Source organism: Labeo rohita, chromosome 20, assembly GCF_022985175.1.
Source record: "Labeo rohita strain BAU-BD-2019 chromosome 20, IGBB_LRoh.1.0, whole genome shotgun sequence".
Classification (NCBI taxonomy): domain Eukaryota; kingdom Metazoa; phylum Chordata; class Actinopteri; order Cypriniformes; family Cyprinidae; genus Labeo; species Labeo rohita.
The window spans coordinates 30,359,889-30,504,067 of NC_066888.1; the positions used below are offsets into that span (position 1 = coordinate 30,359,889).

Here is a 144,179-nt window from a genome sequence, read left to right on the forward strand (position 1 = left end):
CTCACGCTCTTAATGTTATGAACGTGTGTTTGTGGCATCTGGACGCTTCTGCTGGCAGATTCATGTCCAGTACAAACACATCCAGACACTGAGCAGACATGAGGAACATCAATGAGGAAAAAACACAGATGAATGATTAGAAGAGAGAAACACACACACAAACCTTTGATCAGAAATGTGAAGATCAATTAATAGATCTAGCTATCTATCTATCCGTCTATCTATTGTTTGTTCTGTCTATCGGTTTGTCCTCTTTCGATAATTCTAATATTTGTCTGATTCTATGGTACCATCGTTCTCATCGGTCTGCCTGCCTATCTGCCTGTTGTTTGTTCTATTGTTGGTTTTATAGTTCTGTCGTTCTATGTCTGTCTGTTGATTGTTCTATCGTTCGTTCTGTGTCCCTTCTATAGATTGTTCTATCATTCTATTAGATCTTCTGTCATTCTGTTTATCAGTCTATCTGTCGTTGTCTGTCAATCATTCGTTCTATCTGTCTGTTGTTCTAACAATGAATCTATAGTTTGATCTATCTGTCTATCTGTCTATCTGTCTATCTATCTATCTATCTATCTATCTATCTATCTATCAGTCTATCAGTCTATTGTTCTATTGTTTTATCCTTTGTTCGTTCGTTCTATCTGTCTCTGTTTATCTATCTATTGTTCTTTCTATCGTTTTATCATTTGTTCTATCGCTCACTTGCTCGCTCGTTCCTTCATTCATTCATTCTGTCTGTCTGTTTATCTGTTGGTCTATCGTTCTATCATTTGTTCTATCATTCTATCGTTTGTTCTATCTCTGTCTGTTAGTCTGTCTGTCTATTGGTCTATTGCTCTATCTATCGGCCTTTCTATCATTCTATCTATCGTTCCTCCGTTCGTTCTATCTGTCTATCTACCGTTCTATCGTTTGTTATCGTTCGTTTGCTCGCTCATTCGTTCGTTCATTCTGTCTGTCTGTCTGTCTATCTATCAGTTGGTCTACCGTTCGTGCTATCGTTCTATCATTTGTTCTATCATTCTATTGTTCGTTCTATCGTTCAATCTATCTGTCTGTCTGTTTGTCTATCTGTTGGTCTATCTATCTGTCTGTCTGTTTGTCTATCTGTTGGTCTATCGTTCTATTTTTCATTCTATTATTCGTTCTATCATTTGTTCTATCATTCTATCATTTATCGTTCTTTCATTCATTCTGTCCGTCTGTCTGTTTGTCTATCTATCTATCTGTTGGTCTATCACTCTATAGTTTGTTCTATCATTCTAACGTTCATTCACTCGTTCGTTCTATCTCTGTCTGTTAGTCTGTCTATCATCTATCTGTCGGCCTGTCTATCGGCCTATCTGTCTTTCTGTCTATCCTTCATTCGTTCGTTCTATCTGTCTGTCTGTTTGTCTATCTATCTATCTATCGTTTTTAATCGTTCGTTTGCTCGCTCGCTTGCTCGCTCATTTGTTCGTTCTGTCTGTCTGTCGGTCTGTCGTTCATTCTATTATTCTATCGTTTGTTCTATCATTCCATCGTTCATACTATCATTCGTTCGCTCGTTCTGTCTGTCTGTTTGTCTACCTGTCAGTTGGTCTATCGTTCTATCATTCGTTCTATCATTCGTTCTATCGTTTGTTCTATCATTCTATCATTTATCGTTCGTTCGCTTGTTCTATCTGTTTGTCTGTTTGTCTGTCTATCTGTTGGTCTGTCTATCTGTTGGTCTATCTATCTATCTATCTATCTATCTATCTATTTATCTATCGGTCTGTCTATCGTTCTATCTATCTTTCGTTTGTTCTGTCAGTCTGTCTATCTGTCGGTCTATTTATCTGTTGGTCTATCTATCTACCTCCTGAGACCCTGCATGCTTGTATGAGGATATTATATTTTAGTGAATTTCTCTGAGACTGTACATGTCACAGTTTTAAGTCTGGATGTCCTGTACAGAGCACATTCAATATTAATTTAGTGACACTCTTATGGAAATATGATAATATTTTGTATTTATCATTTAAATCTGACTTATTTTTAAACTGTGTGTTATAAATCAACATCTCAGGAAAATGTTATTCTTTTTTATTTTTTTTATTTTATTTTTTTATTTCCTCTACTGAGGACATAGCATAACTTATGAATGAAATATCATTAATTTTTTTTTTTATATTTTTTTTTCTCGGGTCTCAGGACGCTATCATCCATCTATTGGTCTGGCGGTCTATCTGTGTGTCTGTCTGTCTGTCTTTCTATCAGTCTATCGTTCTGTCTATCTATCGGTCTATCTAAGGGTCTGTTGGTTGTTGGTTGTTTGTCCATCTATCTATCTATCGTTCTATCTCTCTATCTCTCTCTATCATTCTCTCTGTCATCCTCCTCCAGTGTGTATTTTCTCTTTCTTCTCAGTGTTGGCACGCTGCTGCCGCTTTGGCTTTAATCTCGGCTGATTTCAGGTTGAACACACTCTCTCTCATCTCCTCTGATCTCTGCGAGCCATCACACGCACAGATGGTCACCTGGACCTTTCACTGACCTCAACACCTGTAGCATCGCCTCACCTGTGCAATTTGTCGTGAGAATTATTTTCCTTCCTAGAACTCCTCTAAACAAGGTTTGAGCTATTGGATTCAGCCACCCACTTGATTTATATTGTGATTAAAAATGTTTGTCTTTTATTGAACTGTCATGTTTAGTCTGAAGAAATTGCATTTTCTCAAAAAGTTATATTGTTTTTAGCTTTTACAAACAGATTTCAAAAATGGCTTAAAATTATCATTTGTGCATTAGTACAGTTGCATCAATCTTGTCAGCCAGTTAAATTACACTGAAAAAAAATATTTTTTAAAAATTGTAAATACAATAGATTATTGGAATGTTTTACAAGAAAATACTTTTTTTAGGCTTCAGAAGTGCATATTTAATTTATTTGCCATTTCTTTGCAGTTATTTGTCAAATTAACTAGCTATTTTTTGAGTAAAAGTTGTTTCACTACCAAATTGTATCTATATATCCATGTTATCCATGTATCCATTTGCATCATCATTTTGTATCCATTGATTTATTAATTAATGTGTCACTAAGATTCTCAATAAAATGTTTAAAAAGATTTTTTTATTTACTCACATAACATTATACCATCCATAAATCATAAAGAAGATACTTGAAAGTGTTTGTAAAGGCTGTGAAATGTAATTTTTCGTCCTGTTTTCAAACAGAGCTCAGAGATCCAGGAAACCAGAATAACCTCAAGCCACAAGAATTTTCAAGGATTTGCAATTTTATCAACGTTCCGTTCCAGGATTTAGTTCCTCTTCACTTGCTCTTTGTTAAAGAGAGTTACAGAACAGGAACTAGTAAAATGATGGTTAATCCAACGAATTCCCTCCTGGCTGAGTGCTGGTCATCCAGGCTTTCCAAATACAACTGTACTGGCAAAGAATTATTTCTGCTGGCCGGCTCTGGAGAAGTGCGTCACTGATTCTGTGAACAGCTGCCAGGTTTGTGCTCAAAATGTCTTAGGCAGCACACTGAAGCCTTGAATCTTTACTACTAAATCTATACCAAGCACATAATGGTCAAATGAAAAACTCTTCTGACTGCAGTTACACAACACTGCACCAACTCAATCCGTGCAGCAATGCATTTAGTGACCCTCTTAAAATTTAACCGGTCTTGAGAGCTTTCTGATGTGGTTGACCACTGGAAAAAGAGCTCATAGTTACGCATAGACAGACTGGTCTTCTTTGCAACTTATTGTGACCATAGCTCAAACGAAACTTTTCAGTGTTTCAAAGATTCGCTGGCATGTCAAATCTGGTTACTAGTCCGAGAAGTTCTTGTTCAGCCTTGTCAACATGTCTAATATATGTAAAACCTAAAGACTCCTGGGAATTGCCTAAAGCCAGTTAATCACATTGGGTTTTGCTGTTTTTCATATTCATTTTGACTGTCCATGAGCAGCCTGTTGGTTCATATGAATGATTCAGTGATTCATTTGGATTTGTTTAAAAAAACAAGTTTTATTAGTCACTCCAGTTGAGATCCTCTTTGTTTTTTTGTTTGAGTGTAAAAAGTAATGACATCATCTGACACATTTAAAAAGATATAATTCTTTTAACTGCTTTTGGTTAGGAACATGTACTTTAAATGATGAAAATAGCTTGTAAAGCTCCATATGCATTAACTGTGATTTTGGGTACAGATGGAGTTCAGATTTTTTTTTTCTTCTCTAGCATCTACAGGTTACGCTTCCCGTCATCATTAGCAGGTCTGTGTCAGCCAGCGGCCCAGAGGGAGTTCAGAGAGGACCTGAGTTGTGAGATGAGGTGAAAGCCGCCCATATTCCCACAGTGACGGTACAGTCTGTTCACATTATCAGGTTACAGAATCCATGGCAACATGGGACATCTCAGCATTCTGGGATTAAGCAAAGACCAGCCTCGTTCGTCCTTTTCCTTCTTTCTCTTTTCTTTACATGCACAACTGTTCAAAAGATTTTACTTTTTTTTAAAGAAGCCCTTTAAGCTCACCAAGGCTGCATTTATTTGGTCAAAAATACAGTAAAATTGTGAAATATTATTGCAGTTTCAAATAATTTTTTGTTTTCTGTTTGATTATTTTCTAAAATTAAATTTATTCCTGTGATGCAAAGCTGAATTTTCAGCATCATTACTCCAGTCTTCAGTGTCACATGATCTTTTAGAAATCATTCTAATATCCTGATTTGCAGCTCAAGAGACATTTCTGATTACTATCAATGTTAAAAACAGTTGTTTTTGCTTCATATTTTTGTGAAAACTGTGATACATTTTAGTTTCAGAATTTATTGATGAATAGAAAGTTCAGAAGACCAGCATTTGTATAAAATGGAAATCTTATTAGAAATATATTATAAATTATAAATACCTTTACTGTCACTTTTTTTGTCATAGAATTTTTATTGTTGCAAATTGCATTTTACATTTTATACCACCCCACACACCATATACAATCCTACCCAGCCCCAACAAAACAATCCCCAATTAACAGGAATGACATCTGAGGGAAAAGAAAAGAAAAAAAAAAAAAACAAGATAAATAAATAAATAAATAACATAAAATAATAATATCTCTCTATATATACACCTCCACTCAATTCACGTCTAAGGTTTTTAAATCATTAAAAAATGTGATAAATCGTTGCCATTTTTCAAAAAACATTTCTCCCCTACCTCTGATATTGTATTTAATTTTTTCAAGTTTTAAAAAGAAGGCCAAATCTTTCAGCCACAGTGAAATAGAGGGGGGTTGTGAGGAGGTCCAAGACAACAGTATTCTACGTCTGGCAAGAAGAGATGCAAAAGCCACAATGTCAGCCTGTTTCCGACTTAAAGGCTGACATTGAGAAGGAACCCCAAAGATTGCAATCAAAGGACAATCAACTAATTTGACCCCTAGGACATCAGAAACTGTTTTAAAGAAAGAATTCCAAAAGTTTGCAACTTGGGACAGAATGCAAACATATGGCTAAGGTTACATGGTGAAAGTTTACATTTGTCACACACATCTGAAACATTAGGATATATTTTAGAAAGTTTTGTCTTCGAAAGATGACCTCTGTGGATCGTTTTAAATTGTATAAAGCTAAGTCTAGCACGTGAAGTGGTGGTACGTACATTGTCTAATACTTTACACCAGTAGTCATCCTCAAACTCTAAATCAAGTTCTTCTTCCCAAGCCCTAATAGTTTTAATGTTGTGGGAATTATCATTTGACAAGATAATTGCATATATCTTAGAAATAATCCCACCCATATGAAGATTCAGTTTAAATGCCTCTTCCCATGGAGACCTAGAAGGCAGAGAACAGAGATGAGGCACAATGCCTAATTTGAAAGTAACGAAATAGGTGAGAGGGAAGCAGATTAAATAATGAGGATAATTCAGAAAAGTTTGCAAACACATTATTAATAAAAAGATCTTCAAAGCATTTCAGACCTTTCTTTTCCCAGAAAGAGAATACAGAATCTGAAAAAGGAGGAAGAAAGAGATGATTATTATGTATAGGAGCCATGGTTGATGCCGAGGTAAATTTAAAATGACGCCGAAATTGAAAGAATATTTTGAGAGAGGCGCGTACTATAGGATTATCTGTGTAAAGTGACGGGGACATGGGGAGAGAAGAGAACACCATAGCAGGGAGAGATGTTGAAGTACAAGACTTGGCTTCTAAGTTGCACCGTGGTAAAGAGGAGTCTTGTACCCAGAACACCAATTTCTGAATGTTTGCCGCCCAATAATAATACATAAAATTAGGCAAGGAAAGCCCTCCACTTAGTCTACTTCTTTGGAGCAAAATTTTGGAAACTCTAGGAGTTTTACCTGCCCATATAAAGGAGGAGATTAACTGGTCTATTTTCTTGAAGAAAGATTTGGGTAGAAACAGAGGAACAGCTTGAAAGAGGTAAAGAAATTTCGGAAGAATATTCATTTTTACGGCGTTAATCCTGCCTAGTGGAGATAATGGAAGAGCCGCCCATCTTGAAAAAGCTGACTTCATATATGAAACTAAAGGAGTAAAATTTGCCGTCTTTAAGGAAGAATAAGAAAGGGTAACATTAACACCAAGATACTTGAATTTAGAACTCACCAAATGAAAGGGTATATCATTCTGTTTTAATTTTTGGCCAGATTGATTTATAGGTAAACATTCACTCTTATCTAAGTTCAACTTATACCCAGAATATTTACCAAAATCATCTAATAGACGATTTTAGAGATAATTTATATTTGATTCCTTTGCGGATTATACCTTGAAATACAGGAAGTGTTCTACTCAATTGCTACTCAAAACTAGCCCAATTGTGTTTCAAGGGGGGGTCCCCCTTTAAAAAATGCGTTTGGCAAGGTAAAATTTGCATTTATATATTTAAATAAATAATAAATATCACTTTTTTGGGGTCATTTAAACCCGCGGCAACAGTGTTAAAGTAGCCCAACTTGCCAACACTGGAAGGAGACACATTGTATAAAACCCTAGCAACAACTTAGCAACACGCAAACATTCCAAATACCCGATGTTTGTTAGAAACGCCCTAACAGCCACCCGGAAGACCATAGCAACCACATAGTAACACACCAAAACATTCCAAGTAATTGCATAGCAACACCCTGGCAACTGGCTAGAACACCCAGTGACTTTTGCATTTTCTTTCAAAACTGTGATTCTGCATGTGTTTTGTCTTTTTATTGGTTGATACTGATTGCTCATTAGAGGCTGGATAGCGTTTAATTAAAAAGCAATTGCGTGTGTGTGTCTTGAACTAATTAGGAGCGGCAATTACCCCAAACTGTGACTGCGTCCTCCTACCGGCCGCGGGAACAATGGACTGTCTGTCAGCGGCGGTGTTGCCCAAGAATAACAGATGTGTGTGGACACACTAGACAATGGCGTGGCTGGATAAGTGGGTTCCTGATCTCAGAGGTGGGGGGGAGGACGGCAGCTTGTGTCCGAGACGCCCGCGTGGGGCGAGGGAGAAATCCACAGGACCAGCACAGAGCCGGATCCGTAATACACACACACTCTCTCTCTCTCTGTCTCTGTCTCTCTCTCTCTCTCTCTCTCTCTCTCTTACACACACACTCAGACCTGTCACGGCCCCTGTGGAGACAGACCCTGCTGATCGGCTGCTAATGGACATCTGCCATAAATGCCTCGCACCCGTCGCTCTGATGAGACGGAGATTAGCGCGTATCGTAGATGCACGTCCTCTCTCGCCGCTCACCTCACACAAACAAAGCAAACTGACAAGAAATGATGCAAAATCCACTCGGCTGAGTGGAAAATCCCCCGTATGAAGTGACACGCAGTCCATAAGGAAGGACGGATCAGGCGAGATACGTGTCAGTCCATCTGAACCGGGGCCAATTTTCAAATTAGCAACCAATTTCTCCATGGACAACAGCCGGCATTTCAGCTTACTAAGTTTATTTGCTAAGCTACTTTCAAATACGAGTCGCTTGGGAGGCTAAACTTTTAAAGCAGTTTAGTTTGAATATGCACTTTAATAATAACTATATTGAAGCAACATCTTTGTCAAAGATTCAGTGTGAAATTTCTGCACATATGCATCACCAAACATGCAAATTCATGACCGTTTTCATGCATGTTCTCATATACTTCCTCTGTCTTTCATCAGTCAGACAAACAGACCAAAACACATGCCATTAGAATGCCATTAATGTTAAGTTGGAATGCAGGTTGAGAAGTTCAAACAAACAAAGCAATGTTTTGCATGACACTTTTTGGGGAAAAAATCAACCTACAAATCAAGCTTTATGCAAATTAGAGTTGCATATAAAGCTGTAGTAGGAAGTTTTTTTAATTAGCTGTTTTTTATTTTTATAAAAAATATATTTAATTTTTAATATTTTATATATATATATATATATATATATATATATACATATAATATATATATATATTTATATATATTTTCAGTTTAGGTTGTAGTAATTTTCTTATGAGCTTTTGCTTTTTTTTTTTCTTCAGTAGTTGCCAAGGCAACATTTCCACAGTTTAATATTTTTATCTAATATTTATATTTTATTTTAGTTTGATTTCAATTAATGTACGCTTTTTTTTTTTTTTTTTTTAGTTTTAATTAACAGTAACAACACTGAGTAGGTAGACATAAATTGTTATAAAAAATATAATTACATTAAAATATAAATAAACATAATAACCTTTGGGTTAAAGGTTATTGTAATTTATTGTTTAGAATATTTAGTGCAAAGGTCCTTGCACACTGAATCCGAAAACATGCATTTTTTTAAAAAAAGAATCAATTTATTTATTTTTATTGACAGGTGAAAGTTTCAGATGTAGTGTGTAAACGTGATTGACGCAGGGTGGGATTGTATTTTGTTTTTTAATGTGTGAAAATTTCAGACAAGAATTTCAGGTGTGCAAGGACCTTTACTTTGAAGAAACAATGAGAATCTTGATTTGTACACGAAACAACACTAATAAACCACCATTTTTTTTTTATTATAACTGAATCAAAAACATAGGTTTCTACAAAAATATGAAGCAGCACAACCGTTTTGAATACTGATAATGAACAGAAATGTTTCTTGAGTAGCAAATCAGCATATTAGAATTTCAAAAAGGTCATGTGACACTGAAAACTTGAGTAATGATGCTGAAAATCCATCTTTGCATTACATGAATAAATTACATTTTAAAATATATTCTATTAGAAAAGAGTTATTTTAAATTGTAATAATATTTCAGTATTGAATATTGGTGTTTTTACTGTATTTTAGAAGAAATAAATGCAGCCTTGGTGAGCAAATGAGACTTCTTTCACTATTAAACCCCATTTTTATAACTGAATCAAAAACATTGTGATAAACTGTGTTATTTGCATGATTTGTGTGAAGAAATGCACATGTAAAATGCAGTGCAGAGACCCGAAAAATCATTAAATTGTATTTTTAATCACTTCATTAAGCACCAAATCGCTAAAATGAATTGAACATTTAAAGGCTTCTTTTGAGAGAAGAAAATTTGACTGTTACTTCAGTCCACTTCGTTGCATGCACAATACAATGCAAAAAAAAAAAGAAGTTTATTCCTGGAAAAGCTCCACTGTTTGAACCACCTGAGCTACTATCACACTACTAAAATAAGTAGCTGGATTAAGTAGCGTAGCTAATTTCAGTTCCTCACTCATTCCCCCATACTGGAGTTAACCCAGCTCATCTCAGAGCCTGTGTTTTGTGTATGGGGTTGAATTGACTGCTTTTTGTGTTTGCTGTCAGGAACAGCATGGCAGCGTGTCCGTAGAGCATGTTGGAATGGCATGTGAGGACATGTCGGTGCAGAAGGCAGCTGCCACCATCAGGTGCTGGAGGAGGAACCTGCCGTCCGCCTGTGTGCCTCTGACTCACTGGCACCTTCAGCCGCAGGAATCCCCCCGATGTGAAGAACTCATTATTCACTTTTGTCCTGTCTTTGTCTCTGTGGCTGAAGCTGTCAAACTTGTCATTGCCAGAGGAGCGCTGTTATTCCTCGGGGATTCTCTCTCTCTCCCCCTCTCTAGGAAATGAAAATCACTGCCATGTGAAATGGAATCGCTGTTGCCCGTTGCTGGTTCACTGAAGGAGATGCTCGTACTCCAGTAATTTTTAATCAGCACAAAAGCCTGCGAGAGTTATATTCAGATGGCTGCTCCGCAAATGCTTTGTGTTTCTTCCGGTTCTTCGTTTTTGGTGAATCCAACAGCAGATTTGTGGCTGCTGCCACAGGCAGACTACCACAAATTATAATAATAATAATCAGTACTTTTCCAGCATTCATTAATTTTGGTTAATGTTCATTTCTGTGTTGTATAAATTAACATTAGTTGACGTTGTATGAGCAAGCATGAATTAGCAGTGAATAATGACATGTGCATTACCATTCAAATTGATTTTTTTTTTTTTAAATAATTAAAATAAATTAATACTTTTATTCATCACGGACGCATTAAATTAATCCAAAGTGACAGTAAAGACATTTATAATGTTACAATAGATTTGTATTTCAAATAAATACTGTTCTTTTTAAACTTTCTATTCTTTAAAGAATCTGGAAAACTATTTTTAACACTGATAATAATCAGAAATGTTTCTTGAGCAGCATATTAGAACATTTTCTGAAGGATCATGTGACTGAACACTGGAGGAATAATGCTGAGAATTCAGGAATAAAATACATTTTATAATGTATACAAATAGAAAATGGTTACTTTAAATTGTAATAATATTGCAATATTACTATTTTTACTGTACTTTTTTTTTCATTAAATGCAGCCTAGGTGAGCATATGAAATTTAAAAAACATTAAAATCCTACGAACCCCAAATGTTTTAACATTTAGCATTAATCTAGATAAAAACCTGTTAAAAATGCATTAATGCATTATCTTAGTAGTGTTATTTAGTGCATTACGTAATGCATTAACTAATGCTAATATAGTAATGTTACAATTCAATCAAGGATTCTCAAATTTTGTCAATAATGATGTAATCAGTTCATGCATCAACTAACATGTTTTTGGCCTGTAGAACTGAATATGTTATAACCGCATATGCTTTTAGTTGTGGAATCTCTGGTGAATGCTTCTGATCTGTGGTCTGTTGTGGTAGAAATCAATAACTGTGTTTCCAGCCTGTTCTTTTCGCCTTATCTGTCTTCTGTTGTCTCAATAACACACTGTCTCCTCTTTTCTCAGGCCGCTGTGCTTTTATGTGACTATCACAGATACCCTGAGTGTTTTTTTTTTTCTTCTTCTTGTTTGATGGAATTGTCTTTGTCTTTCCTCTAGTGAGACCTTCAGCACAGCTGATCCCAGCACAGAAATCTCAACAGCTTCTGATCTATATTCTGGGAGAAAATTAGAGGAGTTTGGGGATGAGATGGTGGTCATACTGACCAAATAATGTCTTACTTCATCTTGCGACAAGAGGACTGATATATGAGCCTTTTTTTTTTTAAAGGTAAAGCATTTTTTTTTTTTAAATCATGACTGTTTTCATACAGGTTTTCTGAAGACTTTCATGATCAACAAACCTGCTCCAAACTCACACCATTGATTGAGGTAATGTTGCTCTGGTTTGTTTATTTATTTGTTTAATGTCAGATTTATTTATTGTGATGTTGTGTAATTACATATAATGTTTAGTTTATTGAGATTTGTCTCTGCATCTGATAACTTTATTTTTAGAATTTCTCTTTTAATTCTTTTAATATTTAAGTTGGCTTGAGAAAGCCAATTTACTGATCTGTTATATAAGCTGCTGCTTCTTCTTCTGAACCAAAACTTAGTTGCTATATCTTTTCTAACTAATCTGGCTTATGGTTTTTGAAAACCAGACTATCAAATCCCACAGACTTTCATTGAGGGGGTGAAAACTTTTATACAAAGAGACCTATGGTGCATCTAAGCTATTTATTGCTATAGCAAACCTTAATAACTCCCTACTGAAAAAACAGCTAAAACCAGCCTAAGCTGATTGGCTGCTTTGGCTGGTCTCCCAGGCTGGTTTTAAAGTGGTTTTGACCAATTTTTAGCTGGTCAGGAGACCTGTTAAATGACCAAACAAGCCTAAACCAGCTATTTTCAACTTAAACCAGCTCTAGGCTAGGCAAGGTTAGGCAGCCAGTCTAAGCTGGTTTTTAGCTGTTTTTTATTGAAACAACTGGTTTAAGCTAGTTTTAACTGGATTAGCATAGAAACATGCTAACAAAATGCTAGTAACTTGCTAATCATGCTAAAATCATGCTAGTAACATGCTAATCATGCTAGAATCAGAATCATGCTAGCAACTTGCTAACCATGCTAACATTGTAATAACATGCTAATCATGCTAACAAGATGCTAATCATGTTAGAAACATGCTAATCATTATAGAAACGTGTTAGAAACTTACTAAATAAAAACTGTTAGCAACATGCTAGTAGCTTGTTAATCATGCTAGAAACATGCTAGCAAAATGCTAGTAACTTGGTAATCATGCTAGAAACATGCTAATATGCAAGTAACTTGTTAATCATGTTAAAATCATGCTAGAAACATGCTAATCATGCTAGAAACATGCTAGCAAAATGTTAATAACTTTCTAATCATGCTAGAAACATGTTAACATGCTAGTAACATGCTAATCCTGCTAGAAATATGCTAACATGCTAGCAACTTGCTAATCATGTTAAAATAGTGCTAGCAACATGGTAGTAACATGTTAATCATGCTAGTACCATTCTAATCATGTTACCAACATGCTAGTAACATTCTAATTATGCTAGCAACATGTTAGTGACAAGGTAAACCATGTTAAAAAGAAGCATTCATGTTAAATTGTGCTAATGTTAAACCACATTAAATCATGCTAGCAACATGATAATTAGAAGTTAGAAATTTCAGTTTCAACAATTAAATTAAAACTTTAAGCTTTTCAAAGCTATTTCAAACTTTCATACAAGGCTTTCTCAAGCCAACTTCAAAGTTTGTCTGCGAACTTTACTCATCTAGTTAAAATTATTTGTTTATTTGTAATTATTTCAATTACAATTATTAAGTTATTATTATTTTTTTTTCTGCTGTTCTTTAATTTATTTATTTTAACGTGTTTTAATGATCTTCAGTTGTTGGTGCTTTGTCTCTGCATCTAATAACATTTACATTTGAGCAAATTGTTTTTATTTATTTATTTAAAATTGTATTTATTTTCAACATTTTATTTATTGTTATGTTTTGTAGTGATCTATAATTTTACATTTTTGTTGCTTTGTCTCTGCATCAAATAACCTTTTTTTTTCAATTTAGCAAATATTTTTCTTTCTTTCTTTCTTTCTTTCTTTCTTTCTTTCTTTTTTCCCTCTTGCATGGTCTCTCTGTGTCTTGACAAGCCTGGAGCGAACGTTTATTTTGAACCAGAACTGATTAATCATTAATAGGACGTGCATTATGCCTCTTTACATAGTTCAAAGGCTCGTGAAACGACTGTGTGTGCGCACGCGCTCCTCACCTCTTGCACCTTAGCATGTTTACTCTGAGTGGAATTTGTTTGTCTCTGTCTCTCTCTCTGTCCCTCTCTCCACACGTGGCTGGGTAAAGAGGATTAAAGTGATGCAGCACTGCATCTGTCTGTCCTCCAGCTCGCAGCTTTCAGTCCCCAAGCTTTGATGTGTTAAATGGGGCATCTTCAGTGTGTGTGTGTGTGTGTCAACCTGAAAGGCAGAGGAGAGCAGAGAGGATGTAGAAATGCATGTGAAGAAATGAATCATGGGTCTAATGGAGCGCACAGCCTGTGTAAACCATTAAAGTTCCCTCGGCGCTTGACAAATGCAGAATATCATCAGCCCGGCAGATAGAAGGATTAGCCATGCTTTTTTGTTCATTTGTGTTTCCATCTGAATTAATCAGCATTCAGGAGAGGTTCGTTTGCTCAATTAATCTTTCTGTATGTCTGTTTACTCATTCATTGGCTCTGTGGCGTCTTACTGCAACACAAAGCAACAGGCGTTCTGATCACTGATAGCATTCAGCTCAAGCCGAGGCTGCTTAATTCGAGCTTGTAATTTGTGTTCGCAAATTGCCGTTGATCATGACCCGAGCATATAAATCTACAGGTATTGTTATTAAAATGAGCGCTGTTCGCTCGACTCGCATTGTAATGACAAGAAACAAAAGAAAACAAACAAAAAACAAAAGGTCAGTGTTGTGGGCTTATTCTTTTCACATTACCATGTAATGTTGGTGTCCAACGGCCATTTCACTAACAAAACAGTACCGTGGAATTGCCATGGATGTTACGGTATGATCTTAATCGCTTGTTTTTTGGATGTGTACCAAAGTATACTTTGAATACTGTGTAAATACCACGTAACATGAACTCAGTAGCATGGTATGTTTTTGTGTGTGTTGGTATAATGTTATTACCATATGATGCCATCACTTTTTTGTAAGTAGCTTCATTTTACCTCATCTCTGTTTTCAGTAGTTAAAACATTTTTTTGTAATTCACACACAATGTTTATAATATGGATGTGAAAATGTTAAATAATATGGTTGTTAAATGAATAGACTAACCATTTTTTTTCTTGACAGATCATTGTAGATTGATTGCATAGATAGAGCCAAGCGAGAAACCAGAATATTAGAGAGAAATCTGTAAGCAACCACCTAGCAGCTAGGTTACCCTAGCAACCTGGCCTAGAAACCACTCTGAACACCTTAGCAACCACCTAGCAACATTCAAGTCTCTAGCTACAACACCCTAGAAACGCCCAAACAACCACTTCAAGCCACTAGAAAACCTTAGCAATCATGCACAGTGTCTTAACAACTGCTTGGCAACCACCCAAAATACCTTAGCAGTTGCCTATGAACACCTTAGATACCTTCCAGAAAATAAGACAGTCCTAGAAACCAGTCAGAACACAATCACCCAGAATACCCTAGCAGCCACTCAGAAACCTTTAGCAACTGCCCTGCAAACCCCAGGAACGGTCTAAAAACTACTAAAAGTGCCTTAACAGCTGCCTAGTAACACCCTAGCAACGATTCAGAATGGCTTGACAACTGCCTAGCAACCATCCAGAACAAAATCAGCCTTAAGGAACCCCTCAATGCCAGCCTAAAATGCCCTAAAAACACCCAGAAGAGTTTAACTGCCTGGCAACACTTAGAACGCCTTAACAATTGCCTAGATACACCCTAGCAACCACTCAGAATGCCTTAGCAACTGCCTAGTAACACTCTTTTTGCTGCTAAGAACGCCTTAGTAACCACCCAGAACACCTAAACAGCTGCCTAGTAACACCCTAGCAACCACTCACAATGCCTTGGGAACTGCCTAGCAACCACTCAGAACACTTTATTAGCCACTGAGAACCCCTTAGTAACCCCACTGAGAACATCTTAAGTCATCTAGCAATCACACAGGAACACCTTTGCAAATGCCTAGCAACCAACCAGAAAACCCTAGGAACACCCAAGAAACCATTCAGAATACCTTAGCTGTCTAGCAGTTACACTAACATTAATCAGAAAACTTTAGGAATGCCCTAAAAACCACCCAGAATAGTTTAACAGCTCAAATCTCAGAACAGCACAGCAATTGCCTAGATATGCCCTAGCAAAAACTCAGAATGCCTTAGCAACTGCCTAGCAACCACCCAAAACACATTAGAAACCACCTAGAACACTCTTTTAGCCACTAAGAACCCCTTAGTAATCACCCAATAAACTCGGAATGAGTGAAAGATGCTTAAAATACAAAAAACGGGGGGTAAAATACATGTATTTTGGCGGGGTTCCCCTGGTAAAATTAGCATTCATTTTACATCAGAGTGTGCAGTTTGTGTTCTTTTGGACTTGTGAAACGTCATTGCCCAAAAACCTGCATAATTTTCAAAATATTACTGTTACTGTCATGAAAGGTAGTTTTAATAATTTTTCAGGCGAGAACATAGTTGTTAAAAACTTAAATCTGCGGTTTATTAATAAAGATAATGTCTATTTAAAAATTTGCTATGCCGATTTCGGAGCTCCAGACGATCACCTGGTGCTCAGTGCTCATGTATCTGTCTAGAGCAGCCTTATCTCGGCTAGTCCTTCTGACATTTGCCACTGGGTCTGATGTCTCTGTAGTGATTAAACATGAGATTCGTGTTGGGTATATTAACAGGCAGTCATTGGTCTCATGAATCTATTCTGTTCCTGGTCATATCGTTTATGACAAACTTATGTTTAACTTTTATATATTTATTTTAAACTTTACCGTAGTACAGCGCTGACTTTGTAGCATACGTTTGACTGAATTGTTTGCTTTTGTCTTTATTTCCTCTTATATAAACCTCTTATACTTTGTACTTGTACTTTTATAACGGTGGAAACGAGCCATTAGTGTCCTTGTTAATGGGCCTGCCTCCCATGCCGGTAACACCGGTTCAAATCTAATTGAACCGAAGTGGTTGCACTGGTGTCATGCCCTGGATGGGAGTGGGTGTAACGGAGGTCAGCTGGTAAGAGCGATGCAGGTAAACCACACTCCAGTGATCACCCTCAAGAGGTGCAAAAAAAAAAAAGCCAGACTGATGCTATGGGCTGCAGCTTTAGCACCCCTGTTAGTGCACCCGCCTCCCATGTGGGAAACAGCGGCTCAAATCGTGTAGAACCGAAGAGGTTACACTGGTGCCATGACCTTTAGGGAGGTAAGTGTAATGGAGGTCAGCTAGTAAGAGCTGTGCAGGTAAACCTCACTCCCCTGATCTCAAGAGGTGGACTAGCGACTGATGCTATAGGCTGCGGTCTTTAGCATCCTTGTAGTGCGCCCGCTTTCCATGCCAGAAACACTGCTTCGAATTCTGCTCAGAATGGGTCAAGTAGAACCAGAGGTATTCCACTCACCAAACAACCAGGAAAACTTCAGAACACCATTAAAAACCACTTGACAGCATACCCTCACCACATCCAAGATACGGCTCATTCTACATTAGCAGTGCATTAGAAAATGCATGGGGAAATTGTTAGGCAAATTTCACCATTGTTGCATTAGGCTTTGCACTGGCAAGCACCGCTTACCCCTGTCTTCTAAAAATGTAAAAATCTAGTGTTTAGGTTTTGTTGTTTCTCTAAAGGCCTCATTGTGATACAGTACACTTGGCATAAATAGACCTGAAGAAATCACAGAGGCCCCTTAAACATTCGGCCCGGCCCTCCATGCAGGGATCCAGCCCCTTAACTGGGTTTAAACGACATTGTTTCTGGGCCTGTAAAGAATACATAGTGTCTGCCCTGGGGTGAAAAGGCTGGGCGGCAGGCGGATCAGGGAGGGGGCAGCAGTCTTTATTAACCCTAGAGTGGCCAGCTAATGTGATTGAAGAGGTGCCACCTGGCTGTGTGTGTGTGTGTGTGTGTACAGTCAGCTGCCGTAGATTGGGGAGGACCAGGTGCTGAGATTCGGCTCTCCTAATTGTTGCCATGTAACAGCGCGCTTGACTGCACCGTGCGGCTTGGGGCGAGAGGATTAGAGTAAAGAAAGACGCTGTTGCTGACACAGAAGTCCATTTTCTTTCTTTCTTTCTTTCCAGATCCCCACCCCCCTATCCTCCACAATCCCGGCACTCCTCCCAAGAAAGACGGAGGGATGAGGGTGGACAGACAGAGGGAGAGAAGCCGGTCGTATTGTTTAATACACTGGAGGTGGAGATCTGGAGTGGATTTTGAGAGAGCAAGATATTGGCTCCATCTGTTTACGAACTTGATGACTCTGAAACTCATCAGAGAGGAGACACTCCTTCATCTCATTAAAATACAGTCGACTGTAATCTTCAAAGGTTGAGAGAAATGATGAAAAACATTCATCTGGAGATGTGAGGAGAAACGGAACATACTTCATATTTCTCATCAAGTTTTCCCAAAACAAAATGATGGCAGCAATCCTGTTAATGAATTCTCCTGTGTTATTATTTATCCTAAAGAACCACAATAAGTACTGAAGTACACGGAAGTGTTTGTGATGCAATTCTTGTGTTGTATTGTGAGTGCACTTGACTGCATTCATGTGTGTAAGTGTTGTAATGTTCCAAGGTCTCCTCTGTGGTCCTCTGGAGATCCCCGTCCAAAGCTTAATGTGAGAGTGACGCCCGCTTTCGCAGCAAACACACAGTGCTTTTACTAGTTAACCCACCCTTTCCACCCCGGCCACAGGAGACGCCGTCAAAGCCCGTGGAGAGACGTGAGTCAGCCTCGCCTCCATCCTTTCAAGCTCGTTACAAGTTGTGTTTAATGCAACGCTGCTCTTAGAACCGTTCGTCTAATTGTTCGCCATTGTGTTTAACCCATCTGAGCCTCTGACAGCACTCAACAATTGGAAATGCAGTCACTGGGTAGCAGTTGTCAGCGCGAGCGTGCTAATTTGAATATGCAGCGAACGGGGGGCTTTCAGAGCGAGACAGAGAGGGAGGCCATATTGAGAGCCGCCATCTGTGTCCATGTCGCTCGGTGCGGCCAAAGCAGGGAGATCCCATATGTCACACGAAGCCCCGCTGGGTATAGCACTCTTGTTGCTGTTTGTTGTTGTTATTTATTTACGAAAGGCCCTAGGAATGAGAAAATCGAGCTGGGTTTGCAGTGCCAGGGCCGAAGGGGCGATAATCTGGCATCGTTAGGACCCATCTAACAAGCAGACTTCATGTCAGTTGGCCTGTGTGTGTGTGTTTACCATCTGCAAGACGGTATGTGCACATCTGCTGAATCACTGTGGTCCGTTGGGCGTTGGGCCGTCGTGGGACCATGTGGTGCGGTGGCAGAGACAGTCCCCAGAGCTTTCAGTGACAGGTCTGGACCACTGACATCACAGACACACCTCTACACGAACTGACATCATGGGTAGGCACTCATCTAGAAATAAAGGTGACATGTTAGCTTCAGGGCAATTTCACACTGGAGATTTTGAAGTCAGAGTTCAGTTGGTTTGGTTGGTGTGAAAGCTGATTTACAAACGCAAATGTACATCACCACTTAAGCAGTGTTCGGGACAGGGTTTCCCAACCTTCTTAGTCTTGTCTGTCACATATTTCCATAGTTCTAAGGGCAGCTAGGGAGAAATTAAACCTAAACATGGTTATTGCTAAATGAAATACAAATGAAGGGATGGTTCATTTTCTTATGATTATGATGTTCTAAAACTATACTACTATACTATACTAGATTTATTCTCCTGCAGAACACAAAAGATTTTCTTAAAGAGCTGGTCGACTGCATCGGTATCATCCTCAGACTCAAATTGATAAGGTAATATCGATGCTATTTTTTAAAACTTATTCGATTTTGATATTATTTTTACAGATTACTAAAAAAACACTGCATGGATTTTTATCATTATAGGGTAGATTTGTACATACACTGCCAACACACATTAATGTTCAAACAACATGTAAAAGTGAACTTTGCATCAGATGATTCCTTTAAAAATGCCTGGGTTTTTTATTTTTTTCTGTTCAGTGAAAGTAAATGGTACCTGGTGTTGTTGTGTGTCTTTTCTAAATGGAGAAAAATCATGCAAGCTTGGATTGACATAAATAGGTATTTCGACAAAGGAATATATATATATATATTTTTTCACATTTACAGGTCACATGGTGTATGTAAAAAGTCATATGATCATTCTTCATTGTACTTTAACCTCTAAGAAAGACTTCATACGTGACCGCTCTCAGGTATAAGGGCCTTTTCTTGCCATTAATGCTTAGACAATTTACACTGCACACATCACGGCTCCGATATGGCCACCAGAGCTGATCATGGCCACTCTAGTCAATGCTTGTGTTTATGCCAGCTGAGCACATTTCAGAAGTGGCTCTCCATGCTGCTTCTGTAAAAATAAACTCATACTCCTCCTTTGATTAAATATAGCCAAAATCCATGGCCATGACTTCTCGCGAGAAGAAAAAAATTACGTTTTAGTCCCAAAACATTGGTTAATAGAAAGGCCGTCATTTTGCAATACTTTTATCAGCATTTATAAAATATTGCCAAAGTTTTGCACAAATCTGTAATGGAAACATGCCTGTTGTCCTGCAGAGTTCAGTTTTAACCTCAATTAAACATGCCTGAACAAGTAGCCAATCAATGTCAGGCAGGTCTATTGGAGCAAGTTAGATGTAAACTCTGTAGGACTTCAGAAGCAGCTTTGGGTGAACTGTCCTTTAAAGGTGTTATCTTGGTTTTATAGGTTTAACAAAGCAAAGCCAAAATCTTGCCAATCACACCCTAGAACCTGCTTAAAGGTGAAGTTTACTCCCAAAACAAAGATTTACATATAATGTACTCACCCCCTTGTCATCCAAGATGTTCATGTCTTTCTTTCTTCAGATGTAAGAAATGATGTTTTTTGAGGAAAACATTTCTGCACTTTTTTCTCCATATAATGTACTACTATGGTGCCCCGATTTTGAACTTCCAAAATGCAATTTAAATGCGGCTTCAAACGGTCCCAAATGCGGGTCTTTTCTAGTGAAACGATTGGTTATTTTAATTAAAAAAATACAATTTAAATATTTTTTAATCTCAAACGCTGATCTTGTCTTGCTCTCCCTGAACTCTGTGTATTCTGACTCAAGACAGTTAGGGTATGTAGAAAAACTCAGTATTTTCTCCCTCAACTTCAAAAATCATTTCAAAAGCATCCTGCAGAAGTTCCGACACAGTCTTTGCAAAGTGAACATGCAAAGAAGATCAAACACCCTTCATTAAAAAAGGTAAAACAGTAATATAGGTCGATTTTGAAGTTGAGGGAGAACATGAGATGGGAGTTTTTCGACATACCCTAACTGTCATGAACCGGAAATAGTCCAGGCAGAGACGAGACAAGACGAGCGTTTGACATTAAAAAGTATATAAATTGTATTATTTTTATGAAAATAGCTGATCGCTTTGCTAGACAAGACCCTTCTTCCTTGGCTGGGATCGTTTGAAGCCGCATTTAAATTGCAATTTGGAAGTTCAAAATCGGGGCACCATATCAGTCCATTATATGGAGAAAAATGCTGAAATATTTTCCTCAAAAAACATAATTTTTTACGACTGAAGAAAGACATGAACATCTTGGATGACAAGGGGGTAAGTACATTATATGTAAATCTTTGCTTTGAAAGTGGACTTCTCCTTTAAGTCTTAGTTGGGAATCATTGTTCTAAGGTACAGTTTGGACTTTTAAATTGGTGTATTTGATGACGCATAATTTGCTTGTTTTAGTACAATGCATTTGTCTGATCTCTTTTAGTGCATCCACGGTGGAAACAAGTTTTGTTCTGTGCATGTTGTGGTAATAAAAGCAAAGGGACAAAACCATGGGATGCTGTTGTCTTCCCCTTTTGAGTTGTTACCTAGCTACAAGGGTAAACAGCTGCTGCTGGTGCTCAACAGTAGCACTCACGATGATGACACAAGCATGCGGTGATGACCAAAAAATATAGTGGTAAAAACACCTGGAGTGACCAGAGAGGGTTGAATTAGACTTGAGATTCAGACCAAGCATCTCCAGAATAACAACTTCCTTTCCCTCTTAATGCACCTCCGAAAACCTGTGTTGCAGAGTCAGTGTTCTGGGAAATGGAATCAGCTCTTACTGTAAGAGAATGCCCCATAGGCTCAATTAACCTGCCAGCACAGTGCTCTCTTCTCTCTGTGTTAATTAGATGGCTTCAATGCCTGCCAGCACAGTGCTGAGACGTCGCCGTGCACCGTGCAAGAACTGCCGCCGGGGCCACGGGACACTCCCCACCCACCGCTGCCCACTGATGTCATCTCTAAAGCAGTAAAGCAGTGACCAACTCCCAATTCCAGCAGAATTCCAGATTTCGAGGTAATGAGACAAAGGCACCCACGCTCTCAGGAAAATATTGTACAAAAGCTGTCATTGGGGCTGTGCCCTTTCAAAAGGTACTAAAATGTACACTTCAGGTACTAATATGTACATTTACAGTGCTAATATGCATCGTTTAGGGGTAAATAATGACAGCCATTGCATTTTTTGCTTTTTATCTGCGAATGCATTGGAATTCCTGAGAGACTGGAACTTACCCTGACAAACACTGTAATACTTTGTCCTTCTCACTCAAGAGCGAGAAAATGAGTCATACAGTTTTGAGGTTTCATATTTTAAGGTACGTGCACAAAGCATCTTTCCCTGACTAATGCGGTGTCCATGTCAGATTTATTTAGCTCAAATATGATTACTCATGAGCATAATTACTTTACAAGCATTCATTTTCCTCGACACACTCACCCTCGTACTGACGCTCGCTAAACGTTCGCTGCATAATCAAGCTGCCTCTTGGTACTAGCGGTAAACTGATCTATACTGGCCCCGAAACGCATATGAAAATGTAATTAGTGCACTTATTTTGAGTAATGGAGATGAGATTGGATTACCAGGCTCTGATTCCGTCCTCATCACGACAGTGGACGCATTTTCTTGTCCGCTTTTAGCACCTTGTTAAGACGCGGGAGCTGATGAGGTTAATTGGAGTCTTTCAATGTGGCTTTAATGACTTGAAGGGGGCGAATCTCGCAACTGGCACAACGTGTGGCACGTCCGCATGGACCGAATTCTCATAGGCTTGGATTTTGTGATTGGCTGAATGTCAACGAGGCAATTATCCGTAGGGATTCAGGTCGGCCCAGTTGAGGAGCGCCAGGGAAGGTCATCTTGATCCATGGAGGTTAATTAGCTGACCTCATCTAAAGGAAGATAACTTGCGAATGTGGCCGCTGTTCCATGTACAAACTTAGCAAACTGTTGCAGTTGGGAGTTTGTATGAATGTTGTAGTTCTCGAGCTTTCTCTGAGCCCTGACCTTCTTCTTGCTGAAATTGTGTTCGTTGTTTTTTTTTTTTTTGTCAATAGCTGCGACTTTGTATTCGACATGCTGCTATTCTTCAACTACCATGTATCTATAATAGATTTGTCTTATGCGTGCGTCTTGCGTCAGGTCAGAACACCCACTCTAGACCACAGTGAATGTCAGAGTAGACCGTTGCTGACCCCTCATGACCCTTACAAACGATGTCATCCATCTCCAAAAGGACAAACAATATGAAGTGAACAATGAATTCAAAGGGCTTTTCTTCACTGAAATATGTTCAGTGGTAACTCTAAATGGATGCATTGATTTGCGCTGTCCATGGTACTTGCAAACATTGCATGCATGCTCAGTAATTTTGGCTTGAAGAACTAATGATGAACAGATGTTTGGAATTTGGTGCTGGTCTGTGTACGGATGGTCTGATGCGTTAATTTTTAACAGTTCAATTTTGCAGTTTTTTAATACTAAATATACATTAAAAAATTGGCTGTACAAAGAATTACTCGTAATTATTTACTGTGGCTGTTTTTGTGCTTTACTGTTGCGAACTAAACTCAGTACTCAAATACAGAGGGTTTGTTGTTATTCAAGGATCTGAATATAAATAAAAATTTTTAACAAATTACACAATGCGTTTCTAATGCTTCAGTGTTTTTCCTTACAAAAAAAGTAATTATGGTGGTACCATAGTGCAGTGATGGTATGAGATGTTGCTTTGATAAATACCATGGTACGGAATGATTAGCGTATTCATAAACTTGAATTTGAATGATTCTGCTACACAGAATATTTTATCCTTTATTAGCCACAATGGAATTGAATCGGATGCCGCACAATGCATTAAAAGCGAAGCACTTTATCAACAATGAACTTTCTCCACGCATAGCTCTGATGTTGTTTTCAATCTGTTGCACCACAAGTCAATCAAACGGTGACTAAATGCATAAATAAATATATAATGCTCAAAACAAAGACACAATCAGCAAATGAGCATTGCTTTTTTGTGAGTGTGAGAGCCCTTTCAGCTGTGCTCACATTGTATTCTGTGCTGAATACCACGGTACTCAGGAAATGACCCCTTATGACATAGTCCTTGTTGCTATGGCAGCGTGGATAGTGATACACTTCCCAGTCCCAACAGAACGCAACATATTTTTAATGAAATTGCTTTAGGTGGGAGGTCCGTCGTGAACCTTTGGTCTGTTGTCCTCAATGGATCGCAGCTATTGCGTTCTCCTCCAGCTAATAAAGAAGAAAGGTTTGTGTGGAAATCTGTTCAGGACGCAGCTGAGTCTGTTTGTGCATGCCCACAGGAAAGACAAATCACAAGTGAGATCTCTTTACCATCTCAATTATATCTCAGAGCAAACTGAGCTGATGTTTTTGATAGAGAGTTTCAACTATATCTTAAACTATGCTCAAGTTTGCCAAGATGCTAAAATCTACTAGGTCCATTAATTGTCACATACATATTACATATGTCTATAGTGATATGAAATGCTTTTTCCTCACAGTTTCTTGTCCGACAGTGCAGTAACAACAAACAGAACAAACAAGTAATTATGGACATACACACCAGGGTCACTGTGGTTAACTAAAACTAAAACCAAAAATTAAAATTAAAACCATTAAAATATTTAAGTGAAATAAAACTAACAATAATTTCATATTTTAATTTAGTTTAACTTGATGTACTAAAATAACAAGGGATCCACGATATTGGATTTTTGCCTATATCTGATATGACAATATTTTTCAACTCATTTTGGGCGATGCCGATATATTTTCTTTTGTTTGGAAACAACACCAAGTCTCTCCTGTGTGGACATTATGAGCAAATTATTTTTCATTTAGGTTATTTTTTAACAAGAACTTATTTGATTAGCATTAAATGAACAATAATGTACTTCTTTTATAATGACAGTACATTGAAGCTTTGATAATAACTATAAATAATCTATTTATCAATTGCTGCATTTTTTCCCCAGTGGTAACCTTAGCATTTTATTTTAGGATCTAACATTTTTAGATGGTCTAAAGCTAGAGTTTTAAAAATTCTGATCTTTTAGAGCTTATAATTTGTGAATAATAAAATGTCATAAAAAAGAATAATAAGAATGAATGAACTGTGAATGAATTAAATCAGTATATATAAAATTATTTAATTTACAAGTGTCATGTTTGTGATTATTTATTTATTTATTTATTTATTTATTCATGTAAGCTTTAACTTCTGACCTTTAAATCAAAACATACTCAGGATTTCATATCAATTATTGCTTTATTTAATCAGAAACAGTCTAAATGTTATTTGTGTATTTTATTTTCATTTTATTAGAAGTAGGCCAACAGTGATCACGATTAATCGCATCCAAAATAAGTTTTTGTTTATATGTGTGTGTACTGTGCATATTTATAATGTGTATATATATAAAGACACACAGTATATATTTTGAAAATATTTACATGTATGTATTTATATTCATATAATTTGTATTTTATTATTAAATATTTCTTAAATAAATATATGCATGTGTGTTTATTTATACACTGACCAAAATTATAAACACAACACTTTTGTTTTTGCTCCCATTTTTCATGAGCTGAACTTAAAGATCTAAGACTTTTTCTATGTACACAAAAGGCCTGTTTCTCTCAAATATTGTTCACAAATCTGTCTAAATCTGTGTTATTGAGCACTTCTTCTTTGCCGAGATAATCCATCCACCTCACAGGTGTGGCATATCAAGATGCTGATTAGACAGCATGATTATTGCACAGGTGTGCCTTAGGCTGGCCACAATAAAAGGCCACTCTACAATGTGCAGTTTTATCACACAGCACAATGCCACAGATGTCGCAAGTTTTGAGGGAGCTGACTGCTGGAATGTTCACCAGAGCTGTTGCCCGTGAATTGAATGTTCATTTCTCTACCATAAGCCGTCTCCAAAGGCGTTTAAGAGAATTTGGCAGTATATCCAACCGGTCTCACAACTGCAGACCGTGTGTAACCACACCAGCCCAGGACCTCCACATCCAGCATCCAGCACCCTAACCCTTCACCTCCAAGATCATCTGAGACCAGCCACCTGGATCTCGACCTGACTGCAGTTTGTCGTCGTAACTGACTTGAGTGGGCAAATGCTCACATTTGATGGCGTCTGGCACTTTGGAGAGGTGTTCTCTTCACAGATGAAGATTCGAATCCTGGTTTTCCCTGTACAGGGCAGATTGCAGACAGCGTGTATGGTGTTGTGTGGGTGAGCGGTTTGCTGATGTCAGCGTTGTGGATCGAGTGGCCAATGGTGGCGGTGGGGTTATGGTATGGGCAGGCGTATGTTATGGACAACAAATACAGGTGCATTTTATTGATGGCATTTTGAATGCACAGAGATACCATGACGAGATCCTGAGGCCCATTGTTGTGCAATTCATCCACGACCATCACCTCATGTTGCAACATGATAATGCACGGCCCCATGTTGCAAGGATCTGTACACAATTCCTGGAAGCTGAAAACATCCCAGTTCTTGCTTGGCCAGCATACTCACCGGACATGTCACCCATTGAGCATATTCGGGATGCTCTGGATCAGCGTATACGACAGCGTGTTGCAGTTCCTGCCAATATCCGGCAACTTCGCACAGCCATTGAAGAGGAGTGGACCAAAATGGGGGCAAAAACAAAAAGTGTTGCATTTATAATTTTGGTTAGTGTATATACATAATAAATACACTATATATATATATATATATATATATATATATATATATATATATACATATATATGTGTGTGTGTGTGTGTGTGTATATGTATATATATATGTATATATATATATAACAGTATCTCAGTGACATTTAAACTAATTAACACTAATACACACACAGAAAGAACGAATACATTACATATTATATTTAAAACAAAGAAATATAAAAATTATAAAATATAAATACAAAATATAAAACTTAAATGTATTTATTTATAGTATGTCGTTATATAAAATGTAAATTACTACAATGAAAACGGATAATATATAAATAAAAACTTTCAAAATATTAACAAAAACTATAACAGGTTCTCAGTATTGCTAAAATAACACTGATACACACCCAGAAGGAATAAATACAACAGAAAATATAAATCTCTTTTATATATATATATAAAACCAACAAAACATTCTTTTGGTGTGTTTTTTTGTCATGTTTTTTTGTCAGTTTTTTAATTTTTTACTATCATTTAATACAGAGTTCTCAATTAAACCATCTGTGCTATCAAAGAGGAGCTTCTGAGCAACACATCTTAAGATTGAAAGCTTTTATTTGATTTAAAGAAAAATGCATTGCACATTTTAGGCTGTGCTGATTTGCATTTGTGTTTCTGAGCAGGATGCATTTCGACAGCGTGCGCTTGTGTGTTAATGATGCTGGAATTCTGACGTGTGCATCTGTGTGTGTGTTTCTCCTCTGACAACGTCCTCAGGTGCATGGTGTTGCGCTCTTGAATCGGGCTCTTTCAGCGATTTGTCACGGTTCTGTTGGGCCCTGCTGCGACGGCACGTGCCAGATCACCGCCGCGGCGCTGCTCCCTGTGTGCCAGACGGCCTCTCGTCGTCCTGACAGCCCACCACTGCTGTCACCCGCCCCGCGCCCAGGCACCGGCTCCCGGCCCTGGCAACGGGAGTGCAACCACAACCCCTACCCAGAATAGATGCAGGCACAGGGGCCAGACAGAAACCCCCACAGGACACACACACATACGCTGTACCCTGCAGCTCTGCAGACTGTTCATTTGCTCGAGTCGGGATGAGACAAGGTCAGATTCAGACTGACTTTATGATTTCAGTTTATGGACATTTAAATTTAGTGTTCTGTTATTGAATGCCATAATTCTGATAGGATGAGAAACTCATAAAGCCATTGTAAAATGCCGATATACAAACACTTTAATTCTGTTGGCCTGTTATTTCACCATGGCAGTTTTAAACAGTCTACATTTATTGTCAAAACAGTAAATGTAACTTTATTTATTTACTGTTTAATCATGATTCTTTTACTGGCATATTCTAAGAACTTTGTGCCTATAAATCAGAATTGTTATCGTTGTGTAAGTATTTCTTATTAAATTTAATTAAAGGTTTAGTTTAGGTTATTTTAGTACATTAAGTGAACTAAATGAAAATGGGAAATGTTTCTTTGACTGTTTAAAATAAAATATGTTAAACATGTTTACTTTTTATATTTAATTTCAAGTACTGGAAATATTTTATAGTTTTAGTTAACTAATAACCCTGCAAAGGGCACATAAAAATGGAAACTATGATAAAATTTTATAATGATCATGTAAAAATGTATATAATTGCGAAGTACATGCGCTGTAAAAAAAATAGTTTTCAAAGTTGTAAAAAAAAAAAAAAAATAAATAAATCTAAATATTTGATGAAAAACTCATCTAACTGAAATACATTTACACTAATAACGTAACTGTTGCTAAAACTTAAATTGAAATAAAATTTAAGCAATATAGAAATATAAAAAAAGACTAATAAAATGTTAAATGTGCTTAATAAAATTACTAAAATTTAAAATATTAAAATATTACAAAAATTCAAATATAAAAAGAAATGCTAATTCAAAATATTAATAAACATTTTAATGCTAAAACAAACTAATAAAAATAAATTAAAACTAAACAGAAATACAAAATAATACTAAAATGGCAAAAGCACATAAAATTACTAAAATATAAACTAAAACAATATATATATATATATATATATATATATATATTATATAATAATATAAAAAGTTATTCAAAATATGAATAATATATAAAAAATATAAAAATAAGTAAAAATAAGTGTTTTAGTGCTAAAATGTCATCTTGGCAACTAACTGAAATTAAATAACTGTAACTGTTGCTGAAACTTAAACTGAAATTAAAATAAAGCAAAATAGAAATATTTCAAAAAACAATAACTGATAAAAAATATCAAAAGTACATAAAATTACTAAAACTTAAAGATGAAAAATTAAAACATAAAAATAAAGATTTTTATGATAAAACAAACTGATAAAACAGAAATGTAAAATACTACTAAAATTACTAAAATATAAACTAAAGTGAAATGTTGAGTCTATTGTATTTCATCTTATCTTTTAGAGTTGTTGTGTAAAGTGTCCTTTATTGTATTGGTCTTTTTATAATGTGTTGTGAAGCCAAAGACAAATTTCCACTTGTGGACAATAAAGGAAAATTAAATAAAATTAAAAGTAAAAGTAAAAATAAAACAACATATATTAAAAATATAAAAAAAGCTATTCAAAATATGAATAAATTCTATAATATACAAAAATAATACTACAACGTTTTAATGCTAAAATGTAAAATATTTGAAAAATTCAAGCATTTCAAAGCAGTTTAAGTATTTCTTTCTCTCAGTCTCTTTCTTTCTTGTACAGTAAATGAGTAATGAATTCTTTGTTGCTCTTGAAGAGAAGGAGGGGGCATTCATTAAACAGCAGCTGAAACTGAATTGGAGAAACGGACACACACACACATTTACAGAGGTATGTAAATGAGGACATACCAAAGACTTCTCAGCCAACGAACCTAAACTGTAACTTTAAAGGTTTGAGATATACAGAAGTAAAGAAAAAAGTATGATGTACTTTTATTTAGGAATAATGAAGAGGACATGTGCAAAAGGCAGGTTTTCTACTTTTAGAGGACATAAAAGTGTCTGTTGTTGTCTTAGTTTTTAGTGTTTGTTCTCCAAGATGCGTTTGTTGCATGTTCAACAAAACTGAATGCATGAAACATGCACAGGTTGATGTCATAGATCATATAATCTGATGTAATCTATCCAAGCACTTTGGGGAGAGACATCATCTGTGTGTGTGTGTGTGTGTGTGTGCAGACATGTGCAGGTTGTGCCCGTAGCGGTCTGGCCCGATCAGCAGTCTGACAGTGACGGGAGGAGGCGGGGGGAGCCAGCTTCATTTGCATAATTATGGTCGTGCTTCCTGAAACACAGCCCCGCCCACCGTCGACCTTTCAGCAACCCGAATAGTGAGGAGCTCAGGGACACACAGCCTGCGAGTGAGCGTGTTTTGATGTTTCTAGATTCTTCTGAGTGCCAGTTATTTTAGTATCACTGAGATACTATTATAGTTTTTTTATATATATAAATATATTTTCAGTTTTTAAAGTTAATTTCTTATGTGCTTTTACCATTTTATTTTTTATATATCTGTTTTGCTTTTTTATTTCAGTTTTGTTTTCAGTAACTTAACTAACTTAATTGCAAAGTACAGTTTTCCAAGTTGTAAAGTAAGCAGATTATTGAAGTACATTTCAGAATAAAAAACTATTTCTGTCTTTTTACTTCAGAATTTCTTGAATTAGAATTTAAATTAATGTAACTTGCAGTGAAATCCAGGTAAATCAGATGCAAGAAACAATCTGTATTTTTCTTGTAGTTTGTCATTTTGTGAAATGCATTTTTGTTCTGTTAGACCTCTGAGATGTTTCAGCATCTTTGTCACAGTTTTTGGTTTCTCCCGTCTCGTTTTGTAAATGCATCGGGCCCGGCGTGCTGCCATGCGCTCTGATCAGTGAATAGATTTACAAGCATTAGGGTCGGGGTATTGTGTGCTGCTTGTGAACAGGAGGTCCGAGTCTTTTGTGTGGATCAGCTGTGTTCCCCCCCACCGCAGAAAGCCGTCTGCAAACCTCCTGCTGAATTGTGCCGAGGGTCCGGGGTCCCAAAACACAATAGACATGTGCCACGTTTAACTGACACTCCAAACCGGCCAACAACACACACACACACACACACACACACACAGAGAGAACATGATTTTTACTGACATGCATGTTCAAGAATCTCAGCCTTTCTGTAAAGAAATTATGTTTTTCTTAGTTTCTGGCTTTCTCAGTATTTTTGTCTTTTTTTCCGAGTACAAATATCTAAACATTTAAAATCAAGAAATGTTTGCTTGAGAACTAAACTGATTTAGGATATGAAGACTTGTATTCTGAGGAAAAAAAAAATCAGTTAAAAAATAAGTTAATTTTTGCTTTAAAAAAATCATAAAAATGATTTTGTTTTTATGTTGAGTTAAACTTTTTTCTGACCCCACTGGTGGATTTTTCTGTTTGTTTGAAGCACAAGCAAAACTTAATATCATCATATTAAGTCATTTTGTTTCTTAAGCAAATGTATCTTGACTTACAAATTTTCAGATATTTGTACTGGAAAACGACAAAAAAAACTGAGGAAAAAGTCTGGAGAATGACTTTTGCCTGTATCTTCCTTTTCTTTCTAAGAAAACGCTGCTAGTATATTCAAATTTGTCTCCTTAGTTTCAGAAGATATCTGAACAAGTTTCTCAAACAATAAGACTTCAGATTCTTTCAAAACCAAATTATCTGAGCTGATATTCACTTGATATCTCTATATTCTTATTGTATGACAACTATTGACACATTGTGTCTTTTTTATTTTAATTCTAGAAAAAACATTCTGATACTTCAATGAAACCTATAAAAAAGCAACTTCTGAGCAATACTTTTATTTGTTATTTATTAAAAGTGACAGTTTTAAGACATTTTTAATTATAATACATTTAAAATTAAAGACATTCAAACAAATGAAGTTTTTGAACTTTGTATTTATCAAAGAATCCTGAAAAAAAAAAAAAGTATCATGATTTCCTCCAAAAAACAAAGCAGCAGAACTGTTTTCAAAAATTGATAATAATCAGAAATGTTTCTTGAGCAGCAAATCAGCATATTAGAATGATTTCTGAATGATCATGTGACACTAAAGACTGGAGTAATGATGCTGAAAATTCTGCTTTACATCACAGGAATAAATGACATTTTACAACATATTCAAATAGAAAACAGTTATTTTAAGTTGCAATAATATTTCACAGTATTACTGTTTTTACTGTACTTTTTCTTTTACTTTTTCTTAAGGAGAGATTTTAAAGAATCTCAGAGCTGCAGCTTTGTGTGAATTAGACATTTTAAACATTTATCTACATGTTGAATTAGATGGAAAGTTTTAGTAAAGTCTGTACCATACCTAAACAAGCCTTTATTCTCTTTCACAGCCCCATCAGGCTGTGTTTTCACCCTACTGTAATTTCCTTTGTGTGTGTGTGTGTGTGTGTGTGTCAGTCCACGACAGCAACACCTGCCATACTGGAAAATGCCTTGAGGTTTGTGTGCTTTGCTGTGAGCCTGAAAGTGCAAGTGTTTACTTTCCTCTCCATCTCTTTGTCTGAGTGCAGGCCAGATAAGAGCTGCCATGCAGCAGACCGCACGCCTCCGTCCACCCGCCCGCTCAACCAGTGTTTACTTCTGAGGAAAGACAGCAGGCGGAGAGAGGGACGACAAACAGACGAGTGCGACCTGCAGCAGGCAGGTGTGACCTCTCTTTACACGCGTGACACACGCTCGTATGAAGAGAGAGATTTGTTTTCATAATGACACATTGTTGTGACACGCCAAACACAAACACATGCATTTTAATGCTCTTTCATAGCTTAGGACGATAAATGGAGATCTCAGTTTTATTGACGTATCACTCTTGTTTTGGAAAAGAGAGAATAACAATAGATACAAATGAGATGTACAGTTTGTTCATGTAAGAGAGCTATAAAATGAATGTTGAAAGCCGATCATCTGCTTTTGGAGAAATGTTTAAGTTCGTATTGGAGATAATATTAATTATATATATGTAAAAGGGTTTTGTTAATACAAAAAAAAGTTCTATTAATGTTACCTTGTTCATACTTTGTGAAAGGACTGTGTTAAAAGTTGTAAGCTAGGATATTAACTGAGAAGGATTTATGCACATTTTTAAATGTTCTAGGAATGTTTCGCTAATGTTCCCATTACATTTTGAAACATTACTTCTGATGTTCTCTGAATGTTCAAAACATCTGGTTGTTTGAATGTTTTTCTTGGTTATGTGAATGTTGCAAAAACATTCCATTTTATAATTTTGAAAACGTTTCAGGAATGTTACTTTTGAATGTTCTCTGAACATTCCAAAACAAGTAGCAAGTGTTCTATTAATATTACTGGAAGAATGTTTGTTTATAACTTTGAGAGAACCTTGGAAGAATGTTCTAAGAACATTCTCTGTTAGTTGGGATATTGTTTAAGAACTGTTGGATACCTGAAAACCAGGTAACCAGTTTTGGTAAAAATACACTACCAGTCAAAAGTTTTAGATTTTTAATGTTTTTTAAAGAAGTTTCTTCTGCTCACCAAGCCTGCATTTTTTGATCAGTACAGCAAAAACAGTAAAATTCTGAAATATTTTTACTATTCAAAATAACTATTTTCTATTTGAATATATTTTAAAATGTAATTTATTTCTGTGATCAAAGCTGTATTTTCAGCATCATTACTCCAGTCTTCAGTGTCGGATGATCCTTCAGAAATCATTCTGACATGCTGATTTGCTGTTCAAGAAACATTTATTATTATTATTATTATTATGTTGAAAACAGCTGAGTAGATTTTTTTCAGGATTCTTTGATGAATAGAAACATTCAAAGATCAGCATCTAAAATAAAAAGCATTTACACTGTACCATTCAAAAGCTTAGGGTCAGTAAAAATAAATATAGAAATTAATAGTTTTATTTAGCAGGGATGCTTGAAATTGATCAAAGATGATGATAAAGACATTTATAATGTTACAAAAGATTTCTATTTCAGATAAATGCTGTTCTTCTGAACTTTGAATTCATCAAAGAAACCTGTAAAAATTCTACTCAGCTGTTTTCAACATCATAATAATAAATGTTTTTTGAGCAGCAAATCAGAATATTAGAATTATGATGTTATTATGCTAAAAATTCAGCTATGAAATCCCAGGAATAATTCACACGTTAAATTATATTCAAATAGAAACCATTTGTTTTAAATAGTAAAAATATTTCAGAATTTTACTGTTTTTGCTGTATTTTTTGTGGATCAAACAAATGGAGACTTCTTTAACAAACATGAAAAATCTTACTGTTCATTTGACTGGTAGTGTATGTTCTAAGTACATTCTATTAACATTCCCAATTAGTTATGAAACCTTTATTTCTGAATGTTCAAAACGTCTAGTTTTCGGTATGTTTCAAATATGTTTGTTTCTTGGTTATGCTAACGGAACATTCCATTTCATCATTCTGAATTTGAATGTTACTTTTGAAAGTTCTCTGAACATACCAAAATTTAAAAAGCGTTAAACTACGTTTCAGGAAAAAACACTTCATGAGTGATGCATAAATCATATTTTTGTGCCAATGTTTTAAATCGTATTAAAGACCAGATAACATTCAATGCACATTCTATTAACACTAATGCAATAGAATGTTCTCTGTTTTCTGGGTAATTGCTGGTACTTTATTGTTAGTGAAGGAAGCGCTATTAATCTGTCTCATTCTCTCCCAGCATGCACCAGCTCCATGGATCAGACCTCAGATGATGGATACCAGCTGAAATGTGTCCAGTTAAATCATTAGGACACACGCTACAGGCCAGTCTTTCAGAGAGGCAAGTAAAGTCAACATCCAGCCTCTCAATGATGCTGAACTAATGCTGATTGATCACACTGTTGACGCCAGTGTGTGTGTGTGTGAGATCGGTTTCAGCTGTAAATCATATCGGCTTGTTGTTTGCTGTATCTTCAGATGCCATTACCTTGTTTTGTTCTGGTTTGTAAATGTTGGCCTCGGTGTGTGTGTGTGTGTGTGTGTGAAAAGGCTTTATCTGCTGTTATCTTCGCCGGCCCGCTTTGCAGCTGCTCTCCACCTGTCACTCACGCAGGGAGTGGTGCACATAGTCTGGGGCTGCGTGCGTGTGCATGTGCATACATGCGCGTGTGTGCGTTATTTAGTGATTACGGGGTTGCAGAGGGTTGCATTCTGTAATAAAATACACTGATGGAATGTACACAAAAAATAATTAATACTCAAGATGAGTATTGCATGTGAAATTTCAAATAGTGATGCGATTAATCAAAAGCTATTTGTACAGCATTTTCCTCATTTTTCAGTAATACAGTTTTTGAGCTCATGCTACTACAGACCATTTGTACTTATTAAAAATATTTGTATTACAGGATTAAATGTTTTTTTTGTAAAACTCCAGTTAATATTTCTCACAGTAAGTCATTTCTGTATAAACAAAAAACCTAAATGATTTTTCCATTGTTATTGCAGAGAAAAAAAAATAGATTGAAGAGTTGTTGACCCTTATACTGGAGCAAGCTGTCACAATGGGAACATATATGACCCTGGACCACAAAACAGCTGTATTTGTAGCAATAGCCAACAATACATTGTATGGGTCAAAATTATTTTTCTTTTATGCCAAAAATCATTAGGATATTAAGTAAAGATCATGTTCCATAAAGATATTTTGTACATTTCCTACCATAAATATATCAATACGTAATTTTCGATTAGTAATATGCATTGCTAAGAACTTCATGTGGACAGCTTTAAAGGTGATTTTCTCAATATTTTTATTTATTTATTTATTTTTTTTACACCCTCAGATTCCAGATATTCAAAAGGTTGTATCTCGGCCAAATATTGTCTTATCCTAACGAACCAAAGATCAATGTAAAGCTTATTTTCGGATGATGTATAAACCTCAGTTTCAAAAAATGGACCTATATGACTGGTTTTATGGTCCAGGGTCGCACACACACAAACTTTTGGTTTTTCAGTCAGTGTCAATAAACAGTGTTCCTATTGTGACAACTTGCCCCAGTGTAAGGGTCAACAATCTTTTTTCCTAAAATAATTTAGGGTTTCTGTGTGACTTGCTGTGAGAAATGTTAATTGGAATAAAACAAATGTGACAACTAGCCCCAGGCTCCCTTACAATGTTATTTTTGTATGAATTTCTTTCCGATCTGTAAGTCTTGCTTTCTCAACCGTGACATGAGGCTGTTTGTGGATGTCTGTGTGTGTGAAGCACTCATGGCCTTTGGGAGGCTGTCTGCATAACAGCAGTGTGTCTGAGGTGCTGCATTGTGGGATTTGGTGTCTATGGTGAATTCTCTCTTCAGCATATGCGTCTCAGAGCTGCTGGAGAAAGTCCCTTGCATACCGACACCAAGCAAGACTATTTTCCATGATAGCATTTAGACAAATATTCACAGAAAAATTGGTTAAAACTTGGGACCACCCCTGATCTCAACCAACCCAGAGGCTCCCAGGATAAATGAGATTTTCTCTGTAACCCTTTATTCATTCAAATAGTTAGAAATGTCATGATTTATGAGAAAAACGGCAATAAAAATGTTGTTAATTTAATATAATGGTTTCATTATTAAAATATCTTGTATACATGTAAATACATGTTATGTTGTACATTTTAGGTGCTGTACTGAATCTTCTCACCACTTTAAAAGACATTTTAGCTTTTAACTGCTTGTTTAAAGTCCACATTCCATTTAGGCTCTGTCATAAATTATACAAAAATATTAAAAATTAGCTTTAAGAGTGTTTACAAGTTTTAGATGAAGAAAAGCATCAACAGTTGCTCTTATAATTTTGTTCATTGCTGTTTTAAAACACTGTACTGAGCTTGTAAAAATAACTACTGTTCATAATGAATCTGAGCTCTAGAGGAAGTCTCAGGATGTAATTAGTCACAGACAAACAAGTTGTTTTAGGTTGATGTGTTTTATTAAGTGCAGACTTATCTTGGTACAGAATCCAGTTGGACACATGTCATTGAAGATGATGATGAATTTCTATGTTCACAGTGTCTGGGTTTCCACATGACAACAGATTGCTGGAATGTCACATCACAAGTGGATCCCATTTTGACTTTTTGGACTGTTTATTATTATTATTATTATTATTAGCATAAGTATTTTTGGACAAATAGCAGGACTGCAGAAACACACAAGCGCTGAACATGAAGAAAATAAAAATAAATTAATAAACGATTGTATCTAATGCAAAGTGAATTTCAGACTTTCAGCATTGACAAAGATCGATCTTTAGATCGATAAATGAAACATTTGGCTGTCGAGACAACTTTCAAATCAATCACAAACGAATTAGGCAAACGAATAATTTAAATAAAACATTTGAAATAAATAAATAATAATAATAAGATAAATAATCACAAACATATACACACACAAGAATAATAATAACAGCAACAATATAAAAAATTATTATCAGCAACCGCAATCACTCCAACATTTACATGATTAAGGCAGTTTTACAGCATGTCGAGATCTAATTCAAGGCATTTCTGGCTACACTAAAGGGAAACCCTTGTCAGTAGGTTGTTTGGACAGCTACAGTCAAAGTCCACAGATTCACAAGCTCTATTAAAGCTAGAAACGATGGAGACGTATGTACAGCCTGTGAATTCAAGGCATGTTCTAGGATTCTTAGGTCTAAAAGCTAAAAGCACTTGTGCGGAGATCCTAGAAAAATAAGCGAACAGTCTAACCTGTCGTAGATCAACTACCTTAGATTTGAAAACTCAGTCTCATCTGGTGCTCATCCAGGTCGACTCTGTGGGTTAATGCAGTGCTTCCCGACCCGCTTCGGAGTCGGGATGCGCTGGTTCAAGGCACAGCTTTGCTTTAGCAGGCTGGACGCACCGGCATCTGCAGCAGGATGACCTGCCTGTTTTCCGACGGGTGGCATTTGTTGATGTGTCTCGTAAGTCCCGGCGAGCTGTAGAACATGGCGGGACAGTATTTGCAGGGGTAGATCTGCGCCGAGTGCTGCAGGCGGATGTGCCGCTCCTGGCTCATTCTGCTGGGGAAGTTTTCTCCGCACACCGGGCACAGGTGGCACTCGGACGCGCTCAGATTCAGCGGCGCCTGGCTTTGGGGTTTGTCGCACGCTTCGTGGTGCGCCATCACGTGCTTTTTCAGGTACGCCTGACGTTTGAACTTCTTCCCGCAGTGCTGGCAGTCGTAAAGCCCGTCTTCGGATCCGGATTCGGAAAGTCCGGGACTCGGAGTGTCTCTGTCGCTGGAGGTCTCCTCTTTCTCGGCCGCGGGGGTCTTATTGCTCTCCGGGTTCTGCGGCGCCGTTTTGGGTTTGTGCCACCGCCGGTGCGAGGCCAGGTTCGCCGGGCAGCTGAAGAGCTTGTCGCATTCCGGGCATCTGTACTCGATCCGGACGATTCTGGAGCATTTGTGTTGGGCTAGAGAGAAGGGGTCGGCGTATGCCTCTCTGCACAGCTGACACACGAACTCGCCTAGCGGCTTGTCGCCGCCTGTGCACTGGGACCTGGGTTTTTGCTCCACCGGACCTTCTTTGATCTTCAGTCCCAGCACCGGGGAAGTGGTGACTTCGTCCTCAAACTGCAATTTCCGCATGGCTTTGGCTTTCTTGGATGCTGGTTTGCCTTTGCGCTCCGCGTCCGATGCGGGTCGTTTGGCGGGTAACGTGGTGCCGGTTCGGGTGCTGTTGCTGGTGCCGATTTTAAGATCCACGGGCGCGAACGGCGCCTGATCGGAGCCGTGGGGCGCCGCCGGGAAGGACTCGGCCGAAATGGGCGAGCCGAGATTGAAGCGCCTTTCCAAACACGCCCTCTCGTGCTCCCTGCTCACGGGCCGGGTCGGGCTGTACATGGATCGATACACGATCTCTGGGTTCCCGAACTGCACCGGCTGCGCCGCGTCCGTGCGCAGAGGCGGCGGCGGCGGGGACGACGACGCCGGGCGGTGCGCGCTCGCCGCGTCCTGCTGCGCTCCTGGAAACGCGCCCTGCTCATCCTCCTCCGAGCGGACGCGGTACGAAACAGGTGTCGCTTTCTTATTTCTCTTGACTAAAAATCCCCTCGGCATCTTCGCCAGCTGAAAGGCACTTCAGACGGGTTGGAATCAGAGGCACACCTGGTACTATATTTGGACGCGTGCGGTGATCTTTCCATCACGGAGGCATAGCAGCAGTCTTTTTAAGCAGGAATGATGACATTGTTCTCGCCCCTCGCCGCCTCGTCCAATCAGATGGAGCTGGAATCCCTATGGATTTGGAGATGGGAGGGTCCGCAGATTGCTCGGGCAGATGTACCTGAGGTTTATTATATTAGGATGCTTTAGGCACACGCTGGTTCCTCCTCTTTTCACGCTTTGATGCTTCCCGTCAATGCACACGTGCCCTGCCTTTGTCAGCATCCTTTAGGGGCTCCTTCACTTTTGGAGCATCAGAATTTCAAATCAAAAAGGGGGGAAATGGCAACAAAGAAGTTCCGTTTTTAAGCAGAGCGGCGCGCAGTTTTAACCCAAACGTCCTTAAATCAGCTCGCGCCGCAAAAAAGCCCGCAAGTAATTTGTCCCGCGACTAATTAAATGTATAAATCAGACGCCCGCGGGCTCAGGACATGTGCGACAGTTGAATGCGGGACGTATTAATCACTCATTGCGCGCATACATAATTCATAAAAGAGGCTCCTCTCGTTTGCATCACAAAAGACACGCTTGCGCGAGCGGCAGGGACAGACGCACATCATCCTTCTGTTCAAACGGACTCATTCCTGTCTGCAAACTCGCCCGTGCCATCAGCAGCATCATCACCATCAGCATTGTGCTCGGGTGTGATGATGTCATTCCAATGCAATGGTCCCGTCATAGCGGAGTTTCTCCCAATACCCCTCGAATCGTTTGGAGAGCGTCACAAATATGGCGTTATTGTAATTGCACACAAGCACATTTGTTGCATGTAATTTCAGAACTTCCGATGTGCTCATTTTTGTGATTTGCATGTGTTCTAGTTTATTTACACGTACAAGACGCATTTTGGGGGCCAGATGGGCTACTTGCATAATTTGGACAACACATTTGTTGCATCTGGAATATGTAGATTTTATTATTCAATACCCACCTTTTATCTTAATGTGCAAGATGGTTTACTTGCCAAACTTTGACAAACACATTTGATATCTGTTGTGTGTGCTTTATTTTATTTTATTGTTCCCCTTATACTGTGCATTTTAGAAAAAAAACCTGTTTTGTGTTGAATTTTATTTTATTATTATTACATTTTATTTAATTTTTGATGTTTATTTTAAAATAATCTGTTGTTTTTTTGCATTTTGTTTTAATTTGTGATCATGATGAATGTGCATTTTGCTGAAAGTAGGGTTTTGTTGCATTTTTAAATGTTGTTAATTTCCACATTAAGAGGCAAAATGTGATTTTTTTTTCTTTTTTTTTTTGTGAAAATCTTATTTTTTATATTTATTTTGTTCTTTTCTTTTACTTAATGCACATTTTAGAGGAATATATAATTTTGCATTTTATTTAATTTTATTATTCCCCTTAACGTGCATTTTAGAAAAAACAGTGTAGTTTGCATTACATTTTATTATTTTATTTTATTTTTTATGTGCGTTTTAGAATAGTCTGTGTAGTTTTTTTGTATTTTGAATTTTATTTATATTGTGATTTTTTTTTTTTTGTGATAATTGTGCATTTTGTTGAAAGTATGGTTTTGTTGCATTTTTACATTTTATATAATTTCCACATTCAACTTTAAGTTGAAAAGGCAAGATGTTTACTTGCCTATCTTGGACACACACAATTGTTGCATCTGAAATCTCATGTGTACGTTTTATTTTATTTTATTTCTTTTTGTAATTTTTATTTGATTTTTTTTTTTAAATATCTGATCTGGTTGCATTACTCACCAGAGCTCAACATCCTAAAATACACAAGCTATGTGACATGCGACTGTTGGATCATGCGTCTGTGATTTTCTGCCCCACATTCATTATCATACAGCTGCTGCTGCGCTCCGTCTTTACAACCCGTCAGATTCCCCTCATTCTGCTGCTCTTATCTGCCCACTGCACTGAGGAGCCGCTGTGCTCACAGGTCCACATAATATAATACTGGACAGCACATTCATTGAAGATTTCGAAAGAGCAAAGTCAGATATCTGAAATGAATCATCACCCAATACACAGCAAACATTTGCATTTGACAGAAACAAGAAGCTTTTTATTTATTTGCTGAAGTTCTAGAGGCCCAACCCCCACAATGTGCCCCCCTTCCAAACATATGGTGCAGCAAATGTAGGAAATAAAGAAACCAAAGATAAAGTACTGAATAAATACTTGTAAATATTAAATGGATATTGATTACAGCAGTCCTGGCCGGGCATACATAGTCAGATGGTATCGGTTGTACTTCAGATAATCCAGAACACTCTTCCTTAGAGCAGAATAAGCTGCACTTTTCTGAAACACCTCGCTGAGACTCATCGACTGATCGGACTCTGCTTTATCGTCCACTATCTTCTGAAGAGCCTCTTGAATCGACACTGAACCATTCTCACCCTGTGGAGACACAGAAGTCTTATTTTGCAATGTAATATGAAAATCTTATTTTATTTAGTTGAACCTGTGTAGTTTTTTATTGCATTTTTAATTTTATTATTATTTTTTTATTTGGGTATTGATTTGTTTTTTTGGTATTTATTTGTGTATTTTTTTTTGTTATTTGTGCATTTTTACTTGTGCTTTTTTTTTTTTTCTTTACTTGTTTTATTTTTATTATATTTATTTCCACATACAGCATCCAACTTTTGGTTTAATGGGCAACCTGTCTAGGGTTTTTTTTTTTTTTTCAATTAAATTTTTATTTCATTTATTTTTATATACAATATATAAAATGGTTTACTTGGCAAACTTGGACAAACATATTTGTTGCATCTGACATCTAATTTTTATTTTATTTTATTTTATTTTGTTTTATTTTATTTTATTTTATTTTATTTTATTTTATTTTATTTTATTTTATTTTATTTTATTATTCCTCTTAATGTGCATTTTAGAAAAAGTTTGTGTAGTTTTGTACTGTTTAAATTAGTTTTATTAATATTACATTTTATTTCATTTTTGATGTGCATTTTAGAATAATATGTGTAGTATTTTATTTTATTTTATTTATTTTGTGATTTATAATGAATGTGCATTTTGCTGAAAGTAGGGTTTTGTTGCATTTTAACATTTTATTTAATTTCCACATTTAACTTTAAGACACAAGATGTTTACTTGCCTAACTTGGACAAACATTTGTTGCATCTGACATCTGATTTTTATTTAATTTAATTTAATTTAATTTTGTTTAAATTTGTTTAAATTTAATTTAAATTATTTTAATTTAATTTGATGTGCATTTTAGACAAACCATTTTATTTTATTTTATTTTACACTTGATGTGCGTTTTAGACAAACCATTATAGAGGCAAGATGTTTACTTGCCATTCTTGGACAAACATTTGTTGCATCTGACATCTGATTTTTATTTTATTTTATTTTATTTTATATATATATATTTATATATATATATATATATATATTTTTTTTTTTTTTTACTTTTATTTTATTTTACACTTGATGTGCATTTTAGACAAACCATTTTATTTATTTTAGTTTAAATTACACTTGATGTGCATTTTAGACAAACCATTTTAGAGGCAAGATGTTTACTTGCCTAACTTAGACAAACATTTGTTGCATCTGACATCTGATTTTTATTTTATTTTATTTTTTACAAGTTTTACAAGTTTGTGTAGTTTTGTACTGTTTAATTTAATTTTATTAATATTACATTTTATTTTATTTTATTTATTTTAAAGCAAACTTTGTAGAGTTTTTTTTTTTATTACATTTTTATTTTATTTATTTTCGCATACAATATATAAAATGGTTTATTTGCCAAACTTGGACAAACACATTTGTTGCATCTAAATTTCTGATCATTTTATTGAATTTTACACTTGATGTGCATTATTTTATTTTATTTTATTTTATATTATTTTATTTTAGCTGGTGGTATTTCTGCCCTACCAGAGCTAATACAAGGGTCAAATTATTTCATAATTGCATTAAAGTGTTTATCTAACATTAAAAGATGTTCTGGTACGACTTTTTACAGAACAAATGCTTCTAACAGAGATGTAGATGTAAAGGAAACAGACCTCTAGTTTGGCTGAGTCCATGATTTGCCGTACTTCCTGTTCAAAGTCTGCGAAGCGGTCGTGATAAAGAGCCAAACACCAATTCTCTCTAAAATAACTGGAAAAAGTGGAAATTAAAAAGTTAATTTGGATTTAAAGATACAGTTCACTCAAAAATCTAAATTATCTCATTATTCTATTATGTCTGTTATTTGATAGACATGCAATTTCCTATGGTGTTTTTTTTTTGTCTTTTTAGAGTTTGACAGACTCTGTCACTATGAACTGTGATGGTTTGCGTGAAGATTCATCAGAATTGTTCCTTTTGCGTTCTATGGAAAACAACAGCATACAGGTGTGGAACGACATAAGCGTGAGCACATGCACACACACTCCACTTAGCATGTTCATCTAATATGCTCCATACAGCAGCATGGTCGATCAATTACGTTCACAGGTCTTCTCTGTAATGACATTGAGCACCGGCCACATTCAGAGTCATGACAAAAGGCCAGTGAAGAATCCCATTTTAATAAGTGTGATCAGCGCTGCTGGGTGGCTTAACTATTGTCTCGTGGCGCTGTGGAAAACAGATTGCACACCTGCATAAACAGATTAGTAATGCAGGACAATGGCTCTGATGGTGGCGGGTCAGTGGTGTTAAAATTTTGGAGCAGAGGTCACACCGTCGGAAATATGAAGTGTGACCAGATGAAGACAGATATGATTAAGGTTTGGAGTGGCATAAATAATCCTGTGCATAAAATTAGTTCAGTTTGGTGTTTAGGTATTGAACTTATCAGTCATATTTAGTCTTTGAGTTAAAATCTGTACCTTGTAATTTAGAATCAGGCCTGATTTTAGTCTTGATTTAGTCGTGTGTAAATGCATTGGCATTGGTCACAGAAAAATGAATGTCTGATTTTAAGATTGATATAACAAGGTTGAACCTGTACATGTCATGGATCAAACCCTCGTCGTAGCGCGAGCAGAGATGGTTTAGCAGCAGGTGGTGTTTCCTGTAGAGACACAGGAGGTTGGAGACGGGAAGTGTGTTCTTAGAGAGGCACGTGATGCTCTCCACCACATCGTGCGGGCTGAGATGCAGATGAAAGTAGTTCCCTGTTTCAGTACGGCCTGTCACGATGTCACGACCCTGCAGGATGCAAATAATAAAGATGCACTTTGTAAACTCTTAATGCAGCTGTTGGTTAAAGTAATCTAGGACTGTTTTGCAATAGGATGTTTTTGAGCATACTGTTTGAGTCGCTGTTTTGTCCCTGTTGGCAGTGGGTTTTTTGACATAGAGGTAATCGTAGCCACCTGGTAATCTTCCCCCTGTGAATGTTAGAATTATTATGAATTATTCCTCGTAACTCTTGTTTTTACAAACACACAATTAATAGTATTTTCACCCGAACACCACAAATATGATTATAAAGCTGTTTATCTGATATCAGACGTTGTGTTTCTGTGTAACAGATGGTCCATTCTGCTATAATCACTTAGCCCGTGATTAGATTATGCAAATGAACTGTCAATAGTTTGGTGTCAGTCAGAATTAGATGAGGGGGAAAAACTGGGTGACGCAACACATATAAAACGTTTTAAACTCCTGCACTGCTATAAAATGGGAGAAAAGTGTTAAAATCCTAATAAAAGGATCATTGGATCTTCAAATAAACTCACAAAGAGCACTTGATTGATTCCTGCAAGAGCGAATGAACTAGGGACAATTTAGGCAATAAAAAGGGATTTTTACATGTTCTGAAGGATATTTAACACCTGTAAAAGTTTTCTTTTTGATGTTAAAGTGTTGTGATTGGTTGCAAGGCATTGCAATGCCATTGCTACAATGATTGGAGTGGATTTTCTAGAGTGTTATAAAGTGTTCACATTGCTAGGAGGTTGCTAGGGTGTTCTAGGCAGTTGCTATGGTGTTTTGAGTGAATTTTCTAGAGTATTTTCATTGTTAGGGGGTTGCTAGGGTGTAGTAGGTAATTGCTAAGGTGTTTTGAGTGGATTTTCCAGAGTGTTCTTGTTGCTAGGGGGTTGCCATGGTATTTTAGGCAGTTGCTAAAGTGTTCTGAGTAGAATTTCTATAGATTTCTCTTTGCTAGGGGGTTGCTTTGAGTGTTCTAGGTAGTTGCTAAGGTGTTTTGTGTGGATTTCCTATAGTGTTCTTGTTGCTAGGGGGTTGCTAAGGTGTTCTAGGCAGTTGCTAAAGTGTTCTGAGTAGATTTTGTAGATTGTTGTTGTTGCTAGGGGGTTGCTTAGGTGTTCTAGGCAGTGGCTAAGGTGTTTTGAGTAGATTTTATAGAGTGTTCTCATTGCTAGGGTGTTTTAGACGGTTACTAAAGTGTTTTGAGTGGATTTTCTAGAATGTTCTGGTTGCTAGGGGGTTGCTAGGGTGTTCTAGGCAGTTGCTATGGTGTTTTGAGTGGATTTTCTAGGGTGTTCTCATTGCTTGGGTGTTCTAAGCAGTTGCTAAGGTGTTTGAGTGGATTCTGAGTGTTCTTGAGTGTTCACATTGCTAGGAAGTTGTTAGGATGTTTTACTGTAGGTGGTTGCTAAGGTGTTTTGAGTTAATATTCTAGAGTGTTCTTTTTGCTGGGGGTTTGCTAGGGTGTTCTAAGTAGTTGCTAAGGTGTTTTGCGTGGATTTTCTAGGGTGTTTTTATTGCTGGGGGTTTCTCAAGTGTTCTAGAAACTGTTCTTAGTGGGATTTCTAGAGTGTTGTTGTTGCTAGGATGTTTTAGATAGTTGCTAAGGTGTTTTGAGTGGATTCTAGAGCATTCTTCCAGAGTGTTCTGGTTGCTAAGGGGTTGCTAGGGTATTGTTGCTAGAGCCCACATTGAAGTCTCTGTGATGTTTTGTATTCTAGCTACTGATTCAGAAATTCAGGAGGAGAAATAGTGACCTTGGATCTTGGCCTGATTATACACTGGAATGAGGTGGTTGTGGTCAGACGGTGGGCCGGCGGGACGCTCCAGGGTCGGGTCACATAAGGGCAGGACAACAGATGCCAAACTCTGCCCCACCTCCTTAGAATTAAAGCAGGAGTCGCTCCACTGGTCGGCATGGTAACGGCGGGAGTATTTGGTCAAAGGGCCTGCAGCGTATATGGAGGGGTCGTTGGTGTGGAAGGTGGAATCTATGACCAAACGGCCATCGAACACCAAACAGGCATCATTGATGGCCTTGAAGGCGTCACAGTCTACGGTTTTACGAAAGAAGCTGAAGAACACCTGTGAAAATCGAATGCAAGTTAGTGACCTTCTGAGTTTAAAAATAAACAAACATGCAAGATTTTGAGTGTTTTCCAAAATTCAGATGGGCTAAACCTCCCACAACCATTGAACAAAAAGTTTTGTGTAAAAGAACTTCTATTAAGAAGAGTGAGAATGTCCTTGATCTTTAAAAAAAAAAAATCATTCTGTAATTTTCAGAACTCAAAATGCCCATTTTAGGAAAAAAAATATATTTTAAAGGAACTGCAGCAAGATGAAGGAACAGTTTAATAAAACTATATTAAAATATATACACTATCATTCTAAAATTTGAGGTCAGTAAGAATTTTTTTTTAAAGAAATTAATACTTTTATTTTACAAGGATGAATTAAATTGATCAAAAGTAACAGTGAAAACATTCAGAATATTTTAAAAGATTTATAATTTAAATAAATGCTGTTCTTTTGAACTTTATATTCATGAGAGAATCCTGAAAAAAAAAAAGTTTCCACAAAAATATGAAGCAGCACAACTGTTTTTAACATTGAGAATCAGAAATGTTCTAATGTAATAATGATATGATGATTTCTGAAGGAGTATGATGCTGAAAATTCAGCTCTGATCACAGGAATAAATTACATTTTAAAACATGTTCAAATAGAAAACAGCTATTTTAAATCGTAAAAATATTTAATAATAATTTTACAGTTTTTACTGTATTTTTGCTCAAATGAATAAAGCGTTAGTGAGCATAAAAGTCTTTTTACAGACCTCAAACTCTTAAACGGAAATGTGTTTTTTGGCACAAATGACATAAAATAATTCATAAAAAATGCATAATATAAGTTTGTTTATGGACGTTTAAGAATGTTTTCTGCTCCGCTGCAGGCAGTTTCACTCACCGCACACTCCAGTCGTAGAGTTTGAGCGTCAGCGGTGAAGGACACTGATGTGACGGGATCTGCGTGTTGTCCATCATTGATTTGAGTCAGCAGGCAATCGTGATGGACGTGGACTTCTTCCTTTTCTAGAGCCTGTTTCACTGCATGCTCCACTGATTCGTTGTGGAAACAGGAAGTTATGTTGTCTTCGGGAGGATGGACTACATGAATCCGGCGGCCGCTGACGCCGAGACGCATAAGCGTCTCCACGCAGGTAAACACGTTTATGGTGTTTCCATATAGCACAGCATCACCTGCCAACCAGTGAAACATTATTTTGTGTTTGGTATGTATTTTACACACTTCACATTCATGAGAGTGGCCTCATTTAAAATGGACAACATATTGTGAAAAACACTGGAATTTATTACGAATGAGAATTCATCAAGTTACATTCCCTTCAATAAAAAGCTGGTTTACTTAACTGTAAAATAAACTTAAGGCCATTTAGCCTCCACAAGGGGGAAGGGAAGCAATTTATTATGGCCGTTTGGAGAGATAATATCAGTGGCTGTGAAACAGAGAAGGGTCACTTAGCAACCCAGAGAAGGTCCTATTAGGTTCGATGAGGGGAGAGAAAGAAATAAGGAAAAGAGAAGATGAAGGAAGTGATGTCCTTTCACTGCTGCACCCAAACAGTGTCAGAAACCCTCTTAGACCATCAGTGCTGGATTGATTTAATTGAGATCTTTTGTGAAGGAAGGTCTTTGATGTTAACATTAGAGTCCTCAAGGATGAAAACTAATCAGACACAGAATGACACACGGTGAATATATAAGGCACACATGCGTGATCCTGTATAATGACAGATGATTGGTTTGAAAAATCATTGCATAGATGAATAATTCTTTTGCCATGTTTATACTTAAGCGTAACAGAAAGAACACTGTGGGATAAATGCACACAAAATAATATAGAATGTGGATCAATAATGCAATCAAAATTTTGAAAGTACTCAGAATGTAAAAACTTCACATTACAAAATGTAGAAACTCTAGAAACTCTATTTTAGAATAATTTAAATGACCATTGGTACATTATTAATCTAATTAATTTGATTTGAATTATTAATTACATTATTTGCATTCCAGTTCCAAGGTCCAGTTATCGCTATTTACAAACTTAACTATGGCTTTTGTCTCAATAAACTCCTAATTTGCTGCTTATTAATAGTTAGTAAGGTAGTTGTTAAGTTCAGGTATTGGGTAGGATTAGGGATGTAGAATAGGTGTGTTATAAGTACTAATAAACAGCCAATATGTTAATAATAGGCATGCTAATAAGTAACTAGTTAATAGTGAGAATTGTTCCCTATACTAAAGTGTTACCATTATTTTAATATCATTTCATTATTGGTTATTATTTTTGGTTATTAACAAACTACCGTAATACACACTAACGTTCAAAAGTGTATGTTTTCGATAACAAAACGCACACACACACACACAAAAAATTTATTCTTTTGATGCAAAGCTGAATTTTACTCCAGTCTTCAATGTCACATTATTCTTCAGAAATCATTCTACTATGTGACCATGGACCACAAAACTTGTCATAAGAGTCAATTAAAAAAAAAAAAATGTATACATCATCTGAAAGCTGAATAAATAAGCTTCCACTGATGTATGGTTTGTTAGGATAGGACAATATTTGGACAGGATAAAACTATTTGAAAATCTGAAATCTGAGGGTGCAAAAAAATCAAATCAAACTTTTACAGCGTGAGGCTTTTTGGATTTTCACATTAGATACGTTGTCCCGCAGAGGATTAAATGAGGATTTTGACATTTGTCCATTTCTTTAAATTTACAATATTTATTTAAAGGTCTATAATGTAATAAAGGTTTTGGTGAGACCCGTTGAATTTAGTGTTATACGTGTTTGCAGGGATTAAAGTTTATTAAACTGTTCATTGAGAATATTTTTTGGTGTTTTGTATTTTGCATAGTTTCAGAAGTTTTTGTTTTTCTCCTTTGTCTCTTCTTTGGTTGATTTTGTTATTTTTTGATGTGTTGTTATTATTAAAATATTGTGTATGGTCATGTGACCTTTGATCCCCTGGAGGTATAAATAGTGGCACATTAGTGTTGTTTAATTTGTCTGATGAAGAGCCTGTGTGCTCAAAACGTCACACGCTATGTGAAAGTTTTTAAATAATTTTTTTTTTTGATACTTTTGGAGCCTTGGTGTTGCCGACTTTACATTTGAATTGTTCCAAATGAAGTTCTTAGCAATGCACATTACTAATCAAAAATTAAGTTTTGATATATTTACAGTAGAAAATTTACAAAATATCTTCATGGAACATGGTCTTTACTTAATATCCTAATGATTTTTGGCATAAAAGAAAAATCAATCATTTTGACCTATACAATGAATTGTTGGTTACTGCTACAAATATACCCGTGCTACTTATGACTGATTTTGTGGTCCAGGGTCACATATACTGATTTGCTGCTCAAGAAACATTCCTTAGTATTATTATTTTTGAAATCAGTTAAAAAAAAATTATTACCATTTTTGATTCTTTGATGAATAGAAACTTAAAATAAAAATCTTTTGTAGCATCGTAAATGTCTTTACTGTCATTTTAGATGAATTTAAAGTGTTCCTTGCTGAATAAAAGCATTCATTTCATTGGTATTAACTGACGTGTGGTCACAGGTGTGTATAAACTGGCTTTGAATGTGACTCATCCAATCATATTTGAGAGCCAGAACTGTCGGTTTTATAAATGTGGCTTTGTCTTCTATACATCTCATGCATTCAATGCCAGTTTATGTTAAATAGCGTTCATTTCCATATCATCTGTCTTTCCCCACGCAGGGCTGAATAGTTAGAAAAGGCCTCGCTCAAAGCCCTGTCCATGGTGCTGAAGCACAGCCAGCGGCGCACAACACTCAACCTCTGAGCGCTCGGATGTTTTCAACCACAACAGGACTTCTGCCAGAACTATTATCAGGTAATTTGTGTTGACAACTTATTCGAAGCCAGACCGAGAGATGCCTCTCTGGTTGACCCAAATACAAATTCTCATGCCACTAAATTGATATCTTTCATATGCAGACGGTATAATTAGCATTCACTGATAATTGCGCTACTTCCCGGATTATTAAAGGAGGCTGTAATTAGTAAATATAATAGGCTTAATCAGACAGATAGCGGTGGCTCATCTCTGCCCGTGCAGATTAATTCTTCGCTCACCCTGCTAATATTAATATTCCCCTGTAAATGGATGGAAGGAGATGAGATTTCACTCACGCTAATTAGCTACTTGTTATGCTCTGACAGTTGGACGCGGCTTTAGAATAACAGTGGCTTGGTAAATGAGATTATGTGGGAGAGAGGGGTGCCGTAGACTAATAAAATCTTTGTAAATTTGCAGTAAACGCACCTGTCAGTTGCACAAAGTTGTCCATGAGCCACTGATGGACATGTGAGCAGTCGTGCTGGTCATTGAGGGTGAAGAGGTTGGACGGGACGGGTTGTCTGTGTCGGTGTCTGGGCTGATGTGGGTTCATGCTGTTGGATTTTTGGGTTGTGGCTTCAGTACTGGTGATACTGGGCATCTGAAGTGTAGTAAAAAAGTAAAAATTACGTTAATTTGAAAAAAAAAATCTCCCTCTCTCTATGAATAATATATAACATGTACTGTAATTTTAGATACATTTCTCAACAAAACTGTTTAATATGATTTCAGTATTAATTAACTTTTATATTTTGTCATCACAAATTGCAGATACTTTGTAAAATATAGTAAATATATTTTTGTGTGCACTCTCCCTCTTTCTCTATATATATATACTCTAAGTATACTAAAAGGTTAAATCAGTTTTGTTTTTATATTTTACACTTTTATTTAAATTTTAGTTTTTGTCATTTTTGTTTTCATTTTTAATATACTTGTTAAAAAAGTTGATATATTTTAAATACATTTTATATCAGTTTTAATTTATTTTAGTACATTAAAAAAGGCAGAAATAAAAAGTTTTTTTTTTTTTACAATTGTTTAAAATGTTTACATTTTAGTTTCAGCTATGATATCCCCTGATATACACACCACAATTTGTAATGAATATGAAAATAGAAAGCTAAAAAAAACAGCATTTATTTTTATTAAAAAAAATATGTATATAAATTCAAAATTTGTATCAATTTTTAATATATATTTTTAAAATATCTACATAATTTAAATTAATTTTTGTATTAGTTGTAGTGTATTTTAGCATGCTAAAAATGACAGAAATAAAGTTTTTTTTATAATTGTTTAACATGTAAAAATTTGAGTTTATGATAGCCCCAATATACACACCACACATTTTTTAAATTATTTTTTAATGAATATGAAAATAGAAAGTTCAAAAGAACAGCAATTATTTTTATTAAATAAATAAAAAAAAAAAAAAAAAATATATATATATATATATATATATATATATTATAAATTGATACAAATTTTGAATTTATGTACATATTTTTTTAAATAAAAATAAATGCTATTCATTTTTTATTTTTAATACATAATTTTTTTTTTCAGGATGCTTTGATGAATAGAAAGTTCAAAAGAACTTAAATGTATTCACATTTATTTACATATAAACAATTAATTTATTATGTTTCTACATACACAGTATTTGCATTATCCTATGATTAAATGTATTGTCAGACTCTGCCAAATCCACACAAGCTGAATTCTCATGTACTAATTATTGTGCTCTGCATGAAAACCAAATTAGCATTGCATTAATTTGCAAACACTGATCTGCATTGGCACAGAATACATGTCTCGTAATTCACGGTGACATCTCAGTTCAGTGAATTGTGTTGATGTTGTGTTTGTGTGTCTCTGACCTGATACTGCAGGCCGGTGCAGAGGATCAGATAGTCATACTGCACTTTACCATTCTCCATCAACTCCACGTGTTTGGCCTCACGATCGATGGCCTTCATCTTACCCGTCACCACGCTGATCCAGGAGCGCAAAGACAGCCGGGCTTGATCCTGATCGCTGTAGCAGTGGCTGTGGAGGAACAGATCCTGCATCAGTGTTACATCGCTATGAAAAGAGCAGCCAGAAGGACATCGGGTTCTTTTAGTGTAAGCGTATTTAGATTCTTGATGCTCAAGGTTAACTGAGTCATTCACTGATTTACACTATAATTGAGATGCTCAGAATCAAGGTTTCATGTAGAAGATCTTCCTCTAGAGCTCTGATACAGTGTGTCATATCAGACGTTTACATCTGTGGATTGGATTAGATGTGCCAGTCATGTAGAAGAACTAACAGACGTGATAAAACTGACATTATTGCTTTTCATCACAAACACCAGGAAGTGATGCTTTCGGTGAAGCCGCACTAGTACTGCCGCTCTCAAAACATTGAAATAATAGGTAAGAGGGCAGAATCTCTTGAGAAATCAAAGCAGTTTTAAAGGAAACAAGCAATCAATAATCTTGATTTATTCATTCCATTCAATTATAATTGTTCATCTGCGAAAAACAAAACGTTCTGAGGAGCTTTTGTTTCTCTTGCTTTATAATGAAAAAAATTAAGAATGTACTACACTGGAAAAAAATGATTTTCTTACTCATTATTATTATTTTTTTTAGTTTTCCAGTTTAAAGTATAAACTCAATACATTTTTTTTTCAGAAAACAATACTTAATATCTTATCAAAATTCAGTGAGTTCATGTTTAAAACTTCTGTTAGTTTTAAGTATAAACTCAATTCATTTAGATTTTTTATTCCCATAAACCAAGATTTAAGAGACTTAAAAACAAGACTTTGTCCTTAAAACGAAAAAAGAAAAAGAAAAAAAGGAAAAAATCTGTCCATTTTAAATCTTGTTTTCTGGGAAAATAAGGCAAGGTTGCTTCTCAAGTAAATGTACCATGATTTAAGACTTTTTAGATATTTTTCATGGAAAACCAGAAAAAAAATAGTTAAAAAAAATAAGTTTGAAATATTCATCAATATAATAGAAAATTATAATAATGGAAATATAATAATTAATAATAAGTTAGAAAATTATGTTTGTCCTGTATTAAAGCAGTCCAAAATGTTAACTCTCCAATCTCATTTAGAGTTATATTTTTCAAGCTTTTAGCATTTTGATCAATCAACAACATCAGACCTAGATCACAATGAATTTGACAGAAAGCTCCAAAGTAGGCAAAGATCATCGGTGAGTGTCGGCATAATGCTTTGCCGTTTTGACTCGAAAATATCAGAGCTTTGACAGCTTTTATGGCACTTTTATGTTTTTTTTGGAGACTGACATCTACTTGAACAGCACAGTGCACTTCTGCTGTCTATAAACTTTTCTCTTAAGAAATGATTAGTAATGTTTATAATGAATTGACTTTTTGGATCGCAGCATTAAAATATAAGTCGAGCCTTTGAGTTTGAACTCTCTTTTGAGCCCAGGATGCTTCAATGCTTTAGCACTTCACATCTGTGTGATAGAATGGAAATAATGCGGTCTTTCCCTCTTTCATGGAGTGGAAATATGCTGCATGAAGTCTGAATGCCTCTCGTTTGTAATGCATCTCTCACCTTGTAGCCAGAAATCTCATGTTGTCATCAGAGCAGCGATCTGGAAAACCGTGAGTGGAGATGAGAGTGAGATTGTTGAATCTGAGATGAGGACTGGCGGGAAAGAGAAATGTGGACGAGTCAGTGTCAAATAATGTCGTTGACCCCTTTTTTATCAGGTTTATGCATCTTGACATCATACGAAGAAACGCTGGCGTTCATACTGTTGATCGAACATGTCTCCGAATCGATTTCAGGTACAGAAAAGCTGAAGAAGACTCTGTGTAGGACAGATCTTGTGCATTTTGGATAATGAGGCTATTTTTGTCCAATTTTTTGTTCCTTTTTTCAGTGCAGAAATGAATACCACTGAATGAAGAGAGGACAGTAACGACACCCGAACAAAAGCACGCGGGGTGTGTGAGGTTATTCTGCAAACACTCGACGGACAGATGCTGAAATCCCTTAATTTCCAGCGCAGCGCTGGCCTGCATTAAAGCGCTTTCTTCTCCAACCATCACAGTAAAAGCCTTTCCTTTTGTTTTGTCTTTTTTTCCCTCTTGTTTTGTTTCCTGTGTGTAGTGGTCTCCCCCCAACGCCCTCCCCCCGTCCCCTCAGGAGTGTAAAAAGGTCTCTTGTCATGTAAATGACCTGTTTTGTATGTGCTAGAAAGACATGATCTCTATCTGTGGCGGGAGAGGAAATCAGGCTAGCGTGCGGTGAAAGAGGAGCGCTCGTGAGCGCGTGAGGCCTGCGGACCGTCATGATTGATCAGACGGAGGACGGTGGACACACAGCCGCAGCTCTGCGTTCTAGCGCTCTAAGCGATGCAGACAGACAGAGCTGCGACTGTCATCTTTAGGTATCTGTCTTTTATTTGAGCTGGGCTTTTTTTCATTTAACTCCCTCCTGCACATTTGTTTTGCACAAATGGTCACATGCGAAAGTATAAGAGAGACTGCTAATTTTTAATAATCACTTGAACAGTCAAATTATTTTTAGTAAAATTAATTAAATATTTTTCTTTTTTAAAATATTATATATAATATATAAATATAGTAATATAATAATATATATTTAATTATAATAACCCTGTTAACAAAATTTGAGAAATATCTAAATACATTAAAAGTAAATTTAAACATGAATTTACGTATTTTTTCCATAAACAATAATTAATTAAATGTAATGTTCATTTAATGTTGATTGCTAAAATAACATTAAAATTACCTTTTGATTTAATTTTAGCAATAAATGTTAATTAAATTGTTATTTAATTCATGTTTATTGCTAAAATAACAATAAAATAGCATTTAAAAATGTGTACATTTAAAATATGTAACATTTGGGACATGCCTAAATACACTAAATAAATAAAATTAAATACAAAAATAAATAGATTTGTGCAATTTAATTTTTAGCGGTAAACATTAATTAAATTGTTTATTAATGCTTATTGCTAAAATAACATTTAAATAAAATTTAAAAATAAATTAAATTAAAAACAAATAGATTTGTGAGATTTTATTTTAGCAATAAATTGTTCAAATGATATTTATTGCTAAAATAACATTAAAATAGCATTTAAAAACATGTATACAAAATTGGGGACATGCATACTAAAATAAATAAATCAAATGAATTATGTTTAATTAATTATTAATTATTGTTTAATTAATGTGTATACGTTTGCTAAAACAACATTAAAACAAATAATAGAATATTTAATAAACAAATATTTTAAAATATTAAAAAAAATAGGAGTAGGAGTTAGCTAGTTTGGGTGCACATGTTGTAGTTATTGATAATCTTGATTAAAAAATAACATTTGTTTGAAAATGTATCATTTTTGTTACATTTGGATATATTTTTTTAATCTTGAAAAATGCAGTACAAACTATTATTAAGCAAATGTGATTTTTTTGATTATTGACTACATGGCAGTAGTTATTTTTGTTGTTGCTTCAGTAAGAATTCATAGAATTCATTATAAATCTTTTATATAAGAAAAAAAATCTGGAATCTGTGTCAATGTGAAATGTTAATCGTGTGTGTGTGTTTTGTCTCCGCAGGCTGTTCTTGACCACCAGCTCACAGCGTTCTGGCCTTATCAGCAGCTGACAGGCCTCTATTGTGGCCAGTGTCTGACTGCTAAGTTTAGGGGCCAAGCAGGGGCCAAGCATCTTTATCGGCCCTCTATGGTCCTGCATTTCACCCCATCCTCAGGGGTGATAAAGGACAAGAGAGCAAGCGTGAGGGGGGCCAATGGTTTTGGCTTGACAGATAAGCGCTGTCGGCCATGGCCTCCACCTTCTCCATTAGTCAGGCGGCCTCTACAGGGGCTGACCGGCCATAAGTTTAGTGGACACTAACTGCCTCATTAGTCAAGTCATTAGCGACAGCAAACACCAATTGCGGCCTAGAGAACAGTGGCAGGGCTAATTAAAGGGCCAGCGCGTGACCTCCGCACACTGCCAGCTCTAGACAGCTGCGTGCCCGCGGTGCCTGCCAAAGCAGCAGGAGTTAACACACACGCACACACACACAACCGCAGAGCGACCCCTGGTTGCCAGGCAGTTATCAGCTTTCAGGAAACAAGAACGGCCTTAAATCGCGCCTTTGTTTGGTCAAACGCTTTGCGAGAAGATGCATCCAAACCTCTAAAATCCTCTCGAGAATTTACTTTCTGAAAAGTGAAATCCTTCAGAGATTAAAGACCTAAAGTGTGTGGACGTTGTCTCATAAAAACAGGGTTTCCCAACTTTTTTATGCACATTATTTAGGAAAGAAATGAATACTTTTACTCAGCAAGGATGCATTAAATTGATCAAAAGTGACAGTAAAAACATTTATAATGTTACAAAAAAAAATCTGTTTCAAATAAATGCTTTTCTTTTGAACCTTTTATTCATTAGGGATTCTGGAAAAACAATATATCAGGGTTTAAAAAAAAATATATATATATGAAACAGCATAACTTCTCAGCATTGATAATATTAAGAAATGTTACTTGAGTGGCAAATCAACATATTAGAATGATTTCTAAAGAATCATGTGACACTGAAGACTGGAGTAATGATGCTGAAAATTCAGCTTTGCATCACAGAAATAAATTACATTTTACAATATATTCAAACAGAAAACAGTTATTTTAAATAGTAAAAATATTTTAAATTTTTACGGATTTTGCTGTACTTCGGATCAAAATGATGTACTTCCTGTTCAAAAAGCTATACAAATGTGTGAAATTGTACTAATGTTTCACAATATTTTTAATTTTACTGTATTTTTGCTCAAAGAAATGCAGCCTTGCTGAGCATAAGAGACGATTTTCAAAAATCTTACTAATCACAAACCTAATGGAACATTTGTTTGTAAATGTGACCTTGGACCACAAAACCAGTAATAAATCAGTTTTTGTTTATTTTTAAATTTGAGATTTATTCATCAAAGCTGAATAAGTAAGCTTTCCATTGATGTATTGTTTGTTAGGAGAGAATATTTGGCTGAGATACAGCTATTTGAAAATCTGGAATCTGAGGGTTCAAAAAAATCGCCTTTAAAGTTGTCCAAATGAAGTTCTTAGCAGTGCACACTACTAATCAAAAATTAAGTTTTGATATATTTATGGTAGAAAATTTACAAAATATCTTCATGGAATATGATCTTTACTTGATTTTTGGCATTTTTTGGCAATAATTTTGACCCATACAATGTATTTTTGGCTATTGATACAAATATGCCCACGCTACTTAAGACTGGTTTTGTGGCCCAGGGTCACAAATGAGATCTAGATTTTAAATATTCTTGGTTCAATATCATCTGGAGTTTCTACAATATATATATATATATATATATTTAAATGTGGCCCTCTTTTCTTGAAATCTTTCCAAGTACCGTTTGGAACAAATGCCTGGTTGGGAATCACTGCTTAAAAATATTTTAACAGACTATCAGATTTTTTATTTGAAGAATCTGTTTTTTAAATGGCTTTAAAACACAAAGGGATCTCAGAAGGATCCAAAATGCAGGTATTAATTGGTGTGTGCTGGGCTGAGTGTTATTATAAAAAGCCGTAAGCTCAGATTTCATGCAATCATTGTTTCGCTCAGATCCCTGAGGGTCACTCTCACTAATTATAATCACGCTTGAGATGATGTCCCTCCATCCCACACACAAAAAAAAACCTGTTTCAGACACAAATACCTTGCTGTTTCTTCAAAAAGAAATCATAAATGCTATTTAGAGCTTATTTATCAGCACTGACCGTTTGAATTAAGTAGCGTTTCTAAAAATGGCATGCTTACCAGAATGTCAGCGCTTCGAGAAAAGCTAAACCCGTGTCGGATGCTCCCACTACCACGATTCTGGCATTGACTGTGACCTTCGGCTCCATGGTGAGTTTTCTGTTTGTGTGGTACAGCGCAAAAGGAGCCTGACAGAAAGAAATGAGAAAACACAATCTTTAGTGTCATTTAAAATATAAAAATGCTCACTTGTACAGTTTTTCAGTGGCCAAGGCTGATATGAAGCAGCATAACTGTTTTCAACATTGATAATAAATGTTTCTTGAGCAGGAAATCAGCATATTAGAATGATTTCTGAAGGATCATGTGACAATGAAGACTGGAGTAATGATGCTGAAAATTCAGCTTTGCATCACAGAAATAAAGTACATTTAAAAATACATTTAAATATTTTTAATAAATATATCATTTTTATGGGATTTATTAAAAGTTATGAGTAAATTTTGTACCATGTAACATTATTTTTCAAACAATAGAGTGTGGATTATTAATTTATTAAGCATCAAAATTACAGTTTTATGGAAAAACATTTATTTGTTTCTAAAAGAGATGCTTATCATTTTTGCGGTCACTTAAATCAGCAGCTCAACTGGACTTTATTGTTGAACACTGGCTAATCTCATAAGCCTGCGCTTGTCAATGCTACGAAATGGTTGTGTGTTGTGTTTCAGGTGCGTGTTTGTCCTTTAACCAGAGAGTTAACAGCTAACAGCTAAGCTCAGCTAACAGTAATTGCGGTTTTTACCTAAAAGCACCGTTGATGTCCTACACACGGAAGGGTTCCCCTGCATGACAATAGTTTAATCAGAGCGAGAGCGACAGTATGTTTCACTGAGCACTTATTGGGCTAAAAAGATACCAGCACAGCGAACAGGAAAAAAGCATTTGCATTAGCGAGCACTATAACTCGTCTAGAATATTGAAATGTGCTAATGTTAAAGAGTTCCACTGAGAGAATGGAAACACACTTTTTCAAAAACACACTTTTTCATGTCAATAGGCTCCGCACCTAATATGAAGCATTGAAATGCTCAATTCTTGAAGCAGATTTACCGAGAGGGATGTGTTCGGTCGTCTTTGAATCAATTCAAAGCAAACAGCTGCCGTGTTCTCCTAATCATTCTCTCTCTCTGGTTCTCTAATTGGCCCTTGAGCATGAATAATTTGAAGGATTTGTTCTGTGGTACACCTTATCTGATTTAAGGTGGAAGAATAGAGACGCGGTGGATTCTGGGAAGGGAGAGGCCCAAAACTATGCCATTTGTCATTGTAATATAAGGAAACGTAGCTGATTACACGACCATCAACGACTGGCTCTTCAGATTCATTCATTAAGTGCTGTAATCAATGGCAGGGACTGAAGGAGGTTTAAATTCTGGACATGTGGGGCCACTTGAAGACAGAAATCAGAAAATGCACATCAGGAATCATGTGCACAAATGAATGTCAGAGAAAAGCACAAATAATGATATAAACATTTGTATAGCTTTTTAAACAGTAAGATTTTTATTTATTTTTAAAGAAGTCACTGGATTTATTTGATCCGATGTACAGCAAAACAGTAAAATTTTTAAATATTTTTACTATTTAAAATAGCTGCTTTTTATTTGAATATATTTTAAAATGTAATTTATTTTTGTGATCAAAGCTGAATTTTCAGCATCATTACTCCAGTCTTCAGTGTCACATGATCCTTCATAAATCATTCTGATATGCTCATTTGCTGTTCAAGAAACATTTTTATTGTTATCAATATTTAAAACAGTTAATTTTTTCAGAGTACATTTTTTAAGATTCTTTGATGAATAGAAAGATCCAAAGATCAGCATTTACCTGAAATAAAAAGCTCTTGTAACATTATACACTATACCATTCAAAAGATTGAAGTCAATATATTTTTATTATTTTTTTTGGAGGAGGGGTCGGAGGAGAAATTATAGAAATTCATACTTTCATTTAGCAAGAATGCTTTAAATTGATCAAAAGTGATGATTTATAATGTTACAAAAGATTTTTATTTCACATAAATGCTGTTCTTCTGAACTTTTTATTCATCAATGAAACCTGAAAAAAATTCTACTCTGTTGTTTTCAACATCATAATAATAATGTTTTTTGAGGAGCAAGTCACAATATTAGAATGATTTCTGAGGGATCATGTGACTGGAGTAATGATGCTAAAAATTCAGCTTTGAAATCACAGGAATGAATTACATTTTAAAATATATTAAATAGAAAACAGTTATTTTAAATGGTAAAAGTATTTCAAAATGTTACTGTTTTTGCTGTACTTCGGATCAAATAAATGCAGGCTTGGTGAGCAGAAGAGACTTCTTAAAAAAATATTAAGAATCTTACTGTTCAAAAACCTTTGACTAGAAATGAGTATTGTAAAATGTAATTTATTTTTGTGATGCAAAGCTGAATTTTTAGCATCATTATGCCAGTCTTGTGTGTCACATGATCCTTCAGAAACCATTTTAATATTCTGATTTGCTACTCAATTTTTTTTTTATATAACTTGATAAATATAAAAAAAAAAATGTGTGGAAACCTAATACTTCTTTTTTTCAGATTTTTTTTGAAATATTTAGTTAAAAAAAGACTAGGATTTATTTTAAATAGAAATCTTTTACATTATAAATGCCTTTGCTGTCACTTTTGATTAATTTAATGCATCTTTGCTGATTAAAAATATTTATTTCTTAAAAAAAAAAAAAACCTAATTCTTTTTAATCCCAATTTCTGAATATTGATCTTGCTATCTATTTTAGTTTTTTTTTAAATAAATTAAAGGCTTATATTTAAAAATCTCCTTTTAAATGTTCAGCAATCAAAATTTGAATAATGCTGTTTTGATGCTTCATCATTATTTAAATTCTAAAATATGGTGTCATTATAAAAGTTGTGATTGGTCTTCCTCTCTTGTATCTCTTTAACCCTACAGCTGCTGTGAAGGTTGTAAAAACGTGCGGCGACGAAAGGCAGATTGTGAACGTGTTAAGGAAACCTGTTGTGATTTCTTTAAAATTAAAAAAACTTCTCAGATGTTGTTCATCTGCTCCTGACAGTGATATGACAGTGACGTGATATCAAACGGGAGCTGGCCTTGTCCTCTCTGCTCAGGTAAAGCCAGCGCAGGTGCGTCCGTCTCAAACATTTCTATCAGACATAATGCCCTTCGTAACACAACACTCTATTGACGAAGACTGAACAGGTGCTTTAACTCTGATTAATTCATCTGAACCGGACGGAGGATTAACGCAGTCGTTGCACTCTTATCTGCAGCGCTGCCTGGACACCGCCGTTGCTGCGCTACCAAATGGAGCTTTCTAATGTGGACTGAAGGGTGACAGCTTGTGTTTCTTGCTAATGCACTACACACGCACGCACACACATACACGCATAAAGCTGCATATGACACAGCAGCTCTGTTCCAAAACCTAACAAGCACCTTACTGCCTAACATAGGCAGTTGTTTCAATTGGTTTTGCTCAGACTTTACACTGGATTTGAAGCGGTGATTGAATTAAAAATATCTTAAAAATATCTAAAACTGGCAGCTAAACAAAAACAATAAACATGTATTTACCCACCCATATATATATACACATATATGACAGTATTTTTAAGTAAAATTACATATAATTTTACATAACTTATATTTTGTAAACATTGTCTCTTAAAGAAGTTCCTTATATTTACCAATGTTGCATTTATTTGATCCAAAATCCACTAGTTTTGTGTAATACAATGTGCAATACAATGTATAATAACTTTATTTAAATATATTCTAAAATGTAATTTATTCTAGTGATGAAAGCTGAATTTTCAGCAGTCACTGAATTGAACTGAACTGTTTTAAATAATAAATTCATAGTAAAAACATTTAAATAATGTCATCTGCCACGTTGGATTGATCTTTCATAGCAGTGCATGATGTGATTGGCATCTATTTAAGATGCTACTTTAGCATTTGTGACCCTGGACCACAAAACCAGTCTTAAGTAGCACAGGTATATTTGTAGCAATAGCAACAATACACTGTATGGGTCAAAATAAATGTTGTTTCTTTTATGCCAAAATCATTAGGATATTAAGCAAAGATCATGTTCCATGAAGATATTTTGTAAATTTCCTACCGTAAATATATCAAAACTTACTTTGTGATTAGTAATATGCATTGCTAAAAACTTCATTTGGACAACTTTAAAGGTGATTTTGTCAGTATTTCGATTGTATGTATCTCAGCCAAATATCGTCCTAATGGAAAGCTTATTTATTCAGCTTTCATGTGTTGTATAAATCTCAATTTCAAAAGTTTGACTCTTATGACTGCTTTTGTGGTCCAGGGTCACATTTGACTTTTGGAGGAGCCAATCATGTTGTGAACGCACCTACTTAGGGTTTGTAACCACCTACAAGCTTTTATAGACCTGTGTTTGTAAACTGCCTCAAACGCTCTATTCATGCTCTCCTAAAGCATTTATTGAAGAAAACTGTGAAATCATGTGGACTGAATGCGCTTTCATGACACCTCATGATTAATTTAGCTCATTTAGATTGTATTGATGAAGAAACATTGTGTGAAGTGAAATCCCCCCTCTGGCTATTGGGTGTGTGGTATCTCACTCTGGAGTAAACACGCATACACACGCACGTCTAGAGCAGATGTTGGTTGTTCTGATGATGGCTGGATAAGAACGCTGCTGGTTTACCTGTTAGAAACCAGCGTAAACATTCGCCGCCATCTGCCACCATCCATCCATCTGTTTCTTTACAACTAGACGTTCAATAACCTCAGGCAACAACCGCCCTGTGATCTGCTTCACGTACGGCTAACGATTCTGCTTCTGAGTGCATTACGAGTGGAATAATGCAGACAGCTACGGCGTTAATTATTGATAAACGTCAGTGGGGGAAACAAAGATGTCATGCTGTCCATTGACAGTTTAGGGATGGAGAGTTGCAAGTGTGTCAGAAATAAGGTGTGTGATGGCACATTCATTTACTGCACAGCACCCTCTTGTGGCATGCAATTTCCTACTCGGTGTGATTACTAAAGTTTTAGATTACTATCTAAACAAATCCCTAGCATTGAGTAGTATGCTTCAGTATGCTATGTAACTAGTCCAAAACTGTTTGTATTACAGATTGTATGGAATAGTTTCAACTATTTTTGTGGTTATATATTCAAATAATGCTATGTTTGCTTTCGTTGTGTCAGTATTTGATTGTCATATTGATTTAAATGCAGATTTATATTCAGTTTTAGGAAGCTAGTTTTGATCTGACCTGTTGTTTGGTGATCTGCTGGGACGGTGCGTTGATGCCCAGCTCCTCCAGCGGGTAGATTATCTGTCGTCTCGGGCTCACTGGCACCATGAAGTTCAACACTGCAGTCAAAGAGTGAAGACTGACATTCTGAGAACAAAGAAAAGACAAATGAAGAATTGTTTCTCAATCCCTGAACCAGAAATCAAGACATTTGACTTATTTCTTATTTTGAAATTATTATTATTATTAATTATTTAAATTATTTTTAATAATTTAAATAATTTAAATTGTTGTAAATTACAGTTTGATATACATTTGATAATAATTGTAACAATTTTATTTTACACTACAAGTTACAAATAAACTAATATTTATGTCTTAACTTTTTCACATTTAAACTTAAATCCTAAAGTTTTTATTTTTACAGAATATTGGCGAAATTCTATAAACATCTGTCCACAAAAAATGTTGCAAATTACACTACCAGTCAAAAGTTTAATATTAATTAATAAAATAATCATGGATTTTAATACCATAAGTCTCATATGCTCAATAATATTGCATTTATTTGATTAAAAAAAACAACAGTAAAATCAGTAATATTGTTAAATATTATTACTTTTTTTTTTTTTTTTTTTAAAAAAAAAGGATTTATGTTTAAATGTAATTCATGTGATGGCAAAGTTGAATTTTAAGTGTCTCTTAATAATATTTGGGAAACTACTTTAATAATATTTGTAATAATATCTCAAAGTATACCTATTTTTACATTTTTTTAATATACTATTAACATTTTATATACTATTAGTATATTAAAATTTTATTTTCAGTTTAATTAGTAGCTTTTCATCAACTCACAAATAGGACCCACATGTGTGCATTGCAAAAAATATATTTTTTTACTTGGTATTTTTGTGTTGATTTCCAGGACAAATAATTAAATATTCTTTAATGAAGATACATTTACATATAGTACATAAGATACTAAGAAAAAAAGTATCAAACATTTCATGTTTAAAATACAAACCAATATCTGCCAATGGGGTCAAAAAAAACTAAATTAAATTAAGTAAAAACAAGATTGTTTTATTACCCATTTGGCAGCTGTTCTTGTTTTAAGCAAAAACTCAGAAAATAGGACTAAATATCTGAGATTGTTTTGCTTTTCATGTAATTAAAAAAATTTTTTTTAGATATGTGCACTTGAAAGCAAGACAAAAATATTGAGTAAGAGTCATTTTTGAGATTACTGTGCTCTTTTTTTTACAGGAGAAAAACCGACTTTTGCCCACCTTATGGCTGTAATGAGGTGGATAGAGGAGGTAATAGAGGCAGGACTTGTGTGCCAAGCGCAACACCTCCCTAAAGATATATTTGGTGTGATGCTGGAAGACAGGGTTGAGGAAAAAGTGACACAGTCGACCGTGTTCCTCTCGCTGGTGATGACTGAAGTACATGAACCTCTCAACGTCAAAGTTGGCTCTGACAAACTCAATGTCCTGGGAGCATGAAACGCATTGCGATTGTTTTATGATAAGAAACAGCAATGACACACCAAGACATGGCATTAAAAATGTACCTCTTCATCTTTGATGATTATCAAACCAACCACTCGCCCTTCAACCTGAGCCACAAATGCCTGAAGAGCAGTTCCATTCTGAGAATAAAAGACAATGCTCAGACATCACAAACACTGCTCTGATGAGGGTCTGAGATGGTCTAGTGTGTGTTTGGTGACAGACCTGGTCTTTTCGGGCCTGTAGGAACAGATCCAGATCTTCACTGATGGACTCCTGCTGGCTGAGACTCTCAGTCAAACTCAGGATTGCTGGGATATCGGATGAAACCGCAACTCGCACCTTCAACGTCCTGGTGGGCAAGCAAAATATTAGTTTAAAACAAATCCAAGGTACAGGACTGAATTTTTCCGTTAAAATGAATGAATAAATGTCCTAATGAATGTAAAAAATCAGGGATGCACCGAAACGTATCGGCCGAAATGCTTGCGCGTTTTGTCAGTAAAGCCGGTTCTGTAATCAGCGGTAAATGCCATCAGGTGCGTGATTTCACGTTGAGCCGTATATACTACACACAGCCGTTGTTCACCGACGAGCTGCGCAAATTCACACTGATAATGAACATGGATTTGCGCAGCTTGTCAGTGAACAACGGCTGTGTGTGTGTATCGGCATTTCGGCCGATACGTTTCGGTGCATCCCTATAAAAAATGTTGTTGCAAGATATTATGGAGAAAAATCAGTTAGACTCCTAGAAACAGCCGAGGTCAAATATATTGCAAGACCACTAGATCATCTTTTGAATCTGGTTTTATACTCTCACAAATACTATCAAGGTCAGAATATTGTTCTTTGAGTGTATTGTGGTTTCAATCATGCTTTATTTTACAATTCATCTCCTAGAAAAAGAATGATTGATTTAGAGATTTCTTTATCAGCTCATTTAGATGATTCAGAGCGTGCATATACCTAATCAATCCCCACCGGTGGCACAGGTAGAGTTCCTGCGAGCAGGTGCTGGTGTCACGAGGAGTGACTCTGATGAAGGACTGCAGCAGCGGAAACTCTGGAGTCAGTTTAGGTACAGAGATCACACAGAAATCCCGATCCTGTAAAACATCATAGCAATTTATGTCACATTTATTAGATTTATTATGTTACATGTAAAAACAGGACACAAAATGCAACTGGGTTTGAAGAGTCTGTGCACTTAAGAATGAAAATTCTGTCATCATTTATATATTATACCTTTGATATGGTGGCAGTAAGATTTTTTAAATGAACTCTCTTCTGCTCACCAGAGCTGCATTTATTTGATCAAACATACAGTTAAATATTGCGAAATACATTATTTTACAATGTAAAATAACTCTTTTTTCTGTTTCAATATATTTCAAGATATAATTTATTTCTGTGATGTAAAACTGAATGTTCAATCTTTAGTGTCACATGATCCTTCAGAAATAATTCTATTTATTATTAGTGTTGAAAACAGTTGTGCTGTTTATTTCTGTGGAAACTCATTTTTTCAGGACTTTTTATTTAAAATAGAATAGATTTATGTAAAATAGAAGTCTTTTTGTAACATTATAAATGTTTTTCTGTCAATTTTGATTAATTTAATGCATTTTTTTGGATAAAAGTATCAATTTATTTAAAAAAAAACATCTGAGCGACCCCCAAACTTCTCCTGTCTTAAAGACATTAGACTTTTGTTGAAGAATATCACAATGCTTTTTTTTTTCTTCTAAAGATTTAAAAGATCTAAAACTTAATATTCATAATAGTAACATTTGTCTGTGTCATACACAAAGTCAGACTTTAGACAACTTGAAATTTAGCTTACAAATCATATAGACTACTGTTGGGATTTTTAATGGTACTTTTACTAAGAACAGAAAGCCACAGAGTAATGAGGGTAAATGATCATTTTCATTTTTGGGTGAATTAATACTTTGGGTGATTCCTTTAACAAGCCAGTTCATCTACTTACCAGGAACAGTTTAAACAGGTACGGCAGCAAATCTGCTGATCTTTGAGGAAAGAAGAAGACGACAACAGGAATGAAAGCTTATGAGCATCATCTGTCCTGTAGGAGCATTGAGAATGGGTGCCATGTTGGGCACTAGAAAGAGAGTGTGGTCTAGTTGGTCTCACTGTCACTTTAAGCATTCTACTCATTAATTACATGTTCATGCTCTGTGGGGAGCGACAGGCCTCCATATTCCACAACAGCTGGCCAATAAGGTGGCACACAGACCAGCTCAGCAGGAGCCAAATAACACTCAGACTGATTTTTACAACAGCTCCTCACTGAAAACCACTGGAGCTGGGCCAGACGGTTTTCTTTTAACCAAAATTCATTTAATCCATTTAATCAGTACAAGTTCTGATAGCTTGTGTACTTCGGAGGAGCCATATTTTACACTTTCATAGCATTAACCATAGCATTAAATGGTTTCTTGCAACAAAAAGAGAAAAGATAATTGAGTGTTTCCTGACAGTTATCACTCTCTCTCTGACCTTTTAAAATAAACAGGCTGTTCTGAAGGTTGCTAGTTAGTTACTTACTGGTCCAAGAAGTTCTTACCTCATTTCAAACTTCTTTTCCATAGTGAAGAGCTGGATGCAGAATGCATTAGGTGGCCCGTCTGGTTCTGAGTCTTCAGTGCATTCCACTGTGTCTTTAATGCATGACCCAGCATACTCTGGCTAGTTAGAGAAATCAACAGAAACACAAACGATGAGGTACTTCAAATTAATAACATTCAGAGGGTTGCCCAAATATAGTGACTAAATGCAAAAGAAGGAAAAAATGTCTCAAAGATGATGCCAGCTCTGACCTGTGATGTGTCTTTAGGCTCGTTTCCACTCTCCTCCTCTGCCATCAGTTCACTCTGTGAAGTTAATTTGGGAATTCATTTAAAATATGTTAATGATCCCTATAATGAACGCCATTAAATATGCTGAATGTGTCTTGATACTCACTTCCACAAGTTCTCTGGCTTCATCAGATTGCTGGGCATCAGTGACATTGTTTTCCTCTCCCAGCGGTTGTGGTTCCTCTGGTTTTTCCTCTTGATGTGCTGGATTTTCCTTTCTCAATCCTTCAAATTCTTCAAGTTCAAACCACTTATTGAATAGCTTCAAATCCATGTGACCACTCACACTGACAAAGCCAACGACAGCTCCTTCATTCTGTGTAAGTGCACACACATTAGCACTTTAATTTGAATAATATTGCATTTTTTTGCAATATTGCAATGAAAATAATGAGATTTTTACAGTCATACGATAACACCACCCTGATTGAAATACTTGTTTCTTACTAATTTCGGGGTGCTGATTCCAAAATAGTGGCTGTTTTGTCACACTTTCTCACAAAATATGATTCATTCAGCATTTTTTGCTTTCAACAGCCATTTTTATGGGGAAGAAGTCTTGTATTATTCCTTACTCAGCAGAAAAAATGCTACAAAGACATGATTTTCATATTTTTCTGAACCAGATTACAACTATTTAATTCTTAGATGATTTTTCAAATGTATGAAAGATTCTGAAAACATTATTTTATGCCTTCAACTTTTTTCACTCCTTTGCTTAATTAGTAAGTTTTTGAATACTTATTTTTGTCTTTGAAATTGAAACTTTTGACATTTGACTGCTTTTGTTATTTTGTTAAATGCATTAAAGCTGTTACATTTTTTGATACAAAATTTAAAAATTCTGAATTCTTATTTTGTGAAAAAACTATGTAAATGAAAGTAGTATTTTTTCAACTTAGCATTAACAAATTAGGTATTATTAGGCTTTTTTTCTGAAAATCAGCAGATTTTCTTTTCTTTTCAAGATGCAGGGCTGTCTAATCATAATTCAACATCTTATGGTACTAAAATAGGCTTCTTTTTCTTCAAAAAAAATATAACTGAATCAATTTTTCTTTGATTTTTGGGGTGAAATATGACCTGGAAATGGTCTTGACAGATTTCATGAGATTCACCCATATATAATTTAAAACTCTCATAAAAACTGAGTTAGAGAGCTAGAAAAACAACACCTCTGTAATAATTTATGAATTTTCTCTGGAAATTTTTTTTTTTGTAATCCTCCTGGGCAATGTAGTACAGTTGTCCCGCTGAATGGACGGGACATTCAGACAAAAGGCAAAACCGCTACAGATGTCTGGACACAATATGTTCAGTGTGAGTATGTCTTGGCAGGGCATGAGCTCTCATCTGCCATATGTCGCATGAACACATGTCAGCATGCGCCGCAGGGGAGAGAGTGGGGCGATCTGTCGTCCTGTCATTCCTGAGAAAACACAAACTAACACAATTTCTGCCCCAATTTGCATAAAGAGTCTGTGAACTTGAGAGGTTACTGGGCTCTTTTTCTCAAGAGATAAATCTGAAAAGCAAAAAGCATGCAAAATTGCATTCCATTTTCTTGTTCAAGAGAAAAACAACTGTGCATCTTGAAAAAAAGTCTGCTGATTTACAAAAAGGCCTAATATTTTGTAATTTCATAATGCTAAGTTTAATAAAATCAAAAACTTACCATCATGTACAGTTTTTTTCCACAAACTTAGAAAGCAAAAATACTTCGAAATGCATCATAATTTGGGCATTTTTTTTTTTTAATTAGCACCCCAAAATTAGCAAAAAAAACAAGTATAGGATTTCATTCATCAAACATGATGCAGGGTGGTGTATTTAAAGAGAGTATATTTGTATTTCTTCTTCCTATGTGCACAAAGGGAAAATGTAATTTTTTCAGAGCCAAATTATCCACATTCATTTTTAATCTCCCAACTGTAAACAAAACTTGACTAACTTCACAGACAGCTGCATGGTTCTCCTCGTCTTGAGCCTCGATGAGCTCAGACAGGAAGTACGGCCCGTGGGACTCCACCAGTGGCGTGATCTGCTCTGCAAATATGTGCATGAGGTCATCGTGATCTTCCACTCTGGGGAATATATAGAGTTATTGCACCGGGATTTTAATACATCACTCTGCTGCAAATGCCGTGTATAAACTCTATATTGATATAAACTGTGTACAGCAGAACAAAAACAGTCTAGACGTGGATTATGATTGGCTTTACGCTCGATGAAATGACATGAATGTCTGAGTGAATTTCACAGAAACGTGGCTGTCATATTTCACCACAAATACAAGAGGATAAAATAATAAAAAATAAGAAATTATATTTTGCATAGGGAAAATGAAAACTATTTTAGATTTTATTTATTCTACATTTCTTTCAGTTATTTTTGATCAAAATTGAGCAAATTTTCTGCCCATTACAGTAATATTTATAGATGTTTTACTTTGTAGTTTCTTGTCATTTTCATTTTTTCATAATTGCAAGACTATTGTAATATTTTATACTCTAATTCAGTGAACATTGACAATTTTTACATTAAAATCAACATAAATTAAGGATAGTACAACTAATAAATATAAAAATACTTTAAAAAAATCTATCTATCTATATATCTATCTATCTACCTATCTATCTATCTATCTATCTATCTATCTATCTATCTATCTATCTATCTGTATATTCAAAGTATATTACAATTTTTAAATTAAATATATATATATATTTTTTTTCTATTACTCGTCATTCTGCACAAGTATTTGTATGATTTCCTTTAGGACTTTGAAAACATTTTATTTGTTTCCATGTTGAATTTCAATAAATTACTTCTATATTAAAATAATTAAAATCAAATTAATATTAGATTAATATTATGTATATTCTATGGCTGTCAAACGATTAATCGCATACAAAATAAAAGTTTGATTTTGCCTAATATATGTGTGTGTACTGTGTGTAATTATTTTGTATATATAAATACAAACACATTCATATATATTTAAGAAATATTTACAAGTATATGTATTTATTATAATTTTTATATAATTTGTATTATATATCAATGAAAATATTTGTACATAACATATTTCCCAAATATATATATTAATTTGTGTGTATTTATATATAGATAATATATATTAGACACATATATAGACACATATATTAGACAAACTCAAACTTTTATTTCGCGATTAATCGTTTGACAGCCCTAGTATATTCATTTAATTAAAAAATATAATAAAATATCTAAAGATTTCATTGTATTAATTTATTTTATTTTTGAATTACAATAATTAAAATGTATTTAGAAATTTTTATTCTCATGAACATAATGTCACAATGCAGTGAAATATGACCCAGTCATGCTGTTGTCAGTTTTCATGAGATTCACTCGTCCGTGAGTGAATGTGAGGTTTATTAACCTGGCTCTGCGGATGTTAAGTCGAGGGCAGTGACTGTGTCGATGACAAACGTAGGCTGAATGTTGAACTTCCTCCTTAACAGGCATCATAGGTTCAAAGATCTTCTCCAGTGCTGCCTCTGATATGAAAAGAATGACAGAATTATGTCTTAACAATGTTACGGTCAATGCCAGCACACAAAAAAGTCCAAAGTAATATTAATACTCATTTATTTCCTACCAAGTGAGCCTCTGTAGGGAGTCAGGAGGCAGATGTATTCCAGCTCCACGACGGCATTGAAAAATAAAAATCTTTGATCATTAAATTTGATTGAATGGATACAGGAAGGCATTGCTATACAGTCAATACAATTTGTGCTGCCCAAAACAAGATTCATATCCACCCTAACCAAATAACAACAGAAAAATCTTGTTTTATTAAATCAGATATAAACCAATGAGCAGACTGTGTGTATTCTTCAGCCTTAAAGGTGAACCTCACAAAACCTGCTCAGGACAGGTTACATTTTAACCCAAAACCAAAAGAAAAATAATGTTTTTTTGTGAGATTCACCTTTAAATGGTAACACTGATAAAAGATAATACAAAAGAGTCTGCTATTACCTTACTATCTCTTTAGCGCCCCCTACAGAGAAGCTAGGCTGAGCCACAAATAGACGAAGGAAAAGTGTGTTCATAGGCTGGTGAAGAGAGAAACAGTCTGTCAGGGGGCTGTAAGATGGATATGTTAAATATTAATGGACATAGTGGTTTATTTGCTTTGCCTACAGTGAATTTCTCGCCATTGACGTGATTCTGCAGTAAATTCTCCCAGCATGCCTGATCAACCAGTTCTTCATTAGGGTGATCTGAGAAAGATGCATGTGCCAAAACTTCACTTTTAGTTGTGCTCAGAGTCACAGCTAAGTTTGCTTTCTCACTGCAATGAAAAATAAAAAAAAACAATTACCTATAATTGTGAACAAAACAAGTCTAAGCAATGAGCTTAATGCACTTTTAGAAAAAAAAAAGGTAAAAAAGGTTGTGCCCCACTGACAGCTTTTGTACCTTTTTTTTGAGAACACAGTTAGTCTTACAAAAACATAATAAAACCAAAATATATAAATTATTTCACATGCATCTATCTATCTATCTATCTATCTATCTATCTAGCCTCACAGAGCCTTGCGAAAGTATTCATACTCCATTTTTTCACATCAAAAAAGGTTGTGTGTAACAACTTGGCAAATTTATTAGGAAAAAAAACTGAAATGAGTGAAAGTACTGCGTTAAGGGTATAAATACTTATGCAATGTTCTTATTTCAGTTTTTTCATTTTAAGAAATTTGCAAAGTTGTTACAAATTGGTTTTTTTTTGCTTTGTCATTGTGGTGTATGGGTGTTTGGAGTGAAGATGTGAAAAAAAATTCATACCCTTTGTTCATACACCTTTGTTTTTGTTTTTTGTTTTAATTAATTTTTTAGCTAACAAGCAAGGGTATTCATGGGTATGAATACTTTTGCAAGGCACTGTGTGTGTGTGTGCATACACACATACATATATAATAAACAATATTTTAACATTAGAAATTGACATATTTTACATATTTTTTGACATATAATTTAATTTTAATTTAGTTTAAATTTTATTTTTACATTTATAAATGACATGTATTAAAATAATTCAAATCTAATAAGATGTATATTTTATCTAATATTTTGATCTAATTAAAAATAAAATGTATAGTAAAATATTATTTTATTTTTTGCATTTATTTTGCACTACAGTAATTAAAATGTATTTATGAAATGTGTGTAATTTATTTTATTTTTTATTGATTTAATTTATTTTCACTTTATTTTGTGGGACTAATTTCATAACTCTTAACACTTACAGAAGATGAATGACATTGATTCTCCCAAACACAGCAACAGCTGCAGGACTGATCAGATTATTGATCTCTTCAGCATCTGACCATTCAGTTCTCCTCACAGTCACACTTTCAGCTTTACCAGCGGATGAAGTGATGGTGCTCATTTTAAATCTAATACAATGAAGAAAAATACACAAATATGATTAGATACAGACATAAATTGTGTCGTAGCTCTAAATAGTTTCCTTTTTTGTTTGTTTTTCTTGTCTATACTACCAGTCAAGTGTTTAAACGCACACATAGGGCGTAAAATTGCTAAACAAATCAATAACAAATCTTTCATTTGAGGTTCGTCGCTTGTACACAACAATACATAAGTAAAAAAAAATATTAATTCATTTACAATTAAGAAAAATACAGTATGAAAGTGATATAAAACAGACCTTTCACGTGCGAATACTGAAAATCTGTTTTAAAGAACTAAATTTTACGTAAACGTTCATATGAAGTTACCGCTAACTGTTAGCGAGCGTCCTGTAACTATGGTGACGGGGCTTCGTGACGTAGCTGCAGTCAAAGGTTACCGCGCGTCACGGCAGACGCGACGGGCGACACACAGCGTTGAAACGTCGCTAAGGTTTTCGCGGCTTATCGAAGTTTTAAAAACGTAAAGAAATACGTTAAGTTTCCTTATCATAAAGTGACAGGAGCGTAATAATCATGGCGTCCACCGCGGCGGGTAAACAGAGAATCCCGAAAGTGGCGAAGGTAAAAAATAATGAATGTTTTGTGAGTTAGCATTAGCATGTAAACAACGTGAAGCGGTTGAGTTTCACTGTAAAACACTTGTTTTATAATATTTATACATGTAGTTAATTGAGATAAACATTGTTTTTGTTTGTGTTTATTTTTGTTATGTGCTCAGGTGAAGAATAAAGCCCCTGCAGAGGTGCAGATCACCGCCGAGCAGCTGCTCAGAGAGGCGAAGGAGAGAGAATTAGAGCTGCTGCCTCCTCCACCCAAACAGAAGATCACCGATGCCGAAGAGCTTAACGATTATAAACTGAAGAAGAGGAAGGTATGAATGCTATAAGCGCTGTATATGATATGATTGGCCTAATGCATCGTGATATCAAATTGCAGTATTGTGTGGTTACTTTATGTGCATGTACTATGTTATTAACATAATGCATGTCCAAAAAACACAGTATTACCAAAGTATGCACTGAGAAAACATGTCAAGTCACATTTATTTTTATAGTATTTTATACAATACATACTGTTTTAAAGCAGCTTCACATTAATAAACAGGAAAATGTTCAGTGTTAATGTTCATCAGTTATGAAACAACTTCAACTTCATAAAACAATAATGTCATTATTCAGCTCAATTTATTTCAGCCTTGATTTAATTCATTTCAATAACGGTGTCAATGTTGCAAAGTTCATCAGTTATGAAACAAATTCAGTATTTTCATAGTATGTGGCACAAGCAATATTGTAATGCAGTGTACGTATACATGGTTTTGTCATGATGCATGCTTTAAAAACATGACATTACCATGGTACATCTCTAAAAACGTACCATGGTACATGTCCTTAAAACATGAAATTTTCATGGTATATGCCCCAAAGACATGGTATTATCATAGTAAATAACCATAAAACATGATATTGTCATGGCACATGCCTCCAAAAGCATAGTATTACCAACAGATATACTGTAAAGCATGGTAATGCCCTGGTACAGGCTTATTACCAAAAATATTATATTACCATGGTATATGTCCAGAAAACATGACATTACTATAGTGCATGTTCATAAAACATAGTGTTGCTGTGGTATGTGTCCCATAAATATAGTTTTATGGTGGAACATGCCATAAAACATGGTACTATCATGGTACATGCTATAAAAACATTTTATTACCATAGGTAAAACATTGTATTACTGTGATGCATCTCCAGAAAACATGAAACTATCATAGTGAATGCCCAAAAAACATAGCATTGTCATGGCATAAAATCTAATATTACAAATGTACATGGCGTAAACGTGCGTTAAAACATGAAATTACTATAGTGCATCTCCAGAACACATGGTATTATTATAGTACATATCCAAAAACATTGTATTATCATATAGAAAAAACATGAATTTGCCATGGTCCACGCTCTAAAAACAGCATTGCTGTGGTACTATACATATCCAACTTTTTTCTCTTAATTCAGGGATTTGAAGACAACATCAGGAAGAATAGAACTGTCATCAGCAACTGGATCAAGTACGCACAATGGGAAGAGAGCCTGAAGGAGATCCAGAGGTGAGATTCTGTTTGGTGTCTAATGATTGAAAAGACTGGAGGCGATTTTTTATTTTTTTTTCTTTCTTTTCTTTTCTTCTCTCTTATATATAACAATTTTTTTATTCTGTTCAGAGCTCGCTCTATTTACGAGCGTGCACTCGATGTGGATCACCGCAACATCACACTGTGGCTGAAGTATGCCGAGATGGAGATGAAGAGCCGGCAGGTGAATCACGCTCGCAACATCTGGGACCGAGCCATCACCATCCTGCCTCGTGTCAATCAGTTCTGGTACGCTTCCTCTTTATGATCATATAGACATTAATGTATTCAGACATAGATGCGCTGTGTTTTTTCTCCTGATTCAATGTTGTCTTTGTGTGTTTATGCACCAGGTACAAGTACACCTATATGGAGGAGATGCTGGGAAATATTGCAGGCTGCAGGCAGGTGTTTGAGCGCTGGATGGAGTGGGAGCCGGAGGAACAGGCCTGGCATTCGTACATCAACTTTGAGCTGCGCTATAAGGAAGTGGACAAGTCCCGCAGCATCTATGAGCAATATATCCTTTCAGAAATGTATCGTGGCAAAATGTAACTATATTATCACCCAGCTTTAATTTGCTAAATGCAAATTAAGATATTCTAAACATTGACATCATGAATTTCTGTAAAGCTGATTTATAATAATGTGTATTGTAAAAAGTGGCATACAAATAAATTTGACTTGAAATTCATGAAATATTATATATATAAGAATGAATAAGGTTTATTATTCTCATTTTAGAATGAATGGCTGTTATGTAAAAAATGTAGTTGTTATCCTTAACGGCACAGCACTTGTGATGGTCCATCCTGAAGTGAAGAACTGGATCAAGTACGCTACCTTTCGAAGAGAAACATGGCTACGTCGCTCGCGCGAGGAAAGTGTTCGAGAGAGCCGTGGAGTTTTTTGGTGAGGAGCAGATCAGTGAGAGCCTCTACGTGGCTTTTGCCAGATTTGAGGAGAAGCAGAAAGAGGTATAAATTCCTGTGATCATATAATTCAGTAAACATGAGACCCTTATGTTTCCTGTTCAGATATGACCGTTCGCTTTGTGTCTTTTAGTTTGAGAGAGTTCGCGTCATCTATAAATATGCTTTGGACCGAATCCCCAAGCAACAGGCCCAGGAGCTGTTTAAGAACTACACCGTGTTTGAGAAGAGGTTTGGAGACAGGAGAGGAATCGAGGATGTGATCGTCAGCAAAAGGAGGTTTCAGTATGAAGAGGAAGTCAAGGTGAGTAAAGCACGCTTATCTGTATTGTTATATAATTGCTTGGCCAAGATTCAAATTTTAAGTGAATGTCTAAATGCCCTGAAGTTGATTGTTTGTTATCTTACAGTTCTACAAAATTGTGTTTTAATGTATTATAAATAATAATAATAGAACATAACATAACATAACATAACAACACATTGTATAAAAAGATACATTTTTTATTTTAATATATTAAAATAATTAATATAATAACATTTTAATATATTCAATTAATGTATACATTCGATAAATTGTCATCAATGTTTAAAAAATAATATATGTATATTAAAATATTCACATATTAATATAAAAATATAAATGTAAAAAAAAATTAAGTTTTGTATATTATTAATTTCATTTTACATAGTATAATATTTCCATGAATGCTTTGTAAACAATTTTATGTTTCCTTGTGAATAAATGACAACAACAACAAAAAATGTAATTATTTAAATGACCATTAATGCTCAAGAATTCATAATGCTTAATGGCTCAGTGTTTCTTATTAACATAATTTCCCACTGTATAGGCAAACCCCCACAATTATGATGCCTGGTTTGATTACCTGCGGCTGGTGGAGAGTGACGCAGATGCGGACACGGTTAGAGAAGTGTACGAGAGAGCGATAGCCAACATACCCCCCATCCAAGAGAAGAGACACTGGAGACGCTACATCTACCTGTGGATTAACTACGCTCTCTATGAGGAGCTGGAGGTCAAGGTATGTTAGACATCAGTGAGCTGAAGCATTCATAATTAATTGCTGTAGATGTACATGTTTAGATTCAGAGTTTGATGTAATACATTTTTGTCTGGTTTGTTTAGGACCCTGAGAGAACTAGGCAGGTGTACCAGGCATGTCTGGAGCTTATACCACACAAAAAGGTAAAACTGTCAGTCTTAATGGTTGTTAAAAACACTATTTACACAACCTGTTGTCATTTGTGGTGGACCAGTCCTTAAAATGTTAAGTTTGTACACTTTTGGACAATTTGCAACAATTTTAGCAGCTGAATATAGGTATAGGTGTTGTGCTTGACACTTTTCTCTGAAATCCTCAAAGGGTTTTACCTTATCATGTAGATACCATTTCTAAGTGTACATTTAATGAATTGTCTTCTAACTACAGCCTGTATTTTTTGAATAGTTTACGTTTGCCAAGATTTGGCTCTTATACGGGCAGTTTGAAATCCGACAAAAAAACCTGCAGAATGCTAGACGAGGCCTGGTAAGTGTTTCACTCTTAAACCTCTGTTTTATTTGGGATCACTATTTATAATGTTGAAAACATTTCTGTTTCAAATAAATGCTGTTATTTTGACCTTCCTGTTCATCAAAAAATCCTGGATAAAATCACGGTTCTTACAAAAATATGAAGCAGCACAACTGTTTTCAACATTGATTACAAGAAATGTGTCTTTAGCAGCAAATCAGCATATTAGAATGATTTCTGAAGGATCATGTGACACTGAAGACTGGTGTAATGATGCTGAAAATTCAGCTTTGCACCACAGGAGTAAATTATATTTTAAAAACTTTAGAATGGTAGTGTACTTCCTTCACATTGCAGAGTTTGACCTCTGACCTTTCTCCTGTCAGGGTACAGGCATCGGAAAGTGTCCCAAAAACAAACTATTCAAAGGCTACATCGAGCTTGAGCTACAGCTGAGGGAGTTTGACCGCTGCAGGAAGCTCTACGAGAAATATCTGGAGTTCAGTCCAGAAAACTGCACCACATGGATAAAGTTTGCAGAGCTGGAGACCATCCTGGGAGACACAGAACGGGCCAGAGCCATATTTGAACTGGCCATTGGGCAACCACGACTTGACATGCCAGAGGTCAGAACTTCACTTTGCTTTTTTTTTTTATACAGTTATTGGTTCCTCTAATGTTTTTTTTCCTCCATATTCTCACTGTATCATACTATATGAGCCATAAAAGCCTGATGTTTCAAATGTGATACCCAACAAAAAGCACTTATTAACTTTTCATTTTTTTTAAATATTTTGTCCAAGGTTCTATTTCAAGAAACCGACTGTTATTTCCTGTTTCTCCATTGTATTGTTTACACCAGGTGCTGTGGAAGTCATACATCGACTTTGAGATCGAGCAAGAAGAATACGAGAACACACGAGGACTTTATAAGAGACTGTTACAGCGTACTCAACATGTCAAAGTAAGCCATCAAACTGACAGCAACATAACATGCTCATTTTAAAAAAAGGTCTTATTCATTTGATTCCAATCTGGTTGTATTGTAGGTCTGGATCAGCTATGCCCAGTTTGAGCTGTCCATCGACAGTGATGACCGCATGCAGCGATGCAGACAGATCTACGAGGAGGCCAATAAGAGCATGCAGAGCTGTGAGGAGAAGGAGGAACGTCTGATGCTCCTGGAGTCCTGGAGAGACTATGAGGATGAGTTTGGATCATTTGCCAACAAGGAGAGAGTCCGGAAACTCCTCCCGGAGAAGGTGAAGAAGAGGAGGAAGATCACAGCAGAGGACGGGGTGAGAGTTTATGCCTTCTTGTGTGCTGTTCGCTGGTTTATTCTGAGATTGTGGGTATTTTTTCCCTTGCTTTAGGTCATGATAGTAAAAGTGTTATGATTTACATGTTTTCTTGATGCACCAGTTACAAATTCATCCGATGCATATGCATTGATCTTGTTTTTTGAAATGTGAATTGTTTCGGTCAAGAATTTTTTTTAATGTTAAAAATGGAAAGAATCACAATTTGGTAAAATATTATTCAGTATTTTTAAATATAGAAACATTAAATTACTTGCATGTGCAAATTTTTTTTATAGATAGAGTGACACTTGTTTTCTCAGTGCAACAATTAGAAATCCTGTTTATGCATGTGCATCGATCTTAAAACATCAAAATATGTTTGTTTTGGTCATGCATCTATTTAAAATTTAAAAACATTTGGTAAAGTATCATTTAAATATTTTTAAAAGTATATAAATATTTAATTACCTACTTATCTATATTATTAGAAACATTGACTCAATATATTGATTAAAGATCCTGCTAATATATATCTTGAAACAGATTTTTGGATAGTGAATAATTTGTTTTAGTCAAGAAACAGTATAAAATGCTCAAATCAGTTGTGATTTTGGAAAGTATCAATCAGTATTTTAAAATGCATAAACATTCTATTATTTGCATGCACAAATTATTGAAAACAAAGTGACAATTAATTACAAACCCTGCCAATACACATACACTGATTTTATAACATGGATTTTTGAATCGTTTGATTCGTTCAAGAATCGATTCAAAATTCTAAAAGTCAGAATTCAGTAATGTATCATTCAGTATTTTAAAATATATAAACATTATATTTCTTAAACATGCACACAAACTATTGATAAATAGTCGACACATTTAAAATTATTTCTAGACCAAGAAAGGTCAGGGAAATAAATACATTAAAAAAAATATATATATATAGAAAACTTTCCTAAGTGTGTTTAGCTTAAGAATATTTAATCGACACTTTGCACTGTTATATTCCAAGTAGTCTGTGTATGCATATCTTAAGGAGTTTGTCTTTTTTTTTTTTAACCTAAGACACATTAGGAGAAGCATTTATATAATCCTATTAATGTGCTTAAAATATAGAATCATTTATCATAATCTAATTGAGTCTCGATGAGAATCTAATACTTTTCATTTGGCAAAAAAATTTTCATGAATCGAAAACTTATGCATCATTAATTGAATCGATTCAGTATCTACCCAAGGATTCACACCCCTATCAACTATTCATCCCTAACACATTGCCTTTTGTTTATCAGTCGGATGCAGGTTGGGAGGAATATTACGACTACATTTTCCCCGAGGACGCTGCCAACCAGCCCAACCTCAAACTGCTGGCCATGGCCAAGATGTGGAAGAAACAGCAGCAGGAGGATGAGAAAGAGGAGGATGACGAAGAGGGACAGCAGGTTCCTCAAGGGAACGAAGCAGAGGATAGTTCAGAACCAGAGGAGCAGGGACCTGCAGCCAGCAGAGAACAACCCGAAAATGAGTATGATGATCGTGACGATGACAACGAGAGCAGCAGCAGCAGTAGTGACAGCGAGAGTGATGGTGGCGACCGTGAAGGCGACAAAGACAAGACGGAAGAAACAAAAGCGGACACAGAAAATCACTGACCTGGTGCAGTGGAACTTAACGCGTTATTTGTCTCCATTTCTTTCTGTCTGTCTGTTTCTTTCCTTTTGTAACAAAATAAAGGTGTGAACCAAATGAGCCAAACACTTACTGTTATATAATATGGCATTCCCCATGCCAAACTGATCGTCACTTAGATTTGTAGTTATAGAATCAGAGGGAATCATATTGCAAACGTTTGCACATTTGTCATGTTATTTATGATGATTGAGCAAACAAGCATTTTTCTGACTGATGCAGGAAGAATGCAGAGGCAGAGTAGTCTGCGTTTATTGAATTTATTTACTAAAGCTGTGCGTGTATGGTCTGACACACATTTACAGGAAGAAGTTTATTATAATTATGTCAATACAATGCTTCCTGTCTTAGTTTGACAGGCTTTGCAATGTTACAGGGAACTAGAGAAATTTTAGAGGCAAAAATATTATAAAATGGTCTATGACCCCGAACATTACAGTTTCCAGTACGCTAATTAGTTATGAACCTGCACAAGAGACAAATACACCAAGTGTTCACTTTAACCTTTTTATTTCATGTAACTGTTATTATGCTATTTTAGATTCAGCTTTATTAACCCAAAAGAAAAAAATCAGTTCATTCAAAGCAGTGACTCTCTGACATCTCAAATCAATTCTGTGACCAAAAAAGCCTGACCAAAGACCAAAAATGTCTGTTTTCCCAGTTAAATGTTGATTTCAGAGAGCCATATCTTAGTGTTATTCAATATCTTCAGGCCGGACAGGATGCGGAAGCGGGATTATGGATTTCTTCTCTGTGTCTCTGGATAAAGCTTTCCTCATATCTGTCAAACAAAAGAATGGTAAAATAAGATTTGTACATTTTCTAAAAAACATGAGTTTAGCTTGCAAAAGTCATTGCTGTGATGTTAAAATTCTGGGGCTGGGTTTTACTGCACTGGTAAACTTTTTTTTTTTTTTTTTTTTTGTCTATTTTATTGTTTGCCAGGTGAAAAATGTAAGTCTGATTGCTTGGTAAAGTTAACAAGTGGCACAAATGTTCCAGGACAGGTTATTGTCCTGAAATTCAACATTTAAGGTTAACCCCTAACCCTAAATATGAGTAGTAATATTTGTTTTGTTTTTTTGCCTTAGAAAGACTAATAACCTGAATATGAAGTACTGACATTAGGTCACAGAAATCCTGTAATCACATAAACTACCATTCAAAAGTTTAGGGTCGGTAAGAGGTCTCTCTTGCTCACAAAGGCTGCATTTATTATTTGATCAGAAATACAGTAAAAACTGTAATATTGTGAAATATTACAACTGAAAACAATAGTTTTCAATGTTGATATATTTTGAAATGTAATTTATTCTAGTGATGCAAGGCTGAATTTTCAGCACCATTACTCCAGTCTTCAGTGTCACATGATCTTTCAGAAATCATTCTAATATTCTAATTTGCTGATTTGAACAGCTTTTATTTGAAATAGAAATCTTTTGTAACATTTCAAATGTCTTTACTGTTACTTTTGATTTTAATGGATCCTTGATGAATAAAAATGTCAATTCCATTAAAATTAAAATTGTACCAACCCCCAAAATTTGAACAGTGGTGTAATAAGTGTGTAATAATAACCCACCATATGCATCTTCATCCGGTTCACCGTTACTGGCAGAGTAGTATTCTATAACAGTTCTGTACACGCTGTAGCCGAGCTGTTTGTACATATTCACGGCCACTTGATTGGAAACTCGCACAAAGAGATCCACAAAGAATCCGCCCTTCCTAAATAAAAGAGAAACACAAAACAACTCATTTCTAGTCAGGATACACAGATACACATACTGTGGCCAATACTAACATTTATTGTCACACTGGCTGATAACCACCATGACTTCAGTTTATATTGTTCTGCCTGCTTTTATTTTTACATGCATTTTTAGCAGATGAGGGATGTTACCTTTCTGAGATCTCCTCTAACATCTCCATGAGTTTGGCAGCCAGACCTAGTCGTCTGAACTCCGGTGCCACAGAGAGAGCGGTGACATGCCCGTGCCACTCCTCTCTAGCGACTGACCCCTCTGCCTTTCCCATGACTACAGGATGACAATTGACATACAGGTTAGAAATACTGTTTGACAAATAAAGTTTACATGAAATCACTGTTTTTAATATGTGTTCCAAGTCTTAGTGTGAATAATTCATGCATTTCTAGACAAAAAAAAAGTCTATCTTGCAGCAAAATGTAATAATTTGTTCTGCCCCTGAAACTATTTTTGTTTTCAGATGACATCATCTTATTATTTATTATTAATAATTTATTATTATTATTCAGACCTTTAACCAACTGGATTGTGTTACACAGAAGAAAGTAAGTCATATGGATTTGGAACAACATAAAGGTGAATAAATAATGTCTGAATATTCACTCTTTACATGCACTCTCAACTACAATGTGACAGAGATCAGAAAGAGACATGTTTGACTCACTGTAGCCCATAAGTTCACCGCCTGGAGCCTCTGCTACTATGAAATACTCTGGCCAGTGAGCCAAATACTGAAGATAGAAGGGGATTCCATACTGTACAATTAATGAAAGTTAAGGAAAAAGCAGAAATATTTGAATAATAAAGAGACAACCTTATCAGTGTGACTACTGACAGATTGGTTAATATTTGGTCATTTTGAAATGTGTTGTAAAGGATACAGTTTCTGTCAAGGGGTCCAGATTACTGTGGGAGTAAAAACATCATATATGATTAGCAGCATATAGAAACAAACCTATTGAATCTTGAACCTCATGATCATATCAAACATGTTTGATATTTAGGATTTTAAACTGGGATGCTTACAGCTATGATTACATCAGTACTTTCACAAACCAAGCTGCTGTAGTTGTCCACTGGATAGTGGAGATGGGGAAACTGCTTGAGGAAATTTTGCAATAAACACGACTGTCTGTATACACCACCAGTCAAAAGTTTTTGAACAGTAAGATGTTTTTTAAACATAAAAAAAAAAAAAATCTCACCAAGGCTGATTTTATTTAATCCAAAATACAGCAAAAACAATATTGTGAAATATTTTTACTATTTAAAATAACTGCTTTATATTTGAATATATTTTAAATATAATTTATTCCTGTGATTTCAATGCTGAATTTTTAGCATTATTACTCCAGTCACATGATCCTTCAGAAATCATTCTAATATTCTGATTTGCTGCTTAAAAACATTTATTATATTTAAACCTTAGTATATTTTTTTCAGGGTTTTTTGATGAATAGAAAGTTCAGAGAACCGCATTTATCTGAAATAGATGTCTTTATCATCACTTTTGATCAATTTAAAGCATCCTTGCTAAATAAAAGTAATTTGGCAAATTAATGTACAAAAAATATACTGACTCCAAGCTTTTGAATGGTATAGTGTATAATGTTACAAAAACGTTATATTTCAGATAAATGCTGATCTTTCAATCTATTCTATTCTATTCATCAAAGAATCCTGAACTAATGTACTCAACTGTCTTAAATACTGATGGTAATAATAATATTTTTAAATGTTTCTTGAACAGCAAATCAGCATATTAGAATAATTTCTGAAGAATCATGTGACACTGAAGACTAGAGTAATGATGCTTTTGATCACAGGAATAAATTACATTTTTAAATATATTTAAATAGAAAGCAGTTATTTTACATAGTAAAAATATTTCAGTTTTACTGATTTTGCTGTACTTTGGATCAAATAAATGCAGGCTTGGTGAGCAGAAGAGGCTTCTTTAAAAAATATTAAAAATCTTACTGTTCAAAAACTTTTGACAGATATTGTATATGTCGAAAAACGTACCACAACCATAAGGACAAACCAGAATGGGTGAAATTGCCAGGTGAGTGTACAAATGAATGATGCAACGCTGTACGCTAACAGAAAGTACCATGTTTTTTGAACAAGTCCCATAGAAATACATGCGCATTCATACATCTTCAAACACAGTACTTTCTCACGGTTAGTATACTGTATTGCATTATTTATACTGACAAATTGAATATTGGAATTAACATCTAACTGTCGCGGTACCATAGTACAGTGAAGGTGGCTGACTGTAATACCATGGTACTATCATCAGATACATTCATTGTACGATCGTCTCGCTGCAGTACTTTTTTCAGCGCTATTATATAACTTGTACTTAATTATATAACTCACATATTGTTGAATTTAAACAGATCATCGCACGTGAAAGCTCGTAATGTTGTCATTCTCCCGTGTGTGCAGGACGACGCTTTGACCTCTCACCTCTACGTCACATGTGTGACGTTTCCTTGTCTTTTTTTAAACAGCGGCATCTGTCGGCCCGATGGAGAAATACACCAACTTTGTACTTTTTAATTACTATTAATTAATCAATAATACTTTTAATACTAATTTATTATTACTATTTTAATACTGTTTACTAGTATGTATTTATTTGTTTGTATATGTGTTTGTTTAATCCGAATATTAAATACATTTGAATTAAAATATTCAAATTCTTATAAAACCTTTTTTATTTAATTAAAATATTAAAGATATTTACAATACAAAACTAACGAAAATTCTTAAACACATTTTATTATTTCTGAAAACAGCACGAAACAGTATCTTAATAGTTCAGTGCATCAGTATTTGTAGACGCTGTATTTCATTGCAATTTTATTTGTTTAAGACTCATTAATTGTTTTTTTCTTTGCTTTGTTAGTTCTTCTCAAACATATTATATAAGTCTTTATAAAGGTCCCTTCCTTGTCCAGAGAATGGGCTTTTATTCTCTCAGGTGTGTAGGTGGAGTGATTCAGGATCAGGTGTTGGATCGCTCTTTAAAAGCGTGTGTAAGTCTCAGTAGTTCAGTAACTGCTTTCAGTGGAGCGTCACACTTGCAAATGGAGTGGCTTCAAGTCTTTGGGGGCCTGGCGTATTTACTACTCTGCAGTGGAAATGTAACCACGCCAAGGTTGGTTAAATTTACAGTACTATATATATATATATATATATATATATATATATATATATGTATGTATATATATATATATATATATAGTATAGTAGGTAATATTGTATAGTAATGTATACTAGGTCTCTTACAAATACTACAGTTAAATACTGGTATATTTTCACAAGTGTTTTCAGTTTAGTTGTTTTTGAAATTTCTCTAAATTCTGTTTTTTTTAATTACTTTTATTACTTGGTGTTTTCAGGATTTTAACTAACATTGTAATTTAGGGATGAACTGGATAGAAATAATAGAAAATAATTGTATTTATCATGCCAAATATTCTAAATCTACTCTCTTTTGTCTCTAGACAAGTATCTAGATTTTTATTCATGCGTCAAGACATTGTAATATGAGTACAGACTACCATTCAAAGGTTTAGGGGTGGTAAGATAAAAAAAACTCTCTTCTGCTCATCAAGGCTGCATTTATTTGCTCGAAAGTACAGCTAAAACAGTAATATTGTGAAATATTATTATAATTAAAAATAACGGTTTTCAATTTGAGTATGTTGTAAAATGTAATTTATTCTTGTGATCAAAGCTGAATTTTTAGCATAATTACTCCAGTGTCACATGATCTTTCAGAAATCATTCTAATATGCTGATTTGCTGTTCAAGAAACATTTCTTATTATTGTCAATGTTGAAAACAGTTATATTTTATCAGGATTCTTTGATAAATGTTGTTTTTTTTTATCTTTTGTAAACTTATAAATGTCTTTACTGTCACTTTTGATCCATTTAATGCCTTCTTGCTGAATAAAAGTTTTAATTTCTTAAAAAAAAAAAAAAAAAAACTTGGAAAAAAATTGGAATGGTAGTGTATGACAGCAAATTATAGCTGTTTAGACTTCGCTGTTTGAAAAAAATAAGCCCTGATATGATATAATGTAGAATATAATCACAGATATACTGCATCTCTATTAAAATCCTATAGAAAATAAGACATTTTCTAATTTCAGCCCAGCAGAGAATCCCTCCTATCTCATATCGGTCTCTCAAGTTCTGCGCTGTGGCGTTCCGACCCCTTTATCAGTCACCGTTCTGGCAGATTATCCCATTAAAGTCACAGCTGAACTGATCCATGGAAACAGCAGTGTGGCCCAAACAGAGAGGACCATCCCAGCAGGTAAATCACTATCATTTTACATTTTATTGTGTTCTTTTATTGCATTGCACTGGGGGACGATTCAGTAGTGGACAATTAATAATTGAAAGCTGATATATCCAAAAAGCACCGTTTAGTGTTTGATAGCAACTTGTATTATTTAATACTTTTTAACATATACTCAAATGTATTCATTTAGCCTGAGATTTATTCAAACACATTATTTGTCTAATAGAGTGTTTAAATTTACATTTAAAATCACACCGTCAAACTGGAAAAGTGACCTTATTCGAATGACCTATACAATGTACATATGATATTATATAATATACTCCACCCTGTTCAAACAAGCATTGAGGTCTTTACATTCATGTCTGCTCTGCATTTATTTTAAAGGCTCTACCAGTCTGCTGGCTCTTCCGCCTGTGAGTATTAAGACTGTAATTTAATTTCCATGATTAAATCTCTAAATAAAATAAATGAATTGACTGAAAACCAGATGGTTACTTCAGTATAGAGTTGTATACTGTGTGTTATTTTCCCTCTGCAGGTCTTTCAGAATGACATGAGTTACTGGTATCCATATCAGCTACATGTGAAGGGGTTTGTTGGAGCTAATCAAGTGTTTTCCAACTCCACCACGATGGTCTTCAGCCCCAAGTGCATGTCCATCTTTATCCAGACTGACAAGAACAACTACCAGCCAGGGCAGACGGTGAAATTTCGGATTGTATCGGTCACACCTGAAGGAAAGCCGTACACGGGTCAGATCGATATTTTTATCAGGGTAGGTATCTGGAGTGTTTGGCAATAAAGCAATAAGCCGAAAGCTGTTCTAAATTCACTATAAACCACTGCTTCACTGCACTTTTTGCTTTTATAAAACAGTTACCACACAATACATATATTAAATGCAAAATAGATGTATTAATTAGGCCTGTCAGTTGATTAAAATGTGTAATCTAATTGATTACATGAAGTGGCGATTAATCTAATTAATTGCAAATTAAATTTGGCTGTGAAAGATTTAAAGCCGTTATTGTGTTAAATGAGAAACATATCAAGTAGACATTACAAAAAGCTTTAGAAAGAAATATTTTATCTGATTCAGCATAAAATTTATTACGCATAAATGTTTAGGCAACAACGGCTCAACATTAACTAAACACAAATAAAAAGATAATTTGAGAAACATCTTAGTATTTTTTGTTCATGCAATGAAAGTCACTGGTAACTACCGTTCTTCAAAATCATCTTCTTTTATGTTCCTTTTGACCACAGTTTAATGGCATCTTAAGTCTTTATTTATAGCTATGGTAGCTAACATACTCATAATTCATAAAGAGAGCTTTTTATGTAAGCATGTTTATCAAGCAGTAATTACACAATTTTGATTATGTAAAACCAATAACATTAGCTATACAGCAGCAGTTTTAAACATGTTTTTTTTTTTAAACTTAACTACTCAAAAGAGAATATAGCAAAATATAATTTAATTAATTTGCGTTTTCTGCTAGCTAAATGTCACATGCATAAACAAAAAACTGGCTCTAAACCTGTCTTCTTTATTCAGAGTTGATCTAGACCAGTATATGTAAACTATCCGAAGCTCTGTTAATCCTAAAGCAGTCAAAACTATATATCTCTATTCAGATGTGTCTAAATATCTAAGTCTGAACAAATTAACCATGGCTTTATCAAAAAAACAAACGAAACTACTATGGTTACAATAGTTCAACCATGGTAACCAGAAATAAACCATGTTTTTGCTACAGTTTGCCACAGTTTTACTACAAACACCATGGTTGACTTGTAGCAGCTACACTAACCATAGTTTAACCATGGTATTTGTAGTAAAACTGTGGTTATACAAATGGTAATCAATACGCCAAAAAATCATGGTTACTACCATGGTTACTTTTAATATAATAAAACCATGCTTTATTTTCTTAAGGGATTTGTATGTGTATACTTTCTGTCTTTCTGTCTTTCTTTGTTTTGTTTTTCTAACTGTACTTCCTTAATGGTTTGATGTGTTGTTTCATTTAGACCTAATAGAAAGAAAGAAAGAAAGAAAGAAAGAAAAAGAATCAGAAAAAAAAGATTTACAAGTTCAAAAATTCTGATCAAAACAAATAATTCACGATCTGTGCTTCGAAGTCTGAATCAAATGATTTGCAAGCCTGCTCCTGGGTCCCAATCTGAATTAAATGATTCGCAACCCCCCTCTGAAGTCCCGATCTGAATAATGATTCACTAACCCGCTCCAAAGTTTCGATCTAAATTAAAAGATTCACTCCAAAGTTCTTTGATTTGTTTTTATAACTGTGTTGCCTTAATGGTTTGATGTTTTGTACTGGTTAATAAAAAGAAAGAAAGAATGATATGCAATCTGCACTCCAAAGTCCCAATCTTAATGGTTCACGAACCCGCTCCGAAGTCCCGATCTTAATGGTTTGAGATACATGCTCCGAAGTCCAGATCTGAATAATGATTCACAAACCCACTCTGAAGTTCCGATCAAAATCAAATGATTCATGACACACTCAGAAGTTCCAAACTGAATAATGATTCACGAACCATCATTTCAGATCGGTACTTTGGAATGTGAATCTTTGTGAATCCTGAATCTTTCAATTCGCTAAATAATTTGCGATTCCACTCCAAAGTTCTGATGTGAATCAAATGATTCAAGATACACACTTCGATTGGAGTGCTTCAAAAGAGTGAATCATTTTGCGAGGCCGTGGCTCAGTTTCAAGGATGTACTTGAAGCATATTTACTTTAACTTCTCAGGTAATATCAGTGGTGTGACCTATTTCAGATGTGGTGAAATTACAACAACAGTGGTTATGTATACATAGGCCTGTATTGAAATGTTTGATCAAAACTATTGCTAGGGACAATTTAGTAGTCGCTGGATTTTGGTAGGGCCATGTTCCTAGCATCCCTACTAAATTCTACACCCTCAGTATGATATAAATGTGAGACAAACCCTCAAACAGGGGCATTTTTGCTCCAATATCATCCAATATGCATTTATGGACCACATTCTGCAGTGAATCAGCTGTATTAGATTTAGGATGACATACAGGTGTGGAGCAGGGCTAGTATGTTAATAGTATTAATATGTTGCTATTTAAAAGTTAAATCATTAAATGCCATCGATCCACTAGAAAAATAAATCCCTTACAGTAAATGGCAATAGAATGTTCATGTAGTGTCCCAATTTAAACAGATACTGGAACTGTTCTCATGTGCTGTTATTTATTTATTTATTTTTTAACAATATATATTTCCTCATGCACATACATCTGCTTGTCTCTCAGCAGACTACTCTTATAGTTTACACCAGAGCCGCTGATAAAGAGACAACATTAATATTTTCTCATATTTAAAATGGTTATTTTAGCACTGCTGGTAGAAAATGACCAGATACATCAGCAGTGTCATCATGAAATGGATGGATTGTTTTGTGTGTATTCAATTTTAACAGGATCCCAAGGGGAATATGATTCGACAGTGGCTGTCTGTGGATGGTTTTCTAGGTGTTATTTCGAAAGATCTGAACCTCTCTCAGAACCCACCGCATGGCCAGTGGAAAATTGTAGCTGGAGTCAGTGTAAGTTATGTGAAAACTGATGTCTTTTCCAGTCGAAAGTTGCCTTTTTTGAAAGTTTGACTTATGCAAATTTTGCAGAAAAAATATGTTAGCAAGCACGAAATATACACATCAGACAGATTGTGCTCATAACACAATTCAAACCTTTATTTTTGCCTTCATGCAGGATGCTGTACATGAGAGAGTGTTCACTGTGGACTACTATGGTGAGATCTCACATATGCATCTTTTATGATCTATGTTTTTCAAGACAGCAGTCTTATAAGCATGTGTTTACAGTGCTGCCTAAATTCGAGGTGAAGGTGGACGTCCCGTCTGTCGTACATTATGAAGACGTAATAACTGGGATGGTCACAGCCCAGTGAGTGCTTGTCTTGAACAATAGTCTAAGTATTCAGTAGAAACACAAAATTAACACTTCTTCTTCTCTCTCAGATATTTTCATGGGAAGCCCGTCAGTGGGAAGATGTCTGTCACATATGTACACTTTTTCAGTGGCCTTGAAAAGCATTACCAACTCAAAGAAACAGTGAGTACCGTTTCATAGTGCATCCTTGTTTGAAACCCCAAGTTAACGTTTCATTAATCGTTAATCAGACTCATTATCTCTGGTCCAGATTGACGGTTCTGCTGCTATCACATTTGATGTGCCATACTCCAAAGGGTTCGCTGACTACACATATTACGATGCATACGGGCCCAGTGAATATGTGGACATCATTGTGAATGTCACAGATGTCACAGGTGTGTCCTGTCCTGCCAGTACCTCTATTCAAATGAACACACAAATCGAGATGTCCTTTCAGGTTTCATTTGAGCTGATTTTGATTTCTCTCTATAGGGTTAACCTACAACACCAGCGTGAGGGTTACTGTTGTGAAGAATAAATATAATCTGGAGTTTCTGCAGCATCCACAGTTCATAAAACCCTCCATGACCTTCACTGCTCAGGTAAAGACAGAACTAAAACAGTATGTTTCAGTCCATGCTTGGGGTAAACTAGGCATGTTTCACCCAAAATTAAAAATGTTCACTTCCAGAACAAAAATGTACAGATAATGTACTCACCCCGTAAAGAAATTTTTTGAGTTTTATGAGAAAAACATTTCAGGAATTTTCGCCATATAGTGGACTTCAATGGTGCGTGTGAGTTTGAACATCCAAAATGCAGTTTCAGTGCAGCTTCAAATGGCTCTAAACGATCCCAGCCGAGGAATAAGGGTCTTATCTAACGAAGAATAAAAATGTATATACTTTTTAACCTCAAATGCTTGTCTTGTCTAGCTCTGTGATGCGCATACGTACTCTGTGTAATCCGGGTCAATACAGTTAGGGTAGGTCGGAAAACTCCCATCTCATTTTCTCCTCCAACTTCAAAATCGTCTTACATTGCTGTTTTACCCTTTTTTGTAAAAGGCGTTTCACATTCTTTGTATGTTCACTTTGTAAACACTGGACCTGTGTTTCTGCAGCAATGTAGGATGATTTTAAATTTGGGGGAGAAAATGAGATGGGAGTTTTTTGACATACCCTAACTGTCTTGGATGGGACTGCACAGAATATGCATGCGTATGGCAGACAATTCTCTAAAAAATTGTATATCTTTTAACCGCAAAAGCTCGTCTTGGTCAAGCTCTGCATGAACTGTGTGTATTCCTGTTTATGACAGTCAGGGTATGTTGGAAAAACTCCCATCTCATTTTCTTTCCAACTTCAAAATCATCATACATCGTTGTTTTACCTTTTTTTGTGAAGGGTGTTTTACCTTCTTTGCATGTTTACTTTGTTAACACTGGGTCAGTACGTCTGCAACGATGTAGGGTGATTTTAAAGTTGGAGGAGAAAATGAGATGAGAGTTTTTCAACATACCTTAACTGTATTGACCAGGATTACACAGACTTCACACAGAGCTAGACAAGACGAGCATTTGAGGTTAAAAAGTGTATACATATTTATTTAGAGAATGACAGGTCTTTTAACTAGATAAGACCCATCTTCCTCGGCTGGGATTGTTTAGAGCCCTATGAAGCTGCATTTAAACTGCATTGAAGTCCACTATATGGAGAAAATTCCTGAAAAGTTTTCCTTAAAAAACATAATTTCTTTACAAAAACAGAAAGACATGAGCATCTTGGATGACAAGGGGGTGAGTACATTATCTGTATATTTTTGTTCTGGAAGTGAACTACTCATTTAAAATGAAAGAATGGGTTTTTATTAAAATTATGTCATTATTAAAAAAATACTCTAAAACAATATGATTTTATTTTCTTTATGCATTTCTTGTAGTTTTTGTTTGTTTGTTTGTTTATTTATTTATTGTGAAATATGACCCAGACCTGAGCTCAACAGAGTCATCCTTTTAAACTTTTTTTTCTGTATTTTTATTTTACAAGCTGAAGTTAAGCACCTATGATAACCGCCCGCTGTCTGCTGAAGAGCAGAGCGGAATCGTGCGACTGGCGGTGACCCAGAGCAAGTACAGCCCTTGGACGTGGATGTGGAACACCGACGAATCCCTGGGGCCTCGCATGAACGGCACGCCGACGTCCACCTTCTTTCCCATTTACGATATTCCAGTCGAAAATATCGATCTTCCTGTTACTGCTGATGGCGTGATGTCTTTCCAGGTTCACCTCACTGACAGTGTTACCACACTTGATATAGAGGTGCGTACACGTGCTTTCCATTGCCTTGATATCCAATATGCATAGTAGAATTGGGATGAAGCTTGGCACTTGACAGCTCTTCCATCTTGATGTTGGTTTCAGGCCCAGTTTGAAGACACAGTCCAGCGTCTTCAGGTCTACAGGAGTTATTCTTCACCGAGCAAATCCTACATACAGCTTCATAGAGACAGTGAGCCTCAGGTACTTAAGCTGTTTGCCGTTTAGCCATTATTTCGATGTTATTTTTGTTTTCATTAACAAGAGTGACTTTTGCAGGTTGGACAGCCACTGTACTTGACTTTGGAGAGCAATTTGAACCTGACAGAATTTCACTACCTTGTAAGTATTTTGAATAAAGCAATATTGCATCTATTTTTAAGACAAAACTATTGAGCTTGACTAAGTCAATACTTAGAAGTTCTTAAGTCAGAAAGGAGATTTCATGATGGGTTTAAATTGTAGAATTCTGCATTTTATTTACAGGTAGAATGATTTTATTTAGAAATGTGCATAGATTTTGGTTTACTGAAATGAAATTTCATTTATGTAATTATATTTAATAAAATAAATGTAATTCTGAATAATGTAGGAAGATTTCTTTCATATTTTGAATAAAATTAAGACAATGTTTTCATTAATTTGCTTGTTAGTTGCAGTTAAATAAAAATATATTTTACATTACATTTATATTAAATGCAAGAGTGTTTTTTGACCATCTTAAGTAGGACCTAAGTACATCTTTATATGTAATATAAGTATTTAAATATATCAGTAATTACAAGTTAAAATTTAGATAAATTAAAATATATTAACTTTAAATGTAATTTTGAACAAAACACTGCTTTTACATGCAGTGCTTTACGTGTACTTTAGTATTTTAAATGCATAAATGTACCTTAAATTATGACCACAAATATTAAAATGATTTAACGTGTAAATAAAAATACTAATTTGACATTATTCCAAAGTGCACATTTAAAAGCATACTTAACTGTTAAGAAAACATCATGAAAATCTAGTCTCTCCAAGTACACTTAAGTTGTAAAAATATACTTTCATGATTTAAAGTTCAATACAATTAAGCACTTGTCTTTTTCACAAGGATATCTTGTTAATGATATGAGTAGTGAGTCACTGGGAGATTTCTGAGAATGAGCCTGTATTGATGGACGTGTTCTGCAGGTGATGTCCCGCGGTCGGGTGGTGGATGCTGGCACGGTATTTTCCTCCTCCTTCAGTCTGAACACAGATCACTCTTGGACTCCATTGGCTTGTGTGATTGTGTACCACACACATCCAGACGGAGAGATCGTGAATGATGCTCTGCAAGTTACTTTCACACAAGTCTTGAGAAACACGGTAAGATTTCATCATGGGATATTCACATATAAATTTTTGGAAAAACAACATTAGTAAAAATTAAGGTGGAAATTCATAAATGTGATTGATTTTATTTCTAAATTAATTAAATGCTTATTTAGTCATTGTTTTAGCCTACTGTATAACACTGAAAGAAATAACTTGTAGGATTTACTTTAAAAAAAAATCTTCGGAACAATTTACTAACACATTTTAAGTAAATTTTACTGCTACTTCTCTGTACAATCTACTTACTATTGAACTTAACATTCATAAGAGAAATTAAGTAAATATTACATAATGATATAATTTCACTTATAGAATTAAGTAAAATCTACTTACCCAAGTTAAGTAAATCTAACAAAGAAAACTAAAAAGTAACTTTAGCTTAGCCAGTAAATGTTTGAGTAAATTTTACTTCAAGTCAAAGCTTACTTGGCAATATTTTGATTGATAAACAATGCTTTCAAAGTGTTTATGATGATGATTAAATGTTACTTAATCATCCAAACATGAAGACTTCATTACTTGTTGCACAATACCCAATGACGTAACATTCTGTGGTTCATTTTTGAGCATGAATTTGTCATTTTGAGTAGAAAATGAACTCCAGATGTAACAAAATTACAAGTTACTAAATCGAACAACAGAAGTAATGATGAAACTGTAAATACAGCTGGAAAACAGGGGAAAAAATCAACTAATAAATTATTCATGCCCAGTGCACACCAGTATCAAAAAAGTTAAGTAGGTTTTACTTATTGTATAACGATATAATTATCCTGTTTTACTCTGAAATGCTGATAAAGAATGTTTGTCAAAATAAAAATAAATAAATAAATAAATAAAAATGAAAAGTGAAAAAAATATAATATATATATATATATATATATATATATATATATTTAATTATTTAGTAATTTTCTGATATTTTAATGAAGATCAGAAATGTAATAAAATATATTTATTTAGCATTGTAGACTAAGTGAAGATTGATCTGTAACATAAATTCAACTTTTTATAAAAGTTTTCTTTTTTATTTGTAATGCTTTGCAATGAAGTTGGCACGGTGAATACGAAAATCGCATTACTTTCTGTGTATTATTAAAACATTAGAACTTAAAAGAATATGCTGACAACTTAATAAGCTCATTTATTATTCTTCATGCATAAAAATTGCATGGTGCATGCATAATACTAAGCTAACATCAGTTTAACATAAACAGTTACCAAAAGTGGCTTTTTTGACTAGTCCCAATGTTCTGAAATTGTTCCAGAAAGCACTACAATATTCCAGAATATTCCAGAAACTTCTGAAATGTTTCCATTGCTGCAAAAGAAAAATGTTCTTAAATATTTTATGAACTTATGAAATGAACTTAAATATTTTTCAAAATATTGATGCTACGTGAAAACATCAAAACAAATGCTTATTACATTGTGTATCATTTATATATTTATAGAATATAAGTTTTTGGTATAATAAATAATAGAGTGTAAATGAATATACGTAAGTGTGAACTGATTGTGTTTTCAGATAAAAAAGTATTGTAGTTTAAATTTATGCTAAATGCAGTGATTTGAACATTGAATTATTCTTGTTGAATATCCTGTTTTACTCTGAAATTTGTCACATTACTGAAGTGAAATGGGTTGCAGTGTCATTAAAATAATGATTTATACTTGATCTCAATTGCAGGTGTCTCTGAGCTGGAGTCAGGATTATGCCGAGCCAGCAGATTCTGTCTCTCTCTCCGTTTCTGTATCCGAGCCTGGATCTCTGGTGGGAATTCTGGTGGTGGACAAAGCAGCATTAGACCTCAGCAAAGACAATGGCATCACAGAGAAGACGGTAACACGGTCTTATACATATTCTAGATCATCGACACCCACAGAGTAATCAGTGACATCAACACTGGGCAATATGGAGATCCTTTGTTTCCGAGTTTCTCGCCTGATTTCTTATCTTGTTCTGTGTATTGAGTTTTAAAGTGTGGGAAATCATCTTTGGGATTTTCAGACGACTGTTTTTCCCACAATAAGATCACATGATAGCTAAATCTGGTCATCCTATGTAACCGAACGCCGACACCACGCCCGCGTTTCACTTTTAGACAAAAGAAAGAAACTGAGAGGAACTGTGTTTATCAGAACTAGGTGAACAGGTTTGATAGTACAGACAGCATTGTGTTGTTCGGTTTGCTGTTCTGCATTCACAACAATAGCTGGTTTGCGGTCGCCAAACAGCAGCTTGTTCTATTCACATGATGTTAGGAATAACACAAAAACTGATCAAAACTAATCTAAGATCAGCAACATGAGCTTCTGTTTGTGTTTTTCAGGTGCTGGAAGAATTTCTCTCTTATAGCACAGACATGACCCGTTTGGATTACAACAGCATGAAAATGGGAGATCCGTATTCCATATTCACGGTAGATCAGATACATGAATGTCATCTGACGCTTGATTTTTATCTCAGGAACAGAACATGTATCACTCGTCCGCAAGGGTTTACGGTTATTGTTTTATTCTGCAGACTTGCGGCGTCACGGTTCTGACCGATGCCAAGCTGAATCAGGAAATGAATCAGCTTTTCCCTGTGCTCCGTAAGTGTTAATGCTGAACCTGCCCTAACAATCAAAACTGCACTCACATTTCCTTAAAGGAGAAGTTCATTCCAGAACATAAATTTACAGATAATGTACTCACCCCCTTGTCATCCAAGATGTTCATGTCTTCCTTTCTTCAGTCGTAAAGAAATTATGTTTTTTGAGGAAAACATTTTAGGATTTCTCTCCATATAGTGGACTTCTATGGTGCCTGCGAGTTTGAACTTCCAAAATGCAGTTTCAATACAACTTCAAAGGGCTCCAGACAATCCCAGTCGAGGAAGAAGGGTCTTATCTAGCAAAACGATCAGTAATTTTCTGGAAAAACGAAACAATTTATATACTTTTTAACCGCAAATGCTCGTCTTGTCTAGCTCTGCGTGAACTCTGTGTATTCCGGGTCAAGACAACCCCCATCTCATTTTCTCCTCCAACCTCAAAAGCGTCTGACATCATTGTTAAAGGGCGTTTGATCTTCTTTGTACATTCACTTTGTAAACACTGGGTCGGTACTTCTGTAGCGATGTAGGACGATTTTGAAGATAGAGAAGAACATGAGAAAATGAACTGTCTTGAACCGGAATACACAGAGTTCACGCAGAGCCAGACAAGATGAGCATTTGAGGTTAAAAAGTGTTTAAATTGTCAATTTATTTAGAAAATGACCGGTCGTTTCACTATATAAGACCCTTCTTCCTCAGCTGGGATTGTTTAGAGCCCTTTGAAGCTGCACTGAAACTGCATTTTGGAAGTTCACATTCACGGGCACCATAGAAGTCCACTATATGGAGAAAAATCCTGAAATGTTTCCTCAAAAAATGAAATTTCTTTACTACTGAAGAAAGAAAGACATGAACATCACGGATGACAACGGGGTGAGTAAACTAAATCTGTCAATTTTTGTTCTGGAAGTGAACTTCTAAGGCGAGGTGAAGGCGGTACAATTTAGAACAAATAGATATCATACTTCTTTCGCTTATTAATCGAAGTACATTAAGACGTTACATTTTATATGAAAAGTTGACCATTGACTGAAACCAGGTTTAAAATTGTTGTTTCATTTTGCTGAGTCAAGAGAGGATTTTAAATATATTTTTTCAATCCATAAATTTTTAATTTTTTTTTTTAATTTTTTTTTTTTATCATGTTTATCATTTTAAGTAAAAACATTCAGAATGTAAATGAACAGTTTGGTGTATGTAAGTGCTGCTGAAGTGTAGATTTCTGGCTCAATGCAGGAGGAAAAAATCATTTTGAGGAAACCTTTAAAGATATGTATAATAATTGACATCAACATTGATAATAATCAAAAATGTTTCTTGAGTAGCAAATCAGCATATTAGAATGATTTCTGAAGGATCATGTGACACTGAAGACTGGAGTAATGATGCTGAAAATTCAGCTTTGATCACAGGAATAAATTACATTTTAAAATATATTCAAATAGAAAACAGTTATTTAAAATTGTACTAATATTTCACAATATTACTGTTTTATTTTTGATCAAACAAATAAAGCATAAGTGTCATCTTAACTATATTCTTAGTATTTTTACAAATGTCTGTAAGCTACAGAACCAGTAGGAATAAAATAAACACCAAAATGTGTATTTCAAATGTTTTCCTTTCACTAGTCTGAAAGAAGCCATGTGATGGAAGCAAGATAGCATAAAATCTCAAAGTTGACCAGTACATAAACAAAAAACAATGGTTTTGCTTGTGATGTCTTGCCTTTTCATAATCATTTTCTGACTAACACTCATATGTTCCACAGCAGGGGCGGAAAACTTTCTGAATCAGATGGACAGCGGGGGGTTTTCAGGAACCCAGACAGCGAAAAGACTTTCCTGAAACCTGGATCTGGCTGGATGCTAATGTGAGGTATGAGGAGAAATATGTGTGTCCTCGAGCTGACTTTAAGTAGGAAATAACAGGAAATCACAAATGAGATTTCTTTAAAATCACATTTACATCTCTTAGAAATGAGGAAAGAGGCTTTCAATTTGGTCTCCTGTTGATTTTTCTCCTGAGACCCCAGTGATCTTAAAGGCATTTTACAAAAGACCTCTACAAATATATGCCGGTATACCCAAGTCTGAAACCAACAGTCAAGGATCTCCTTATCAAACAATTCCTCATGAAACCTAATGGTAACAATTTACAATATGGGTGCACAAATATGCATTAAATAATGCTTAACTAATGCACAGATAATCATGAGTTAATGTGTAACTCAGGAAGAACTAAACCATTTATTTATGAATACTACATCAGCTACTACAACTAATGAACATTTGATATGATTCATAGATTAAGTAAACAATAAGTTGTTATTAGTTAAATGTGTCATAATGTATTAGTTCCCTAATAACATATTATATTAACTAATGTTGTAAATTCATATGTTAATTACCACAGTGATCAAAGCTTTGTACTTCAACTTCCAGTTGCCTGCTTTAATTAATCATTTGCTAATGATTTGCAAAGGTATCATAATGTTATGACTTTACTTGTTGCGGCACAGAACTATTAACTAATTGTGGTTATGGATTTTGAATTAGTTATTTAGTCATGTGCCTCAACAAGTAAAGTCATAACATAATGATACCTTTGCAAATCATTCACTAATGATTAATTAAAGCAGACAACTGGAAGTTGAAATGCATGGCTTCAACCCATTGTGGTAATTAAAAATTTAAAAAAATGTATTTACACTATTAGTTAAAATAATATGCTATTAGAGAATTAATACATTATGACACATTTAACTAATAAGAATTTATTGTTTACTTAATCTATGAAATATAGAATGTTTATTTGTTGCTGATGCAGTTATTATTAATAAATGGTTTAGTTCTTAATGAGTTACACATTAACTCATGATTATCTGCGTATTAGTTAAGCATGAGTTAATGCATTTTAGTGACACTGTATTGTAAAGTGTTACCAACAAAAATATGCTTATGCACATTAATATTATAAAAACAGTAATACTGTGAAATATTATTACAATTTCAAATAACTGTTGTCTGTATATATTGTAAAATGTAATTAATTTCTATGATCAAAGCTGAATTTTCAGCATCATTACTTATTCTAATCATAAATCATCATAAATAATTCTAATATGCTCATTTGCTGCTCAAGAAACATTTCTGATTATCTGATTTCAGTGTTGTACTTTTTGCTGTTTAATATTTTTGTGGAACCATGATACATTGTTTTCAGAAGAATTTGATGAACTGAAAATTCAGAACACCATTTATTTGAAATTGATTTTTTCTAACATTATAAATGTCTTTACTGTCACTTTTGATCAATTTAATGTATCCTTGCTGAATAGAATTATTAATTTCTTAGCTTCTATCCACATTCATTTTATGTCAACAATTTTATTTGTGTCGTTTTTTTTTCTTATGTTGCAGTAATTCTGCCTTGGATTCCTTCCAGTTCATAGTGCCAGACAGTTTGACCTCTTGGGTGGCTTTTGCCATCGTAATGTCAGAGAATCTAGGTTTGGGCATCAGCGCACCTGCAGAGGTAATGCACCATGTGCTGTATACCTATCACTAATCATTAATACATACAATATAGATAATGATTAATAAATAGGAGTTTGTTTCCCAGCTGACTGTGTCCCGAGATTTCTTTGTGACACTGAATCTCCCGGCGTTCCTGATCCGTGGAGAACTGCTGCTGTTGGAAGTCAATTTATTCAACTATATGGATGTAGATTTGGAAGTAAGATTTGTTTGTAAAACAGTCAGTTCTGTGCAGATGTTGTTTACTGATACATCTGAGCATCTAAACTTTATTTAAACACATTAAACTTTATAGAAAACACATGTATTAGTGTTTGTTAAAGGAATAGTTCACCTAAAATTAATATTTGCTTAAATTGTACTCATTACATCACTTGCTTACCAATGAATCCTTTGCAGTGAGTGGGTGCCGTCAGAATGAGAGTCCAAACAGCTGATAAAAACATCACAATAATCCACAACAGTCCAACAGTTGACATCTCACACAGCTTTTTACTTCACAAGACATTAACTGAAGGACTGGAGTGATGTGGATTACTTGTGGATTATTGTGATGTTTTTATCAGCTGTTGGACTCTCATTCTGACCGCACCCATTCACTGCAGAGAATCCATTGGTTGAGCAAGTGATGGAATGCTATATTCCTCCAAAATTGTTTCCATGAACAAAAAAAGTCATCTTCATCTTGGATGGCCAAAGAGTGAGTCATTTTTAGTACGTATTTATGTTTGGGTCAGCTGTTCCTTTAAAGCAGCGTCATTATTAGTGTTGAAACTGTCAAACTTTGTCTTAGTTATTTGAACAAACCACTGACTCACAGTATTGAGCGCTAACACGCAAATAAACAAAAGTAAAATGTTTCTGTGAATGCCGTTTGATGTTGATTTGTGTATTAAAGTCAGCTAAATGACAAATGACTTTACCCATTACAGGTGATGGTTGTAGTTGCGGAAAGTTCGATGTTTGAGTTTGTGTCGCCGGACAATGGAGGATTTTCCTTGGACAACGTGAGGAAAGTCTTAGTGTTGAGTAAGAACATCACAACGCTTCTGTTTCCCATCAGAGCCAAAGCACTGGGAGAGATTCCCATATCCGTCAAAGCCACTTCCATCCACTCTTCAGACTGGGTCTATAAGTCAGTTCTTGTCAAGGTGATTCATTTCAGCATAATATTTCACCCTAAAATGAGAAGAAAACAAATATTGGCCTATTTTGCATAATGAAAATTAACGTTGTTTAGGGATTATTTATTTATGCATTTATGCATCTATTCATTGTTTATTATTATTGTATATGACGCCAATGCATATTGACATTTTTAGCTTTTTTCCTCATTACTTTTTATGATTCTACATTTCTTACAGCAATGGAAAATCTGTAATATGTTGATGTTTATATTTAAATAAATTAAAGACAGTACAACTATTTATTTTAAGAGTTTTCATGACAATTTTTGCCTCAAATGTCCATGACTGCATCTGGACGTTTTTAGCTTTTTCCCCTCATTCTTTCCCCTTCATCCCTATGATTCTATTTATTACATCAATCCAAATCTGTAATACATTGGTGTTTTAAATAAATTGAAGTCACTCCAACAACGTGCAGTGTACAACATGTGCAACAGCCGGGGAAAGTGGAAAATCCTGCTAAACTTTTTCATTGCTGTTGCTGAATGATTTTTCTCTAGCCAGAGGGACTGGAGCAGTCGTTCACTCAGACCTTGTTTCTGGAGTTTAAACTGAATCAGAGCTCGCTGACTAGGACCATGTCGTTTAGTTTTCCTGCAAATGTGGTTCCTGACAGTCACAGGGCCACCGTGTCTGCTGTGGGTATGTGTCCTCACTCTGTATTTCTGTTCTATCTGTCTGCTTTTGCATATTAGTTGCAAACATCTCTTCTTTATTTGTGTCTGTGTTAAAGGTGACATTCTGGGCCCGTCCATTGGCAATCTGGACTCTCTCATTGAGATGCCTTATGGTTGTGGCGAGCAGAACATGATCCATTTTGCTCCAAATATATATGTTCTCCAGTACATGAGAATCACCAAGCAGACCGATGAACAGACCAGAAACAAAGCTATGAGCTACATGATGGAAGGTGAGTGTTGTGTAGTTTTATAGTCCTGAAACAAAAAGCAAATGTCCTTGAGTTATCATATATGTCCTGTTTGATTGCAGCTTATGAACGTGAGCTTTCCTACCAAAGGTTTGATGGCTCCTTCAGTGCTTTTGGAGACAGTGATAATTCTGGCAGTACATGGTATATATAAATAAACACATTGCATTTTAAATTCTACCCATGAATTCTAATTTGGAGTAATAATATCATAGACCATTTTTAATATCTTATAATTTCATTTCATTTTTCCGTTCAGTGCTAGTTACAGAACTGATGGATGAAAATGAAATCAAACATACATCAAGTGTGTGAGTAATTGGTGGTGTGTTTTGTGATGTTCAGGCTGTCAGCGTTCGTGCTCAGGTGTTTCCTCCAGGCTCAGGACTTCATTTCCATCGACCCGATGGTGATGCAGAGAACAACATATTGGCTGCTGGCCCATCAGAATGCTGACGGTTCGTTCAACGAGCCGGGTCGGGTCATCCACACAGAGCTCCAGGGAGGACTGGATGGGCCGGTGTCTCTCACAGCATATGTCCTTATAGCGCTTCTGGAGGACGCTGAATACAGGGTGAGTTAGACTGAATAATGGAACAATAGATAGATAGATTGTGATTGAACTATAGGTTGGAAATTAGATGAATGGAATGATAGATCAATAGATGGATTGAACGATTGTTTGATAGAATGATAGAATGATTAGTATGATAGAATGATAGATCGATTGAATAATACATCGACTGAACGATAAACGGAATGATAGATTGATTGAAAGATAGATAGATAGATAGATAGATAGATAAACTGAAGATGATAGACAGATAGATTGATATATAGATAAACTGAACGATAGATAGGTAGATAGATAGATAGACAGACAGACAGATAGATAGATAGATAAATAGATAGATAGATAAACTGAAGATGATAGATAGATAGATAGATAGATAGATAAACTGAAGATGATAGTTCGATAGACTGAACAATAGATAGATAGACAGATAGAAAGATAGACAGATAGATAGATAGACTGAACGATAGATAAACTGAACAATAAATAGATAGACAGAAAGACAGACAGATAGACAGACAGATAGATAGATAGATAGATAGACTGAACGATAGATAAACTGAACGATAGATAGATAGACAGACAGACAGATAGATAGATAGATAGATAGATCGATAGATAGATAAACTGAAGATGATAGATAGATAGATAGATAGATAGATAGATAGATTAATTAAACGTTAGATAAACTAAACGATAGATAGATAGATAGATAGATTAATTGAATGATAGATAGATAGATAGATAGATAGATAGATAGATAGATAGATAGATAGATAGATAGACTGAACAATAGATAGACAGATAGAAAGACAGATAGATAGATAGATAGATAGATAGATAGATAGATAGATAGATAGATAGATAGAATGATTGATTGATTGATTGATTGATTGATTGATTGAAGACTATCTGTTTGTGTCTCTGGTAGAGTACATATGAAGGCAGCATTTCTTTGGCCGTGAGTTTCCTGACATCTCGACTGGTTCAGGAAATCTCCAGTAACTACAGCCTGTCTTTAGTCACGTATGCTCTGTCACTGGCCAATAGCACCGCCGCCCCACCTACCCTCACCGAGCTGCTGAACAGAGCACTAATTGTTGGTAAATATCCTCTGGATTTACACTCTGAGAACAGCACTCCACAGATGTGAAACATACACATGAAGCTGAAAATTGCCCGTAATTTTCCTTTAAATCCACATAGCGTGGTGACCAGCTGTGCTGTCATGGACGAGCGTTGTGTCTGGCACAATAAAATGTGTTAGATGCTAATGTGTTTTTAATAGTTGGATGGTGACACTGTGTCTGGGTCTTTCAGATGGAGTGCCAACCTGGAAATCTCCAGGCGATGTCCTGTACAACTCCTGGCAGCCACGTTCATCAGATATTGAGATATCGGCCTACGTACTGCTCGCCATGAACAGACTCAGACTGATGGATGAAGGATTCACTCTGGTGAAGTGGCTCAGTAAACAAAGAAACCATCTAGGGGGATACGGATCCACTCAGGTACAGATCAAACAGACAATAAAAACTTTAAATGAGACGGAACAGCTGACTTTCAGGTGCTTTTAAGCATCCAGGCTCCCAAAACGAATGTCAGCATTTTAAAATGCTGAATTGCCTACAACAGCATACTGAAACACTGGCAAGTAGTTGTTTTTATCAAGGTTTTTTTGCAAAATATCAAGTACTGTTTTTAACATTGATAATATTCAGAAATGTTTCTTGAGCAGCAAATCAGCATATTAGAGTGATTTCTGAAGGATCATGTGACACTGAAGACTGGAGTAATGATGCTAAAAATTCAGCTTTGATCACAGAAATAAATTACATTTTACAATATATTCACATAGAAAACAGTTACTTTAAATTGTAATAATATTTCTCATTTTTACTGTATTTTTAATCAAATTAATGCAGCTTTGCTGAGCACATTAGAGGATGTATAAGGGAATATTCCAGGTTCAACAGAAGTTAGGCTCAGGCTATAGCACCTATAGCATATTGTTGATTATCACAAACATTATTTTGACTCATTCCCCTTATTTATTTATTTATTTATTTATATTTTTTTTAATCAAAAACAGTCAATCACTTACAATGGAATTAAATGGGGCCAGATTTTACAGGACGCATATTGTTTACATCTAGTGGTTTTACTATTAATACGGTATTGTAACACATATACGGATTGACCCCATTTACTTCCATTATAAGTAAATAACACCACAAATGAACCTGGGAATATTCCTTTAAGAAGGTCAACAGGGTTTAACATCTATTGAGGCATTGACCAATGTCCCAGTGTCTGTGATTACACACATCTATGATCTCTTCCATTGATTCAGGGAAGTGAATTCGTTGGCAGGCGAATGTTTCAATTGGAAATCAAGCTGTGCAAAAGGCCATCGAGGTCAGATAAGAAAATGTACTTTTAATTTTAAAAAGGCCCTTGTGATATTATCCCAGACGTTTGGCTCGGGACCGATGGCCTGCGATCTGTCACGAACACTAACCTCAATGAGGACTAGCAGTTTCCGGGACTTGAGCTTTGTTAAAGTGCTTTGTCATGTCGAAGCCCCTCACTTTGACACAACAACTCGAATCCAACAGGAGAACATCTGACTGCGCTTGAAAGAGTCCTGGCGGTATTTGGTTGAGTGTGCAAAGATTAAAGGATCTGTGTCTCTGCTCCACACATGTGCAGTGTTATATACCAGGCAGCAGGTGATTGAATTAAGAGTGTATCTGTGACACAGATGCATGGGCACCTGTTGCTGACGCAAAGAGATTATCACATCTGCCAAAACTGATACATGCTTATCCCATTTTATTGAATGCACTTTTTGTTTTTTTGATCAGTTCTAAAGCTTTATTAAAATATCTATGCTCTGTTTGTTTTTATTTTAAGGATACAATCATGGCATTGCATGCACTGTCAATCTACGCCACCTTCAGCAGCGCGGAGTCTATAGATCTCAGCATCACTGTGAACAGCGCCTTCGGCACTGCCAACAGATTCAAAATAGACAGATACAATTACCTGCTCCAACAGAGCCAAGACCTGCCCGTATGTATATAATACACCGCCCTAGATATACACTTCAGTTCAAAAGATTGGGGTCAGTAATATTTCTTTTTCTTTTGAAAGAAATTAATAATTTTAGTCAGCAAGGACGCATTTATAATGTTACAAAAGATTTCCTTTTTAAGTAAATGCTGTTCTTTTGAACTTTCTATTCATCGAAAATGTAAAGAAAAATTCCACAAAAACATTACGTTTTCAGTACTGATGATAATAAATGTTTCTTGCGCAGCAAATCAGCATATTAGAATGATGTCTGAAGTATCATGTGACACTAAAGACTGGAGTAATAATGTTGAAAATTCAGCTTTGCATCACAGTAATAAATTAAATTTCAGCATATATTCAATTAGAAGACAGTTATTTTAAATTGTAATAATATTTCATATTTTTGCTGTATTTTTGATTAAATAAATGCAGTCTTGGTGAGCTTTTTTAATCTTACTAACCTTAAACTGGAGGACATAATAGCACAAATGTGAAGCACATAATTTTATAAAAGCAGTTACAATAATTGATCTATTATTTGAGCTGTAAAGCTGTTTAAATAATAATTTTTAGGGGTTTCATGCCATTTTCATGCCATTTTCATGCCACTTTCATGCCACGGGGCAGCCGTGGCCTAATGGTTAGGGAGTCGGGCTTGTAACCGAAAGGTTGCGGGTTTGAGTCCCAGGTCCGGCAGGGATTGAAGGTGGTGGGAGTAAATAACCAGCGCTCTCTCCACCTTCAATACCACGACTGAGGTGAGTCCCTTGAGCAAGGCACCGATCCCCCAACTGCTCCCGGGTGCCGCAGCGTTAGCAATATGGCTGCCCACTGCTCTGGGTGTGTGTTCACAGTGTGTGTGTGGGTGTTTGATCACTTCTCACTACTCTGTGTGTGTGCACTTGGATGGGTTAAATGCGGAGCGCAAATTCTGAGTATGGGTCACCATACTTGGCCACACGTCACGTCCTTTCCTTTCCTTCCTTTTTTTATTTTTTATGTTGTTAAATTACATATAACCACGCAGGAAATTCTAGTAAATTACGTTTTGCTCACTAAAATTATGTTAACATGCATATTGTTTATGCCTTGTCGCTTTGCTATTTAAAGAGTGAAAATTCAGGAATAAATTGCATTTTAAAATATATTACAATAGAAAACTTAATTTCAGTTGTAATAATTTTTCACAGCATAACTGTCTTTACTTAGTGAAGAGACTTTATTCACAAACATTAAAAAATCTTACCGACTCCAAACCTTTGAACAGTATTGTGTATCTCCTAACACTACGTATGAAACTTAAGCCTTTGTGCTGTTTCTTTTCAAAGTGATATATAACTAGCTGTTTGTGATGCTCTAGTGATTTGTCAAGTGACACTGGCTAATGTTGGGTTTGCCTTTACAGATTGAAGCAGAAAAGGGGGTTGATATTGAGGTGGTGGCAGAGGGTAAAGGTTTTGCCCTGTTTCAGGTATGTCTAAACTCCATGCTTGAGAATTTGTCCTGAAATGCATTGTTTTGCACTGCGGCAAAAAACATTGAAGCCAAAAAAAGATGCTAGTTGCTTGTTGACCATCTTGACACAGCAACACAATTTAACAGGATCAAGTTATCCTGTTATCCCATTGCAAAAACTGTCAAATAGCAAGGTGTTACCAATGAAAGCAGGTTATGAAGGTTCAACAGCTGCAAATAATAACCCCAAACCCCCGTAAAGATAAAAAGAGATGTAATGGCAGAAATATTCTGTTGTCATCAGCAGTCGGATCCCCTCTTTCTCAATCCAATGTGTAATTATACTTTTGATTGCTCGCCATGGAGCACATAAACCGGCCCAGACGCTGTTTTCCCCATCAGTGAGACACCAGCAACATCTTGAGCTGCTTTGAAAGGCCTCACCAAAGAAACAGCATCCAGAACTCTGTTCTGCAGAAGATTCACAAAAGCAGAGATGATCTCATTTTGAGTTGTGTTGCTAATTTGTTCTTCAGACATAAATGGTTTCTCAAATCAACTGGCTTGAAGTGTTGCTTTATAAAATGTCATAAAGTCAGAAACAAAATCCCGAAGATTTATTAGAGTAATATTTATTTTTTCATACTGTTTCAGCTTAGTGTGTTCTACAACGTGATGAACCTGAGAACGTCACTCAGACGGCGTGATACGCACAGCGATGAGGCCTTTTATTTGTATATAGATGTAATGGACAATGAGGAGTTCAGTGTAAACCTTCACATATGTTTCAGGTGAGCGGCTGAGCCGAACACACGCGCGCACTGCACGCTTCTTGCCAAAATGATTTCATCAGCACCAAAAAATGTGATTAAAAAGTTAACAAAAAAAATTATTGGCTCTAAAAACGTTAGTTTTGTAAAAAGCAGATTTCACTTGGTTTGATGTTTTGTTTCTCTCTTTTCATTTAATTTAATTGAATTTATATAAAAGGGACAATGTACATTTAATAAACATTAAAATAAATGTAAATGTACTTAAGTTTTCTTCCGCAGTCCATTTTGCCTGATATCATTGAGCAGAATAGACAAAAAGTACAATACAGAAAACATATAATAAAAAAGCATACAATAAATCATATACAGAAGTCTCATTATTGGATGTTAAAAAGTAAAATCAGTGTCCACACTGTCAAAGAAACCAATTCCTAAAATTATACTTTAAATGAATAATAATATGCATATTCTACAGTATATCATCAATGTTGCATTACATTTTGGATAACTAATGCAAATCATGAAATTCAAACGTTTTTAAGTGTCCAAATACTTTTTGGGGTCACTGTTGATATTTGATAAAATGTTTTTTTTCAGGCTGAAGGAGGACCAGAGCCTAAAACAGACGGGTATGGCCATACTGGATGTGGGTTTACTCACAGGGTTCAGTTTGGCCCCAGGTGGTGTCCAGCTAAATGATATAGTCAGACGAGTAGAGACGCCTTCAGGACGAGTTATACTTTATTTAGACACTGTGAGTTCCTCTTAGCTTTTTATTTTACAATATTTCTACGGTATTACAGTATAAGTGTGCCAAGACTGTTTTTAGTTTGTTTGCTTCATGTTTTCATGTGCATTATGCATCTGTGGCTGTATGTCCTGCTCATAATCTTTTCTCTCATCACAGGTGACCACAGTGGAAAGCTGCGTTGACATATCCACCATCCTAGACTTTAAGGTGGTCAATGTCCAAGATGCTGTGATCATGATCTACGACTACTATGAGCCCCGTGAGACTCTAAATAATAGCTCCAGAATCTCTGATGCATTGTTCTGTTCCAGTATGTGTTTCAAGCCCCTTGTTTCATTTCCTTAATCTTCTGCAGGGCGGAGGACAGTGCGCTCCTACACATCTGAGACAAGACGGGACATGTCTGTATGTTCGCTATGCGGGCCGGATTGCTCTCAGTGTGGGGTTCGAGACATCTGGACGACTGATGGGTCGCTGTCCATTAACCAATATCCACTCCTGGCTCTATGTTTGACCGCAGCACTCATCATCCTCCTGTCAATCTACAACTAGTGTTTTTCCTAAATCAAAATCATTGGAATCAGCAACACAACAACACAAGCGAAATTAATGTGTAAATTGTTTAAAGAAAATGTTTTTGTAAATGTGAAAAAACTCTGTGTAAATTTTATGTATGAAAATTGGTGCATTTAGTTTGATTGATTTTATGAAAAGATTAGACAGAAATTAGTTTCTTTAAATGATGTTTCATTAATGACAGCTTAATTAAAAATAAATGATTGAATCAGATTAATTAATGATTGATTCATATTATAATAATTATTTTAATTAATTAATTATTGATTAAATAAAGGGTGTTTTATTTTTAGAATTTTCCAATGCACCATGTTTTTTAAAATTATTATTTAGTAATTTAGATGAATCAAAATAGTAAATCAGGGCCAGGCTCAAAACTGATAAATGAACTACATTTTAAAATGTAAGCACTGTGCTTTTGCACCATAATAATAATCCACTGCATAAAGCTGTGTTACGTACTGCAATTACAAATTTGTTAATAGTCAACATATTCATGTCTTTTTTGAACTCATAAGTTGCAACCTCTTTAATAAGTTTAAACATTATTTGTTCTTTTTTAAAAATGGTAAGTATCAGCTGTATGCATAGTAAACTACATTTGGTTTCTTGATCATTGAAAATTGCTAAAATTCAACATTTTGCACATGGAGCCTCATTGAGATCCGCATGTCTCTGGCATTGAACTATATAGGGCCTTAAAATGGAGATACAAAAAGGAAAATCTAAAAACCAGAATCTACAAGAATATCTTTAATATGTCTTGTGTTACAGACATGCAAACTTTGGAAAAATAATATTTTTTTGCACTCAGACAAGTATGTTCTTATGCAAGTGTTTTGATAGAGGAAAACAAGATAGATTTCTAGTTTCAACATTATTTGATATTCAGACATTCCTCTTTAAAATAAAAAAATATATATCAGCTGTATGCAAAGGGACCCATATTTGTTTTTTGACCACTGAAAATGTGTACAACTTAACAGTTTACTCCTGGAGCCATATTTAGATTCCAGTATATCTGGAACTGAAACATACAGGGCCTTAAAAATGAAGATGCCAAAAGAAAAGTTTAGAATATTAGAATATTTGGGCTTTCATTACTATTTGTATTTGTCTTTCTTTAGAAAAAAAAATCAAAAACAAAAACTTTCAAAAAGCTGCAGAAGTTTGAAAACTGATTGCTTTGACACTGAATGACCCAACTGCAGTCACTTCACTGACCTGAATGCAGCTATATTGCAGATGGTAAAGTGTAAAGCCATGCATTTCTCATGCATGATTACACCATGATACAGTAAACACACTGATTGCTGATTGCTTTTTGTTTTCACTTAGCTTGTGGTTAGCATGCTAAGCTAGCATTGTTTTTGTATGACCTAACAAAGCCCATCAAAACAACACTGTAGACTTTACATTACAAAATTAATTTACACTAGATGTGATGTTATTTCTTTGCTAAAACCCCAGCATGTAAGGTAAGGCCAGTTTTAAGTGGTTTAAGATAGTTTAGCTGGACTTTCAGCATGACCACCAGGCAATAAAACCACAAAAACAGACCAACTTGATGAAGCTGGGAGACTGGATTTGTATAAGCTGTCCCCCCCACCCCCCACCCCCCCGCAAGGATAGCATTACCACAATATTTATTCATAGGAATGGCAATTTATCTAACTGATTCTGGGCTTGTAAAACAGCTCCTGTGAAATAAATAGCAGACACAGTGAGTGGAGGAATTAACCAGCAGGAAACATTTACTGCAAACTATGACTTAACCTCCAGCTTGTTTTCGTTCAGTGATGAACAGCTTTGAGTCTTAGGCGAGTTGAAAACGAGATAAATGTGCTTCATATTCCGAGCCAATCAAACTCAAAACCGCAGACTTAGAAGATCTCACGACGATAGCAGAAGCGATTGTAGTCGCCCTGTTTACGACAAAGTATCATAATGTGCACAAGATGTCTTTGTATTCATTAGCAGAGATGCGTGAGTGTTTTTACTGAGCGCAGGGGGTCAAAACTCTTCGTTCCTTCACAGTCACGTGATCAAACCACACGGAGCCTTTACTCTGTCACCTCATTAGTGCGGCCCACATGGAGCGCTCTGTCTAACAGGAAACACAACATAACGTGGCTCCATCCTGACCCGCAGGCCTGCCTTTCCTTTTGGAGTCCAAATCATCCAGCTTCAAATTGGCAGTGTGGTTTATGCATCTTTGTAAACAGCGGATTTCTGATCCAATGTAAACAAGTGGATACTATGGTGTAAGAGGAACTCCTCTGTGTCTCGTTCAGCTTCAGCAGATTTATTTTTGAAAAATTTGGTTTAATCTACTTTCCATTAGGAGGGAGCGTTTATCTGCTTGACAAATAGACACTGTCATACAGTAAATTAAAAACGTTTTTGCAGTTATTAAATACAGTTGAGGTCAAAAGTTTACATACACCTTGCAAAATCTGCAAAATGTCCATTATTTTACCAAAATAAGAGAGATCGTACAAAATGCATGTTATTTTTTATTTAGAACTGACCTGAATAAGATATGTCACTTAAAAAAATGTTTACGTATAGTCCAAAACAGAAAATAATAGTTGAATTTATAAAAAATGCTGTTGTTCAAAAGTTTACATACACTTGATTCTTAATACTGTGTGTTTTTTTGTTTTGTTTAGTGATAGCTGAGCCCCTTGTTTTGTCCTGAACAGTTAAAACTGTCCGTTGTTCTTCAGAAAAATCCTTAAGGTCTCACAAATTCTTTGGTTTTTCAGGATTTTTGTGTATTTAAACCCTTTCCAATAATGACTGTGTGATTTTAAGATCCATCTTATTACGCTGAGGACAGCTGAGGGACTCATATGCAACTATTACAGAACTATTACAGATTCAAGTGCTAACTGATGCTCCAAAAGGAAACATGATGCATTAAGAGGCATGGGTGTAACCTTTTGAACAGAATGAAGATTTATATATTTTCCTTATTTTGCCTAAATATCACTTTTTTTTTTTTTTTTTTTTAAGTACTGCCCTTTAGAAGCTACAGAAGATACTTATATGTTTCCCAGAAGACAAAAAAAAGGTTTTTTTGACTTCAACTGTAATTGCATTAATTAAATTAACTAAAACAGATGCTATTAAAATAACTATTTAAATAATGTCATGATTTTTATTTGTATTTATTAGTTTATTTATATTGCTGTAATCAGAAAAATCTTAAAGGAGAAGTCCAGAACAACAATATACAGATAATGTACTCACCCCTTTGTCATCCAAGATGTTCATGTCTTTCTTCCTTCAGTCGTAAAGAAATTGTGTTTTTTAAGGAAAACATTTCAGGGATTTTGCTCCATATAATGGGCTGATATAATGCCCCGAGTTTAAACTTCCAAAATGCAGTTTAAATGCGGCTTCAAACAATCCCAAATGTGGTTGTAAATGATCCCAGCCAAGGAAGAAGAGTCTTATCTAGTGAAACAATCAGTTGTTTTCATAAAAAATAATACAATTTATATACTTTTTAATCTCAAACACTCATCTTGTCTTGCTCTTCCTGAACTCTGTGTATTCTAACTCAAGACAGGGTATGTCGAAAAACTCTGATCCTATTTTCTCCCTCAACTTCAAAAATCATTTCAAAATCATCCTACATCGCTGCAGAAGTTCCGACCCAGTCTTTGCAAAGTGAACATGCAAACAAGATCAAACACCCTTAACAAAAAAGGTAAAACAGTGATATAAAACGATTTTGAAGTTATGGGAGCAAATATGAGTTTTTCGACATACCCTAACTGTCATGAAACAGAATACACAGAGTTCAGGGAGAGCAAGACAAGACGAGCGTTTGACATTAAAAAGTATATGAACTGTATTATTTTAATGAAAATAACAGATCGTTTCACTAGATAAAAATATTTCAGAAAAACAGATGCTGTTTAAATAACTTTTTAAATCATTTATTTATACATTGCAGTAGTAAAAGGGTCCTAAAATAGGCTTCTTTTTTATTTTCTGCAAAAAGTAAACTAAATGCTTTTGTGAGATTTCATCGTTTACAGTCTTCAGGAGGTGTGAATAGCTTGCACATCTCTCTTTGCACATTAAAGTGCACACTTTACTTTTAAATGAAGTGATGTTGCCACATTTGTTCAATCCAAGCGTTCAGGGTATGGTTGGTTAGTTAGCAGACTGCTAGTTTACAGACAAAATGCTTCTCTTTTGACATACATCAAAATATCTAAATAATATTGTAATCAACATGTTAATATTTTATTGTGTTATAAGTACAAAAAGTAAAAAAAAAAAAAAAAAAAAAAAAAACTTTTCTGCTGTCCGTGACTTACACGCCTCAGGATAGTCACTGATGAACAGTTTGGGAGTGTGTGCATCAATTTGTGTCATGATGTCATTTTCTGTTGCTTCAGAGTGATGAGTCAAATGACATTTACAATTTAGGTGATTGGCTCAAATAAATGTCAGTGTTAAATAAGTAAAGATGTCTGATTACATACTCCAGTGCTATATGTGCTAGCCAAATAAGTGCCGTTAAGATGAATGACAATGCTAACTGATAGCTCTCTAGGTATCATGGACCACATTGGTTCACAATTATTCACAAACTGCTGATCAACCAATAACAATTAATCATATATTTAACTCAGGGAATATCTCTCAGGGTCAAGATTAATATTTGCTGTTGTGAGCCATGTTCCTGCTGAGATTATAAATGTCAAAGACTCACAGCTAAATGATCTAGCAATCTTTATTTAGTAACTTAATACTTTGTTGAAGCAAATAGCAACTGATAAACATTACATCCCATACTGTAACGATGCTGAACTATCGTCTGTTTTTATCCCAGAATACCAAACCCACATGCATCAAAACACATTCCTTTCACATAAACATGTTGAAATCCACAAACAGTCATAAGGCAAACAAACAACAACAAAAACAAACAAAAAAAAGACTTAAAAAAAAAAAAAAAAAAAACTGACTCACTGACCTCAAACTGAACAGTCAAATATATATACAACTGGCCAAAACTAGTATATATATATATATATATATATATATACAATTTTCTTTTCACCAAGGCTGCATTTATTTAATCAAAATATTCAAAACAGTAAAATTTTTAATATTAATATAGAAATTATATTAATATATTTTAAAATGTAATTTATTCCTGATGCATAGCTGAATTTTCAGCATCATTGCTCCAGTCTTTCCAGTCCTCAGTGTCACAAAATCCTTCAGAAATCATGCTGATTTAAGAATAAGACACATAAACATAAACATTTAACTTCTGATTAATTGAATGCATTTCTGGAAAAAAAAAAAAAAAAAAAAAAAAAACTATTAAAAAAAAAAATATGATTAAAAAGTATGATTATTTTTTATTATTACCATTTTTGAAACATCTGGTAAAACCTACTAAAATATAATTTTATAATATATATTATATTTATAATAATTTTATATTGGCCTATATAATAATTCAGGAAGTACTATTAAGGATTTCCCCTCATTTCCCAAAAGTGAATTCATCATTGCTACTCCCCATTCCGCTTTTAGGAAAATATGTCAAATGATTTCACATTACATCAATTTTATTTAGATCACTGTTACTCTAAACTGACAGGAGTTTGATGTGGATATTGTATCCAGAGGTTCGGAAGTATTAATCCACAGAGGCAGTGCGTGGGGGCGATGAAAGAGCAGTGGACAACACTTCCTCCCCAGCGGCACACAGGAAATGATTCAACGGCCTGCGTATCCACTTAATTCAGACATTATGGATGCTAACACGGAGTCAGTCTGGCCATAGAGTTAAGGTGAGTGTATTTAGGCTCCCGCTAGGTGGCAGGCATGGCTAAGCAATGTTCGACAGGGTTACCTTGGTGTGCCTTGACTGGAAGCAGCCTCGTAAAGCATGTGCTGATAAGAGAGTGGTGAGTGTTTTCCATCTTTTGACTTTTCTCGGGGCATAAACTGACATGTTATCACTCCCAAAGTGCGTATAAAGCTGTTGGGATTACAATAGCTAAAAACCACAAAGACAGTCAACAAGAGACACTGCATATGAGGACATGCATGAATAAAAAAGAGATTCAATCACAGCTGAATCAAAAGTCCGTTCACATCAAGAACGAAAACTAATTAGTGTTCACACTAAAGCACGATAACTGTTTATTATCCACCTTATTTTTCAACGCATAAGTAAACCGTTTTGTGTCAACCCTGGTGAAAAAAACAGCATATGCTGGTAGGTATGTTTTGATGCTGGTTTAAGCTGGTCCTTTGCTGGTTTATGCTGGTCCTTTGCTGGTTCATGATGGTCCTTGACCAGCAACATGACCAGCAAAAACCAGCAAAGGACCAGCTTAAACCAGCATCAAAACATACCTACCAGCATATGCTGTTTTTTTTTCACCAGGGAATGTGCGAGACTTCCGGTTTATTAGCCACTGTAGGTAAATAAGAAGAATAACAAAGTTTAGTAAACAGTAAAACAGTTTGCATTACAAACCAATGTGTTTATAAATCCGATCATAAATTAAAGTAATAGGGTAAGATAGACCAGTTTGCAATAGAGTGTTTTCAGGACGCGTCATGAATTGTTGCACTTAATGTAAACAATGCCACTGAATTGAACGAAACACATATTTTTCTGATTATTGCTGCTGAAAATGGTACTAATCGTCTGGGAAACTTATTTAGAGTACTGTAGACTGCCAAAAGTTTTAACAAATCAAAGAGAAGAGTGCAAAAAACTGTCTGAGGGACAAAAACTGTTTAAACTGTATAACTATTTATTTAATAAAATATGGTTGGCCAGACTGAACCAGGATTTCCAGGGCAAGAATCTTGACAACATTCGTGTTTGTTGTTATCATTTCTAGTCAGGTGGGTTGAATATTAGACTGATATCTAAATATACTACTTGTACATATCTTTACCACCTATTAACTTAATTTGTCCAACTATTTTGCTCTTTTCCTGCTTACTAAGTCCTTTTTTATATGATTTAGCAGCTTCCACACATTTTTTTTCTGTGGTTTCGACAGCTTAAATCAGCAGAACAACGTATTCAGTAGTACATTAACCATGCAATCAATGCTGTTGTTTACATCTGAGTTATCTCCAATATATGGCCGCGCATCCGGGTAACTGACCAAACCGTGACGTTAGGGCAAACCCTCTATACTTGCGCTTTTCATGCTTTTGTCGTTCATGGATGATCATTCTGACGTGATTCCAGCAATATCGTTTCCTTGTGTCGTTATCATTAAAGTTTGTTCTCATAAAATTAGAATGATTGTTAGCTAGTTAAATCAGGATGGATTGTTCATGAGCTGAAAAAATGGCTCTAAAAGTGATTTCAACCATATCCTTTCTATTGTAGCTGTGTTGTCGAGTTGCTTGTTTTCATAGAATGATTATTAAAACATTGTTATTGTTACTGTTATTTGTTTCCATAATTTATTTTTTTTGTACTTTCATCTCTAAATATGGCTCAGATCCAATATAAGTCAATTAGGTTTTTTTTTTAACTTTATAGACTAGCATTTATTGTCTGCCCAATGCACACCTTTCTTAAACATTTGAACAATGGTTTATTCAAATTTGTAATGCTTAAACACAAGTCCTAAATATAAGCTGCAAAGCATATGAGATGTAGACATAACCTGTCTGGGCGATAGCCTCTGTAGATTTCATTTTTGCTGAGTAAGGTCATAAAATTAACACGCATACACGCACACTTTCTGAAGAGTGTGTGTTAATGTTGTAGATGTTATGACTGAAACAGACAGAGTAAGATGATTTGTAATGATGTCAGCAGGATACAGCGTGTTGAATTCATTATTGTTCTAGGGCTCTCTCTGAATGTCATGGACGATTCCCACTGCCAACTAGTGAGTAAAACCTAATGATTCCCTAATGAAATAGATATTATGTCTAACACTTTCAGACAATTGAATGACTCTATCACCCCCTGGGTACTAAGCCGTAACACGCAAGCAATCTTTTTATTTTTTTTTTAAATGCATGTTTTGGTCTTATTGTGCAGGATTCCTTAGTACATGTGAAGTGTTGGAAATATTACAAATCGTAGTCCATTACTGATTCCAAATGACAGAAAGTGTAGTTAGTAACGTAATTGATTGCATTACTTCTAGATAAAATAATGATACTACTTTGTGATAACTTTTAGATTGCATTCGATCTAACTTCTTTATCACATTGATTCAAATAATATAATATTGTAACATTGATATAATAATACAAAAAGAAAGAAAAAATATTCAATTTGTTGTTAGTAACAACATGAAGTGCATTAAACAACATTAAATCAAGGTTTCCTAAACTGGGGTTCAGAAAGGTATTTTAAAATGTAATCTAATTACTTAATTTTTGGAATCTGAATACCTAATCGGATAACATGTAATCAGTTACTCAACACTGAATATGTTATTTTTCGTGAATAAAGAGAGTTTCAAATTGTGTGCATGTTGATGCATCTTCATCTAAATCACGTGGATGCAATGTGTTGGCCAAACATTCGCATCTGTGTTTGTGTTTGTTCTGACTAAACCATAGACAGGATGTGATTTGTACAGTTTTGTGTAGTTGCTCAGAGCCGAGGCTTTTGTTTTCCTACTGTTTATTTTGCAATCAGAGAAGACAATAGCGGATTTATGGATGTGGAGTTCCGGAATGGGTCGTTATCGATGGGAATTATTAACTACTTTAATGGGCCATAACTATTGCTACTAATTCTTCGATTGTTTTCCCATTTCAGTAATTTGTTATGAAATCTTACATGAAGCCAAAGAGACCACAAGCCCACGAAGGGTCACAGGTTCCGTGTTACATTTCAGCCGGAAAATATTAGCGAGTTAGCACATCAACACGACATCTCTCGTATGAGCATTTTCATAGCTTTCGTTCATTATTGTGTACAAATTAGATTAGTCATCATGGCTTGGGCGATTTAAAGATTTGGCAGCGTCGCAGAGGTGATGTCATAGATCCGAGTAGCCAGTAGGAAAGTTCTCATTTGTTTTAGACCAACAAGCAAATATAACCTTGCACTGGCCCACAGTGATGATGTGTTCCTCTGGCACGGACGGCTCAGCCTCTCTTGGGGAGTCATGGAAAAACCGTCTGGCGTTTTCATCCCACCCAGAGATTTGATTTAAACAAGAACACCCGCGCATACCTCCATCTTGGGGTCCGCGAACTGAGAGTATCTTGAATGACCCACATTTGTGCTCTGTCTCACAGCTGCTGCTGATGCACTGGAAATTGTGAACAAAGTCCGGCAATACGTCATTTTTGTTGTAAAGCTGCTGCTATGATAATGTTTATTTTAATTTGATGATAAAATATGTTTATATCTCATCCGGGGCCCACTATGTCTAATAAATACTGCTGATGTCAAAATAACCCAGCATGCATGTCACTCCTAAACTCTGGGATTTTAAATGCCCCATCGGTACCCTATGCCCTATTGCTTATTTTGACGAACCTAGCAACCGCATAGCAACATGCTTAAAACCAACCAGAAACATTCTGTCTAATCAAACACCAATAGTAACATGTTATAAACCAGTCAAACCATACTAGCAACACTCAGGTGATAACAGCCTCCTGCATTTACTCTAGTACAGCGGTGAGTTTCCACAATCAAACAGTACTCGCATTGTCTTCAAAACATTAACATAAAAATTAGGGGTGTGCAATATTAACAAAAAATTATATCTCAATAATTTGAGGGATTTTCTTATTTCTAATTTTTCTAACAATACATAATATTTAGCTATGTGTGTTTTGGTGCTTGTACTTTGGCTGTTTTAAGCCTGTCATGGATAAATAAATATGACATGCCAATAGGTGATGGCACGTCCCTGTCTGAAATGAATGAGTGATTCATTGAATCAGTCATTTGAACGATTCATTCAGAACTGCTTAATCATTTAGAAACTAAGCAAGTAACTGTTTTTATGAATAGATCATTAGCTCACTCAGTTAGTTCAAAAATAGATTCATAACAAAACACTGCAGTGTTGCTCTGAGATGCACAAATGTTCTGCTGCAGCTTTATTTGGAACAAATTTTGTTGGCAAATCAGATTAGAAAACTGATATTATTGTCTAAAATGGAACTCGCTCGATATGAATGTCTTGTTTGTTAAAATCACATCACAATCACACTCAAATGCTGTTAATCGGGATATTGTGTAATATTACTCAAATTCCAAAAATGAAGTGCTTGTAATTAGATTACATTTTAAATTACTTAATTTAATCCGACAACAGTTACATTTCACGTTTTATTCTCCATGCACTTTAATGCACTTCATGTTGTTAATATATTTTCTTTGAAATTGTAATTTTCTATCAAAATTGTGTAAGATTATTATTTAAACCAAGATTATAAACAAGTTATATCAAAAGTAATCTAAAAGTAATCAAAAAGCAGTCTGATTATACAGGTGCATCTCAATGAATTAGAATGTTGTGTAAAAAGTTCATTTATTTCAGTAAATCAACTCAAATTATGAAACTCGTGTATTAAATAAATTCAGTGCACACAGACTGAAGTAGTTTAAGTCTTTGGTTCTTTTAATTGTGATGATTTTGGCTCACATTTAACAAAAATCCACCAATTCACTATCTCAACAAATTAGAATACTTCATAAGACCAATAAAAAAAACATTTTTAGTGAATTGTTGGACTTTTGGAAAGTATGTTCATTTACACTAAATGTGTTCTCAATACTTGGTAGGGGCTCCTTTTGCTTTAATTACTGCCTCAATTCGGCGTGGCATGGAGGTGATCAGTCTGTGGCACTGCTGAGGTGGTATGGAAGCCCAGGTTTCTTTGACAGTGGCCTTCAGCTTATCTGCATTTTTTGGTCTCTTGTTTCTCATTTTCCTCTTGACAATACCCCATACATTCTCTATGGGGTTCAGGTCTGGTGAGTTTGCTGGTCAGCCAAGCACACCAACACCATGGTCATTTAACCAACTTTTGGTGTTTTTGGCAGTGTGGGCAGGTGCCAAATCCTGCTGGAAAATGAAATCAGCATCTTTAAAAACCTGGTCAGCAGAAGGAGGCATGAAGTGCTCTGAAATTTCTTGGTAAACGGGTGCAGTGACTTTGAAACACAGTGGCTTAACACCAGCAGATGACATTGCATCCCAAATCATCATAGACTGTGGAAACTTAACACTGGACTTCAAGCAACTTGGGCTATGAGCTTCTCCACCCTTTCCCCAGACACTAGGACCTTGATTTTTCAAATGAAATACAAAACTTGCTCTCATCTGAAAAGAGGACTTTGGACTGGGCAACTGGGGAGCAGTCCATTTCTTCTTCTCCTTAGCCCAGGTAAGATGCCTCTGACGTTGTCTGTGGTTCAGGAGTGGCTTAACAAGAGGAATACGACAACTGTAGCCAAATTCCTTGGCACGTCTGTGTGTGGTGGCTCTTGATGCCTTGACCCCAGCCTCAGTTCATTCCTTGTGAAGTTCACCCAAATTCTTGAATCGATTTTGCTTGACAAGTCTCTCAAGGCCGCGGTTCTCTCGGTTGGTTGTGCATCTTTTTCTTCCACACTTTTTCCTTTCACTCAACTTTCTGTTAACATGCTTGGATACAGCACTCTGTGAACAGCCAGCTTCTTTGGCAATGAATTTTTGTTGCTTACCCTCCTTGTGAAGGGTGTCAATGATTATCTTCTGGACAGCTGTCAGATCAGCAGTCTTCCCTATGATTGTGTAGCCTAGTGAACCAAACTGAGAGACCATTTTGAAGGCTCAGGAAACCTTTGCAGGTGTTTTGAGTTGATTAGCTGATTGGCATGTCACCATATTCTAATTTGTTAAGTGAATTGGTGGGTTGTTGTTAAATGTGAGCCAAAATCATCACAATTAAAAGAACCAAAGACAACTACTTCAGTCTGTGTGCACTGAATTTATTTAATACACGAGTTTCACAATTTGAGTTGAATTACTGAAATAAACAAACTTTTCCACAACATTTAAATTTATTGAGATGCACCTGTATTACCTAAAATGTATAATGTAATCAATTATTAGGGTGCTCTGATCAGGATTTTTGAGGCCAATCGCCGATCACAGGAAGCAGTATCTGCCGACCAATACCGAGCTTTTTTTTTTTTTTAAGCCTTCTTTTTAACATGTAGAATTATTTATAGTGAGCGGATGTGGCGGAAGACGAAACTTGAAATTCACTATAGCATCTATAAAGACAGCCTTCATGCTTTCAATGTGGAACTAGCCACAGCAAGACAGAAGTTCTTCTCAAACCTTATAAACAGTAACCTAAACAACACTCGCACTCTTTTGCTACTGTTGAGAGACTAACAAACCCCCCCAAGTCAGATTCCCAGTGAAATGCTCTCTGACAGCAAATGCAATGACTTTGCCTCCTTCTTTTCAGAGAAGATCATTAATATCAGAAAGGTGATTAGCACATCCTCAAGTTATGCAGAGGTTAGACAGATACGACTGCAATTTCAAAAAGAAGTCACTTTGTCTGTTTTTGAAGCAGTTGATAGCAAAACTTTGGAAGAAATAGTACAGCACAGAGACGGCGCTCGTTAAGATAATAAATGATATTCGGCTAAATTCTGATTCTTGCAAAATATCAGTGCTGGTGCTACTAGATCTTAGTGCTGCGTTTGACACTGTCGATCATAACATTCTTCTAGAGAGACTGGAAAACTGGGTCGGGCTTTCTGGGATGGCTCTCAATTGGTTCAGGTCATACTTAGAAAGGAGAGGTTATTATGTGAGTATAGGAGAGCATAAGTCTAAGTGGACGTCCATGACATGCGGAGTCCCTCAAGGCTCAATACTTGCGCCGCTCTTGTTTAGCCTGTATATGCTCCCACTAAGTCAAATAATGAGAAAGAACCAAATTGCCTATCACAGCTATGCTGATGATACCCAGATTTACCTAGCCTTATCGCCACATGACTACAGCCCCATTGATTCCCTCTGCCAATGCATTGATGATATTAGCAGTTGGATGTGCCAGAACTTCCTTCAGGTAAACAAGGAGAAAACTGAAGTCATTGCATTTGGAAGCAAAGAGGAAGTTCTTAAGGTGAATGCATACCTTGACTCTAGGGGTCAAACAACTAAAAACCAAGTCAGGAATCTTGGTGTGATTCTGGAGTCAGACCTTAGTTTCAGCAGTCATGTCAAAGCAGTAACTAAATCAGCATACTATCATCTCAAAAACATTGCAAGAATTAGATGTTTTGTTTCCAGTCAAGACTTGGAGAAACTTGTTCATGCCTTTATCACAAGCAGGGTGGATTATTGTAATGGTCTCTTCACTGGCCTTCCCAAGAAAACCATTAGACAGCTGCAGCTCGTCCAGAACGCTGCTGCCAGGATTCTGACTAGAACCAGAAAATCTGAGCATATCACACCAGTCCTCAGGTCCCTACACTGGCTTCCAGTTATATTTAGAATTGATTTTTAAAGTACTTTTACTCATTTATAAATCACTCAATGGCCTAGGACCTAAATACATTGCAGATATGCTCACTGAATATAAACCTAACAGACCACTCAGATCATTAGGATCATTAGGATCGAGTCACACAAAACAAGGGGAATCCGCTTTTAGCTATTATGCTGCCCGCAGTTGGAACCAGCTTCCAGAAGAGATCAAATGTGCTAAAACATTAGCTACATTTAAATCTAGACTCAAAACTCATCTGTTTAGCTGTGCATTTACTGAATGAGCACTGTGCTTCGTCCGAACTGATTGCATTATGTATAATCATTTTCTGTTTTTAACTGTCTTAAATTTATTTTAAATCAATTTTTAAATCATTTTTAAATCATTAAATCAATCAGTTTTTACATTTTACATTTTTTGTTTTATTGTTGTGATCATTGTTTTTATGATTGTTCTACTTCCTTTTTTGTGATTATTGTTTTTATGATTGTTCTACTTCCTTTTATGTAAAGCACTTTGAATTACCTTTGTGTATGAAATGTGCTATATAAATAAACTTGCCTTGCCTTGCCTTGCCTTACTCCAATCAGGATTTTTAGACACTTATTCAGGGCCTGGATTTTTTTTTTTTTTTTTTTTTAAATGGTGGAATTCGCCTCTCAGTTGGCTCGTGTTTTTAAAATTGTGCAATTATTGCACAATAGCTTACACACAGCACAAACCTGATTTCCACAAACACATTTATCCATTATTTTGATTTTAAATCCAAACACTGCTATTGAAAATGCTTTTTCAACATTGTGAATCTTTTCTTACACAGTACAGTAATCTTTCATGGATGTGTTAACACACAATAAATTTAAGCATCACATTATTCAATGCTTTTTACTTTTGCATTTACTGTAAGATTTATATATTAAGTTGCTCAAGGAAGTGGCAAAATATTTAAACTACTTTTCTTACATTATCACAAACATTCTAAATTGAAAACTTACCATTGACAGAAACAGTCAGTTCTCCTGCCTTTTCTTTTGTATTTAAATCTTTATTACAAGCAGTCCCGCTGTTAATAAATAACTTTGTTTTCCTACCTCCACGAATGCCATCCATTATTGCCTTGTTTATCTAAAAGTGCTCTTTTCCTTTAATTCCAGCCAAAAACCCATATGTGTTGACTGTGAAACATAGTAGACTTTAATTGTATGCATTGATGGTGTAATTATGGCAGTTTTGTGTCAATCCTAAAGAAAAGTGAAAGTGACAATGTATTGTCAAGTATAGTGACCCTTTTAATTGTCAAGTATGGTGACCCATTTAACCCATCACAAGTGCACACACACACAGCAGTGAGAAGTGAACACACACGCGCACACACACCCGGAGTAGTGGGCAGCCATTGCTCCAGCAGAGCAACTGGGCGTTCGGTGCCTTGCTCAAGGGCACTTCAGTCATAGTATTGAAGGTGGAAAGAGCGCTGTTCGTTCACAATCCTCACCTTCAATTCCTGCTGGTATGGGAATCGAACCATTGAACTTTGGGTTACAAGCCCGACCCTCTGACCATTAGGCCATGACTGTCCTTGTTCATATTTACCGCAAACAATGCGCTGTCACTTTAACTCTGCGCATGCAGCAATGACTCTGTGCGGAAATGATCTCTGCATTGCTGCAGACTGTGCTGTTTGTGAAATTATGTCCCACATAAGTTATTTAATGAAGAAATATGGATTGTACCTCGCCTTATAGGGCCTTCTAGTTGCATTCTACACTGTAAAAAAACAAAAAAACACAATTTGTTGAGTCAACTTAAAATACTTTGTTACTCTGCAGCCTTAAAATTTTAAGTTCAGTCAACTCAAATAAGTTTAGTCAACTTGAAATGTCAAGTTGTACTAAGTGAAAAGTTAGATATTTGAGTTGGCTAAACAAACAATTTGGTTGAATGAACTCAAATACCTAAGTTGTCACTTAGTACAACAAAACATTTCAAGCTGACTAAACGTTTTGGAGTTGACTGAACTTAAAATTTTAAAGCAGCCGAGTAACTCAACAAATTGTTTTTTACAGTGTAATAGAGTTCATCATGTAATGAATGTTTTGAACTTCAAGATGTGTTTTTGATCATTTTCTTTCCCAATAATGTCAGCTCATTGTCAAAAACCACAATTACGATGTTATTGTAGACAATAAATATCACATACCCCTAGTAGAAATAGAATTTTTGTGTTTTTCTATAAGGACATCATTCAGGACGAAGTCAAAGATCATCTCTGAGTGTCATTTAGCTCAGAAATGACGTAACCATGAGAGTCAGGCTTGATTTATGGTGAGACCCAAAACAAGGGGGAAAAACGGCAATATTTAACATGTCTCGAACGTGCCTCTGCTGGAAAAGAAATTCACCTCTCCTCGGAGAGGGCAAGAGAGGGCAAAACCCTCCGGGGTGCGTTTCCTGCTCCTAAAGAGAGCATACATTAGGAATCCACGCTGAGTGCTCCACTAACTGATCCTAAACGCGCTAGACACGGGGTGTTTACGAGTTCTCAGACAGATAGTTTCTCCACAGATTTCCTGTGGCCTTGGTTTGACTGGAAATACGCTGTGTCATACATGAACGGCCGAAATGGGAACGCAGGAATGTTTGTGATGAATGAACAATGATCCCTCTAGTGAATTTCCCTTGACCGGTGCAGAGTCTGAGCCATTTGAGATAGTTGCTGACATTATGTAAGACTTCTGTTTGAGGTTTTGGTTTTGGCTGCTTTCAGATGCGCATCTGTCTTGGGTGAGTAATATTGTGCAACAGACGTGTCGCTGAGGAAACGTTAAAGGTGTAGCTCATCCAAAAATGATTTCTCACCCCCGTGTCGATCCAGATCTATGAGCTATAATTTTCCAGGAAACACATAAGGAGAATTTGGTGAGAGCCTTTACAGCTTTTGGACATTCAACAGGTGGAAGTGGCCACTGCTGTCAAGCTCCAAAAATGATGAAAAACATCATGAAAGAAGTATGAGATACCAAAGTTCGCCCGTGATGATCTTTGATTTGGCCTGCAATGTCGTATCACAAGATGAGGGAAAAAGATAAGGAACAAACATGCAAGTGAAGCATGTCTTCATTTCTATTCGTGTTTTATTTTTGCATTTAAAATGTAAAAACGTGAATTTGATTTAAAAAATGTAAAAAAAACAAAACAAAAAAAAAAACATTTTTTGAAATGTCAAAAAGTTAAAAAAAAAATAAAAAAATAAAAAACAATTATTTAAAATTGAATTTTATTTAGAGAGCAGCATGGAAGTGGACTTCTTCCAGAATAAACACAACAAAACAACACAATCTGCCATAAAGCCTCAGCAATCACAGCAAATGCATAACAACACCTTAGCAAACGCATATTAACACCCTACCATTAATAGTACCACAAGCTAATGCCCCTTTTGAAAATTACATTTTTATAAAAAATACTTAAAAACAGCCAGAACACACAAGCAGTACACCAACAATCTTCTGTAACATCATGACAACCACACAAAATTCCCTAACAATACATAATAACACCCTACCAACATAATACTACAAGCAAATGTCCAGCAACACCCTAGCAACCACATAGCAACACCTACTGCCAAAAAACCACAAGCAAATGCCTAACAACACTCTTGTAGTACCATAGCAACCACCCAGAGCACGCTGGCAATTAAATAGCAATGCAAGTTTTGCAAATTAAATTTTCATGTTTTTAGGAACTATGGAAGCCTGTGTCCGCCACTGATTAAAAAATAAAAAACTAATTGCGACTTTATATCTCACAATTAAGACTTTTTTTTTTTTTTCTTGCAATTGCGAGTTTACATCTTGCAATTTTGAATTGCGTCATATAAACTCTCAATTCCTCACAATTGTGAGGAAAAAAGTCAGAATTGCGAGTTTATATCTTGTAATTCTGACTTTTTTTTTCTCAGAAATGTGAATTATAAACACAATTGCGAGTTATAAAGTCAGAATTACAGGATATAAACTCTCAATTGCGAGAAATAAAGGTTTTTTTTCTCACGGTTGCGAGTTTGTATCTCACAATTCTGACTTTTTTTTTCTTGCAGTTGCGTCCTAATTTCTCAGAATTGCGAGATATAAAGTTGCGCTTCTGACTTTATAACTCGCAATTGCGACTTTTTATCTCACAATTCTGAGAAAAAATTGTGAGATGAAAAAGTCGCAATAACGGGTTACCATATGGAACAGATTTAGAATGATATGACAGTGAAAAAAATTACATTATTGTCATTTCTGACTGATTTTTTTTTTTTTTTTTTTTTTTAAATCTACATTTTAACATTCTAACATTTTAACATTTTAAGTTGGTTTTATTTTTTTTAATGGTTGGTGATACTCAAAAATGTTTTGGAGATGAGTCTCAAGCAGAAATGCAACATAATGTTACTGCAGTATTGCAGTAGCTTTTCCAGTGTGCCCACTGAATGTCTCTGGCCATATCTGGAGTTTGGAGACGTTGCCGGATGTAGTTCAGTGTAAAATGAGGCATGTACCAGAGCTAATGACTCTCCACTGGCCCATGTTAAGTTTAATCCTGACTCAGCAGGAGTCTTCACTTGTAGATTTAGACATCTGAAAACAGCAAGGACATAATCAAAAACAGACAACGGTGGTTCTTCAGAAGCGCCACTATGTCTCAACAAATTGAAAATGACTATGAGATGGAGGATTGTAAGGTTGCAAGCAGTATTCTGCTTTTATTTTATAGAATTTCTCAACAGCATTTGGACTCTGCAGTGCTGAGTACATGTAATCTGGATTACGTAATTCCAAAAATTAAGTACTTGTAATTAATTACATTACATTCTTAAATGCTCATAATCAGATTACAGTTACTTTTTATGGATTACAGATTATTCACGTAATGGCAGTAAATTATTCATAATTATTCATGTCAGTCAAACCATTTTGACCTACAATATTTACATTAAATCCCCCCTGAGATGTTCTCTGATGTTGGTAATGGTCTTTTTTTTTTTTTTTTTTTTTTTTTAATAACAATAATTGTAAGAGGAACATCGGAAACATTTAAGTTAATATATGATACATACTATTTAGCTATACTGAAACATGACTCCATGAAGCTATGCAAGAGAAACCTCTGAGAAATAAACTTTCCTTTTGAGCTGGTCCATTAGACTTTCTCTTGACTTGGTCTTTCATTAACCATTCCCTTGAGTGAAGAGCTGTAGCTGAACACAGACTGAAGTTTCTTTGAAAAATTCAGAAAAATGTCTGAACATTTGTTTGTGATCAGCTCTCGCTTTGAGAACTTCTTTGGTATCTCGTCTTTGTCTCTGATGACTGATATGTTTGGCATGGTATGACTTTGGAAATAAATCAGCGTTTCATAAATCTTAAAAAAAGCAAATATACAACTATGTTATTATTTTAAGGGGATTTAACAATAAATCTTTAATCTCTCCCTGGGGAAAAGTGAGAGTTTCTGCGTCTCGATTTGCATGCTTACGCTAGAAATGACTGAAAGAAAAACAGCCTTTAAACTATTGTGTTTTGTAGCCTACAATTATTTGAATGATGGTTTATTCTGAGAGTACTAAAAAAGATTTACTCCACCACCAAGTGGCCCTTTCATTTGATATGTCCTGATGGTTCAAATTGAAACAGTCTGAGCTCCAAACGCTCAAAGCTGTCAGTGATTGATTGGGTGAGCGCTCTACCAATCTGACCCCTTGCTTATTTGAACAAGGAGCAGTAACCCAATATGTTAAGAGCTGAGATCACCGGGGAGCTTGTGGGTGGTGGTAGCTGAGTGGTTAAAGATCAGGGCTGGAAGCCCAAAGGTCATGGGTTCAAAGCCCAGAAGGGGTTTGAGTTCAGAACAGGAGGTTTGCTGAATTCAGCTTACATCATTGAGCCTTGAGCAAGACATTTGAGGCCTAAATAATACTCTAGCATGCAGGAAAGTAACTGCAAGCACTCCTAGTGATGCAGTGCAATGATGTGAGTGATGCAATTAGACTCAATAGAAGCAAAAGTTCGTCAAAATGTTTAATGGATGATGTGCAACAACAATAGAAGAAGAAAAAAGTGTTTTTGAGGTGGGGCAATTCTTAGCCTTAGACTTTTTACTCATTTCCTCCACTTTGAAAGTAATCTTTTTTTAGTTGCATTCAGTCATTTCCCAAAGTCATCTTGAATGTTAAATTGTCAAAACAACTGAAAAATTTGAGAGAACATCACATAAGCTGACTTTATAAATTGATGTTAATTTTCCTAAAATATTTTTTGTTTGATCTCACCATTATAGTGGTTAGTGATCCCTTTGGTTGGGCACTTGGAACTTCATTAAAATGTTTAGAATTCTTTTTCTATCAATGCATTAATGCATCATGAAATCACAGTTGTTTGATTTTGAAGAAAGAGAAATAATAAATAGATTGCTTTAAAAAGGTGACCTAACTTTTAATTAAATAGTTAGCTAGTGCACTAGATCTTATACGATTTTATTGCTTTTCATAAATACCTTGTGAAACTTTTAATTGGGCTGATATAAACCTATAATATTTAATAAATCAACCACACTTGAGTCACACACACATTTCAACATTCAGCACACTAACCACAACAATGGTAATTTATTTATTTTTATTAAATGTAACAATAACCATTGTTTTGCTCTTTTTGTTGTGGTACTACTTACATAAAAGAGCAAATAAAAAAAACAACAACAGTAAAGCAATGTAATTGCATTTATTCATGCCCCAATGCATTCTGGGAATGAGTGATTCTGAGTTACTCTCAATGTTCCTCAGATCACAGATTCAATTAAGTTAACAAAACTTAAATGGCTTAAGTAAATTGAACTCAAAATAAGTAAGGAATACTTTTAATATATTAGTAGATAAGACTAGTAGATTAAATTACACTTAATACAGTTAAGTAAAGATTACTTAATTGAATTAAGGCAACGAGTTTGCACAATTTAATTAAGTAAACTTAACAGATTACTTTTTTCAGTGTACTGAGATTTGTTACTGCCGCAGCAGAGTAAGAAAAAATGTTAAGTACATTGACCATTCAGATGTTGGGCTCATTTTGTTAATGCACCAAGGATGCATTTATTTGAGCAAAACTACAGTAAAAACTAAAATATCATTACAGTTTAAAATAGCTGTTTTTATTAGAATATACTTTAAAATGAAATATATTCCTGAAAGCTGAATTTTCAGCATTGTTACTCCAGTCTCTAGTATCACCTGAGAAATCATTTTAATAATCTGATTTATAATCAATTTAAAATTTTTTTTTTTTTTGGGGATTTTTTTATTAATAGAAAGTTCAAAAGAACAGCATTTATTTGACATATAAGGTTTTGTGACATTATAAATGCCTTTATTGTCACTTTTGATCAATCTAACAGCTCCTTGCTGTTAAATATTTGAATGGTACTGTATATGTAACAGACTTGCACACTTGAACACTTTAATGTAAAGTGTATTTCTCAGCTAACACTGTCCATAGTGTATGCTTTGGGTAAGCAGCATCAGCTAAATAACTTAAAACCACACAGAGGCTCACTTGCATTTCACTTTCTTACAAAAACACACACACAGGCTTGTGGCTATGAACAAGAAGTCTGACTCAACGTGGAATCAATTTCTTTATTGTAAATTTTCCAGTGGCTGGCGCAAACGCTTGGCATGAAATTGCCGGACGGGGAAAGTAAAGACGAAAGGACGAAAACGTGTAAGTATTTCACCACAGGTCAGTGGAACTCTTCTATTTGCAGTTCGCTGTGATCCTTTAACTCCCAAAACTTGTCTTTTATTACAACGATGAGAGGTTTTTATTCAAACGATCAAAAGCACAACACTGATTTAAAGTATAATTAGCCAATTTTTGGCTGATTTTACTGGTTGCTCTACCAAGTATGAAACGTCAAGTTGTTTAAGCATCACTTTTTCTGCACCCAGCCTGCTTTGCATTTGGGCTCTGATTACATACTTGGACTACTATAAAAGTTTGTCAGATGAATTTAGAGGGACTTGTTCATTATTTTTATACTTTTTTTAAACAAAGCTTTTCCAAACTTTGAATCAAATGAACTAGTTGCTTTGCAAAATGATTCACTGTTTTGAAGCACTCAAAGCTACTGGTCAGAATAGTGAAATGCAATGAAAACTCATCCCAAATATCCAAATCTATTAAAGGTGAAGTTCACTTCCAGTACAAAAAGTTACAGATAATTTACTCACCCCCATATCATCCAAGATGTCTTTCTTTCTTCAGTTTTTTGAGGAAAACATTTGAGGATTTCTCTCCATATAGTGGACCTCTATGATGCCCATGAGTTTGAACTTCCAAAATGTAGTTTAAATGCAGCTTCAAATGGCTCTAACCAATCCCAGCTGAGGAAGAAGGGTTTTCCCTAAATGCTCGTCTTGTCTAGCTCTGAGTGAACTCTGTGTATTTCGGTTCATGACAGTTAGTGTTGGTTGAAAAACTCCCATCTCATTTTCTTCTCCAACTTCAAAATTGTCCTACATCGGTGTTCTAACTTTTTTTGTAAACTGCGTTTGATCAGCAATGCAGCAATGTAGGACGATTTTGAAATAACTGCTTGTTTGACGATAAGACCCTTCTTCCTCGGCTGGGATCGTTTAGAGCCCTTTAAAGCTGCATTTTAACTGCATTTCGGAAGTTCAAACTCGCAGGCACCATAGAAGTCCACTATATGGAGATAATTCCTGAAACGATTTCCTCAAAAACAATTTCTTTACGAATTAAGAAAGAAAGGCATGAACATCTTGGATGACAAGGGGGTGAGTAAATTATCTGTACATTTTTGTTCTGGAAGTGAACTTCTTCTTTAACAAATCATCTAATACCACTAAAAATGTAGTGTCTATATAACACCCATTTTTTTTATTCATCTGTAGGGCTTATTCATCCAGTTATTTATTTTTGTTTTATGGAGAACTTAATTAGGCCAATAAAAGACTATTAACTACAACTCTCTTAACTACAACTTTCATTTTATAATGCAAATGTAGCATTCAAAATGTCTACAAATTTATAAAACTTACATTAAATAAGTTACTAACCATATAGACCGTAGATGTACAGAATTTGACCTCTTCTGCTAATTATTACAGTTTTGAAACACTTAGGATGTAACAAAGCCTCATTTACAAAAATTACATGACTTCGGCAGATTGATGCATGCTCTGAAACAGGTTTCAAAAGCGGCAATTATTAACAAGTGTTATCAGATGTTGCAATGTTTTTGTGCAATTTTGCAATGATTTATGATAAAAACACATGCATAGTCCACATGTACACGTTTTTTTATAAACTGACTTTTTTGCCCTTCTTTAAAAAAAAAAAATCTTGTCCACATTATACACAAAAACACGCTATGAAGCGTTGTCAAGACCGTGCCAAACCAACAGGTGGTGATATAACCCTAACCGTAAAGCTATGTTGGCCAATCAGAAGCATGAAAAAGGCAACAATATAGTTAGTCCACGGTTCAATACGTACCTTGGTTTTTAATCACGGTTTTCGGTTCGGTTCTGATATCTTGGTTTTATTTTTTGCAACAAATTAACAAAATACTCCTGTAAACCTCTGTACAATGGAAAAGCATGGTTTAGTACATGTCTGCTTAATTTTTCTTTTGAGAGAGGTATTATTTTTTTTATTTTTACGCAAAATAGAATGGGTTTCCCAGAGGGCACCCGCATGCAGAAAATCCACAAATGCGTCAAAGAAGTATCACAGATGACGTTCCGTTTCAGCTCCTCTTTAATATGGATAAAAGCATCGCTATTGCTGTAACTGAATAAAAACAAGATATAAAGTTATACGTTTTAAATGATGAAATATAAGGACAATAAACACTTGTCTGCAATAATATATGGTTTATCTATGTTCTTCAAGCCATCTCGTGTATTTTCGTAAGCCATTGCTGATCGACATACATTGAATATGAGAGTAGAATTTATTGTCTGCCTTATTCTGTGATACAAAGCCACATCAGATCACATAAGGAAGTTATTTTAAACACTCGACTGATGTTGTGAATTAAAAACAAGTTATAATGTTTTTATAACTTTTGTAAATATAAATTTAATATATAAATGTGTAAGTCTTGTTGGACAACAGGTTTAGAAAGGCTTATCATTGCATGCCATTAGAACGAAAGATGCTCTGCGTGTGTTGCTTTTTCAAATATAAACTGGGAAACGTTTCCTCATCTCAGTACGTGAAATCGCAGGGACACATAAAGCAAATTCCGAGAGAAATAAAACAAGGAAGTTATTTAAATGCAAAACCAAAAAAACGCAATTCACAAGCGCGTAATGAACCGCGGATGTCGTACCGAACGGTTCGATATTATATTGAGAATTGTGACATCCCTAGTCACAAGCCAAAATCTCTGGTTTCACTGGCAACCGTGCAATTGGAGTTTCTGAAAATCTTCTGAAACTGCATGTGGACAAATGGCCAAACCACATACAAAAAGCTGTGGTTTTTAAAAATACCCGTTTGTGTGGACCAGGCCTGACATCTCATTATACAAAACGGCAACTTTTTTGCAAGCATGGTTACATTGCTACCAACTAACTTAATTGCCAACGGAGGTAATTAAAGAAGTTAACTGCACCTGATTAACTTTGTTTAGCACAGCAGTAGCTCATTTCGTAGTACATCCTGATGAAGAAATTCACCAAATGGGTGATTAATGATGTCAATTTACATCCTCTAATTTTACTTTACTACATAATTGTTCAGGGCTGGTCTCAAGCTTTTACTTCAAAACAAGTAAAAAAAATGTCCATAATATGAAACAAACATAATGTTCTGGACAAAACAGCATGTGCATGAGGTTAGGTTCGTGCCTTTTGAGGTCCATCCTCCCCAAATAAAGGTTCTCTGAATCATTTGAAGCTCCACCTCGAGTTTAAAGGTTTACATCTGATTCCCAACTACGGGATGCCACATTTGCGGTCCGCCAGATTTTACAGAATTATGTGCTCTCTGGAATTTCCTTTCGATGGCTCACTTCAAACATCTGAGCTGCACATGAGGCTGACAGCATGGGAAGGCTGACCTGTCAGAACCTTCACACAATATAAAAGGACCGTGGAGGATTTACAAACACCTCATTAGGAGTCAATGTCTAAATGGGGACCAAGAGCTATTTCTACAACAATTGTTAATGTGGGTTGAAGGTCTAAGTGCTAATACTCCAAGCGAGACTCCCACCCTGATCCTGTAATCCACATGACAGTGATGATTAATGATTTTCTTATTCAGTATTTTTTGTTTTCCAGTACAAATATTTGAACCTTCTTACATTTACTGGAGAATGACGTAAAGGTCTTAAGATGTTAAAGGTGCACTAAGGTATTTCTGAGAAACACCAAACAAACACGTCGCCTACCCATCTTGATAGTTCCGGCCCTAAATTCAAGAATGTGTTATGCAATACAGGCTCCTCCCCTATCACAAGTGGACACGCCCCTTACTGGTGATTGGCTACAAGTGTGTTTTGGTGCTCGGTCTGATTCATTTTTAACACCGTTTCTCATAAATCATTTACTTTAAGTGGAAACAAAAAAGTTTCTACATACTTCTATTAATTTTTTTAGTGAATAGGGTCAGAAAAGCTTCAGTTTTGAACAAAAATACACTTTTCAAAGTGAAAATATAAGAAATATAATTTTACTTTTAGATTTTTAGACTTTTAGATCATTTTAGTTTTTTTTTCTTGTTTTAAGCAACAATTAATTTGTGTTATGTTTAGATGTTTGTACTGTAAAACAAGACTAAAATACCAAGTAAGAAATAATTTTGTAGTAATTTGTACTATTGTACTTCCGGCCGGTTCTTGCATAAATCTACTGACTTTCTGACCTGCTGTGCGGGGCTTTGAGCCGAACTTGCGATGTCAACTCAAAACACACGACAGTAAATCAGCAGAGGTCGTAGTGAGAAGCAGGACATGAAACGAGGCTTAAATCAATACTGCATCCAGGGAATGAAAATCAGAGGTCGGCGTGCACCTAATTTGAGTACTCCTGAGATGTTCTTCAAGAACAGACATGACATATGGGGCTGTAACAGCATCTAATCGGTGTGTGCGGACAGGAGCGCGAAGGGCGAACGAATATAAGTGGCGCTCAAGAGGTACGGCTGGAACGTGCCCTGGAGAGGCCTGCAGTTTTTGAAGAGGCTGCTCTGAGGTTTGGCGAGGCTGATTAAGGGTTATGACATCCAGACACAGTCTAAGCCTGCAGGTTTGGATGAGTGATAGCAGACCAAACAGACCTGACTCATGCTAATCTAGGATCTTAAGAAATGTTCTGTCTTCTGTTACAGTAGGTCATTTTTAGCTGCCACAGAGCTTGAGTCAGTGCACAGACATGCACCATTGTGAATTTTGAATGCATTTTAAATTACAAATCAAATCAAATTTATTTGTTTAGTGCTTTTTACAATGCACTTTGTTTTAAAGCAGTTTTATTGGTTGGTTTTGTTTTAATAGGAGCTTTAAATGTTGGTCAATTTTGTTCCATTAAGAGATTTCAGTGTGGGTCAGTTTCGGTCTATTAATAAATTTAAATATTGGTCGGTTTTGTTCTATTAATAGATTTAAATGTTGGTTGGTTTTGTTCCATTAAGAGATTTAAATATTGGTCCGTTATGGTTTATCAAGTTCTTTGAATGTTGGTCAGTTTTGGACTATTAATAGATTTAAATATTGGTCCGATTTTTATGTTCTACTAAGAGCTTTAAATGTTGGTCAATTTTGTTTCATGAAGAGATTTAAATGTTGGTAGATTTTGGTCTATTAATAGATTTAAAAACATGGTTGGTTTTGATCTATTAATAGATTTAAATGTTGGTCAGTTTTGTTCCATCAAGAGATTTGAATATTGGTCCGTTATGGTTTATTAAAAGCTTTGAATGTTGGTCGGTTTTGGACTATTAATATATTTAAATATTGGCTGGTTTTGTTCTACTAAGAGCTTTAAATGTTGGTCAATTTTGTTTCATGAAGAGATTTAAATGTTGGTAGATTTTCGTCTATTAATAGATTTAAAAATTGGTTGGTTTTGTTCTATTAATACCATTTAAATGTTGGTCAGTTTTGTTTCATTAAGAGGTTTAAATATTGGTCCATTGTGGTTTATCAAGAGATTTAAATGTTGGTTGGTTTTGGTCTACTAAAAGCTTTAAATGTTGGTTGATTTTGTTCGATTAAGAGACTTAATGTTGGTAGATTTTTTTTTATATTAATAGATTTAAAAATTGGTTGGTTTTGTTCTATTAATAAATTTAAACATTGGTCAATTTTGTTTCATGAAGAGATTTAAATGTTGGTTGATTTTGGTCTATTAATAGATTTAAAAATTGGTTGTTTTGTTCTATTAATAGATTTAAATGTTGGTCATTTTTGTTCCATTAAGAGACTTAAATATTGGTCCATTATGGTTTATCAAGAGCTTTGAACGTTGGTCGGTTTTGGACTATTAATAGATTTAAATATTAGTTGGTTTTGTTGTACTAAGAGCTTTAAATGTTGGTTGATTTTCTTTTTTTTTTTTTTTTCCCCCCAATTAAGAGATTTAAATGTTGGTAGATTTTGGTCTATTAATATATTTAAAAATTGGTCAGATTTGTTCTATTAATAGATTTAATGTTGGTCGGTTTTGTTCCATCAAGAGATTTAAATATTGGTCCATTATGGTTTATAAAGAGCTTTGAATGTTGGTTGGTTTTGGACTATTAATAGATTTAAATGTTGGTCAATTTTATTTCATGAAGAGATTTAAATGTTGGTAGATTTTGATTTATTATTAGTTTTAAAAACATGGTCAGTTTTGTTCCATCAAGAGATTTAAATATTGGTCCGTTATGGTTTATTAAGAGCTTTGAATGTTGGTTGGTTTTGGACTAATAATAGATTTAAATACTGGTTGGTTTTGTTCTGCTAAGAGCTTTAAATGTTGGTTTATTTTGTTCCATTAAGAGACTTAAATGTTGGTAGATTTTGGCCTATTAATAGATTTAAATATAGGTCAGTTTCGGTCTGTTAATAGATTAAAAAATTGGTTGGTTTTGTTCTATTAATAGATTTAAATGTTGGTCAGTTTTGTTCCATCAAGACATTTAAATATTGGTCCATTATGGTTTATTAAGAGCTTTGAATGTTGGTTGGTTTTAGACTATTAACATATTTAAATATTGTTTGATTTTGTTCTACTAAGAGCTGTAAATGTTGGTCGATTTTTGTCCATTAAGAGACTTAGATTATCTGGTCTATTAATAGATTTAAAAATTGGTCCGTTTTGTTTTGTTAATAGATATGATTGGTTGTCTTATGTAAAAACTGATAGGAGTCTTATCAAAAAGACTCCTTTTTCAAAGAGTCTTAAGTTGAATTGTGTGACTGTTGAATTGCACTTTAGTAAGTTCCACCTCTTGTTATTCAGATTCTTTCATCTTCAATTTTGCGCAACACTGAAGCAGACACAAAAACACCAAACCAACCATGTTTTGAACATAAAAAGCATGCATGTGATTTCGTGCAGTTGCATTACATGTTGCATGTTGCATTACATTACATGTATGCGTGTGAACAGGAGTTGACTTAATGGTAAAATAAGCTAAGCTAGCACAGTGTCATGTTGCGCCCACTAAAGAAAGACTTTCCAGTGGCTTTTATTAGAGGTTAAATGATGATATAGTGGAGATGAACTCACGGCTCTGGCATGTTTCTGCGGTAGTCGGTTTTTACGCATACTTGAACGTGCCCTCTAAAAGCCACCCTACTAGTAACCCAACATGACAGTGTTAGCCTAGAATGCACTTCTGTTTAGGCACCATTGTTGGAACGTATCATCAGCATTTCATGTTCTGACGCAATGCAATGGCTTGCAAACCATTAGAACTCTGACCTATTACAGAAGCTTTGGAAAATGAGCTCATATCTTTAAAACAGAAAGTTGAACGCAGGTTCAGTAATATTGTTCGTGCTGGATGGGTTTCATTTGGATGGCAACAGTGGGGCCTACCACAGTTATGAATTTAATGACCAGCAAAGGAGTGCACATTACAGAATGAGTGTCCTTGTACTGTTGTCACTGATTTGTAAGTCTTACCTCATTGCTTATACGGGGGCATGCCTCCAGCCGACTTGGCGAAGTGTGAATTTTGTGCAATAATGAATGGTTTAGCCCTCTAAGACACTGTGTATTGTGCTTGGATTTGGAGCAAGGTCTTTTGAAAGTGGTCAGTTATCTCCAACAAACGTGAAATAAATAAATCATTTTTAAATAAAGCATGTATTATATAAAATAATATAATATTTGGATATGGTATAACTTCAAGTTTTGAAGTATCATGTGTATTATTGTGTGTGTGTGTGTGTGTGTGTTTGTGTGTGTGTGTATATATATATATATATATATATATATATACACACAATTTTGTGCATGTGTCAAAAATGTACTTGCCATGTCCTAATAAAAAGTAAGAATATATACCCTGCTATATATCAAAAGTACCGTAGTATTGCAATCTGATACGATCGTTGTGGCACACAGAACAATGGTGGTATCATATGGCCATTATACCGTGGTACATTTAGTATTGCATGGTAACACCACAACACTGTTTCATAATCTGTAATATGTGTAACAGCACCTTTAAACGGCATGGCCTTTTGTCACTCTCTTGCGTCTCATTCTTTCTCACATGCAGACTATTATGCAGCTCATGCACACGGCATCGCTATTTACGTTTTTTCATACCATCTTTATTGCTTGTCGAGTGGGATGTGTCCAACAGCTGGAAGGGCTCTGGAATACTTTCCGAGCCAGATATGTGAACATGGCCCATGGTTCTGTTTTCCACTCATTAAAAAACAAGAGCTCACTCGTCATAAATCCAGTGTCATCTCGGTGCTGCTCACGTCTGGAGGTCCAGGAACCGTGGTCGTCACTTTGCCGTCAGCGTAGAGTATTTAAAGCAACAGGTTAGCCGGGTCTGTCTCAAGCATGTTCACGTAATGCCCTAGGGATCGCCGTCACTTGATAAGTATTTTTCAACTTTGTCATAAATCAACATCTTTTCCTCTTGAGAAGCAGTGGAGCGTTGGACATCAGGGGCCCCATTTATAAAGACATGCATATAATTCATCTCAAATTCAAGCGTAATGTGTATGAGCGCATCAGCACCTAACGTTTTTGCACGTTTCTCACTTTTGATGCAGGGTAAAATCACTGGTATCAAATCCAATCGTGTATTCATTTAAAAATCATATTTGCATTTCTGAGTTTCTCTCAAAGCTCTAATGCATGTCAAAGGTATGTTAGTGTCCAATGGTGAGTTTAAGTTGTTTATGTTCTGTTAATGGAGACTTTAGCCAATAGCAGATGACAAAATAAAGCAGCAATATTACTATTCCTCATATTTAGGTTTCTGAATAGTCAGAATTGTGAAAAAAGGAATGAATTATGAGATATTAACTCATAATTATGATATTGAAGTAAAAAGAGAAGAGAAAAGCCAACACTGACATTAAAAATTATAATTATGACACAAAAAATATTAAATACTAAGTCAGTTATGAATTAAAATGTGAATTATGAGATACCAAGTCATAATATAAAAAGTAAAAGATAAAAAGTAAAAATTAGTAGTACCAATTAATAATTATGAGATAAAAAGTTGAAATTGAGATGGTAAGTCATAATTTGACATTCAGTCAAAAAAAATATGACATACTAAGTCATAATTATTAAATTAAAAGTCAAAATTATAAGGTACTAAGTCATAATTACAGTATGAGATAAGTCAAAATTGTGTCATACTAAGCCATAATTATGAGGTAAGTGAAAATTATAATTATGCCACAAAAAGTCAAAATATTTATAATTATGAAAAAGTATGAATTATGAGATATTAACTCATAATTATGATATTGAAATAATGAGATACTGAGTCATAATTGAGATAAGTCAACATTGACACTAAAAATTATAATTATGACACAAAAAATATTAAATGCTAAGTTAAGAAATAAAATGTGAATTATGAAATAGTAAGTCATAATTCTGAGATAAGGTCAAAATTTTGAGTACCAATTCATAATTATGAGATAAAAAGTTGAAATTGAGATAGTAGGTCATAATTTGACATCAAGTCAAAAATATTAAATACTAAGTCATAATAATTAAAATTCAAAATTATGAGATACTCAAATAAGTCATAATTACAGTATGAGATAAGCCAAAATTGTCATACTAAGCCATAATTATGAGATAAGTAATAATTATAATTATGCCATAAAAAGTCAAAATATTCATAATATGAAAAAAGTATGAATTATGAGATATTAACTCATAATTATGATATTGAAATAATGAGATACAATCTTAGGTTAGGGATTTGAGCATGCACATAACTGGTTACAATCTTCTGATTCATTAACACTTGGTGTTCATATGGGTGGCCCAGGTTGGAGACATGTCCTTATCTCATTTCTGTTGCTAATTATCTCCTCACTGTTGCTGACTTCAGTAAATCATAAAGTGAGAATGAAACACCTCTGGGTTGGAGTAAGTGAACTTCTTAAGGCTTATTATTGGAACTAGAAATTACAGACAAAATCAAATTTGGAGACTGAGTCTTTGAAGCTGCAAGATGTTTGGTGTGATGGCAACACCTTGGCATTCCAGTCTGCGGATACTAAAGAAAACTTTGCATAACCCTTTTCCTTGTGATTGACCTGTGCCCAACAATTCGCCTTAAGTGTTTGTTTGAACCCAGTTTCCAGGCACAACAGCGGAACTTTGGTTACAGTAAAAAAAAAAGTGGGATGAACTGGTTGGAACAGTGGAATCATGGTGAATAAATGGTGAAGGATGAGGTATGCCAACCCAAAAAGTAAAAACAGAAATCATGATAATTAAAACGTTAATGCAGTGAATGTTTGTCAGGTTATTATGCTGTTATTTAATTTTGCTCTATGGAAAAAGTCAGAGGAAAGGAGCAAGAAGGATGAAACAAATGTGAAATGGCGTCAGCATTAACCTTTTTTAATTAAAAAAAATATATAATTTGTCACAAAGGCCCACAGACTTTTCTCTCTGGATGTTTTGTGGCATGGATGATGGTCACCTGTGTATGTTGTGATTTTTGTGGAGATGGATGTGTCCATTCTGAGGAGATGAACCAGGACAGGTCCGAGACAGCAGTTCAGGTTTGGGCATGAAAAATTCTTGCCCTGCAGTCAAAGAACTTATGTAAGAGCCGAGAAAAAACACAGAAGTGATGTTTTAGCTTCTTATATTGCACATTGCCGCTTTTGGAAAAGAGTTTGACTTTGTTCACAAGAAGAATTAAATTAGGAGTAATCTTGTATTTATGCTGCATTCACATCATGATGGAATTACCATAATTACGTATTTCAACTGAGCTGGTCATTTCCTTGGACATGGAAATGTTCGTAATACCAAAATGGATCCATATGCGGATTTAATGTTGATGATGCCAAAGTAAACCCCTTTTTATTTCTTAATTATTTGCAAAATCTTGACGAATGAAAATGCATCAGGTTGCATTAGTTGTAATGAAATGATATATCTAACTACAAGTAGCTACATAACTAACATTATGCTTTCATTTATGTGTAGTCAAATAAATAATTCTTTTGCTTAACGTAACTGAATTGTGCACAGCAGTTCCACATGTTGAAAATGATTTTTTGTAACATAAAATTACTTAAATACCATGTGTGGTAGAATGTGAATTGAGTAGCCACCAATAAAAATGGACATGGCAAGGTAACTTGATAAATCTCTTTCAGGTTAACTACAAACACATTTGAATGATAATTTCATATTTTAAACTTTAGGTACACTTAGCACAATCAAATATGCTTCAGTATGTCTAGTTGGACATCAGTATTACTTCTGTAGTAGCTGAATGCAGCTTCAAAGGGCTCTGAATGATCCCAGCCGAGGAAGAAGTGTCTTATCTAGCGCAAATATCTGTCATTTTTTTCGAAAAAATAAAAATTTGGTTACTTTTTAAGCACAAAAGCTCGTGTAGCACAGGCTCTGGGATGCACGTTCACGATGCTACGAACTAGTAATGGTCATTCTTGAACAATTCTTTCATTTTGAACAAATCTTTAATGTGACTTGGGAAGAACGAGTCGTCTCGGGGAGTGATTCGTTCAGTCGCGCATACGCAACAATTAGTTCACCTGTTTCGAGTCTTCAGGTTTTTCGAGTTGTTCGTTCATCTTATGGGGCTGTAACGTGATGAACGAGCGACTCAAACCTGAAAACTTGTCAGATAAGAGGTGAGGTGAGCTCATCATAGACTAAAGACCCAGGTAAACAATGAATTAATCTTTTCTGTTTCTTATAGCAGTATAGTTTTGTCTTGTTTGTAGTGTGATCAACGTTTGTGTAAGCAGTAGATGTGTTAGGGAAGTAACATGTAACATTTTAATTATATTTTGCTGAAATGAACGAAATGACTCAAAAAGATTCGTTCATTTTGCTGAATGAGTCTCAAAGGTCTGTCGGTAAAATGATCCGAACTTCTCATCACTACTACGAATCACATCCTAAGTTCATCGTCTGTGTACTGAGTATGGTGAAAAACTCCATCTTATTTTCTCCTACAACTTCAGAATTGTCCGACATCGTTGTACCTTTTTGTTTGTAAACAGCGTTTGACTTACTTGCACTTTCTTAGTCTTTGCGCGTTCGCTTTGTAAACACTGGGTCTGTAGTTCCGCCTACATTCGGTGTGACCTTTTGACATGATTCAATAGTATGTGAACACGCAACCCCTGAGCTACACGAGCTTTTGTGCTTAAAAAGTATAATTTTTTTTATTTTTTCAGAAATAAATGACTGGTCGTTTTGCTAGATAAGACCCTTCTTCCTCGGCTGGGATCATTCAGAGCCCTTTGAAGCTGCGTTTAAACTACATTTTGGAAGTTCAAAATTGGGGCACCAGTCAAGTCCATTATATGAATAAAAATCCTGAAATGTCTTCCTCAAAAACCATAATTTCTTCACGACAGAAAGACATAAACATCTTAGATGACAAAGGGGTGAATTCACGAGTTCACCCTCACATCTAATCTGGTTGAGTAAACAGTAAGCATATTTTGGCGTGCTGTCCTGGGGGAGGGCTCCGAGCCCGGAATATGGCCCGAACACAGAGAACTCCCCCCATCCCAAGTATAGGATGAGGATAGATTAAGAGTGAGGAGTTGGGGAGGAGGGGGGATGCCGAAAAAACAGTCGAATGATGGAGGTAAGTCGGCTGTGTGCTTATATATGACTTGTGCTAGCTAGACGAGTTGCACCTGTGCCAAATTAGTTGATTATCTGATCATGCTTCTCCCGAACTTTGTTATCAAACATCATTTGTTGTTCTGGAAGTGGACTTCCTCTTTTAAGTACAAAATTAGTTGTTCCAATTTAGCAGGCTAGTTTAGTATACTAAAAGTACAATTGCAGGGCATTTTTATTAAGTGCATAATATGTAAATGTATTTTAGTATACTTGACATAAAGTAAATGTATTTTAAATAAATACAAATGTATTTAATTTTTACTAAGAGTAGTGAGTTTTACTGAGAGTAGTGAGTACTCCAAATGTTTTCCTGGTCTGACCATTTAGCACAGCCCAAAACATGACAATAGTTGACCATTTTTTTCAGCAACAATAACCAGCAAGATATGCGAGTTTCGTTTGGTTCAATGGCAATTTAC

General features: G+C 35.3%; 5 protein-coding genes and 3 long non-coding RNA genes across 8 annotated transcripts; 5 read left to right on the forward strand and 3 right to left on the reverse strand.

Moving 5' to 3' along the window:
* Window positions 1-36,576: 36,576 nt before the first annotated feature.
* On the reverse strand, window positions 36,577-39,143 carry insm1a (insulinoma-associated 1a). The gene has a single exon (XM_051137820.1). It carries the CDS (start codon window positions 38,734-38,736, stop codon window positions 37,519-37,521), a length of 1,218 nt encoding a protein of 405 aa, XP_050993777.1. The 5' UTR covers window positions 38,737-39,143; the 3' UTR covers window positions 36,577-37,518.
* A 1,815-nt stretch (window positions 39,144-40,958) lies between these two features.
* cfap61 (cilia and flagella associated protein 61) lies at window positions 40,959-73,370 on the reverse strand. The gene is made up of 26 exons (XM_051092173.1): window positions 73,262-73,370; window positions 72,840-72,989; window positions 71,734-71,884; window positions 71,569-71,645; window positions 71,186-71,256; window positions 70,967-71,084; window positions 69,494-69,626; window positions 67,649-67,858; window positions 67,504-67,557; window positions 67,251-67,372; window positions 66,654-66,693; window positions 65,630-65,769; window positions 64,886-65,012; window positions 64,723-64,800; window positions 64,436-64,642; window positions 63,162-63,290; window positions 57,868-57,995; window positions 53,582-53,674; window positions 51,876-52,044; window positions 50,419-50,593; window positions 46,986-47,278; window positions 45,773-46,100; window positions 44,112-44,191; window positions 43,804-44,009; window positions 42,875-42,971; window positions 40,959-41,228 (listed from the first exon to the last, which is right to left on the reverse strand). Exons 2-26 carry the CDS (start codon window positions 72,980-72,982, stop codon window positions 41,031-41,033), a joined length of 3,567 nt encoding a protein of 1,188 aa, XP_050948130.1. The 5' UTR covers window positions 72,983-72,989; window positions 73,262-73,370; the 3' UTR covers window positions 40,959-41,030.
* LOC127151829 (uncharacterized) lies at window positions 41,190-45,909 on the forward strand. The gene is made up of 3 exons (XR_007824967.1): window positions 41,190-41,259; window positions 43,113-43,208; window positions 45,737-45,909. It is a non-coding gene; the product is annotated as an uncharacterized LOC127151829 (long non-coding RNA).
* On the forward strand, window positions 47,148-51,973 carry LOC127151830 (uncharacterized). Its single transcript, XR_007824968.1, has 3 exons — window positions 47,148-47,238; window positions 49,851-49,986; window positions 51,888-51,973. It is a non-coding gene; the product is annotated as an uncharacterized LOC127151830 (long non-coding RNA).
* LOC127151828 (uncharacterized) lies at window positions 52,044-57,518 on the forward strand. The gene is made up of 5 exons (XR_007824966.1): window positions 52,044-52,121; window positions 53,740-53,817; window positions 53,913-54,082; window positions 54,234-54,422; window positions 55,633-57,518. It is a non-coding gene; the product is annotated as an uncharacterized LOC127151828 (long non-coding RNA).
* A 37-nt stretch (window positions 73,371-73,407) lies between the features above and the next one.
* crnkl1 (crooked neck pre-mRNA splicing factor 1) lies at window positions 73,408-81,306 on the forward strand. Its single transcript, XM_051139202.1, is given in 15 exon segments — window positions 73,408-73,586; window positions 73,744-73,896; window positions 75,050-75,141; window positions 75,256-75,414; window positions 75,519-75,685; window positions 75,963-76,009; window positions 76,011-76,142; window positions 76,231-76,401; window positions 76,952-77,143; window positions 77,248-77,307; window positions 77,570-77,650; window positions 78,022-78,261; window positions 78,498-78,599; window positions 78,685-78,933; window positions 80,232-81,306. Coding segments are annotated over 15 exon segments (2,253 nt in total). The 5' UTR covers window positions 73,408-73,538; the 3' UTR covers window positions 80,592-81,306.
* Window positions 81,117-84,889, reverse strand: naa20 (N-alpha-acetyltransferase 20, NatB catalytic subunit). The gene is made up of 6 exons (XM_051139203.1): window positions 84,786-84,889; window positions 83,282-83,306; window positions 83,065-83,155; window positions 82,535-82,670; window positions 82,214-82,359; window positions 81,117-81,412 (listed from the first exon to the last, which is right to left on the reverse strand). The coding sequence occupies exons 1-6, from the start codon at window positions 84,836-84,838 to the stop codon at window positions 81,327-81,329; spliced, it is 537 nt and encodes a 178-aa protein (XP_050995160.1). The 5' UTR covers window positions 84,839-84,889; the 3' UTR covers window positions 81,117-81,326.
* Window positions 84,890-85,479: 590 nt separating this feature from the next.
* Window positions 85,480-110,670, forward strand: cd109 (CD109 molecule). The gene is made up of 33 exons (XM_051137902.1): window positions 85,480-85,569; window positions 86,572-86,738; window positions 87,114-87,142; window positions 87,268-87,504; window positions 90,215-90,340; window positions 90,507-90,546; window positions 90,620-90,701; window positions 90,776-90,869; window positions 90,958-91,084; window positions 91,182-91,291; window positions 92,738-93,010; window positions 93,113-93,211; window positions 93,287-93,349; window positions 94,193-94,369; window positions 96,069-96,221; window positions 96,712-96,801; window positions 96,906-96,975; window positions 98,786-98,858; window positions 100,403-100,517; window positions 100,605-100,718; window positions 101,452-101,670; window positions 102,207-102,348; window positions 102,440-102,616; window positions 102,697-102,778; window positions 102,980-103,208; window positions 104,140-104,311; window positions 104,529-104,719; window positions 106,125-106,283; window positions 107,692-107,757; window positions 108,396-108,532; window positions 109,112-109,268; window positions 109,422-109,524; window positions 109,621-110,670. Exons 1-33 carry the CDS (start codon window positions 85,499-85,501, stop codon window positions 109,815-109,817), a joined length of 4,341 nt encoding a protein of 1,446 aa, XP_050993859.1. The 5' UTR covers window positions 85,480-85,498; the 3' UTR covers window positions 109,818-110,670.
* Window positions 110,671-144,179: the final 33,509 nt, after the last annotated feature.

Bases quoted from the DNA above. Each gene is read 5' to 3' on its own strand.
- insm1a (XM_051137820.1), bottom strand. From the start codon at position 38,736: ATGCCGAGGGGATTTTTAGTCAAGAGAAATAAGAAAGCGACACCTGTT.
- naa20 (XM_051139203.1), bottom strand. From the start codon at position 84,838: ATGACAACATTACGAGCTTTCACGTGCGATGATCTGTTTAAATTCAAC. The intron at 82,671-83,064 runs GTGAGTCAAACA...GTCATCCTGTAG, and splicing joins CGGTGAACTTATGGGCTACA to TCATGGGAAAGGCAGAGGGG. The intron at 81,413-82,213 runs GTGGGTTATTAT...TTTGTTTGACAG, and splicing joins ACCGGATGAAGATGCATATG to ATATGAGGAAAGCTTTATCC.
- cd109 (XM_051137902.1), top strand. From the start codon at position 85,499: ATGGAGTGGCTTCAAGTCTTTGGGGGCCTGGCGTATTTACTACTCTGC. The intron at 100,518-100,604 runs GTAATGCACCAT...TTTGTTTCCCAG, and splicing joins GCATCAGCGCACCTGCAGAG to CTGACTGTGTCCCGAGATTT. The intron at 109,525-109,620 runs GTGAGACTCTAA...AATCTTCTGCAG, and splicing joins CTACGACTACTATGAGCCCC to GGCGGAGGACAGTGCGCTCC.
- cfap61 (XM_051092173.1), bottom strand. From the start codon at position 72,982: ATGAGCACCATCACTTCATCCGCTGGTAAAGCTGAAAGTGTGACTGTG. The intron at 66,694-67,250 runs GTAAGAACTTCT...CTTTCCTCAAAG, and splicing joins GAAAAGAAGTTTGAAATGAG to ATCAGCAGATTTGCTGCCGT. The intron at 44,010-44,111 runs GTATGCTCAAAA...TGCATCCTGCAG, and splicing joins ACAAAACAGCGACTCAAACA to GGTCGTGACATCGTGACAGG.